Source organism: Ixodes scapularis, unplaced genomic scaffold, assembly GCF_016920785.2.
Source record: "Ixodes scapularis isolate PalLabHiFi unplaced genomic scaffold, ASM1692078v2 PGA_scaffold8__174_contigs__length_109621045, whole genome shotgun sequence".
NCBI lineage: Eukaryota > Metazoa > Arthropoda > Arachnida > Ixodida > Ixodidae > Ixodes > Ixodes scapularis.
The window spans coordinates 79,575,320-79,718,624 of NW_024609883.1; the positions used below are offsets into that span (position 1 = coordinate 79,575,320).

General features: G+C 46.2%; 6 protein-coding genes across 6 annotated transcripts; 3 read left to right on the top strand and 3 right to left on the bottom strand.

Moving 5' to 3' along the window:
• Window positions 1-1,311: 1,311 nt before the first annotated feature.
• On the bottom strand, window positions 1,312-18,973 carry LOC115312041 (neuronal acetylcholine receptor subunit beta-2). Its single transcript, XM_029970933.2, has 6 exons — window positions 18,895-18,973; window positions 16,347-16,498; window positions 11,142-11,186; window positions 8,762-9,059; window positions 2,886-3,215; window positions 1,312-1,634 (listed from the first exon to the last, which is right to left on the bottom strand). The coding sequence occupies exons 1-6, from the start codon at window positions 18,971-18,973 to the stop codon at window positions 1,312-1,314; spliced, it is 1,227 nt and encodes a 408-aa protein (XP_029826793.2).
• Window positions 18,974-20,774: 1,801 nt separating this feature from the next.
• LOC115312040 (neuronal acetylcholine receptor subunit beta-2) lies at window positions 20,775-31,043 on the bottom strand. The gene is made up of 6 exons (XM_029970932.3): window positions 30,813-31,043; window positions 28,407-28,558; window positions 26,863-26,907; window positions 24,273-24,570; window positions 23,202-23,531; window positions 20,775-22,025 (listed from the first exon to the last, which is right to left on the bottom strand). The coding sequence occupies exons 1-6, from the start codon at window positions 30,889-30,891 to the stop codon at window positions 21,703-21,705; spliced, it is 1,227 nt and encodes a 408-aa protein (XP_029826792.2). The 5' UTR covers window positions 30,892-31,043; the 3' UTR covers window positions 20,775-21,702.
• A 15,357-nt stretch (window positions 31,044-46,400) lies between these two features.
• Window positions 46,401-55,968, top strand: LOC115312042 (neuronal acetylcholine receptor subunit alpha-9). The gene is made up of 6 exons (XM_029970934.2): window positions 46,401-46,464; window positions 47,701-47,846; window positions 47,932-47,976; window positions 52,809-52,918; window positions 53,260-53,768; window positions 55,574-55,968. The coding sequence occupies exons 1-6, from the start codon at window positions 46,401-46,403 to the stop codon at window positions 55,894-55,896; spliced, it is 1,197 nt and encodes a 398-aa protein (XP_029826794.2). The 3' UTR covers window positions 55,897-55,968.
• Window positions 55,969-57,646: 1,678 nt separating this feature from the next.
• On the top strand, window positions 57,647-78,799 carry LOC115314132 (acetylcholine receptor subunit beta-type unc-29). The gene is made up of 6 exons (XM_029973197.2): window positions 57,647-57,710; window positions 63,043-63,200; window positions 63,276-63,320; window positions 67,292-67,401; window positions 70,790-71,298; window positions 78,480-78,799. The coding sequence occupies exons 1-6, from the start codon at window positions 57,647-57,649 to the stop codon at window positions 78,797-78,799; spliced, it is 1,206 nt and encodes a 401-aa protein (XP_029829057.2).
• Window positions 78,800-80,889: 2,090 nt separating this feature from the next.
• On the top strand, window positions 80,890-93,898 carry LOC8038910 (acetylcholine receptor subunit beta-type unc-29). The gene is made up of 6 exons (XM_029973167.4): window positions 80,890-80,971; window positions 82,892-83,049; window positions 83,129-83,173; window positions 86,414-86,523; window positions 90,819-91,327; window positions 93,549-93,898. Exons 1-6 carry the CDS (start codon window positions 80,908-80,910, stop codon window positions 93,869-93,871), a joined length of 1,209 nt encoding a protein of 402 aa, XP_029829027.2. The 5' UTR covers window positions 80,890-80,907; the 3' UTR covers window positions 93,872-93,898.
• A 1,709-nt stretch (window positions 93,899-95,607) lies between these two features.
• On the bottom strand, window positions 95,608-110,780 carry LOC8025986 (neuronal acetylcholine receptor subunit non-alpha-3). The gene is made up of 7 exons (XM_040208751.3): window positions 110,649-110,780; window positions 108,341-108,385; window positions 107,257-107,366; window positions 104,224-104,320; window positions 102,670-102,827; window positions 99,374-99,633; window positions 95,608-96,287 (listed from the first exon to the last, which is right to left on the bottom strand). Exons 1-7 carry the CDS (start codon window positions 110,712-110,714, stop codon window positions 95,953-95,955), a joined length of 1,071 nt encoding a protein of 356 aa, XP_040064685.2. The 5' UTR covers window positions 110,715-110,780; the 3' UTR covers window positions 95,608-95,952.
• Window positions 110,781-143,305: the final 32,525 nt, after the last annotated feature.

The following is a 143,305-nucleotide window of genomic DNA, read 5'->3' on the forward strand; positions in this document are numbered from 1 at the left end:
TGATTTTTGCGTGGGTCTTTTAGTTTTTTGTTATTCTGATTTGAAAATAAAGCGTGGGGTTACAAAATTATTATTTTTGTTACACATCTTGTATATAAAACAATAAACGTAACAGAGCGTGTTTTAGGGTTGAAAAAAAAAAAAACACCAGAAAACGGAAAGTCTCCTTTGAAAATGACTAAGCACAGGAATACCACCAGTGTTAAAGCTCAATACGCCAGATTTCCTGGGAGGATTTTTAATTCTATTTTGAAATAAACAAAATATGCACGCCAGAGAAGGCATTTGAAACTTCTTGAAGAACTTCAGATAAAAAGAAACTGGCAATTTACCAAACTGGGAATAGAAGACGTCATTCTGTCAGAAAAGCGTATTCTAAGCCACAACAAAGCTGGCGCGCGAGCTGTTGGACGCTCACTACACAATATATTTACAATTATTTTTAATTACGAATTTTCACAGTATTAACAATAGCTATAGAAATGACTGGCTCAAAATTTATTTCTCACTGAAACCATGGCTTTGATGAGCTGAAGCACCTCGTTCATTCACACGACCCTCGCAATTTTATGATCGCGTTGACGTCAGAACGCTCATCAGAAAGTAACTCTGCTCATGGTTACGACCGCCACAAATAGTGATTTCACTAGGTCTAAAAAGTCTAAAAGAAGGAGGCTATGAGTTTATCTTCTAGGAGAGCACATACACAGCCAATGGCGGTAAACAATAGATACACTCCATCGAATAATAAAGTTCAAGCTAAAATTAATAAAAAAAAAAACCTAATAGATTTGCGGACCGACCATAAGAATGACAAGTCCCTTGCTCATTGCCACTGCCCGCATAACATTGTTAAGACTAATCTTATTCTGATCTTCACGATCCGCGGAGACCCTTCTAGGGCTCACTGCGTGGTTGGCTTTCTCCGTGTTATTCGCGAGAATCAATTCCCGTAAATGTGTATCTAGAGCGCATACCTCTCACGAACATCCAGCACAACAATCCCGAGGTGGCGAGAGTTGCATGAATGAACGCAGCAGTGAAGTAGCGGTCACACTGCTGATACATCATACAACAGTTTTCAGACACTGTCTAGGACATGTTTCCTTCTTGTATGACGACCCTGCCACGTTAAACATACAAAAGCTGTCTGCAGACATGCTCAGAGCATACACATGTATGATGCAAGCATCCTTCGAACATGCGTGAGGCGTATCCTTCGATGTCTCTGTCATCATGTTTGTAGAGAACATCTTGCCTTTTGTATGATCTGTGATCGGTGCGACTGCGGCTCGAAAGAATCTTTTAGGTCTACGCATGGTACGCCAGGAGGAACAAGGCGTAGAACAGGAACACCAGGCGGTCAATGCCCTGGGCGACCAGAAACCATTCCTGCTTGGTGATGATGTCCTGCTTGTCCAAGGGCGAGTTGGCGTCGGTGAGTTGCTCGTGGTCCACAGGCCTAGGGGCGGGCAGGGGGCAGAGGAACAGTACGCGACCCACGACACCGGACAGAACGTTGACCAGGAACCCCGGTGGCCTGAAGACCATGGGAGTCCTGACCATGTTGAGCACCAGGACGGCTATCAGCACGGCCACGGCGATGGCGATGCACGTCGACCCCATGAACTGGACTGGAAATGGTAACCAGAGGTCTCAGTTTGCGAAGAAGGCTTTTCAGATGTTTTGAGCTTCTGCGCAAACGCGATCGTGTGCAAGAGGTCTAGGCAAGAACAACAAAAAAAAGAAAAAAAGCGACCTTCAGCTATTCCTGGCACATTTTTGCCGCTTGGCTAATCTATAAGGGATAGTTCATTATAGTCGGTTACAAGTCAAGAAGGTAGGAGAAGCTCCTCCCGCAAGCGTGATACGCCCGTTTCAAATCCCTCGGCAGACGAAAGAAGAGTTCACTGGAAACGCTCCTTGTTCCGCTTCAATGGATTCCAACTTGTCTCCAATCCCACTTTTTAAGAAAGCGACCTTGGTATTCGTCGGAGGGGAACCGAGCCCCTGAAAGCAGCCTTTGTATCCATAAGAGGGGGAACCTAATCCCCGAAAGTAGTATTTGTTTCCATCGGAGGGGGAAAACTCTAATCTCTCTCTCGTGGCTTCCACAATGCTAAGTCAAAGTCGAAAGATAAAGCAAATATGCACAGGAAGGCAAGACCCTCCTCGCGCGTTGGCCGCGATATCACGGAAGCGATGGGACGCTATTGGATGCGGAGGTGGCGGAGGGATATATGATTCCCTTTGAGGGGCATTTGCCGCTACCTTCTTTACCTGTAACTTACTATAGAAGTGTGCAAATTCTGATTTGCAGCGAAAAGCGCAGCGTCATTCTTAGTTTCAACGCTGAAAAAAAAAAGCCGGTAAGTCGTGGATTTTGCTGGCACTGCGAATGCTAAAAAGCACGCAGTTTTCAGTTTTATTCGAGTCAAATCGCTATTCTTCGCACACTCCTGCAGTTTATACCTCTATGTTAAATGCTTTACCCAGACAGTAACGCAGGAAACGAGTATTCGGTGCTGTTGTAACTTCTGTGAACTTAAGAAGAAAACGCGCGTAAACTATCCTTCAATTATACATATAAATTCGTAACTTTGCAATGGAATTCACCGCTTCACCTTATGGCACAATCGCCACAAGTAGAACCAACAATGAACACACTTCACGGGCAAGTCAGGTGTATATAGCAATCACCCTTTCCCGGGTGTAGACAATACCAACTGGCGACGAAACGACACGTTGGCGAACAAGTGGTATGTACTAAATATTATCTGAGTTGCCGAATAGCTGCTTTGGTTAAACCACAAAACAACATCGTCTCCTAAATTCACCCAGCGAAACAAGACAACTATACCAATATCACGATGGACAACTCTCACCGATCTTGGGAACGTGCAGCGACCTAAACAGATCCCTTCTGAGATTGATCATGACCAGGAGAATGCTGACGATTCCCGTACAGCCCAGCGTGATCTTCTTGCCCGAGTTGGGGGGCAGCCAGAAGATGAAGAGGGTCAGGATAGAAATGGCCACGCAGGGAAGCATCACGGTGTAGTGGTAGTTGGACGACCGGCGCTTGAGGAACATAGTGAACCTCAGCACGGGGTCTGCTCCTTGCTCGGGATGCTGAAACTCCGTGACGTCCAAGGACTCGAAGTAGCCGTCCCAGTTCGGATGAGTTTCGTCGAACGTCTTTTTGGCAAGTTTACCTGAGGGGCAAAATAGAGTCGACCTTTTTACTTCTAGGTGTTATATAGACATTTCCAGCGCTTACCACCCAGGCGAAAAATACCGAGTCACTGGGCCGTGGATGCATGCGCGGCGTCTCATATTTAGTGAATAGAGCTATAGCGAACGCTCAGAACGCCTTCGTCCCCCCTTGGCGGCAAAGATGGCAGCGCCCAGAAAGCGATGATCGGAAAGATCTAAGGAACCCTCCACGGGCTTTCCTTGCTAGTGTTGGCCCGATTGCAAGACGTCACGACACGAGACACCACGTCATGGCGTCACGTGTCGTGACGTTACTGTTACGTTCACAGAGGGGAGCCAACATCGTACAACGGACAGTTAAATATATAATAGCTGAAGTAAAGGTAAACAACGCTCAAAGGAAACGAATAAGCTCAACGTGACGACGCCATTGTTCCGTTCTTTTAGTAAACGTACCAGACAACGATTTTGTGTCTACTGTTTCTGGTTTCGCGGTCCGCTGATTTGCTAGCTGCGCTTTAAAGCGCAAAACACATGTACGACGAAACCGTCCGATCCGACGTCCGATCAGGCAATACGACGGTCGGAGGCGAGGGTTTTCAACGCTCTCCGGTGCTACGAAAACCCTCGCCCCTGAAGGTCATTCCGGCAGTCCGCACGTCGGATCGGACGGTTTCGTCGTACGTGTGTTTCGCGCTTAACTTCAGTGTGGCTATGCACCTCCACGATGCGGTCGTTAAGTTCTATTACGGGAGAAAATTCTTCGAGTTTTTCAGAGGGTATGAGACATTCTGTGGCATCCTTAAAGTACTTAATCTCAGCCCTTTAACCTCTCGGTGGTATTGTTGAGTTGTCAGCCTGCTGTTGTTCCCTTCAGGTCATTCTCAAGGCGATCAAAAAGAGAGTTACCTGCGCGCTCAATGCAGTTCTCAGCGGTATGCCGAGTCGACTTACATATAAAACATCGATCACCCATTGAGAAAGGATACAATAGTGCCGCCAAAGTTTGAATTTTCCGTGCTTTCTCGCTGTCTTCATTTTTCTTGTGACCGTTTCATTTTCCTAACGTGCATCACAATTAGAGCCTTGCGTGGAAAACAGTTTGATCATCCGCACCCGATCCGCACACGAACTCCCATCCGCAATGGTCTTAAAAAATTGTTTTCGCATCCGAGCCGCAACCACAAAGTTCGGAACCGCCTCCCACCCTAATCCGCGCATTCATTTTACATAAAAAACATGAAATCATGAAAAAAAGGAGCAACTGTAAGCTGTCTTCTTAACTTGTACAGCGAACTCTTTGTGCAAGAAGACGGTGAAAGTAATATTATCGTATTATGTCTTATCGTATTCATAAAATAAGCGATCATCCTTCTAGAGACGCTTCGCATCGGTCGAAAGAGGATCGCAGTTGTGAGATCGTCTCGGGAGTCCGTGACACTAACACAGCCCAGGAGATGCGCTAAAAAAAAGGAAATGTTAATATTTATTTTCCTTTTTGCTTTGTAAAATTAATTTCAAGCAGACACCCATTTTTTGAACATGAAAATTAACAAATGACAGATTAATAAAATTGTGTAATTTTTTTAGGCCAAATAGTAAAAAAGTGAGAGAGGAAAGGCGCTCACTCCCCGCAGCAAAGTGCTCGTGTGTAAGGTGCGAGTACACCACTAGGAAAATATAAGAATATTCAATAATGGCAGCATCTCCTATCGGTTCCAGTTTAAATCACGAACCGCCAACTGCATGCTCGAAACCATATACTTAAAAACAAACTCACTGCCAACTGTCGAGAACAAACTCACACACACGCAACGTTTGACTTGTCGAGGTTTCTATTAGAAGAAACAGAATTTCGTCGACATGGGCGGATTAAGATTGGTTCGCTTGTCTCTCATTAATACCCGCTAATAAGAAGTCTCTCTCAGTTGATGCACTTGGTTCTGGACTGCAAACTGCGCTATAGTGCGGAAACTCGTGCTGGAGCAAGTTCCACCACTCCAAAGGATCGAATTCAGTCTCCTCGATCTATTTGAAGCTTGAACACTAAGAGGCCACTTGCAGGCTTCTTCTACTTCTTTGTGGCTTGTACGTTTTGGTTTTTTTTGTTTTTTTGCCCAATAAGCGTTTTTTGCTCTTTCCTTGCCAAACATGAACACGCTTTTCTGGGAAAACTTCATTCTTTACTTTTTCTATGGACAGAATTTTTGGGGAGATAGAACGTTCAAATGCGATCTTCGGTGAGAATTGAATTTTTCTTGACGTAAAGAACAATTTTCTCATCGATTGGCACCTTTTATTAAAGGAAGTAGTTTGCTCCCGTAATATATTTGATAATGTACTTCGTATATTCTGATACAAGTTAAAAACGACAGGACGTAGCCCCTCCCACAAAACTTTATCACCACTTCTAGGACTATACCTCCCCAAAACAAACTTGCTCGAGCGAAATTTTATGAGCACGCTTACAGTTATTGCCTCGAGTCATAATATTCCGATTTAAGATATAGTCGGTAATAAACTCAAACATCATGGACCTGCCCAAGCCCAAGCTCCGAGTGTACCGTCGTAGTCTCCTCGTCGTTGTTCTCCTCTTCCAACTCTCCACCACCTAGCGCCGTTCACGTGCGGCTACCACCCTGTCCACTGACACCCGCAGTTCCTCTGTTACAACTGTCACAGTAAGTGCTTCAGTTAAAGCATTGTCTTGCATTTAGAAGACGAAACGTTAGAAAGAAGGGGCTGTCACGCCTGCACTCTCGGCTATCGCGGTAGAGCACCATACGTGGGAGCTGCCATCTTTGAAAAACTTCGTTATGACGTCACGAAAAACACGCTCTCGCAATGGCTCGCGTGGTGACACCAGTTCCTTTGAGCGGCACTTTCCGCTGTATTTCTTAAGTTGTATCAGATTATAGTATCCCTCACTTATTCACTGTACACTGTGCGGTCGCACACGCTTATGGGTCACCTCGGCAAAAATGTAGATCTGAACTAGTGGATATCCGCATCCGATCCGCATCCGTAGCCCCTGGCCTTCGTATCCGATCCGTAGTTCGCCTAATCTGATTCATTTTTAACCTCATCGGCCAGTTTATTGAGGATATCCGCAGATGATCCACGGCTAATCCGCGAATATGCAGGGCTCTAATCACAATCTGTATCCAGAGCTTGAAAAGCGGCGAGGTTCTCTCGACTTACTACTGCAAGTCTGAAAAAATGAACATGCCTGCAAAACGAATCTGACTTCCTTTTTTGTGGAGAGGTTCTTTCTTGATCGGAAAGCGATTGACTTCTCTACCAAAGTTGCGATAGCAAGAAATAAAAGAATCTCTTGTGGGCATCTGAGACCTTTTTTTTTTTTTTTGCACTTGAATTTTTTTTAGTAGGTTGAGTTCTGCACACCACAAAAATCATGATACCACGCCTACTATGGAAGATGGGAAGAGTGGTACAAGTGTTCCCTGGACGTGACGGCAATGTAAGCTCCTGCAAGTTAAGGCTTCCTGGAGCAAACGTTGTCAAGAGACCAATTCAACTTTTATATAACTTTTAGAAATGACGCAATGAAATTGCACCGTCATTTAAGGGGGCAGTGTGTTAAAGCCAAAAGCTGCAAGCAATATTACAAAGCACCCATATCGTGTTAAAAGAAAATTGTAGTGCATGAAGACTAGCGCACCGAGCTAGGACTGGCTTCCCGAATCAGCAGAGCCCAGCGATCGCCAATATGAACGACAACCCCACTGGTGCTACACAAAGAATTCGAGTAAGACCACCAACAGAATAGCAACCTGTCTATCAAGACTAGCGCACTGAGGTAGGACTTGCTTCCCGAATCAGCAGAGCCCAGTGATCGCCAGTATGAACGACAGCCCCACTTGCGACAACGAGAATTCAAGTGAGATCACCAAAGCTCGAGCTGATGAAGTTTAATGGCTCCGTCAGCCAGTGGCAAGAATTCTGGGAGCAGTTCAACCAAGTTGTACACCACAACAACGAACTAACAGAGGTTGACAAGTTCAACTATCCGAAAACTACAGTGACTGGAGATGCTGCAGCAGTAATTGCCAGACTTCCGTCGGCCTCACGATGCTACGAAGACGCAGTCAGATTGTTGAAGAGTCGCTTCGGAAACCAAAACCTGCTGGTACAGATCCATCTAAAAAGACTGATCGACGTCAAGCCGTTGCGTTCTGTATTATACCTTTGTGGTCTTCGTTGTCTTTACGACACGGTGATCTCGAACACCTGAGCGTCTGAGAACAGAATGATTAAAGAAGGGGACCTCGTGCTCTTGCCCGAAATCATGATACGATATCAACTATGGAAGATGGGAACAGTGGTGCAAATGTTTCCAGGACGTGACGACAATGTAAGATACTGCAAGTTAAAGCTTCCTGGAGGAAACTTCGTCAAGGGACCCAATTCAACTTCTCTACCAATTGGAAATGACGTAATGAAGTGACACCGTTATTTAAAGGGGTAGTGTGTTAAAACAAACAAAAATGCAAGAAGGACAGTATTACCAAGCAGACGTATAGTGTTAGAAGAAAAGAAAGTGTGCACGCCTATATCAACGAGAAAAGAAAGGAAAAAGGAAAAAATGGTCGTCTGGAACATGCACAAAAGGACGGAACGATGGCGCCGTCACCTTGAGAGCTTATTTGCTTCTGTTAAGTGTTATTTACCTTTACCTTAGCTATTAAATATTTAACTATTTGTTGTACGATGTCGGCTCTCCTCTTGCTCCTGTTGGCCATGGACGACACAGTGATCTCAAAACATCAGAGGTCTGAAAACGTTGGGAAGACAGCAGAAAACCTTCAGTTCCATGTTGTTTCCCATCGTTCAACGTACTCTCCCAAATGACCCACTCCTAGACTTCAACAGAAGGTTACTGATGGAGCAGCCGAAGGACAGGATAATTCCACGAAATACCCCAACTGGGACGACAACGCAACCAAGAAAGTCTTCGCATCCCAGCGATCAAAAAAGAAAGCAGGACAAGGTGTTTCCGGCTCTCCAGACTCGACGTAGACGCGAGTCAAGGGCACAGTGGTCAAGGGTCAAGTTTTCAAGACGGCTTCGATTTCAGTTGGCGTCGTTGTGATTTCTTCAGCATTGAGTCGGCTGGATCCTTAGGTCGTTTTCAATGCTTGTTTTGTCGAACCAACTAATCTTTCGTAAAAGTTATAGTATCATGTGCTTTCCTGGTATTCCGAGACGGCATGATGTCACATGACGTCATGCCACTTTGAAGTGACGCCATTGTGTCAGGCAACATTACAGTGTCACGTGACCCACTTGCATAAATTCCCCGCAGAAAATTGCGACATTCCGTCAGCTTCTACGTCGCTAAGATTTTCCCTCTGTCCCGCAGCAATGCCTACAAGGTTGCAATTAAAATGCTTTCGAGTATCGGCCACAATCTGCGACGCGATACCGACAATATTTTTTTACCCGCGTTTTTAGAACAGTTGTGAAACAAATGAAAAACACACTTTCTAAAACAAAAATAGAAGCAGTCAACGGCGGGGCTTACCGATGAGCTTGATCCTGTAGCCATGCGACCAGGACGACACGTTCAGGGCGCAGCGGTGCTCGTCGAAGGGGAAGTCCCTGAGCTCCATGGTGCAGCGGAGCGCGAAGGTAACAATGGGGCACCAGACCACGTTGCCATGATAGTCCGCCTTGATGGACGAGAACATGCGCACCCCGTACACGCTGAAGCTCTCGTGCACCGACAGCGTGGGCGTCCAGACGTCGCTGTCGCCGAAGGTCACCTCCTTCATGCCGTCGTAGTCGGACGGGGTCCAGGAGAGGCCCTCGTCGATCCAGTGCTGTGCCATAGGTTTGCGTTAGGTTAGGTTAGGTTAGGGGAACTCCGGCGCAGTGCTCCTCACTGCCGCCAGAGTTCCCCAGAGGTCCCCTATTTGAGTGTGTGAGTTATTAAATTTTTTTAAGAGAAAACAACTAACAGGCAAAGTATTAGAGTATCATCACAAGCATTTCGGCAGCCTTGATAGAAAATTCAATGTCCCAGTTGATACACTTAGTCCCAGATATTCCAGAATTCTCGGGATTTGTTTCGGTGACTACGCGCGGAACATAGACTAGGTCTAATAACTGTCCCCATATGTGTTCTCGCTGTTTTGAAATTTTCCTTCTAGATAATTCCAAAACAGTTGATGCCGCCTTACCACCTTCGCGAAGCATTTGCGAGTCCGAAGTACGGCATAAAGGCGAGTACCCACGTATAAAAGATTAATACTATGTGTGTCGAACAGTATTGCCCGTTCAGAACGCAACATGATGAGCCTAACGCGAATAAAAGGTTCGTGTCTTCAACTCGCAAACTCAAGAAACGATGAACCGCCTCGCTTTTAGGACAAGTCAGTCAGAGCGTATAACAGGCGCCTCCCAGGATTCCCCGCGCCGCCCAGTGCCATTTGAGTAAAACCAGTATGGCATGCCCAATGCAACGAAAATTGTTTAGAATCTCCTCGGTGAAAATGAGAAATTTCATCGAACAAGGACTTAGGCTGTAGATTGCTTTTCTCCCTCGTTAATCTGACCGGATGGATAGCATTTTTGGCATCCATAAGGTAACCCTAAACAAATATGTACTTTGACACCAACGTTACTAGAAAACTCAGTTGAGATACTCACCCATGAAACTCCAACCGCTCACGTCCTCCGAGATCGACTTAGGTTCAAAAGTAGTGCTAGGTGCGTCGATGCACGACGAGGCACGTGCAACGTGCAGCCCTTGGGAAGATCATGGCGGCACAGAGCAGCACTCAGCTAGATTTAAGACGCCATGAATTTTTCAGAAGTGGCGCGCGGCACCTGGTTCGAGCATTTGTACAACAATGAATGGCGCCACTTTTCCCAGGATAGAGGGACTTTAACCTAGGTACAATTACAGCGCCGCCCTTTAGTGGCGAGTCAAAACATTAACATGAATGATTGGGGTTGTGTGGATATTTAGACAGCGTGTAGTTGGTCAGCCATTTCAAAGTTGCGACGAGTCGCTCGCTATATATGAGAAATTTAGCCAGAGCATTACAACCGCTAGACTGGGGTCTTTAACGTGCACCACAAAGTAGTTGTACACGACCGCACGTCGATACGATGCTCATCCAGATAGAAGCGGGCAGCGGTGGGGATTAAACACAGGATCCCATGGGTTTTGCAGTGCGAGCTCTCGCTCCACGTGCTTCGAGCTGTTGTGCGCTAGCAGAACCAGCCACCGATCCCCCCCTCAAAACATGAAAGTTGCTTTCGTTGCTTTATAACGCTACTGTAAGATGGTACTGCAAGATGGCGCCACCGGGCTCTTGCGGGAATCGAGTGGCCCGATGTGTACTGCCTTTGTTTATTTATTGAATAAATAAAGTTACCGGAGTGGCCGTTGCTGGAAAAATGGCGGTGTTGGGATCGCGTTTAGTTCGGTTCTCGAGTATGAATTGGAGCCACTTTTTTAAAGCAGGCTCCTATGGCAGTTTCCCAACTGGGTTGTTCTAGTAACGTTGCCTGACACCAATATGAACGAAAAAACGCACGACTCCTTTGGCATGGCCACATAGTCGTCTCAGCTACACCGCAAGTGAATAGATGTATTCCCGAACTCGAGGCGCCTGATGGCGGCGTAATGCCACGTTGTGCAATGTGGTAATCAGTGGGCAGCAAAATCCATACGCGCTTGGCTCCTGGCCCACAGGTTCCCAGAATGCAACGCGCGCGGTGTACATACTTCAGGAAGTAGTCTAATGTTTGACGCTTTCGTATTCTCTATCCTACACTCCTCTCACATGGGCCGTGCTCCCACCGCGTATTCTAATACTATGACAAGTACAAATCTTAATTTTCGTTTTGTTCCGCCTCATTTTGTAAACAAGAGTAATAGATGTGAAACTCACCATGCAGACGAAGGCTGAGATGGATACGAAGCTCCAGGATGGTTCCTGGAACGCAGTCGCAATCAAAATCATGACATACGTCTTATTTGCATCCGACTATTTGTGTGAAAAACGTGCACCGGGTCTGACATTGGTATGCACACCATGATACATTGCATAATAAATACTGAAGTGCCAAGAACAAGGACAAATAATAAAACGTAGACAGGACAAACGCTAAACTCAAAACTGACGTTTAATAAAATGATTGTGAAAGAGAAAAAATATGTTAAGGCAATTTTAAGTTCCAAAGTAATGACAGAAATGTAGAATTATATAAAGAGAATATTATTGTGGTTAATTCTACACTTATAACATTGCCTCGAAATTTAAAATGCCCCTAACAACTATCTTTCACAACCATTTCATTAAATGGCGGTTATGAGTTTAGAGCTTGACCTGTCTACGTCTTTTATTTTTTCTTGTCCTTGGCGCTTCAGATTTATTATGTATAACCCACTCGCCCAACAGATCATTTTGATACATTGCTCCGACGAAGCGCACGTTTTGAACATTAGACGGTGCTTGCTGCATATTGCACGAGGGGAGTCATTTGTGGTGGTTGGTCGATGGGCCGTTCTCGCCGCCCTCTGCATAGTGCCGTCCTCGCAACAAAACAAAATGGCATCGCGTCACCATGTTGTGCACAACCAGAAGATAGCAAACCGGCTACGTGACCCTCGTGTTAGCGAAATCCGAAAACGAAGGGAGCAACATTGGGCAGAGAGCCAAGGGCGAAAAAAAGATGGAGGCATGCAAGTGTGCGTTCGCCGCACGTGTAACTTTAAATTTTATTTTCGTGTATTAAAGTCTTTCATTTTCCTAAAAGTTTGTTTAGTTGGAGGAAAGCCAACACTAGTGATGTGGTATTAGTTTTGTTTGTTTGTTTATTGTTGCCGCTAGCTTAGGAGGGCCAATACAGGGTGGCGTTTTAGCACTCAATACGGTGGAAAACAAAATATACTGTAAGGTCCAGGAGACTCCTGCGTGATGCTGTTCATACACCATGCAAAAGGCATGGTGGGCTCGCTGCAGGCACGATGACATAACTGCCTGCGAACTCGCCTCAAGCGTCTTCGAAGCATGCTTCAGACCTACGCATGCTTCGACCACGTCTGCAGACCGTTTCGATATGACCAACGTGGTAGGACCGTCATACAAGGAAGAAACAAGTTTCATACGGTAGAACGGAACTAGTAGGGAGTTTTAGGGAACCCTTCTTGCACATCTAATAGATGGACCCTCCGGTACGAACTGCGCATATACGAGACTTCTCCGGTGGCGCATGCGCAGTTCGTACCCGGTTCCCTAAACGGTTCCCTAAAACTCCCTAGTGTCTGGAGTCCGTCTTTTGTATGGTGCAATATTTAGCGGTCTTACAGCGGCTTAAGGGTTTGCACGCTTGTTCCTTCCCGTCCCCCGTTAGAGGATGCCGAGTCAGCGTAGCAATTTTTGTAGGGCAAAAAGCGAACAAACTCTGACTGCTATTTTTTTATCTGTGCCGAAAGGGCGAATTCGGTACATTTTCTCGATTTTGGGGTTACGACTGCTTTTAGTGAAAGGAGTGTTTCTGAAATACGAGGTGCCTTTTTTTGCGATGCCTCATGTAGTTTTGTAAATATGCTATCGCAAATGTTAGGTTTCGGGGGTCCGCGGCGAAACCGAAACTACCAGCTCGAGCATGACGGTACCTTTTGCGATCAGCTGCGTGGCCATCATGTGGCGGGAAGTTGGTACCGCGTTACAGCGAAACGTGCGACTGGCCTAGCTGCAATAGCAGTTCCGATTAGCCAGGATAAGATGCTACGGCTGCTTCACTTGTTTGCATCGTAGATATCGAACATCCGTAGCAAATATTAATACACATTCATAAACTTTCCTGCCAAAAATCGAGCCGTTTATTATGAACGCAGGCTCAGAACGAGCCCCCACTTATCTTCTGAGAACTACAATATTGGTAGCGCGCAATGGACGTTGCAGAAGCGTTGCGAAAGCTAATGGTGAGCTCGCGCGCTGAGCAGGAACGTACCAAACTATGGACTCCAGTTAATGACACCTTCGGCAGCACAACGCGCTTGAGCGAGCGGTCAATAATCTGTGTGCGCGATCTGTGAGAAGCACTTACAAACTACAGCAGTTAAAAGAAAACATAAGAAGCAGAAATCGTCCGCTGAGACGGCTGAAAACGCAGCAGAAAAACACGGCGAAAGAAGTGGCAGTACTAATAATAGCCCGATCTCATCAGTCAGCTTGACTACGCCACCGGTGCCGCAATGCATCGATGGAACTTTAGTCTTTCTGCTCGCGCAACAACCTTGCTCAATCTCTGCGCCTGCGGAGCACGATACGGCACGAGCCCTCGCATGCACGGCCGCCTGCCTCCGTGAACGAAAGTTATGGCGGCGTCACGCATGCGCCGAACGCTTAGTGATATCGGTCGTTAACATGTTTGAGTACGAAGATGATATCGGGGCACAATGTTATTCGACAAACAGCGAGCCCGCCGAATGCCGCCGAGAAGCTGGTGCTTGGTAGCGCTTTTAATACCGGTTTTCGAGTAAATCGCGGTTCTCCTAATACTTTGACGCGGCGGTCGTATTTAGTCTTTGTAAATAGATATTAGGCGTTTATTTTACTTCAACCTTTGACCGGAGTTATTCTTTAAGGGCGGTTTGCGAAACTTCGTGTTATTGAGGCGCGAGATCCAATAATAAAGCGTCTCACAAAATCAGACACTTATGGGATGGCCCTGGAACTCTCTAGCTTGCTGCCCGAATGATAAGATAGTCCCCCATATGAGACAAGCACAGCGTCGCTATACTCCACCGTAGCCGACTATCCGATTGGGTCAATGAAGTGGCGTCAAAAGCGCTTCATCACGTTGCTCATTGCCTTTGTTCGTTTTGCTACCACCGGTCAAACCAACCACACGCAGTGAATGCTGCCGTTGATCACGCTTCCTGTTGTGCGTGATCGGTCTAGCCGAGGACAGCAAACCCGGACTTCGTCAAAGAGTAAAGGCTCGTTCACACACTTATAACCGAGTAATACCGAGAGAAACAAGCACGCCTCCTGCGCAGAGCTGGCAGTAATGTAATTACTGTAATGAAATTACAGCAATTTAATTACTTGTTCCAGTAATTAGTAATGTAATTCATTACTTTTTGTAGCAGGTAATTTAGTAACGTAATGAATTACTCCAGCGACGGGAATTGTTATTAAATTACCTAATTACTTTTTCGCACCAGGCATATTTTTGTGTCCACAATACACAAGAGCGCTTTTCTTTTTATTTTACTTTTTCTTTTTCCTCTACACCTTTCCAAAAAACGCTCTTCGGCCGCCGCTATGTTGCTGATGCTAATGCGGCTGGTGCGACTCTCGCGCCCGCTATCAGCTAGACATTTTCTGCCACTCTCTTGAACTATGAAAACCCGCTCAGCGCGATTCTCTACCTATGTTTTGCGGTTTTGCATTCGACGTTTTCTGGCCCCTCTTGAAAGTTTCCGCTTACTTTTTCGGATGCCTGATGCGTACCCTCTCTGTGTTACCTTCCACTGCGAAAAATAGGGCTGGTAAGTGCCTGCCATTCGAGCTTTTCTGCTTGACATTCTCGGGAAACGAAGGAGGGGAAGTAGGTCGAACTAAGGCCCCTGGTGGAACGGCCTCGACGCGATTTTGCGAACAATGACAATTGTTCTCCCCCACCCAGAGATAATCCGCGTAGGGTCCTCAGTCATCTCCAAAAATAGTTGTCCGGGTTGGGGTGGGAAACGGATCAGTCGCGTGCGTTCCTCTGTCCATCGGTAAACATGCAACAGAGAGTTCTAGCTGTGTGCCATGAACTGTGTAAATAATGGAAATAAAGTTATCTGTAAAAGGAAGTTATCCGTATAATTGTAAACGTCTGTCATTTTTTATCACGTCTTCAGCCCCGCATTCGGCGCACATGTTGTCAAATGGCCTGGTGTTTGAGCCTGGCTCGCCGCTGCATATGCCGCATGCCGCCACAAAGGCCCCCCCCTCTAGTGCCCTGGCTTTCGATATGTGAAGTCAGGAGACGAACTTCTGAAATTGAAGTTGTTCAGAATATAAAGCGCCAAAAAGCGACAGGACAAAGAGGAGAGTAAACAGGAAGAGACGCACTCGCAACTAAAATTTATTTATGACAAAAACACATAATATATAGGCCGTTAAAAGCGCCTATTCGTCACATCAATCGATATGACCCCTTGATAAAATCAAACTCTTTCCCTTAGAGGGCAAGGGAAGGTTCACTGACGCATATTCGTCTCCCTTCGCCCTAATCTCAAACGCCTCGTGCACTTCTTGGCATATTTTATCTTCATATTTCGCCAGAACCATCACATCATGTAGAACTGGTGAGCACGGGCAGTAAACAAAGTATACAAAAGTAATGAGAAAGTAATGTCATTACTTTTTAAAGTAATTTGTAATGGTAATTAATTACTTTCTGGCTGTGGTAATTTGTAATGTAATTTAATTACATTTCAGCAATTTTCAGCAAAGTAATTAGTAATGTAATTTAATTACAAAATATGAGTAGTTTGGCCAGCTCTGCTCCTGCGACGTCTCAGGACTGGATGCGATGTTGCGGAGCTGATCCGAAGACGTCGTAAGAGCTAGGCTCAAAAACTGGTCTTGACTCTTTCGGTCATACTCGGTTGCAAGTGTGTGAACGGGCCTTAATACTTGGAGAGTTCGTCCCACCTTAGAAGGTACCTGTTCGACCCGAGAGGTTTTCACTTAATACAAAGTAAGGAAATAGTGCGTCTACTATTCCCGAAAAGCGGTTGGGAGAGCCGATTGCTGAAACCTGTGGAAGCGGCTGCTTGATGAGTGAATGTGGTCAGCCCTGAAAAATGCTGTCTCTGTTCTGGCGCTGAGCGTGACGTTCCACATGCTGAATGTCACAGCGAAGCCAGTTTTTGTTAAATATATGCATATTTACTGCCTTGTCGTTCACTGAGACTCCCTCCGTGGATTGAAGAGATTGCAGTGATTGGCTCTCTCAAGCGGTTTGCAAGAAAGTTGACACACTGCATATCTTTTTTTTATAGTATACTCATAACAATTTTCCACAACATGAGTGGGTGACCGCATCTAAAGGAACGTAGGACAACACCACTTGGGCTGGACACTTACCATGTATCTCAGCTGTTTCGCGTAGATTGTGAAGTTGACGATCGTGTCCGAGGAGTGACTGTTGAGTGGCTGGTAGTTCTTGTCATACTTTTCGGAATCCGTCAAGTTCTGGCGGAGTTTTTTTAGCGTCGGCCAATCGGTGTCAGCTCCACCTGAACAAATGACGTCGTACTCAATGGTGTCAAGATGGCCCCGGCACGCTGACACAAGAGCCGCATATCGAGAGAGTTTGGTGAAGGGGTAGAAGCTGCCGCCAGCGCCGCATATTCCCACCGCGATAAACTTGCGAAGTATGAATGAGCTAGGATCACCTTGAAGGATTCGCGTCGCGTGCCGCAGGTATCTTTTTTGTTTTCTGGATGAAGATGAAAGCACACGGATGTACAACTTAAGATGTTGATGGAAAAGGGGAGTTTCAAGGTGCTTAGCGCGTTTACTGAGTCAGGAAAGGGTGGCATTGGCGACAAAAATTTCCTGAAACATGAGGCGAAGCTGCGAATGCGGGTTGCGCGTTCGAGGTTTGGGTCAAAACTCCCACGGAGCCGAATTGACCGCTTTTAGCCTCAACTACGTCGTGTCCTCCGAAGCGGTGCCACGAGTGCAATCAAAAGAAAGATTAAGTGCGTTCGGAATGTCGCCGTGACGACAACGTCACATGTGTTGCCCTTTCAGTTACAAAGAGTAGCGAATTCGAACTCTAGCGTGCTGATATGAAATACCTGAACCCATCCTTACCTAGAGATCTTGATTGGTCTGTTCCCATGACCTGACGTCATGGGAACAGACCAATCCACTCAGTTTTCCCGCCAAATTAAGCGAAACAACTGACGTCACGTGATGCATACTCCAATGCGATTTCCCCGCTAAATTAGTCGGGAAAATGGAGTCACGTTACCTTTACACCTTGGGGAAATGAACGGGTCGTTACCTACTGGTCGCCAAATTTTCCCTGCTAAATTTAGCGGGAAAATTTACGTCGTGTGAACTAGGCATCAGTTCAGCTTCCCAGCTAAATTTGGCGGGCGAAACGACATCACATGACCTGACGCCACGTGACAGATAGAACCATGCAGTTTCCCGCTAAATTTGCCAGAAAAATATGCGTGACGTGACACACCAATTCCCTTAACGAATTTCCTATAATACATTTCATGGATTTTAAAACTTTGAATGTGAAGGTCGCGGTGAGTTTTAATTATCGCGATTATCTCGCTTATCGCCAGCCTCTGTCATTGGTTTCCAGCGTTTTTTTTCGTTCAGCAAGCCACCCTAAAGCGATCTTCTAAAACAGTGTGCAGACGACAAACGGGCTTGTATACGACATAAAAAGTGCACTGTATCCGATTTTGCTTAATTTTTAAATATTTTACTACCTCCGGTCTAAGCTAAAAAAAAAAATAGACATCAATTTTTTTTTTTTTTTTTTTGCAAATTTACGTTTGCGTGTTAAATTTCAGATATGTACGTTTGGAATTAGAATTTCGCAAAGCGTGCCAAATGCGTTGGTCCTTACTGCCGCACCCTGTACATACATTCACTGACAGTTTAAGAGACGCAGGGTGTATCGAGCCCCGTGCATCTCATCATCAGTCCGGAGCCAATGAAATTACGGCGTTAGCCGATAAGAATGCCAAGGTGACAATTACAAAGCGAGAAACGTGATTAACATGATAGGCCACGCCCTACGTTCCTTGAGCTGTCGGCGACTACAGTTCGGCCTGTCATGCTTCGCTGGTATTAAATGCAGACGTATTATCGGAAACAAAATGAAAGGGAACAACAGTACGTCTTTCTTCTTCACACGGTTTCGCGGCTCCCACAACCTTCGTGAAACCTCAACCTGTCAAACAGTATATATTTGGGATCTGAATGTTTTGTTCTAGACCTCGTCGGGGCCATACCTTGTTCCAAAAATTGTAAGCACCCCCCCCCGCCCCCCCCCCCCCCAAAAAAAAAAAAATCGAGGATTATTTTTTATATATATAAATATACGAGCCAGACAATCTGTCTCGCAATACCATCTCATTGCGTTTACTTTAAACTCAGAAACGCAAAACCGTAAAACGGACATCTTAAAACGTTACAGGCCCCTAATTCTAAAAAAAGAAAAAAAACTGAGTTTATTTTTGTGCACAACACTGAGACAGTCAATCGCGGCAAAGAACAGAAGGACAGCAGAAAAATGATGAAGCTCAGAATACGATTACACCTAAAAATGGCGATGTACACAGAGACAATTTAGAAGCTTAGTGACTCTGCGCACATCGCATTTTCTGGTCCAATCGCATTCTGAGCTTAGCAATTCACTAAGATGCTTCTGCTGTTCACCGTGATTGACATCGCCCGTGTTCTGCAGGAAAGTGAGCTCGCAGGCCTAGTTCAAAGCGTACTCGGACACCTTCAGCATTACGCGTCCCACCACTACGGTGGTGGGGCATTGCAGCGACGATAGGGCGAGGCTGCCATTTCTTTTTGTTTTTCTACCTTATTCAGCGACACAGAAAAAACACCAGTATGATATATGGCCACCGACTGACTACCAACGTACCGGCAGGAGTGATGGTGATGGCTGTCAAGGCAACCAGGGTCCCTCCGAGGATGAAGATGGCGTGGCGAAGCCCGGCCATGGTTGAGTCTCGAAATGGCATCGACTGCGCGGAGGCTACCCTCAACGCGTTTTGCGAGTCACTCCCCTTCGCTCCTTCGTGGTCAGGTGGGACTCTTCCGCACCGCCATCTTTGTTTTCCACGCGCGCCTGGTACAGGCCGAAACCGAAACCGAATAAAGACAGCCAGCTTCTGCGAAGCGAGGATACCGTTTCATGACGTCATCCGAATTCAAGAGTGAACGGTAAAGAGAAAAGAGGGGGCGACTAGTCGCCATACTCCTATTCACCCCAAGAACCGCATGTAGAAAAGGTCCGACTCCTCGCTGAGCATACCTAATTTACTGCTTTATGTGGTGAATTAAAATATATGTAGCTGCATCTTTGATTAGCTTTACGTTATTTTACCGAGACGTACACGTCTCTAATGCCCAAAAGCTTCACTATTATAAATATAAGAGAAAACGTTACAATCGCTATATTTGCACTACTTTCACACATAATAACTAAACATATGCGAGGGGCGTCTCTAGATAAAACATTAAGTAAAAATGTTCCTGCAAATTTAGCGAACATTGTCATCCGTGCAAAAGCGACGACGTTTCCGTCTCTGCTGATCCGAGACTGCCGCCGGTAGAGCACACGAGTGGCAGACGCGTGCGTCTTGACGCCGCCATCTGCTAACGTCGTGCCCGTAGCGAGATGCTGCAAGACGCGCTGTCGACGAGGTTGACAGAAGGCTTGGCGCGCTGACTGGATCCCATAGTGAAGGCGTTTTGGAGGGAAAGGCGCAAGCCTTGTCTTCTACGTGTGATTCGGTAAGCAAGTCGTCTGCTTCTTGCGTAGGAGTTGCGGTGACGTCAGAACGATGCTGAGCTCTGATTGGCTTTGATTGAAAGGATAGTGGGTAGACCTTTATGATAGATGCCTTGAGGTCTACCCACTGTATTTCTTTAGATCAGCCAATAAGAGCTCGGCGTTCTGACATCAGCGACCCTTGTGCAAGAAGCAGACGAAATATCGCTTCGCATTGCTTGAACACAGCATTAGACACTGCTAGACTAGTAAATCAAGCGATACGTCAACATATATATTTCTTTATTTAAACGTCCCCGTTTCTTTTTTTTAGTTTAACTTTTTATTTTTATTGGCAGCTCTGAAAACGGGGACGACAGAGTTTTAGGAACCACCATGGGGCCATCGCGCCAACCTTTTTAAAGCGACACTTTGCTAAAAATAGTATGAGTATTGACAAAAAAAATGGCAACCATTGGTGCGAACGGGTCGCCTCCTAGCGATGTAGATTACATGTAATGCGATGCTCCCCCCCTCGTGTTTCCCACTTAAGGCAGGGGTTCGAAATAGATCGAACCGACTCTGAGACGTAACCCGATCCGAATGAACGTCTTGCGACATACACGCCACACACCTTCTCGAAAAGTCGATGTCGCCAACGCGCATATTATTGGCGGAACGATGGTTACGGCAATAAGGCTACGCCCGTCCGCCGTCTTGGTTTTTATTGTCTTTCAAGCGGGACTAACGGAATGCGGTAAGTCGGGGTCATTATTTGGTGTAACTCTTTGCCTTATGCACGTCATGGGTTGGATGACAGAATAACTTATATTATGAATGCAGTAGATGCTTCGCCCCCGGCGCGAGCTTTCTTCCTTTCATAATACCTCGTCCCACCAGCGCCGGCAAAAAGATGTCTTTTAACTTTAAATTCAAGAAGATTACCATTTTTTTAGAAGTTTTGTTTTTGAAAACAATAGGCGCAACAGCACCTTCCAGAATCACATTGAAGCAAATGAACAACAACAATAAGAAAACCGAAAGTTTCGTTTTTTTTCTTCTTTTGTAAATTACACATTACAAAACACCAGCAGTGTTAAAGCTCTAGTTGCCAGGTTTCATGAGTGTTGTTTTTATTATGTTGAAAAGAGACAAAGAATGAATGCCTGGAATGACATTTGAGGGTTCATATTGCAAAACCTACGATAAAAGAAACTCGTAAACTAGTTAATACGGAACAACAAAAGTATAGCGAGTTACCCGACGCTCACCACACAATAACTTCACAAACATAAATGTATTTTTCTTTTAAATTACGGTTTGACACAGTACTAACAATAGCTATAGAAATGACCAACTCAAAATTTAGCTGTCACATATAAAACACGACTTCCATGAGCTAGCTTCCTTAACCTGAGGCACCTCGTTCATTCACTCAACTCTCGCAACCTCGTTATCTCAGTGACTGTCATAACGTTCATCAGAAAGTAAAGGCCGTTAACACATTTGCGTTTGAGTGTGCTAGAGCGTATTGCATTCCCTTGCTGCCACTTACGACGAGACTACACGCTGGCGCCATCTATGGGATGTGAAAAACTGAATCTGCGTCTATATTTTAAACTTTTTTACAGGTAATGGTTTTTCTCCGTGAGCTCGAAGTAATTTTAACAATGCTATAGGCTTTGTTTTTCAGACCTAACGCGTAGAGTTGCGTAGTTTATCTCTACGCAGTTCCAGGACGGCCCACAGATGGCGCCAGTTTTGTAGTGTATTCTCTTTTCGTAACCGGTCGAAACGCAAAACACTTCATCAAACTCAAACGCAAACGCGTTTCCGCCAGGAGTCGTGACGTCAGTCAACCCCGTCTACTCTCACGAACATCCACTCACGAAAATTCCGAGGTGGCGAGTGTTGCATAAACATACGCAGCTTCAAAGATTCTTTTTTTTTTTTCGTCTAGGCATGGTACGCCAGGAGGAACAAAGCGTAGAACAGGAACACCAGACGATCGAGGCCCTGGGCAACCAGAAACCATTCCTGCTTGGTGATGATGTCCTGCTTGTCCAAGGGCGAGTTGGCGTCGGTGAGCTGCTCGTGGTCTACAGGCCTTGGGGCGGGCAAGGGGCAAAGGAACAGTACACGTCCAACGACACCAGACAGAATGTTGACCAGGAACTCTGGTGGCCTAAAGACCATGGGACTTCTGACCATGTTGAGCACCAGGACGGCTATGAGCGTGGCTACGGCAATGGTGATGCACGTCGATCCCAGGAACTGAACTGGAAAGTGTAACCAGAAGTGTCAGTTCACGAAGGAGAAATTTAGTTATTTTAATTTTTTTAGAATAAAAAAAACAGTACATGCACGAGAAGAGCCCAGTAAATGTTTCGCCTCGAAAGCGATTTTTTTATAACACTTTGCAGCACATGCAGTTAAAGCCCCGTGAAAGGCTGTGAGCGCGTACTAGAGGCGAAGTTTCTGCTGAGTTCTGAAATTGTCACCGACCGTAGACAACGACGGCAACAAAAAAAGACTACATTTGGCTATTCGTGGTACGTTTCTGCCACCCCGATAATCCATAAAGGGTAGTTCACACAGCTACGTTAAACGCATCACCGTGACTGCGACGCGGAAGAGTAGTAGTCGATGCTGTTGCAACTGCTATTAGCCTAAGAAGGGAACGTCCTGTGAACTGGCCTGTAATCATAATATAGATTGATGGTTTGCGACATGGTTCACTGCTTAACCGAGTCACAGAAGTGAAACCATGACGGTAGGAAGCATCTGAAAGCGACGTGACGCCACCAGATGTGGAGCCGGGGTGCACTTCCGGTTTGGAGAGACATGCCCCCAACGATGACACAAAACGAACAAAACCAAGAGACGCTATGCGGAGCGTAAGTTCGTCTGCTTCTTTCACGGGGTTTCCGATGATGTCAAAACGCCGAGCTATTATTAAATGATTGAAAAAATAGTGGGTAGACCTCAAGGCATCGAGCATTGAGGTCTACCCACTATCCTCTCAGTCAAAACCAATCAGAGCTCGGCGTCGTTCAGACGTCACCGCAACCCCTGCGCAGGAAGCAGACGACTTGCTCTCCGGATTGAACGGAAAGGACACCCTTGGGCACCTTTGGGGGAGCTCTACTGACCGCAACCTATACTTTCGCCTTCATTTGGGATTTTTTCGTTTGGCAGGTTTGAGCCCTTATGTCGCCTCCTCTTCCTACCTCCAAGGACAAATACCCCTCTCAAGACAAGTCAAGTGTACATTGACAGCAACTTTTCTTGAACGTGGGCCACAAAACGACATCTTGGCCAACAAGTGGTCGCACTATACTCAAGACTTCATGAATCACCGGTAAACTTCTTTCACTAAACCAGGGCGCAGCGTGGTCTCATAGCTCGTCCAGCGGAAAGCGCCCACTTCCAAGATCAAAATGGCCTTCACTTACCGATCTTGGGAACGTGCAGCGAGTCGCTCAGATCACTTCTGAGATTGATCATGACGAGGAGAATGCTGACGATTCCCGTACAACCCAGCGTGATCTTCTTGCCCGAGTTGGGGGGCAGCCAGAAGACGAAGAGGGTCAGGATGGACACGGCCACGCAGGGAAGCACCACGGTGTAGTGGTAGTTGGACGACTGGCGCTTGAGGAACATGGTGAACCTCAGCACGGGATCTGGGCCCTGCTCGGGATGCTGGAACTCCGTAACGTCCATGGATTCAAAGTAGCCGTCCCAGTCGGGGTGGGTCTCGTCGAATGTCTTCTTGGCCAGTTTACCTCAGAGAGAGAAAAAAAGAAAAGTCGGCCTCTTCACTTTTTGCTGGATACTGCGGTCTTCACGCATTGTCGAGGGTTAAACGTGCACAATTGCACAAACTACAGATATGTCTATGATGTCTATGATTCTACAACGTCGAATTTCATCGTACCAGACTGAGCCGAATTTATAGAGTCACTGATAGATGAAGAAACGAATGGCGTGGCAAGTCCTGAACATCTTATCATCGCCCTGGATTTAATGAGATAGCGGCATTAGCGGAACGGCGAATAACAAATCGCGAAGCAAAACGCGAGTACATTAGGAGCTACGCCCCGCGTTTTTTATACTGTCAGTGACTGTAGCATTTCAGTGCGCTTTTACGTAATGGTGAAACATTATAGTTAAACCCTCTTCACGCGTCAACTGTATTATTTTTTAACAGATTGCGGTAGCAGTTGGAAACCGCACTTCCAAAGCCACAGTCGCTCCGCTCGTACGTACATCATGCAAAGTACACGCGTGTACTCTGCATGATGTACGTGTGTACTTTGCAAGCATCTTCAAAGTATATCCGCTTCATACATGTATGTATGCTTCGAACATGTCTAGATAATCTTTTGCATGACCAATGTGGCAGGAGCGCCACATTAGTCATTGAAGGAAGAAACAGGCCGCAGACAGTGTCTTCAGTCTGTCTTTGGTGTGATGCGTTGAGTGAGCGCGGCTTTAAGAAATGAAGTAGCAATGGCGGAGCTTACCGATGAGCTTGATCCTGTATCCATGCGACCAGGAGGACACGTTCATGACGCAGCGGTGCTCGTCGAATGGGAAGTCCCTGAGCTCCATGGTGCAGCGGAGCCCGAAGGTGACCACGGGGCACCAGACCACGTTGCCGTGGTAGTCCGCCTTGATGGACGAGAACATGCGCACCCCGTACACGCTGTAGCTCTCGTGCACTGACAGTGTGGGCGTCCAGACGTCGCTGTCGCCGAAGGTCACCTCCTTCATGCCGTCGTAGTCGGAGGGGGTCCAGGAGAGGCCCTCGTCGATCCAGTGCTGTGCCATAGGTTTGCGTTAGGGCCTCGAATACATGCTTCACAGATACATCAGTGGTGGCGCAGGCGAGCTGGTGTAAATTTACCATCCTCTGAAACCCGCTGAGACTGGGTGGAGCACGAAAATAATCTGAAGTAGAAGAGAAAGAAACATGGTGGCAGAAGGCAACAAACTAAACCATTTCCTTGAACTTCCTGAGACTGCCTTCTGTCATTCTGCCCCTATCTCTTCAACTTTGGACACTTCTTGCACTCCACCCAGTCTCCGTCGGGTGGTTTAAAAAAACGGCAAAGGCCACAGTTCCATCGAGGTCTCCTATTCAAGTGTGCTAAGTTTCTAGAATCTTTTTTCTTAAAGAAAAGATAAAAAAACGGCAGGTTTTAGGCCTTAAGCCGTTACCAGGCCTTCGTTTGTTATGCTGAAAAAAAAGTTCTTATAGTCGTAAATACGAGGGGGGACCTTGAGGTAAGCGGAATGAATTTCTGGAGAGCAGGGCGTTCGTAGTACCAGCTTCCGCCGAAAGCAGCGCTTAGCGGCACCCCTTCCCGCCCCTCTCGAGTCAGTCTACTAACCGGCGTGGTCTGCTAAAGTTCTAGCGGCATGTTGTGATTTTTTTCCAAAAGCGCTTTAAGATCATTCCTCGTTTTTTTGCAATGTCTGATTTGAAGAACCTTCAACATTCCCAAAACGATTTCCTATCAAGACTTTTTTTTTCACACAGGCGAGCAGAAAATAGTCACACGGGGCGAGGTCCGGTAAGTAAAGGGGTATATACACGATGTCATGCCACTTTGGTTAAACATTGTTGCACAGACAGGGCAGTGTGTGCTGGGACATTGTCGTAATGCAACTACCACTCCCCCCTTTCCCTTAAATCGGGGCGTTACCGCCTCACTGAAGTGCGCAAGCGTCGCGAAGTTCCTAAGTAAAACACCTGATTAATAGTTTGACCAGGAGGAACAAACTCAGAGCAAACCATGCCCGAATTTTTAGATGTTTTCATCAGTTGTAAGGTCGCCGATCAATATTTCACCGGCCATGAAGCGAGAAAAGCACACGTATACCTGCGATTTCTTAATAGCATATTCTTTATAAGCTGTCTGAAGCATTGCAAGAGTTTCCTCCGCAGGTTCCCTAAAGGAAAAAAGAGAAGATTAATGATTTTGAAGACTTTAGGGGGGAATTACAACATGCCGCTATTCGCCTCGAGATTTGATCGACATGGCTCAAGTGGTGGAAAGTAGAACTACGCTTTGTTTTACACTTACTTGGAGCAAAACGAATACGCCAATGTCTCTTATGGCTTCGGCCATGGGAGGCGTCAATGCAGCGCTCGCGCACTAGAATCAACTGCTGAGAGCTCGTGCTCTGTGCCGTTAGTGTGGATGGTTTGTATGCAACCGCATTGTTGACGGATGGAATTACCACGTGCCTCATAGAGAACCATGGATAAACAAAAGCACGCTTCCCCTACTTTCAATCTGGGTCTCGAGGCCAATAACTTCAGCAGACGACGCCTGTCGGCAAACTAACTCGGAGGAGGTGTCGCTAAGCGCTACTAACTGCGGATGCCGGTACTATAGGAACGCCCAGCTCTCCTGAAATTCTGAAACTTACTGTGGATTTTTAGAGTCTCTTGAAATAAATACATGATTATGATGTCTAGATTTGTTTTAAATATAATTCGTGACTGCCATATGAAGCCGATTTTATTCCAATTGTGTGATAAAACATGTTAAAAATCTATATTTTTTAAACAAACCTTTGTATTGTACTCTAAAGTTAAATCCAAAATTAAAAAAAAAAAAAACATATTCATGCCTTAATACCATAAAAAAACTCTGAGATTCTTTTTTTTTTTTTTTTTTTTAATATCAACCTCTTCATGACCACGGGACTTTGTCCGAAGTCGCTCACCGAAACTATATTTGAAACTGCATCACGATGTTCATTCTGGTCTAGGCTTTTCATGCGTTTAAAATAAATAAGGACACATATATGTTCATGTTTCCGTTTTTCTTTATTTACTGATAACTTAATTTAACTTGAATATGTCATTGAAGTGCATGCAATGCTTAGGGCGGCTATGTCTCCCAAGAATTTCCGCGATCTAGTTCATTACCTTCATAGTAAAGCAGTCATGAAATATTTTCACTAGCCAGAATTTTATATGCGATAGCATTTAGAATTTTGTGTTCTGCTCTGTGCTTTCACCGAGGGTTATAAATGCTATGATAAGTGCAATTTGTTTTTGCTCCTTTCATCTTGTGAACCTCTAGGATGTAGACTCACCATGCATACAAATGCGGAAACGGACATGTAGTTCCACGTGGGTTCCTGAAACGCAATAACGATCGAAATCAGTGCTTACATCTTATTTTCGACCAGTAAAATATGGGCACAGCGTGCACACATTCTGACATTGATCTGCTGAGTATGATGCATGGCAGCAGCGTATAGGGTACGTTTGAATCATCAGGGCGTACTTTCTGCATATTGCCGCAGGCATGAACGAGAAGGAACGCTTCTCCGTACTTCTAGAATATTCGTGCTTGCTCTTACCACGAGTTTAGCAGATAAGGAGGCCAGAATGACCTTGCCGAGTCAGTCTCGCCCTAGCTCACTCCCGAACGTTCCAGGTAGAATATTTGAGGCAGTGCCGACTCAGTCTCCCAACGACAAGAAACACTCACTCTCGCAGTCTCGCTCTAGCCAGCTGTTCCGCCGACGCGGCGACATTCGCTGTTGCCGTTTCGAAAGTTCATTCTTCTTTTGGGTTTCTGGCCCAAGTTCGCCGATTAAACCTTAATTCTTAGTTCTACGCTTGTAGAGCATTTCCCATCCTCTATTGCGGAGCCATTTATAGAAGTTGGTCGATGGGCTCATTTCGTGACCCACTGTAGTGAGCTGTTTTCACAAAAAAAAAATGGCGTCACACCACCATGTTGTGTATAACCAGAAGATGGCAAACCGGTGACGCGTCCCTACTAACATGCATCTAAGCCTTCCTGTACCATTGACTTCAAAAGACTCCTACATTCTCCTCGAAGACGTGAATTCTCTTTGGACTCGACAAACAGTGCAAGACACAACACCCGGGTACATTATAAAGATCTGCCTGCTTGTTCCCTTATGTCATCCGCCTTGACAGAAATCAGCATCACTGTAGCAATTCTTTTGCCAGGCAAAAGCGAGCAAACTCTAATTGTTCATATAAGCTTTCATTTGTTTACATTTGTGTTTAAAGAGAGTTTGGTGATTTTCGGTAGCACTGACCCGCAAGAGTGAGCAATGAAGAGTTTCCAGATCGGACGTTTGCGGTAGACTTTTGAAGCTTCCAGATTGGTGTCCGAATGTGGTGTACCGCACAAAACAAGCTCGGCGTCGGTACTTCATGAGGCTGTCCAACTTTAGATGGTGTTCTATCTGAGAGGTTTGGTGCGTCTACTATTCCCACAAAACACTTGGAGAGCCAATCGCTGAAATCTAAAGCCAGACGAATGACAAATCTGAAAATATGTTCAGACCTAAATATACACTCGGCATTCTGACAGTGAGCACGACGTTCCACATGCTGAGTGTCACAGCGCAGCTTGTTCTTTTCTTCTTCTTTTTGTTAGATCTAAACATATTTCCAGCCTTGTAATTCGTTGAGGCTCCCATCGTGGGTTGAAGAGAGTGAAGCGAACTGCTCTCCAAAGTGCTTTGCAGGAAAGTAGACACACCTCATATCTTTTTTTACAGCATAATCATAACAAATTTCGGCGGCATGAGTCGGTGACTACAACGCATCTAAAGGAACGTATAAGGCAACACCACTTGGGTTAAAAACTTACCATGTACCTCAGCTGTTTCGCGTAGATTGTGAAGTTGACGATCGTGTCCGAGGAGTGACTGTTGAGTGGTTGGTAGTTCTTGTCATACTTGGCCGAGTCCGTCAAGTTCTGGCGAAGCTTTTTTAGCATCGGCCAATCGGTGTCAGCTCCATCTGAACAACGACGTGATACGATTCGTACTCAACGATGCCAAGATGGCCCGGCAGGCTGGCAGTCAGTTAGCGAAACATCACTCTAAAAAAAGCCCGTAAGCCTGCTCACCCGCACAACACTCGGAGAGCCAATCACCTCAGCTTACGGAGGCAGCTCAGCGAGTGACGATGCCGAAACATATGTTTAGACCAAAAAACGCAGTCTGAGTTGTGACATTAAGCAATGCAAGCGTGACGTTTTGCATTGCTTAATGTCACAACTCAGATTGCGTTTTTTGGTCTAAACATATGTTTCGGCATCGTCACTCGCTGAGCTGCCTCCGTAAGCTGAGGTGATTGGCTCTCCGAGTGTTGTGCGTGAAAGTTGACGCACAGACTTTTTTTAGAGTGATTACACCCTTTTCAATAGTATGTGCCATCTAGGAGCTATAGTAAGTTACAGGTTAAGAAGGTAGCGGCAAATGCCCCTCAAAGGGAATCATATATCCCTCCGCCCCCTCCGCATCCAATAGCGTCCCCTCGTTTCCGTGACGTCGCGGCCAACGCGCGAGGAGGGTCATGCCTCTCTGTGCATATTTGCTTTATCTTTCGACTTTGACTTATACCCCATTCACACGATCATAAAGGTACCTTAAGCTAAGGGACCTTTATTCTCCGCTGCGAATCAATTCACGACCCTCCGCGCGTGCCGTTTGCTCGGGACCTAAGAGCGCGGGCTGATTCGCCGATTGCAAAGGGACTTATGGTAAAGATACCTTTATGCTGGCCGTGTGAATGGGGTATTATATAATTGTGGAAGCCACGAGAGGGAGATCAGAGCTTTCCCCCTTTGATGGAAACAAATACGACTTTAGGAGGTTAGGTTCCTTCTCCGATAGATACAAAGGCCACTTTCAGGATCTCGCTTTCCTCTCGGATGAAAACAAAGGTCGCTTTCTTAAAAAGTGGGGGTCGAAGACAAGTTGGCACCACTCTGTGGCCATTATCTATCCATTGAAGCGGAAGGAGCGTTTCCAGTGAACTTTTCTTTCGACTGCGGAGGGATTTGAAAGGGGCGCATCACGCTTGTGGGCGGAGCTTCTCCTACCTTCTTGACTTGTAACCGACTATAGTACTCCAGTTACCCGAGTTCATAATTGTTTTATTACGTATATTGAACATGTATTAGATACGAGCGTCACGTCAGCGGTTGGCGAGGATCGGACCCAATCACACGCTTTGGTTCATTAATATAATGAAGCGTGGATTATCAGTGCTCTTATACTTGCCCTGCAGTCATATATGACGTGGTCAAAGACATTGTGGACGAGTTTTGAAGATTTTGCGGTAAGCAGCCGTAACAGACAACGAACCAAAATGAGTACAGCTATAATTGGTCGGCTACCTTTTTGGAGGGTCGCAAGACTCTCCAAAAATGCCCGTACGTTCACTTTCCCGGAGTCTTATCGAAGAGCCAATCACTGTGATCTTCCGAATGAGGTCGGAAAATGACAAGGACAAAAAAAAAAATACAGTTACGAGGAAATATTTAAAAGTCTGTGATGTGACACTGAGGATCACGTGGTCACGTAAGAAGACATGGCGCCCAGTGTCAGGCTTCAGACTTTAAATTCTAGGTCTAAACCCTTTTAAGGCTTCGTCCTTCGCTTACCTCTTCCTCCCTCTGTTGTACGACTGGTCTCCACACGGTGCTAAGTGGGAAAGTAAACACGTGTGATTTTTTTTAGAGCGTGTGTTTAGGGGTGATTGTTTCAATTCTCAGCCATCAGACATATTCATGATTGCTGCTGTTATAGTCGTCGAAATCTTAAGAAATGCTGGGGGTTGCGAGCCCCGTGAATCATAGCTCCACAATCAGTGTGTTTGAGGCAGTAGCCAATAAGGAAGCTGAAAAACGAATCACAAAGCAAGAAGTGTAAACATAATCCACGGCCTGCATTTGTTAAGTTCTTAGTTACTGTGGTTTTGTCAGCCCTTCTTGGCTGATATTAAGTGCAGATGTACCCCATTAGAGCACAAGTCGGACAATCGTCCTGGGGAAACCGTCTCAATGCGTTTAAGCTCAGAAACGCAAAGAAACGTACGGATATCTTGAGACTTTACGTGAATCATCACTACCCATCCGAGTGAAACAGTGCACATCGGTATACATTCCTTCTTGACAGGTGCTGAGATGCTGCCATTTTTGTATAGGTTTTTTCAATGACGCAGAAAAACATAAGTATGAAAATACACTTATCGACGACCAACGTACCGGCACGTGTGATGGTGATGGCGGTCAACGCAGCCAGAGTCCCACCGAGGATGAAGACGGCGTGGCGAAGCCCGGCCATGGTTGCGCCTCGAAATAGCGTCGACGGCGCAGAGGCTAACCTCAACGCGTTTGGCGAGTCACTCCCCTTCGCTTTTCCGTGGTCATGTGGGATTCTGCTGCACCGCCATCTTTCTTTTCTGTGTGTGCCTGGCACAGGCCGACACCGAAACCGAAAGCAAAAAACAAAAAACAAAAAAAAAGTATAAAGGCTACATTTGTGACACCAATATGCCGTTTCATGACGTCACCCGCATTCGCGAATGAAAAAAAGGAAGAAAGAGAAGGGGGCGGCAAGGTCACTAGAGTCCCTGACTGCTCAAGAAACGCAGGGTATCGCCTACTGTGTTCCCGCTTCTTGCCTTGTGATTGGTTCATCGGCATCCTTATCGGCTAATACTGCCATTTCATTGGCTGCGGAGCAGTGATGAGATGCACAAAAAAAGCTTGCCATGCCTTAAATTTTCTTTTTGTGACTATAGAGTGAATACCGTAGATATAGAGTTATAGTGTTTTAATTTAGACGAAAATAAACTGAAGCCCATTTATAGTTCCTTCTCACATTTGTATACTAGGTTCCCGTAGCAAGTTCATTGATTCAATGGGGAAAAATACCATTACGATATTAACGCTACTTTCACAGGTTATATCTAAAAGTGTGCTGAAGGAAGTCTCTTGAGAGAAAATCTAATAATAAAAATACTTCAAATTTTATTGCCAATGGTACAAAAAAACGCCCAAGAGTTTTGCTTATCGAAAACGGTAAGCCGCAGTCAGACTGCTCCTGCACCATACAGAAGATATCTGGTTCACTCAAGGCATGATGACAAAATTATGTGCGGTTCTGCCTCAAGCATTTTCGAAGCATGTTTGCACCACATATGTGTAAGCTTCGAGTATGCTGCGGGCAGGTTTTTGTATGACCAACGTCACAGAACCACCATAATACTACAAGGAAGGCAGTTCGCTTCAGACAATGTCTACAGGCCATCTTTTGTATGGTGTATTTGCGGTGTGGCTGCCGTTCAAAAGACTCGCGGAAATTATTTTTAAGGCGCTCAGACAGAAGACCTCTATACATAATCGGCAAGTCATCTCGATCCGGACCCTGCGCGTACCTCGCAGCATGCGTTGGTTTGCCAATTTCATACAAGGGGCTTCGGTCTAAAGAACTCAGAAGACCCGTGAATCGGGTTATTAAACAGGGACGGTGCAATGCCACCTCTGTTCTTGTACGCATAAACACAGTACGCACAATAAAAAAAAATACAGGTGGGTGGATTGATGGATAGATGTATGATGATGGCTGTACCCTTTATAAGGGGCGGTAGCTTGCGCCACGTAGCCTCGAAACCAAAAGTATTATTTCTCCCCTCGCCCATCTAAGACAAATTGCCTTCCCTCTGTATTTACTTTCCCTCTGCATTACCACAAAAGTAGCAGCGTTGCCGACTACTGGAACCGCGATGATTGTAATGAGTGACGTGCACCTCTGAATGCATGACCTGCACGTGACGTCGTGGCATCTTGCACTTGACGACACGACATCTTGCTGATGGTCTTACCCAATGATTCTTGGCGAGCGAAACAAATTCGCTGGTGCGAGTTGTTTACGCTACAGAAGGTACGCGCTCGGCAGCAATGGCACCATAATCGCCACTGCTGTGACGTCAGTGAAAACCATGTATACTAAAGTGGCAGTTTCTCAGACATACGAGCTAACTAAGCACAAGCTCTATTCATGCTAAAGTCACTGTGGGCAAAAATGACCGGGCCTTAATGAAGTTATTTTTTTTCTCTCTCTCGGCAACAAGTCATCGCGGTGTTCTGACTTCACGTAAGTGTTCATTTCATATACTGTGACATGTAACATTTTTATTACCACCACCCTTTTATTATAACCGTGATGCTGTTTGAAATGTTGCCATTAAATAATTTCTCACAAGGTAACTAAAAACATGTTACCGAATAACTCGCTGGGAAAATTAAACGTTTTTTTTTTTTTTTTTTGTGTGTGTGAGAACAGCAATACTGGATAAGCGCGCGAGTCTTTCCAAGCTCCTCTATTCTATAAATAACGCATCAACAGATCGGATGCTGCTTTGCAAGAAGATCGCATTCACTGACGTGAGCGGGACGCCTCCCAGCGGTGTGGATTGCATCGAGCGCGACGCCCCCTCGAGATGTGGGTTGAGAGTAAAGCGAATCGAACCGAGACGTAACCCGATCCGAATGTACGTCTTGCGGTACACGCACACCCCCTTCGAAGGGCCGATGTCACGGACGCGGGGATCACTGGTGGAACGATGGTTACTGCAATAAAGTTACGCCCGTCCGCCATCTTGGCTCTCGTTGTCTTTCCAATGGGACTAGCGGAATGCGGTAAGTTGGGTTTTTATTAATCGATGTTACTCATCATCCCGTCTTTCGTGGGCTAGATAACCTGATTGATTTCGTACCGCATTTTTATAATCTGAGGACCATGTTAAAAAGATAATATTTTACGCAAAGCAGACTATTTTTTTTTTTTCTGGATCGACAAGATCCAGGAAGAAAATTAGTGATGGATTTTGTAAATGACTAAGTATATGTTAATGACAATTTTTGAATGATACAAACTTTCTTATAAAAAAATGCCGGCATTTTTCAAGCTGTGGGAATTTTTTGACGCGATGATTAGGCACAGGTTTTAACTAAGCGTCAGATGCGAACATATGCTCAGGGTGCGGCCTATAATCCGAAAAATGCGGCAATATCCTCTTCTGACTTTTTTTTTTATTCTTGACATCTGTCATCATTTCAGTCACGTGGAATGACAGAATGTCGTCGTCAGGTTGTTATTAGTTTCACCCTAATCTTGGGGTAGCTGTTGTTTCATTTGTCTTCGGTGACGCTCTTTGACTGACACATCGTGCCGAGTCTTTCTGTCAATCCTCACAGCGGTCCCAAGAAAAACACTCAGTCGAAAAGCGTGTCACGCAATATCAATCCTGATTCCATAGTTAGCTTCCTTTAAAAATTCTCAGAAAATTAAAGAATTTATTCGAAGTTCATTTAACTGTGAGTTTTATACTAATTATATAAAAATAAATAATAAGAGTACGTTCATTAAATATCACAGAAATACATCAACCTTGGAGCTTTATGTCCACTTCGATTTTCCCTCTTGCAAGAAACTTAGAAAAAGAACTTCCAATTTCAGTTTTTTTTTTAAGGCTCGGGAATGATAGCTAGGATTTCAGCTATCAAAATAACTGTCACTTGCAATTTAAAAAAAAAAAAAAAAAAAAAAAAACTTAGTGCCTTATAGTGCACGATGGATTCTTTTAAATATTTGTTTTCCGCGTACTGCCCGTGAGTGCAACTTGCTCCCTGAACTACTTGTATTTTCAAGTGCAACCAGATTTTATTTCAGAATTTGTTAACATAGAACGCGTACTTTGATACAATTTGATAATTTATTTTTCTCCTCTCCTTAAATGACGAGTACTTTGTAACTGTTTTTTTAACAACGGGCCAAGACGTGTTGTTGTGTCCACGCCCTTTTGCGTGCCGATAATCATGTTAAGGGCACGTATTATGATGGTAACGCGCAGCCGTATATTAATTATGATTATATATTTACGCATTTTTATAGTGTCACCTCATACTGTAGTACCTTGGCTACCCTTCAAGGGCCGGCAGTGTCCTAGTTGATTAATAGTTGATAATTAATCACTTTGTTCAATATATATTTTACGAGGACGATTTTCGTTTTTCTACATAGTCATTTTAAGAATAACAAAGAGAAAATCACCATAACGTCATTTGTCGATGTTGAAATCGTTCTTCAGGGCTCTTATCGGGTAATTTTGCCATATGATAACATCATGCTGCAATGTGACGCTTGGCCATTAAGAACTTTTCTTGTTCGTAATATTTTCAAGCTAAAGCAAAAAAAAAAAAGAAACACGTAAGTGTTGTGCAATGCGAAGTAGAGTTGTCTAACCAATAGACGTCAAATGAAATATGGACAAAGCTCGCTTTGTTTTCTATATCTGTGTAAATTTTCTACGCTCTGCTCCCCGCCGTTGCAGACGAATTGGCGAAAGAGAAGTTTGTATCGAACGAGCAGCAATTGAGAAGGAAGCTATTGGACCCCCTCACGTATGACGTCAACAGGCGTCCGACCAATCAATCATCGCTTCCGACTCCTGTCAATGTGTTCACTGGGTTCGCCAAATATATTGTAAGTACGCCTCATTCATCTGTTTCCTGCTCCGTTTGAAACGTAACCCTAGTTGCTCTTTACAACACCCGCAGGTTCTGGAGAGTGATTCGTTCACAGTCGACACTCACTTGTGTATGGTGAGTTCACTCTACCTTCACTGGCGCCTCCGAGTTTTATGTTTTGTTATTATCTAAATACGGGGCGAGGCCGTCAGGACCAGCAATTCGAATTCTAATCGTACAGTACATACCTGAAACTCGGCATGCGAACGTCGTTTCGCAAAAATCTTTTTGTGTATTTTTTTTAGAGCTCAACTTAGAGGTGGTGAAATATTTAAAAAAAAATAGAGAAAAAATGGCGCCCGTTCTTTTTTTAATGTCCTATACCGAATTTTCGTTGTCAGCGCACCGGGTTTGCTAGCTTGCGCCCAGGCGGCCATCGTTTTTATATTTCGTTAACATTATTTTACTTGTCGCGATTGCCCTGCTCTTCACCAGCCTCAGTGCATTCTCAGCGTTTTTGCGTTCAGCAAGCCACCCGAGAGCGAGCTCACAATCCCGTGAGCAGACGACAAACAAACTGGCATAGGACATAGAAAATACGCAGTCACTGTTTTTGCGTCTTATTATTTTTTTTAAATATTTCATCATCTCTAACTTGAGCCCTAAAAATAATTAGGTATAAGACTTCTTGCGAAACCAGATTGGCTTGCCTAATTTTAGGTATGCATACATTTGGAATTCCAATTTTTCGAGGCGTGCCAAATGTGCCGGCTTTTACGCGTCCTCCCCTTGTATAATAAATTTTCAAGGCACCGAAAGTCTTGGAGATTGCCGTGCATCTTATTATCGCTCCGAACTGAATGAGGTTGGGGCAATCCCGGCCATGTTTTTTAAGACTGGTTCACATACTTGAGACTGCTTACGACCCAGTGCTTTAAAACTCCTTGTGACCTCTTCTGACGAGAAAACACACTGGCGCCATCTGTCGGGTAGCCGTGGAACACCTGAGATTTGCGTGTAATCCCTACTCATTTGCGCATTATTTTTTCATTGCCTTAAAAAAATTTACTGTGTAATAAACAATTTTTCGGCATAGATGGTACGTACATTGACTCAAGAAAATACTGCAAACCTTTCGCTCTAGTGGAATGAAATTCCAGGGGTATTTCATAGATGGCGCCAACCTGCCCGTTTGTTCTAGGGGAAGCTCTTTGGGAAGCTCTAGGGGAAGCTCTTTGTTGTTTGAGGCCAGGACAGGAGTATTGCGGACTAAGACGTACCGGGTTAAGTACCAGGAGATGGACACTTTATGTAGTGTGTGTGGGGAGCAGGAAGAAACGGCTGAACACTTAATACTTTTCTGTAAAGGGCTTCACCCAACAGTTAACAGTGACCGGGCGGATTTAATCAAAGCATTGGGTTTTAAAGACAGTGAAGGAAAAATAGACTTTACACGGGTAGAAATAACCAAGCGGAGGTTATCAGACTGGTGGCTAAAATCGAGGCAGGGGTGAGATTTAATCTTGGAATTCAAAACATATAATTAGATTTATAATGTTGGCTAGGTGGCGCAAGCCACCGCCCGATTCACAGGGTTTAGCCAGATCCATCCATCCATCCATCCGTTGTCCCTCGTCATCAGAGGTCATAAAAACTCGGTCGTAAGCAAACGCAAGTGCCTGGACCAGACTTTAAGTTGTCACGGACTATATCGGATGACGGTTGAATCTTGTTAACGAAACCGGTCGAAAGATGAAGTTAGTTTTGGACATGCATGCATCGATAGGGGCCTGTGAAATGTCTGATGGCGAACACGATAGCAAAGAATTACGCCCTTGATAATACTTGGCAGAACTGGAAGGACCCCTTGCTCGTATGGAATGCGGACGAGTACGGAGGCCTTGAAGGTATCAATCTCCGCCCCGGTGAAGCCTGGTTTCCCAACATCAGAGCTATCAACACGTAAGAGTTTTCTTGGCATTCGAGAATCCCCGAGCAGTTAAAAGATAAAAAAAAGGTGTTGGTATTGTAAGGAAATAATAAATACCAACTTAACCCATGCTACAAAATTGAGGAGCTCAGAGGTGCTATATGGTTGTCCACTCGCTTCGATGATTATTCACAAATACGGCACGGTGCCACCTCAGCGCTATTATTCAGCGCTGGGAATAGCGCTGGTCTTGCTGATGCAGCGCTGGCTTTGCGCTGTACAAGTGAATCAGCGCTGATACAGCTCTGCATCTGTGCTTTACAAATTACGTTCCAGTCAGTGGTGCATCAGCGCTGTTCATGCTGTAGGTTTTGCACTATACTCTATGTGTGAACCGGCCATAATAGAAAAAAAATGCCGAGAAAACAATTTTTACTGCCCCTCCAGCCAAAACTCAGTATTAAGCAGGATTATGTTTTCCTGGGAAACATAATTGCGACCCTGAACTAATGCTTGGGAAAAAGTAGCCAGCGGTTTCCAGTGCAAAGAGGTACATGCAGTTCCGAGACAAATCTCGCAAACGCAGCCACAGACACCGACCTCAAGTTCGAGCGTCCGTGTGTTTTGCTGAGCATTGCGGTAACACTTGTGTCTAAGTTGTCCTTTCTGTCCAGCAATCGTTGCTGACTGGCAGCTGATCGCACTGCTCCTAGAGGGAGCGAGCCGCCACTCTTGGGCTACAGAACCCTTGCCCTTGGTCTACAGAACTTATTAAAAAAAAACACTGCTCAGTGTATTTGAAATTAACCATACTGCCACGACAAGGCGTGGAAAACAGCAAAGAACGGGTCCATGAACAGGCCTTAAGATATTTCCGCAGAACGCTTAAGAAAGTGTTTAAATGGAAATAACAAAGGAAATAAATAGACGAGCCTTAAGAAACCTAGAATATAAACGTTGCATTTTTTTTTTCAAGAAACATACATTTTTTTCGCTTTATCTGAACACCAGGAAGCCAGCGTCAGTGATGTTGAAGCTCTAGACTGTCGCAAGGTATTACGACCATGGAGCCAACCAGCCCGCACAACAAACTCGGAAATTTTAACTTGCTTAACTTCTACTGGTTAAAAGAGATTCGTGGGTGTTGTATTGACGCTAATTCATGCATAATAAATAACTACTTCACTAGCAAACTTTCAACTCGACAGCGTTGAACTATAGTGTCCCCAAATTTCCGGACAGACCAGTCTCTCACTATATGTGACCCCTACATCCGGGGCAGCTGAACTGAAAAATATGTGACATAAAGATGGCAACCTTTCAGGTCACGGTGTCCAGTTGTTTATAAAACAAAATCCCAATTTCTTAAATTTTAGAGTGTTTTTCAAAAAGCAAAATCACCTAATAATTTCTGATAAAAAATGTTCGAAAGATAATGAACATTATATCGGCAAACTTCCACTTTGTAGCTAGGCCTAAATCATGCTAAAACGTGTTTCTGCAGGGTGCCATTGATGCAATACTATTTTACAGCCGAGTATTCTTCTTCCAGTGTGACTTGTTATAGGTTGCTTATGATAAAGATTTTGGTAGATTCAAATAGCATACCTCAGCCGCTAAGTTTCTACAAAATAATTACCACTTCTCATGTCTAATTGTTGGGCGGAACTTTCAGGGTGTTAAATGACCACTTGTCGATGCCCACGACAGCCTACCTAGACCACAACGGTGAGGTCTGGTACTGCCCACCGTCCAAGATCAAGGTTGCCTGCGGAATGGACGTCAGACGATTTCCCTTCGATGCACACATCTGCAAAATCCGACTGTCTTCCGAAGATGACCAGGTCAAGCTTTCCGGAAGACCTCTTCACCCCAGTGCTTTGCCCTTGTCCCGCAATGCCAGCTCAGTGTGGAGTCTGAAGTCCATAACCTTCTCCGACAGCCAGGTCCTCAACATGGCGTGTCTGGACATTGCCTTTGAGGTGGAGAGGCGCTCCCATCACTACCTTTACGACGTTACGCTACCTTGGGCTTCGTCCTTTGTCTTGACGCTTGTGGTCTTCTGGATGCCTGCTGATTCAGACCGCAGGCTGACCCTGGTCGGCCTTAATCTGGTCTTCATCACGCAGATTATGTGGAGGGTGACATCGTTGTTTGGTACCTCAATCACATCACCTAGAATTGGTGAGTATTTCTCTTACTTGTTTTATGCACAACTAGCCTAGGAATGAAAGCAAAAACAAAAGGAGATAAACGCCGTTACCCCTAATTGTTTACGATTTATGCAAACTATACGAGGGCCGCCAAGGATAGCAGCAAGCTGCATCATATACCATGGTGCCTGGAACACGACTCCGACCGCTGTGTTTACCGGGTCATCAAATGTGGTCCCTCGATTTTCACCCGATGTGACGTCAAAGAAGTGTCATGCTGTCGCTAGCCGCGATCCTGGCGGTGTCACTGTAGCGGTGGGAAATGTGGCAGACGCCTGTTCTGCCGGCAGGTCGCTCTTCAGCTTGACAGTTCACGGAAGCTACCCGAGGTATAGGCAGGAGTTGAGACGCAGCCAACGACTGACACACTCGCGTTATCTTGTGCTTTTTTCTCCACAACTTCTATGCCCAACCGTCGAGATCGCGACATCGGACAGCATGATACTCTGGCTTTTGTTTCGTCATTTGTGTTCGGGAACACTTTAAATGCACGGGCTGAGTAGGACGCTAAACGCACCAGTCAAAGACGCGTTCCAGTCACCACATACGGTCCCGCCGTTATCATCGTGCGCAGGGTCTACGCTTGTTCGCCGTTGAATTTGCATCAGCCTAGAGTTATCACCGAGCTCAATTGTTACTATACCTTCTCCTCGCTGCAGTCATCTACCTGGGAAATGCGATACTCATTGAAGCAATAGTTGCGGTCTCAACCGTCGTCATCTTCAACATGGCTACCGCTCCAGTGCCTGCCAGAATACCGGACGCGGTAGTCCGATTTCTGTCCGGTCCTATTGGACCCCTTCTGTGTCTCCGCCACTACTCGGAACTGGGTGAGGTTGAACCAACCGGAGTGGAATCCATTGCAGACGAGAAAAACCGAGAGAAGAATGCAAAGGACTGGCTTCTACTCGTTGAAGCGCTGAACAGGGCGCTGTTTCTCGTTTTCCTGGTGAGTTCTCTAGCTATAATTCCATTTTGAACGCTGCAACGTTCAAAATGGAATTGGCAGACGAAAAGCTAGCTGTCTGTGTCTCTACTCACTCTTCGAACGCCTTAGAACGCCGGCGTCCGGCGTTCGGTGGTATCTTTTGAAGAGTGAGTAGAGAGAGACAAAGCTTTGCGTCCACTATCATTCCATCAAGAGCTCGGTGTTCTGAGGTCTCCGCGCGCATTCACATCCTCCTCTCCCCCGTTTTATACACGTATTGCTTTTTTCCAACCAAGCGATAGTTTCGCGATTCTGGGGGTCACTTGGGTAGGGTATCAATGAAATACACTGAAGTAGCGAGAAGTGCAGTGGTTTCTTTTTGCTTCATCTACATCCTAAGAAATAGCTCGCCCTGTACAACCCAGACATCCTGGGTTCAATACCAACCCCTGCCCGTTTCCATCTGGATGAGCATCGTATTGGCGTGCGGTCGTGTACGTTAATGACCCCAGTCTAGTTGTATAGACCCCACAATGGCAATATCGTAATTTCTTTTCACATCTATAGATGTTTCTCGATTCCGTCATTGTCGGTCAATATGCTCTTTTTCTTGGCGGTGACTTTAATCTAGACATGTTATGTCCCTCAGGTGCGCAGAGCTAATTTTCAACTACACTTGTAGTTGAAAGTTAGTGGTTGTGTGAATGTTATTGCCTCACCAACTCGCATAACAAGCTCCTCATCTTTACTGATCGATTTGTTCATTACTAACACTGATACATGTAACACGTCTGGCGGAATTATCAACGCACAGCTAAGTGAACACTTGCCACTGAACATGTTAACAATCCACGCCCACACCGAACAAGGAAAATAAAACTGAAGATCTACCAACGTTCCAAAATGTAAACCCAACCACCCTCAAAAAATTTAGGTCCTTAGTATATACCACAGGCGATGAAATTTATAACAGGGGTAATCCAGACGACGCATACAATACCTTGTAAAGAAAATTTACATGTATATACAATAAAGCATTTAAATACCAGCCAGTTCGACTAAAAAGTTCGCGACAAAAACCTTGGAAAACCACAGAATGCTTAAAAGTTATAAAAAAAAACAGGTTGTACGGAAAGGTTTTAAAGACTAGAAACCCTGATGATTTATACTGTTTTAAAGCCTATAGAAATCGGCTCACAAAGCTTCTGAGGAAGTTGAAGACAACCATATATCTCCTGTGCTTATGTCCACGCCTGACAAGACATGGAAAACAATTGATAAATTATTGAACCGGTCAGCACAATTAAACAATGTCACCAAGATAAAGGTCGGAGAATCAACCTTACCAGAAAAGGCCCTAGCTGATTCATTTAACAATTATTTTGTACACCTAGTACAGGGCAGACAAAGCAGCGATGTACCAAGTTATTTGGGTCTGGGAACACCGAATGAGAACAGAGCTTTCCTCGCCCCCACTGATGAAAATTAGGTTCATCATATGTTTAACACAATTAAGAATAGAAAATGTACGGATCGTGACAACATTCAAATCATTCCTGTTAAATATGTACAAGACATACTAACAGCCCTAATTATCCATATTTTCAACATTTTTCATCCGGAACCTTTCCTAAAAAATGCAAATTGCGAAAGTTATAGTTATTTTTAAAGGTGGAGACATAAACGATCATTGAAACTACGGACCGATTTCTATTCTTCCTGTGTTTTTGAAGTGTCTTGAGAAAATTATTCATTGCCGTATGACTTCCTTTTGTGACTGTTTCTTGCTAAAAACCTCATCACAATATGGTTTCCGAAAGAGTAAATCAACTAAACCTGCGCTACTAAATCAAAAAGAATTCATTTTGAAATTATTTGAGCGAAAACTTTTAACTCTTGGTGTCCTTTGTTCATTTCTCTAAAGCATTTGATCACATAAATCGTACCACTTTAATTAATAAACTTCAGTTTTATGGATTTCGTAGGCTAACCCCAAACCTGTTAACGTTATACTTAGAGTTTCGTAAACAATCTGCTTTTATAAACAACTATTCTTCAGACTTTCAAGAATAAAAACAGGTGTCCCGTAAGCCAACAATATCGACCCACTTGCAGAGACCACTAACAACACATTGGAATATTTACATAAATGGAGCGAAGCCAACTCTCTACAAATTAATACATCTACAACAAAAGCGAATATTTTTAAGCCACACAATAAATTTGTAAATATTGACTTGCACCTTAAACTTGGCCCCTCTAGCATTGAAGTTGTTCCAAATGTAAAAACCTTAAGTGTAATGTTTAATGAAAACATGTTATGGGCTACCCACATTCAAATTGTAATAAAACAATTTCAAGTGTATTTGGCATTCTCAGCCAGTTCCGTTCTAGTTTACCAGTCAAAATTAAGTGTCTCATTTGCAAACCTTTATTCATGTCACATTTGAATTATTGTCACTTCATCTGGGACTTATCAACTACAACTAACTTGGACAAGTTAACAATCCTCGAAATAAAGGAAATCCGAGCTATAATGAATGTACCACAATCAACCCACACGAGACCGTTGCTTAAATCATTAAGCGTCCTATCCCTAAACAAATTCTATGAGTACACCTTACTTATTCAGTATATAGCAAGCATTAAACAAAAGACGCGTGACATTAGTAACATATCAACATTAAGAAGAAATATTAGACCTTATAACGTACGTCACGAGGAAGTATGGAGAATTCCATTCAGTCGAACCACCTATGGAACTAAAATGTTAAAACATCGTCTTACTTTTTTACTAAACCAGTTAATTGACAATAACGTTATGATTGAAATTGATGTTTCTGTGAATATTTACGTCATACAATTGTATTTTAGAATTTAAAGTGTACATTTTTGTTGCCATTGTAATCTATAGCTCAATTTGAATCGTGCATTTCACTTATTGCTAGAGTGATTATTTTTTTGTTAAGTATTTCTCTTTCTTTTTTTTTTTGCTTGCCGTCTGCTAAAAAAAAGAAGGCGTGAACCTCGTCAAGCCGGCATATGTCGGCTTTTTTTTTATGCCTCCAGTGCCTGTATTATTGTACAGAAGCAAATAAACAATTGATTGATTGATTGATGGGTTCATTGGGTGATTGATTGATTGATTGATTGAAAAGCCGTCGCAAGGCGTGTGAAAAAGCTTTTAGTCACTAGCCAGGTTGGCGTTTGTAAAGGTTCTGCCTGTTGACCTGACTTTCCCTGCGAGTCTTGAGGATGTAATCTTTCGGAGCAGGGGAGTGTCAAGGGAGGCCCTCCAGTCTCCAGTTGCACCCATCCACAATGTATAGAAGTCAAGACTCAGGACAGTATCTACGCGACTGTGTCTTTCGGCGTTTCTAAAATTCGCGAAAGTGTTACCTGAGCGCCGCAAACTCCGGACGCTTCTACATACAACCCCAGGGAACTGCTATAGTAGCTCTGGATACCGGACGCCTCTGCATCCGACTTTTCTTTCGCAATACGCCCTAAAAGGCGTCTTTTCGGCTGTCTTTGTATTCAGTAGGAAAGTGAAATAACAGACCTATACTGAACACAATCACGGTAAACATAGAAAATCCCAGCAAGTGATGAACCTCAAAATACACATTTTGTTTTCATGCGAAAGCAGTAACTATTTCATGGAGCGGAGCCGGTGGCGTCTGTAACCACGAAAAAACGCGAAAGAACTGTGCATTTACCCATTGGCTGAGCAAAATGGCTTTCAGATAGCCATTGGCGGCCGCTTCACGAGAGCGCGCGCTCGGCCGCCGCTGTCGTGTCAGGCGTTGTCTGAGCGGGGTGGGGGGCTGCGGCCGCTTCTGCTCCTTTCGGTGCCGAGAAACATGGTGGCGCCTGAGGCATCTATAAGGTGGTTCAGGTCACCAGGCTCGATCTAAAATGGACCGTAAAAATCGACGCCTGCACAAAGCCATCTAAACTTTTCGTCAAAGGTGTAATTCACAGGTCGTTTTTTTCTTGTAAAATTATAAAGCGAAGCTCTCTTTTTGTAAAAAAATAAGGGCAAGAAACTTGCCAGGGTCTACGGCGGGCATCAACGCAGACGACAGGGGTCCAGTAGCGGGGTGTGTTTGGCGTTAGTATTGATAGGTGGCGCTACCTCCTTATCGTGACGGCTCGCGACCACCGTGGTTTATTAAAATGAATATAATCCTTCTGAAATGTACCTTCGGTTAAAAAAATAAATGCGAACAATAAAAGCAAAGCTTAAAGTAAAAAAGCGCGTCTGCATAACGGCGGCGCTTTTGCTGACAACGGATTTCGTCTGCGTGTCGTCTGCTATCTTTCGCTGGACGGCTGCACCTTCGGACGCTGCTTCCGGCGCCATCTATCAATACGAACGCCAAACACACCCTGGTACTGGACTTGGTCGTCTGGGTTGCCGTTCGCCGTAGACCCTGGCAAGTTTCTTGGCCCTATATTTTACAGTAAGAGAAGTACGCTTTGTAATTTTACAAGAAAAAACCGACCTGTGAAATACACCTTTGACGAAAAGATTAGATGGCTACGAGCAGGCGTCGATTTTTACGGTCCATTTTAGATCGAGCCTGGTGACTATTACCACCCTATATATCGTCGGCGGCCGCAACCTCGGCAGTAGCGAAATGTGGGCGTCCACGCCAGAACACCGCAGACGGGAGAGGAAGAACGACATTCATGCTTTCGCATTCGCTACTCATAAGAAGTGCTTAGCTATCCTCGGAGTTTTCTTAGGGAGGGGAGGGGGCGGGGGGGTTAGGGAGTCTTATTGTATACCAAGCTTCGCCATTCGCTGAGACCCTTTTGTTGGTCACTGTGATTGTATCTCTGTGTGCTCTGTAGGAAAGTGAATTCACAAACGTTTTCTGGGTGCTCGCTTCACCACTGCGCGCGCAACAAGCTCTTCCGAGGTAAATACATATATTCAGCGCATGTTTTACACGTTATTCGGTTCTAATCATAATTGCGTGATCATGGCCCACTCATATATACGACATTCCTGTTTCTTCTCGTGCAAAAGTGATTGAAAATATGGCAGAGTTACGTCACGTGTGGATGCCCCCCGTCAAGTAAAGAGGACGAATGGATAGTCACACGGAGGACCGCAAATCTGCCGTAAAAAGGTATTGACTTAGTTATACCTCTATATTTCCAAACCTTGGCGCAACAATTACCCATATAGAGTGTAGTAGTGGGATAGTTCACTCAGAAGACAGCCAGTTAGAAAAAGAAACGATAAATTACTGGTGATCTCTTCCTTATGAGGAGCGCAAGTTCGTCTGCTTCTTTTGCAGGGGGTTGTTGTGACGTCAGAGAGACGCCGAGCTCTGATTGGCTCTGATTGGAAGGATAGTGCATAGACCTCAAGGAAGCTTGCTTTGACGTCTGCCCACTACGCTTTAATTGGAGCCAATCTTTAGACGGCAGTCTGACGTCACCGAAACCCCCTCCAAAAGAAGCAGACGAACTTGCGTTCCGCATACTAGCGCGGGAGGCCTCTGAAGAGAAATGAATTAATTCGTGTTTATTTCACGACATGTAAAACATATTGGACAAGCTACTCCAAAACCGGTACAGAAATTTTGGGTTAAGTATACAGTCTTACAAGATGAAAGATATGTTAATTCATGTAAAACAAAGATGACAGTTAGTCCAAGAGAAAACATGACAAATAAACAAAACAGCAAGCCTAATATGGAAGGCATGACGATATTATAAAATAGTTTGAGCATAATGGAGAACGTTCTCGGCATACTAAATAAGACATACACTCTCAATTATGCACGACCAAATTACCAAGCACTAAACGCTTCAAGGGCGCTCTACATTTAGCGGCAGTGTTCTCCGAAAGGAATTTCTCTAGACACATGGTACAAGGGCTTGAACTGCGTATAGGGAGTATTACTGGCGGCCATATTCGTGTGCGCTGCTGTTGAGCGACTACTGACGGCGAGCTTCCGCAGTCCTTTTGGAGCGTGCATTTAGCACCATCAAGGTCGTTCTGAGCATGCGCTCTAAACAGCACCCACAAATATGGCGTCCAGTGAATACTCTCTATACGCCCACTAAAGAGACCGTTCCGAGCGTAATTCGATACATTGAAACCCAACACCGACTCCTTGAGCTCCGCCCCCTCAGCTTTCGGGAGTTGTATAGCGCACGCGCTTCCGCTTCGCGTTGTGGCGCCGAGCCACGCGAAGCGGCCCCCGCGGAGATACCTCAGCCCCCATATGGGGGTCCGCTGGATCACCCTCTTCGCCCTGATTGGATGGCGACATGGACTCGTTACATGCGGTGGGTCACATTGCTTTCAACCGTCTCTTTCGCTTAAAGTCCCAGTCACACTGTTCATATACATCGTATCTACAAAGGACAAGGAGTTTCTCTGCAGAAATGATGACAGGTTGCTTCATATCTCATGTATGCTTTGAGCATATCTGTAGACAGTTTTTGTACTACCAGTCTGTCAAAAAGGACTGTCGAAAACACGCATCAGACCGTGTCTGCAGACTCTCTTTTGTATGATGTTTAAGGAGCGCGACCGCGGCTTTAGAGAGCGCATTAAAATGTAATTTTACGTATCAGATATCCCATATCTCGACGTCGGCGCAAGGCGGCGCTAGGTGGCGGAAGCTACCGCCCTTTACAAAGGGTATAGCCATTAACATTCATCCATCCATTCAACATCTGAACCAGTGAAGTTATAAGTTTTGAAACAATAAAAAAAAAAAAAAAAGAAGTTTGTATTCTTTCCGAAGGTTCCCAGGAGTAAAACGCCGTTTCGTCATGAAGCACCCAGTGGTTTTTAAAGAGTTTGAGAAACGGGCGCAAACGTGTCGGATAAAAAGGCGCGATTTTTACTGCATGAGTTGCATCGTCTGCGTCACTGTTCTCGCCAAATAAGCGCGGCATCGATTTTGAGTGCTGCGGAGCTGACGGTGAATATTTTATCATGTAATCTTCCCAGACCTCATTTTCGAGTTATAGATTCACAGTGTTGGAAACTATTATAACGGCCTGCCGACGCCTGTGATGGGTGCGAAGCAGCTGACTTTGTCTCGCGATAGCGTGCTTGCAGGCACTAGGGGGCCACCAGTAGCCCGAGGTGTTTGCCTGTTCTAAATCTATTCCAAGTATTTTCGGTTGAATCGCGGCAGCGTTCTGTGTAAAGACCCGACAATAGACGTAGCGTCCTCGTTAAGCCTTATGGAGCTCAATTCGCTCGAGATGTCGACAAGATGCAGACGAGGGAGAAACTCTGCTGCCCTGCTTTCAGGCACGAAAGTTTCATCTTCTCTGAAGAAACATCGGTTAGAAGATCGTTAATTCCTTTATGGGGGGAATATATAGACTATAAGATTCATGTCACAGCGTCCGCGCAAGTTGCTATGGAAACTTTAGCCCGGAAGAAATGCAATCGCATTTAAAAATTATTTTGTGGTTCCTCATATTTTACGTGACGTACAGAATCTAAGTGAAACGCGCTGACTGTCTTATCTCTTTACGCGATTTTTCTTTGTGCTTTTACAGACGAAGAATACGTGTCTCACAGCCAGCTCTTACGGGCCAAGCTCTTCGATCCGTCGAAGTACGACGTGCACCGGCGCCCCACCAAGGACAGTTCGAGCGCTACCGAAGTGTCTCTACATTTCTATGGGGAAGAGGTCGCGTACATGGTAGGTATACTTCACCCTCACGTGCATACGCAATACGTCGCTAACCCTTACCAGTCATTGCGCATGAACGTTGATGACCACGCAGAATCTCCAAGATGACTGGCTCGCCCTCGCCATGGTCACGTGCAAAGTAAGTATAGAGCTCGTTTCGCAATTTCACGCTGTACAATCACTAAAAAAAGTATTAAGTTCATTTTTTTACGTAAAACGCAAAAAATACAACAAAAGAAACGAACAATTACGCCGAACAATAAAAAGCATGCTAGCGATTGATGAAGCTCAGCATACGACCAGACAAAGTTGAAAAGAAACAGCAGCAGCTGGATATGCACATTAGGCATGGACATTGAGCATGGCGTTTCACTTGCTCAACGTCCCATGCCCAATGCCCAACGCGTGACGAGTCCCGCGCATCTTCTGATATCGCTCCAGGGCCAATGATATTTTTGAATGGGGCACTAGGAGCAGCACGTGAAAAATGCAATCTACTGAGGGAGCTAAAAAAAAAGAGTATGCCCAGTGTGCCACTGTGCATGCTGTTATATTTTTTTTCAAGCATGATGTTTTATTAAGCGTAGCGCCACAACGCATAACGTTATTTATTTATTTTTTCGGGGGAGGAAGGGAGGGGGGGGGGGGATTAAACATATCAGCCTCGCGTTATTCGCCGAGCGATCCTCCGTAGACTGCAGCGATTGGCTTTCCCAACTGCTTTGTGGGAGGGCAGACGCTTCAGATGTCGAAAACTAATATCAATTTTACCATATGCTCTCAATTTCCTTGCTACTTTGGTCTTTTCTTTCTTGTTGTTGTTGTTACTGCATTGTTTTGTAGATTCGTGACTCACATTATCGAAGCCGTTCACTGCAACACTCTCGGGTCACGTATAGGCGTGTTACTCCGCAGTGCCTTCCTGTATACGGAGACTACGCGATGTGTAATATATTATGGATACGGAGTCCTCCACCCGACAACCTGGTCCAGCTGACAAGTTCCTCCGCAGATACATTGGGTCTTACCGCCTCATCGATCAAACATCCCCCGTTTCCTATAACTCTCCGCTCCCACAGCGTGTCTTCCTCGATATAGATTTTTTACTATGGGACCGTTCTTCGGCTGGGCCAGGGAGCGCGCTGGAGCGATAGCAGTGGCGCCGCGCCGTGGCGCGAATTCGCCCAAATTAGCCGTTCGCTCGTCCTATCGCGCTGCCAGTTGCAATGGCGAGCACCGCGTTGAGGTTTTCTGTCTGCTGAAAAACTGATAATCTTTTAGGGGGCAAACCTCCGCAAAGAAAGGTTCCCTGTGTGTCAGATCCCTGGGGTGGAGGAAATAATCCAGGCGTAAGAACATTTTTTCGACTGCGATGTCTTCTCGCAAGTGCAAGACAGCGTCGACTGTAACATCCATTTCAAGATAAATGCTGTTTTTGTTTATGGTTTCGCTCGCTGTTCAAAGTTAGAGCTATCCGGACTAAGACAGACTAAGATGAGGATACAATATTGTTTAAATTTTCTTTTCGCGCACAGCTGGGCTGTCGCATACACTCCTTGAACTCAGGTCAGTGCTCTTAGAAACTCGGAGTTATCGGCTGCTGCATGGAAGCATGCCAGGCCTGTCCTAATTCATCCAAATGAAGTTAATGACGAGGCATGCACAGCCTGATCGCAGCACTTGCTCAAGTTCTAATAAGAAACCGAAACGGAACGTCAATAACGCCATCGCTAATCTGTTTCCAGGTATTTTAAATAAACCAAACAAAAAAAAAAAGAGAAATTTTTAATATACGCTTTGACACCTTGCTGTGTATGTGCTCATCTGCCGCTGCCACCAAAGTGGTAGAATCGCAATTCATGTACGTGCGTCAGTAACCCACTTATAATTTTATTACTGAAGAGAGTGATCTCCAATCAATTTGCATTGGCGTCGTAAAGCGTCGCCTTTTTTTTTAACTAATTTTTATGTGACCGCATAATGATAAGTTTGAACACTGTTGCGGTTCAGCATGCACAGCCTGATCGCAGCACTTGCTCAAGTTCTAATAAGAAACCGAAACGGAACGTCAATAACGCCATCGCTAATCTGTTTCCAGGTATTTTAAATAAACCAAACAAAAAAAAAAGAGAAATTTTTAATATACGCTTTGACACCTTGCTGTGTATGTGCTCATCTGCCGCTGCCACCAAAGTGGTAGAATCGCAATTCATGTACGTGCGTCAGTAACCCACTTATAATTTTATTACTGAAGAGAGTGATCTCCAATCAATTTGCATTGGCGTCGTAAAGCGTCGCCTTTTTTTTTAACTAATTTTTATGTGACCGCATAATGATAAGTTTGAACACTGTTGCGGTTGACTACTAATAAGATTTTTTGCGTCACTATTTGTTTTGTTTGCTGTTTAGGTACAATTATACATCGTCTCATCTTAGCATGGACTATTGTTAGCCGTGCATGCTGAAAGCGCGAGTTAGTTGCTTTAGATAAAGCCTTGGCGGCTGCGCGAGCGCTCGTGCAGCTAAAGCTCCAGTTAAGGCAGTCAAGGCTACCTGCTCGCGCCTACACAGCCCTCGTAGTTAATAATAATAAATTTTATTTCCATCGATTGTGATGGTGGGACCCGTGGAAAAAAGCTGCGAGATGCAGCTTGACTGGTCCTCGGGTCCCTACAATGGTCAGCAGCAACGGATCGGAAATAAAACTGAGAAGAAAAAAAAATATAATAAAAAAAAAAATACACACAAAAGCTAACAATTTAAAGATACATAACTACGCACTTGCCTGTTTTTTTTAAGCAAATAGACAAACATAAAAAGCAACTATTAAAATTTACAAAACTATACTATACTAGTCCGTGCTAAGGTGAGACGTAGTATAAATTTGATACATCTTGAGTCTCTGTGCCAGCAAAAAATAGTCAATATTACTTCACTCTTTCTGCAATAAAAGTTAATTTAATTTTAAATTTCAGCCCTCATTATTTAGTGTTTGACCTTTGTGACGTCCCTTGTCCTCGTGCTGCTTTCAATTTATACATCTAACATTGACAACACACTCTATTGGTTGACCGAGGAATGTCCTAGGCTCTAATGTTTTAGTGTTCCTTGGAAAGTAATTATGTCTGTTGTAGGTTATTTTAATAATAAATAAAAAAAATCTAGAGTACAGCCGTCAGTGTAAATCTTTTTTCAACTATGCGCTCAAGTCAGTGCGCATTACCGGCTACGATTATCGGCCTCATTTTTCCCAGTGTCTTTCGCTGCTTACACGCCTCTTCTTGCAAGCATCGTGGAACGAAATTGATAGAAATTACATAGAGCTCAGGCGGGCTGGGGTGCATATCAACAATTTGGATGAATTGCCTGAGATGGGGCGAAAAAACTAAAAATACTAACCGTGGTAGAGAGATATTTTTTTCTGTCTCTTCCACGGTTGATGTTTCTAGTTTTCTCGACCCTGTCTCCAGTAATTCATCAAAATGGAAAATTGGTATAAGTAAGCAAATAAGCTGGGTTCTCAAATTTAAAGTTGTTTAAAAATAGTAACTGCATAATCGGGTTTATATTGTCAACAGCCATTCGGAACCATCGTAGCTATTACATAAGGAACGTCTAACATTGCCAACACGCTCCAATTGGTCGACCCAGCAATGTTCTAGTGTCTAATATCGAGTTCCTTGGAAAGTAATTATACATGTTGTGGGCTAACTATATATTTTTAATAATATATATAAGAAACTAGGATACAGCCGTAAATATTTTTTTTTTCGATTATGCGTTCAAGTCAGTACGCAATAGGGGCTACGATTATCTGCCTAATTTTTTCTCAAGTCTTTTGTCGCTTACTCGCTTTCTCTTGTTTATATCGGGGAACAAAATCGGCGGGTAAGCAAAGTGAGCTTGGTTGGTTGTTTAAAAAAAATAGTAACTGCATATTCGAGGTTACTTTGTCGACATCCATGAGAAACCATTATGGCTATTACATTAGAAACTTAACGTTAGCGTCAGATGGCTGGCCCACACGAGCTCAGTCCGCCCTCAAAGTGACGGCTCCCCCAAGCAACGCAAAACACTCGCATACTCTCGTGTGTGCACTCGTGGAAATGTAATCTCCGAAAAGTCCCTATTGACGTGAGAAGTAAGCGTAGCTGCATTGTTGAATCATGCGACAAGATAGAGGAACATTAATTAAACCTGTCCTCCGCACAGCTGGCGATTCATGCTTCTGGCGATCTTGTATCACCTCCCAGGAACCAAATAAGACTTTTCGGGAAACAGATACCCTTCTGTTCAATACGATGCTGTGGCATTTGAGTACCTTTTGCATTCGGTACATTACTTTACGAAGCGCGAGGCCAGCACGACAGACGCACCCTGCCTCTCGCGTCGTCTGCTCCTCGTACTGCTAACAAGTATGGGCGCACCTCGCCAGGGGGAGCTGTGGCGCTGCGTATGCGCGGCAAAACTTCAGCCGCACAGCCCCATGGTGCTTGCTCATTTGATCGTTTTGTTGGCTTATTGGCTTATAATCGAACCCGTCCATACTCTGTTCCATCTTACAACGAGCCGGTGATGGCGCAACAAGCCAGCGGGTCGTAGAGATGCCGTCGAATCTAGCGCGGTGAATGTGTCACGTCACTGCGTGTGCCGTGCATTGCTGCGCAATTCCCGAAGGTCACGTGGCACACAGACACACGTCATCGGGTTGGCTCCGACGGCTTGTGGCACCCGCTGCGTTCCGTCGCAAGCTAAAACTGAATCGAGACCAACATGCGTCGCTTACAATCAAATCCGCGTTTCCACCACCCGTGCTACGGAACCACGATTTCCATCGGGCGAAGTTTCTGCTCACGCGCCGGGCCGACAGCAGCGCCACCGTAGCGACATGACGTGAGAGGACTGAGTTGGTATCGAGAGTACATACTGGTAAGCGTGATACTCATAAGACCCTGCTTTTACCCGCTGCAGAAATGGTACGACCGCACTCTCCGGTGGAATCGGGGCGACTACGGAGGACTCCAGAGCATCGATGTCTTCCTGAGCGAGATCTGGAATCCGGATATTCAAATCGTCAACACGTACGTTCGAGATGAGCAGCACAAACAGAAAATAAATTATAGAGAAATAAAAAAGAAGTATAATATGCCCTGTTGAAGGTTGTTGAGCAATGGTTGTTGAGTTGTTATTATAGTAATTGACAGCTTAAGAAATGCAGAACGTCACTAATAGTGTTCATGCTTCATACCTTGTGATTCGTCCTCTGGCGTTCTCATCAGATAATGGCCGAAGCTCATTGACTGCGGAGTGATAAGATGGCACGAGACGCTCTGCGTTTACCCGGTGACTGTAGTGCCATACTACTAATTAGGACACGTGCCAAGAGCCACCATGAAGCATCGTCCTTTTTATTGTTTTTCAGAAGCCCCGATGATTACACACCGCAGACGATCATGGCTTCCCTGTACCACGACGGAGAGTTGTGGTTCTGTCAGACGGCCACGGTCAAGGTACCCTGTCCGATGGACCTCACGGACTATCCGTTCGACAGCCAGGTCTGCAGGATACGCTTTGCGTTGCTAGCTTACGAGGACGATGAGGTCAGGCTGGGTGGCGAGGGGACCTTAAACCCCAGCGTGACCAACCAGAGTTCAGAGTGGCAAGTCACCTTCCTGGACACGTCCCACGGAACGCTCCTCAACAAGACGACCCTGGACATGGCCATAGGGATGAAGAGACGTTGCACTCATCATCGTTACACAGCCACGCTGCCGTGGGTCGCGTCGGTCATCATGATGCTTCTGGGTTTCTGGATGCCCACCAACTCAAGCCGCAGGCTGACTTTGGCGTGCATCAACCTGCTGCTTATCATGCTGATGCTCCAGCGGATCACAGTGCTACTGAAGACGTCTTCGGCAGTTCCTAAGATAGGTGGGTTTCTCTTCCTGAGCAATAATGACCTTCATGCCTTTGTCTAAAAAAATTTCAGAGAAAGAGAAAGAAAGAAATGTGGTGGAGGTAGCTTTAATGCGTGAATCTCGAGTTCTATTGTATACGTCTGCATACCTCTCAAAAGACGTCGGTACACGGTTACATTCCTAGACTGGTACCCCGACACAAAATTCGGTGCCTGCTATGTAGTAGTCACTTGTCAAAATAATTTAACACGTTGCTCCCAGGCTACTCAGTACCAGGTCCTGTTTATTATTCGACAATAACGACCCGAAATTTCGAGGGTCCGAAACGCACATCGCGGAGTCATTCAGGAATCTGGCTCACAGCACGCGCTCAACAGCACCAAACTCAGCAATGGTGGCCAGTGAATAACATTTCCACTCCCGAAAAATCCGGAGCGACTACCGCAAAACATTTGTACTACGTGATTGTGAGTTCGTGTGAAGCGCTGCCGCCAACTATTGGCTGTTGCGCAGTTCAAACTTGTGTCGTTTGCAGACGGACGACGTAACTGACACTATAGCGTCCTCTTTTTCTTACCTCTTTCAGGCACGTTCATCCTTTGAACACGCTCATGCTTTGAAATGTTGATTCATCAAATGCACCGCCTAGGGTCACCTCTGCAATAAATCGTAGCGCGATACGTTAAGACACCCATTTATGCAGCCTCTTCAAAGGGCAAACGTGCCATCGGGTTCGCACTGCTAAGTTGCCGTTGCCTAAGGAACGGAACACCGCAGTGACTCTATAGAAACAACGGCGTGTACTCGTATAAATGCTCTTCCCTATTTGCTGTGTTGTCCACAACAAAGATGCCGCTACTGCGCTTGTGCGCCGCTAGCCTTAGCTGTAGAGATCCAGATCTAGTATATCCGGTTGTGCAAAGCGTTGCAAGACGGCGCAAATGATGCGCGAAAACTCCCTACAGTCACTGAGAGGATGAGAACCGCAGGAAGGTCTTTCAGTTGTCCAGCCTCCCGCGCGAGCTTTCTGCCTTCGATAACACCTCGGCGTCTCGTAAGCCTCGAGTTCGCACACGCAGCCAAAGCACGGTGGAAGGCAAGGAGCGCGTGCTGAAGGCCATTCGAGAACAACGCCCAACCGTCCTCATCCCCTCGGTGACCATAGTAATAGATGCCCTTTTCTTCATGGTCGTAGTGTGACGCTAATAGGGACTTTTAGCAAACCTTTACCGTGTTCCGCGTACCGCACTAACGGAGCCTTCGAAGCATGCTTTTAAGCGCGCGCCCGGGTGATACCGTGTCCGCGAGCGCGCGCTTAAAAGCATGCTTCGGAGGCTCCTCCGGTGGCGCGGTGTACGCGGAACACTATAACGGTTTGCTAAAAGTTCCCCATACCGCATTCACATACGTAGCTCATACATCATACAGAAAACGATCTACCAACACTAGAGAGTTTTAGGGAACGGTTTTTGCACATCCGATACGGTATTCAATGGGCCCTCCGGGACGAACTGCGCATGCGCTACAGCAGAAGACTCGCGCATGCGCAGTTCGTACCGGAGGGCCAATCGCATCGTATCGGATGTGCAAAAACGGTTCCCTAAAACTGTCTACTGTCTGAGGCGTGTTTTTTTCTTGCGTGACGGTCGGCGTAAGATTGGTCATGCAAAAAACTGTCTGCAAAAAGGTAAACATACTTCGAATAAGCCTGAGGCGTGTCCACAGACAATTTAGTCATCGTGTCTGCAATGAAATGCTCATACATATTACTTTTGTATGATGTACGAGCTGCATAACGCTCGCTTTGTTCGGTTGCAGCCTTGTTTCTCGGGAACGCGATGGTGATACAAGTCGTAGCGGCGGTCGTGGCGGTTCTGGTGCTCAACATGGATTCCTCCACGATGCCGATCAAGGTGCCCGAACCCGTGGTCCGGCTCCTGACCGGTACGGCCGGGAGGTTTCTTTGCTTGGCTCAGGAAGGCGTCAGGGCGGACCAGCGTCTGGAGGATTCCGAAAACCCCTTTCCCGCAAGAAAGAACGACCTGGAGAGGAAGTGCGACTGGCTGCTCGTGGCTCAAGCCTTGGACAGACTGTTCTTTGTGCTGTTCGGCATTGTGACTCTCTGCGTCATGCCGTGGTGAATATGTGGCATTAGTACAAAATAAACTTTGTGCTCTTTGGCATTAGTACATAATGAACGAGAAACACGTGTTCGCGATGGCGTAATTTTACTGGAAGCCACAGTTTGCGCTGAATTCTGATTCCGCCGAACCTTTCCTAATAATCTATTTAAAATATGCGGCTATACAGCTTCATCATTTTCCTTTTCAATCAAGCCCTGGTTTTGCGAGTAAGTTCAATATATTACAGACTGGTGGTACGCAACAAACAAGTACAGAGATACGCGGTAGACGAGTGCTGAACTTCAACTAAACGTTTATCGAAACCAAGTACAAAGAAAATAACAGTCACGCCGTAGTCACGTCAACACGTACCTCAAAAAAGCCAGCTCTTTTATTTTTTTTTTTTTTGTAAATAAACCGAAGATTGCTTTACGCATTTACCCACCCCCTCTTTTCTTGTCTTGTACGCTTCCAAACGTTCTCTGGCAGTCTTCTTACCTCACCCCCTTCCCCCCAAACCAAAAAAAAAGAAAGAAAGTCATGATGTCATATTTTGATGACAGCTTCATGTGCACGCTGCTAAGGAATATGGCCCCCTGATGTTGACCGGAGCGACAATGCATGCTAACGGGCTCAGTCATTTGAACGTCGACCGGTTTGGAAAATGTGTACAATAGTCGGCGACGGGTTAAGAGATCAAAGAAAGCTCCTCCCCCTGTTTCCACTTTAGCAGAGCGAACGCTGGAGAGGAGGTCGCCTCCTTTGCAACATTCGCTCCGCTCAAGTGGAAAGAGGTGGGAGGAGCTTTTCCTGATCTCTTAATTTGTCACCGACTATAGAGTATATTAAATTAGATTTAAGTTAGATTTAATCGAGCTTACTTTTACCCAACGAGCGATACGACTAGGTGATGTTCAATCTACAGTCAGCGACAACTTTAGAAATATAGAGTTCTTGGTTAATGCTTGACCAAAGGACAAGCACGAAGCGCTTCAATGGCACTCCAAATCAAGATAACGTTGTCAAAACTATTATCGCTTGTGCGAGTGAGACGCCAGACTATGTAACGTGCTCTTGAAGCAGACCGGCGCTACAGCACTGTGGGAACTGTGCTAGCCTTGACAACGCAATACAAGATATGGACGTTTTGCAGCAGCGCCGCCGTAAGCGACCCTCTATTTTTGTTTTCTCTTACTAAGTTTACTTTACTTCATCGTGACTACAGCAGGACAGGCTATCGCCATTTTAGATTCAACTGTGTCCCTCTCCCTAGCATTGGCATTCGTGTAAGCGCGTCAACGACCGCTTCACTGGCTCGGCACCTGGGCAAGACAAGAGAAGGTTAGCAATGGCGGCTGTTATCTGGCGCATCCGTAAAGCGTCTGTACTTGACGCCAATTGCAGACCTTTCCACAAAAGTGCTCCTGACCGGTTCTATCTTCAGTGTTGGTGCGTATGGCGCGTGATTTGCTCGCTTTCCTAAGCGACGAACATACGAGTGCTGGGCTGGGGAAATCGTACATTAGGTTGAGTACTAAATATTGTAACTGCGTAAATCGACACTGGCACATCTGCGTACGCCCCCAAAGAGAGAGAGTTGAAAGCGTAATTCGACACACGGAAACCGACACGGATTCTCGGTATGGCTCGCTCGCCCCCCCCCCCCCCCCCCCCCCCCCCTTTCCTGAGCTCTGGAAGTCGTCTAGCATGCGCCGCGTTTGTTGCGCTGAACTAATATACACAAAGCTGCAAGGGACACCCCAGCCCCATGGCGGTCCGGTGGATCACCGTCCTTGCCCTGATTGGATGGCGACATGGACTCGTTACATGCGGTGGGTTTGTTTACTGCCTCTTTCACTTAAGCCAGATACAGCATACAAAGACTGTCCGCAGACATGTTCAAACATGTTTCGAACATGATTGAGGCGTACCCGGAGATAATTCTGTCATTATGTCAGCAGCAAGCGCCGTGTCTTTTCTATGATGTATGAGCAGTGTTGCTGGAAACTCTTCATACCGCACAGTAAATAAAAAGAAAATGCTGGACGCATTAGATAACCAGTAAAGAATAGCGAGAGCAACGAATAACACCTGGAGGCTTAATTTTCATTCACGTTTCTTATTTCAAATAATGTTTTGCGGTCTAATGGCTCGTTCAAGATAGCCGCCGTGGGACCGGAGCCTTAAAGGGACAGTACAACGATGGTTGCACTTTCAGTGAGCACCTCTTAGAATGTCCGATATAAAATGAACACCTGCCACAGTCGCCGCCAACAGCTTAAGGAACCCAGGGCGTTGCTTATTAAGTTCATACTTCTTGCTTTCGGATTCGAGCTTGGGACTTCTTCTTGACTGACGCGGCAACCTGATTAGTTGCGGGGCGAAAATAAGATACTCGGCAATCGCCACACCATGTGTTTCCTATGCGGAGCGCAAGCCCACTACCCACTATCCTTTCAGTGAAAGCCAATCAGAAGTCGGCGTCGTTCTGACGTAACCGCAACCCCTGGCAACGTTATTAGATGAGCTCAGTTACGGAACTGCCCATAGACGCTGCTTGGACAAGTAATACCCCCCCCCCCCCCCCCACCCCCTCTGCACCCACGGCTCGCCTCCTGCCGTTTGACGCAGCGGACGGCTGCTATGGTAACTGCAGTGGATTCTTTGGAATAAGCATGTTTCGAAACACAGCGTCTAGATGGCGTTTCACCGCGTACTCTGTGAAACACAGTTTTGAAATGGAAATGTAGATGGCGCTTCAAACGACGGGAGACAGATTGAAGTGAGTGAGCGGGGGTACCTCCCTCCGCGGCAGTTCAACTACTGAGATAACCTTGTAATGTTGACCCCTGCACGAGAAGCAGACGACTTGATCTCCGAATAGGATACCGGTGATTTTAACCCTGGAAAGGCCAAATTTCTTACAATAAAAAAAAGAAATGATTTTAGTGGTTGGGTTTTGCTTTCAAATAATATAATATAAAGAAAGGGTCAATGAACAAGTTTTTCTGTTAATTATTTAGCAGGAGCACGTATAGTGCTTGCAAGCTGTTCAGGTTTAGATGCATCACAGCAAAGTACTGAAGACGATAATTTATCACTTTCCTTCCATTCGGTTTCCTTTTGGTGCGTCCGCTTCCGCGACGTTTTAGCGGCTTCAGATTTCGAACCGGAGGTACTTAGCAGAGCTCCTCTTTCGATTGATTAACTCTAATCCTCCGAATTTAATTCCCGAAAGCGTTGCCCTAGTGATAAATCATTTTTGTATGGGAAATTTCTCGGTCCAATAAACGTATATGATCAAATAAGATCATATAAGAGCCATTCAGGAATATATAAGAACTTATAAAAACTGATGTTTCTTATAACTTCTTCCAGTATACCCTTGTATGGTTCTTATATGTTTTTATATTATATTATTTGATCATATGCGTTCATTGCATCAATATAATTTCTCATGCAGATAAGACTTTTCACTAGGTTGGAATTCTGAATCGGAAGAGAGACAATGGGCGCGTTAAGTTAACGAGCCCGAGCGCGCTCCAGCGGTCAGAGCTAAACTAAACGACATTAGCGGAGGGTTAGCGGGGAAGGAAACGCGGTCTACTAAAACTCCCTATTAAGGCCCGTTCACACTCTTGCGACTGCTTGCGACCTCTTAAACCTGGGTTTCTTAAAACTTCTTAAACCAGTAGGGAGGCTCAAGTTAGAGCACTATATAGCTCCTACGGAGCAGAGTAGCGCAATCCTTTGAACCCCGTGTTTTGCCGACAACATGGCCGACAGAGCGGCTCGGCGCGAGTCACGTGGTACTCAGGGTTCCAGGAGGCGGCCCGCCCTATGGGAGAATACATGGAGGTCGACACAACACGGCTGATTAAAAAATTAACGGCGAGTTCACACTTTTCAAAACTAGTCTGTCGTGAAGTTAGTAAAGCACTAAACACTTTATCAAAGTTTTAACAATATCGGATGCGTGTGCAAATTTTGAGAAGGCAATTTCCAAGGCAATGGCGTTTGAAGCAGACGATTTTTGCTCGCAGCGGAGATGGGCTTTTCGGGTTGGCCGGAGCGGGTCACGTGAATGGTGTGACGTCGCCGTGTCGTCTGCTGTATGATGCCGCTCAGGCAATTTTTTAAAAAAAGTCAGGTCCTTGCGGGGCACAAAACTTAGCGCAAATTATTCTAAAGTGTTCCATTATTATGTCAAAAATGATTGCGATTCCGTACATTCCCACAATACTGGAGAAACAACGATTTTCTCACGTTCTCTATGCATTTCTGACCGCAGTTGGAACCTCCGGGCGTTCGCCGCTAGTCGCCGAGAGGCGGCGTTCTAGATTGCGCTACTCTGTTCCGAAGGAGCTATATAGACGCTTTACACTCGCGCCAGATTGAGCCGCCATAGCCGCCCTTCTCTTGTCTTACCGAGATGCCGAGCCACTGAAGCGGGCGTTGACGGGTCTTCACAAGGGCCTATGCTGGACACAAGAACACAGTAGCATCTAAAATGGCAATAACCTGTCCGGCTGTGGTAATGATGAAGTGAAGCGAACGGAATAAGAGGGAACAAAAACTGAAGGTCAGTTATGGCGGCGCCCATGCACAGCTGCTGTAAAGCGTCTATAGTGCTCTAGCTCAAGTGAGGGTGGGTGCAACTGCTAGATCAGCGATCACGGGACATGGACGCCATTTAATTGCTAAATTTTGCTGGGAGTCTATGGGGCAAAAGGTCGTTTTCTTTCCTAACTCGGGTCATAAAAGCCCATTAAGGTGCTTGAATAATTTACACAAGGTATAAATGATTACTTTTCCATAGCCACCAGTTTTGTTGCGATAGGTTAAGTATTTTTTTAACGCGAAAAATGGTAAATTCCGCCATCTTGGACGTTGCTGCTTGTCTGGCAACTTTGCTTTCTCCGCTCGACGTTTGCAATTCTCGGAGTGAGAAGGAAGCGAGAGAGGCTGCGCCAAGGCGCTCGTTGCTTGCAATGGGAGGCGAGAGAAGGAAAGGCGCATGGAGCAACAGAGTTGCAACAGAGCGGGCGCCTGCTTTCGTGCAGGCAACACTGGCGCATATCCTTTCTCGAATCCTCTCCCTCAGGCGCCGCCATTAAATTGCAAACGCTCTCCAGGTTTTGAGTTGCGCCCACCCTCACTACAGCCTCCCTATAAACCAGATAACACACTGGCGCCATCTATTGGGAAGCAGTGTAAACTCGGCGGTCCGGCATATGTTTTTTTTTATTTCTCGCGCAATATCCTTTCTTTTTTGGCTCGAAAAACTTTTTTCAATGTTATAAACGAGCCTTTCTATGGGTGTTACGCACATTTGACCTCGGAAATCCCGCAAAACCTTCGCTTTTGTGAAATGCAGTTCTAGGGTCACCGTATAGATGGCGCCACAATGTCAGTGTGTCCCCTCATTCTAGAAACATTTAAGAAGTTGTAAGAGATCTCGTCTCTCTCAGTCGTACTCGGTCGCAAGAGTGTGAACGGGCCTTTATTGTCTCACTTCCGGCGCACGGGTGGCGGAACGCGCTCCGCCAGCTCCGTCGTCGGAGATGGTGCGCGAGAGCTCGAACAGGTCGGTTTCCGGTAAGATGATGGCGTTTCCGCTCTCGCGGCCAGTCTCGCGGTGGTCTCACGCGCTTCGCGTTCTATTCTCGCGCCTGCTTAGATACATGGATACTTCGACGGCGATCACTCGGCAGCTCGTGCGGTCGCTCGTCAGCGTGGGAAATAAAAAAGAATAAAAAAAATGCTGGTGTAGACAGTTATGCATACATCCTTCGAATGCTTGTTGAAGTTCTTCGTGTGCCTTACCACAATTTCAGGATCAGTCAAGCCGATGAATTCGGCCATTCAGCCGTTATGCTTTGAGACTTTCGAGAATTCAGAAGGCGTGAGGCGTACCTCTAATGAACCTTTTCCAGGAAGCGTTCTGCGCAGGCGCAGGCGACCGATGCCAAGCGGCGGAAGTCCGCACAATAAATCGAGGAAATTCGGAGAAAGGCTGTGGATCAGCGAGTAAAACACGTAATTGCAGCATATATAATTGTGTTACACAAAAAAAAGAAAGTCGACGGAAAGAAAAATACGGCGTTTTAATTTGGTGGATGCCATGGATACCCCTCTTTAAAATCGCGTTGGGCACGCGCCGCAGCTCAGAGAGCGAAGAAACTGGTAGCGTAGCTCCCATTATCAATCGGTAGCGGAGGCAGGTCACGTCCTCGATTTTTAAATCGTGTACCCACCACCTGGGTGCCATCGGTATGTGAAAAAGGTCCATTGTTGCACACACAGCGTGCAGCACAAATGCAAGCTCTTGCTGCTGCCGCCGTCTCCGCGCACAAGTTCATCGAAGTCGTCGTCAAATAAACACAATTTCTGACGTGACGGGAGCCCCGTTTAAGCGCGCGCCGGAAAGCCGGAACACTGAAAAAACATAAAAATAGGCGTCAAATGGCGCCTCGGAACGAAAAAGAAAGTGCGGTCATTAGGCTACGTTAATTCCGAACCCGCGTGCTCGAGCGCAGATGTACGGAGTTTGGCGCTCGCTAACTGAACGCGCCCAATGCTCCCAAGCAACCGGTAGGCGAGTTTAAAGCCCCTCTATCCTGGGAGAAGTGGCGTCATTCATTGTTGTGGAAATGCTCCAGACACGTGTCGCGAGCCACTTCTGGGAAGATCATGGCGTCTCATATCTAGCTCAGTGCTGCGCTGTGCCGCCATGATCTTCCCAAGGGCTGCACGTTGCACGTGACTCGTGCATCGACGCACATTGCGCTACTTTTAAAACATGAAGGGGCTTTAAGCGAGGTGAGCATCACGTGCGCGGAGTGTCTAATTTGAAAACTAAAAATAACCCAGCAATGCGAAAAAACGTGCGAATATAAAGTTTATAGTTCGCTAAAGACTTCACATATATCAACACCTCTCGTAATGCGAGCAGTTTCCCGTTTATGTGAGCATTTTCAGATGTGTAATCACAGCCGTACATGTGCAGCGACGACCCCTAAATGGTTAAACAATATCTGTCAAAATAGAAAAAAAAATCATGGTTTCTTTTTATATCGTTTATGAAAAAAAGAAGAAAAAAACTAAGTTATGCGCTCACCGTTTTACTTTCTTTTAAACCCATTTTCTTTGTTGTTTTTGCAGACGAAACGCCCTACGAGGAATACGAGTCTCACCTGCAGCTCTTACGGGCCAAGCTCTTCGATCCGTCGAAGTACGACGTCAACCGGCGCCCCACCAATGACAGTTCGAGAGCTACCAAGGTCACTGTAAAATTATTTGGGGGACACATCACGTACATGGTGGGTACATCACCCCTACGCGATTAACGTCATTCACCCCAAGCACTCACTCTACAAACGCTGGTGTACACGCAGAACCTCGAAGATGAATGGTTCACCCTCGCCATGGTCCCGTGCATCGTAAGTCTGGCGTCTTCTTATTTCCAGTAATGAGAGTAGAAGTCTACATACTCAAGACGTCATAGTGAGTTTTTGTGGCCAGTCGTAGAGGGCCGACTACAGTGCACTTTTGGTCGCTCGCACCTCCAATTAACGCCGTAAGTGTGACTGACATCACTGCTTCACACAGACCCCCGCTAAGAGCGCTGCTGCAAACGAATACATGGGATTAGACTTAGCTCCTAAAGGAGAGTAGAAAACATTCTGCCACGCAGTCTGGAATGAAGTCATCCGCGTTCTCATTATTACAGCAAATAAGTAGAGGAACGTCGCGCTCCATTTGCAATTCTAAGAAACACAGGGCGGAGGAATGCCCTTCGACCATACAATTAAGCAAAAACAAGACGATTCTATACTTCGTTTCAGCTTCGGTCCAGACGCAGCCGATGCTACAAGCGCGAGCATGTGGCCCAGAACAGTGCTTGCACTGCACGAGCGCGCGTGCTTGGCAGGGATGCTGAAAGCCCGGAGCTCGCGCTTGTAGCTTTGGCTGCGTCTGGACCGAAGCTGAAACGAAGTATACAAAAACAACACAAAATGGCAGGTGCTTCGTTGCATTTTCTTAAATCACATGCCCAAGAACTGTAGAAGGAGGATCACGTCTAAATATTTCATGGCTGGCACGCTTCACGGTGTGCGACCCCACCTTCAAGAGCTCCGAGCAAAAACGCGCAGTCGAGGCGACTCCAGTTCAACTAAAAGCGACGGCCAATGCCCGCAGCAACAAGATCGCACTGCTGCAAACAGCCGAAGCGTTGATTTCTGGAAGTCAAAGCAAGATGATGTCTCGAGTGCTCTTTGATAGTGGTAGTCGGAGATCCTTCATGAATCATAACGGAAGACTTATCAAGAAGACCTGGTTGCAAGATAGTGGGTAACGAATGCCCGACAGTGGGATACTTCGGTGGCCACAGCCACAAGAAGAGCTTTCGGAAGGTCCTCATACTCTAAAAAGCAAGCATGATGGATGGACGTACGTACAACATCAAAGCTCTGGAAACAGGCATTATTGGCGATCAGCAATTTCTCCATCCGAATGAAGGGGTTATGAAAGAGCCACGTCGATTGGAACATACAAGTGCAGTCGACGGAAATTCCGACACGATAAACATTCTCAACGGAGCCGAGTAATATTAGGATTTTGTCACTACTCAAGTGACAAAACTCACCGACAATCTCAAGGCCATCAGGCGACGTTATGATGAATGGTACACTGTCCCATGACAATAAGTACTACAGGGGTGAAGTGTTCACAAAGAGCGGTCCTCCAAATTTCAGCGATAACGAGTGACCCAGAGGTCATCCTATACAAAAATTCTGGGATTTGGAAGCTATCGGTGTCTCAAAAATCCAAAGCCACAATTTAATCGACTCCGCACAAACTGTCTTTGAAGGAAAGGCAAGAAACAACTCCTCCACCTCCAGAAGAACAAGGAAATTGACGAAAAACGACTGTTTCAACTGACGAAAAGACTCGGGCTCAATAAAGAGATTCTGAACTCGTGCGACGCCGCCATAAGAATGTATGACAAAGAATTGATGACGGAAATGGTATAAATTGAAATGAATGACGATAACGTCTACTACATACCGCACCAACCAGTTATCAAGGAAAGTCAAACACCAAGCTGTGCGTAGTCTTCGACGCTTCGTCACACGGATTCCGATCGAAGTCATTGATTGCGAATCTGGAAAAAGGGAGCCTAACCTCAAGGCCGATCTTGTAGATCTACTACTAAACTTAAGGAGACATAAAACTGCGCTCACTGCAGATATCAAGAAGGCGTTCCTTCAAATTTCTGTCAACCCGAAAGACAGGAATGCCTTATGATTCCTGTGGCTCGAGAGCGCACCAATGGTCGATCGTCCTGACCGGAAGATCCAAACCTGGAGAATGACCAGAGTTCCGTTTGGCACGACGTCAAGTCTCTTTCTTTTTGTAGCGATAGTACAACATCATCTGAAACGCATGATCTCACAATACCCTGAAACTGCTCAGGAACTGCTGAAATCGATCTACTTTGATGACATACTGAAGGGCGCTGAGAACGAAGAACAAGCTCTTCGGATGTATTCCAAAGCCAATGACATCTTCAGCATTGCTTCCATGAAGCTGCACAAATGGTCGTCCAACTCTGCAGAAGTCTTGGAGAAGTTAAACAAGAGCGAGACCCAACAAGTAACACTCGGTGAACTACCAGGCGTCTTTAAAATACTTGGACTCACGCGGAACCTTACTTTGAACATACTGTCATTTACACCAAACAGCGTCACTATCTTCTCTCAGCAACGAATGGACACAAAGCGGGCCGTATTGCAGACAACAGCAAGGATGTACGACCCTCTCGGAATGCTGGCTGCATTCACTATACAAGCAAAACTCTGCTTGTAACGACTCTGGTGCATGAACAAACAAGTTGAAAATCAAATGACCTCCTTAAAGATTAAATGGAAGTTCATCCTCGAACGAGCTCCATGGTGGGGAGGATTTTATGAACGTCTCATTCGCTCAGTCAAGCTCTCGCTAAAAAACAAAAAGCCCGTGGGTGCAGGAGCCTGAAGGCGAACAAACTCTACACTGTATTGACAAAAGTAGGAGTGGTTGTAAATTCGCAACCTCTTAATTACGTTTACAACGATGTCGGTAAAACAGAGGCATTGTCACCAGGCAGGGGTGCTATGTTGCGCTTTTTGCACTCCCAGGAGACTTGGAAGAGGGAAGTGACGTCAACGACACAGCAAATGCAGATTGGATGTTGATAGAAGAAAACGAAATCAACACCCAATCTGCGTTTGCTGTGTCGTAGACGTCACTTCCCTCTCCCTAGTCTCCTGGGAGTGCAAAAAGCGCAGCATAGCCCCCCTGGTTTCTTACGGGCAAGAGGTCGACCTCTCTCCCGACACCTCATGTTACAGAGTTTCTCCATGCTTCTGCAGACCCCCTTCGCCGGTTGTGGAAACATCGTGAAGAGGTTTTCGGACAATTTTGGATGAGGTGGTCAAAACAATACTTAATGGAATTAAGAAGTATATGTACACAATGGTCGACCACTCTAAAACCTCACAACATAAAAGTTGGAGATTTCATCTTCCTCAAAGACAGCCGGCGTCTTAAACAACGGTGAAGAGGTTTTCTGCGGTAGAGATGGGGAAATACGCCCCGGCACAATCAGGTTTGCCAGCGGAATAAGTTAAAAAGCCCATTCAACTGTTTTTTTTTTAAGTTTTTACTACTCAGGTGTAAGATGAAAGATCATTTGGAGGGCAGTGTGTAGAAACCTCAGAAACAAAGAAGGAAGAAGAAAAGAGCGAGATGATTTAGCGCGAGAAGGACCAACGACAAGAGGGACCGAGCAGCCAGCGTCATCCGGTTTATCTGCCTCCCGTGGATCATCAATTGTCTGTAAATAGTGTATATAAATGCATAGCTGACTTAAACTTCAACGACGACCGGACCTTCTTTCAGTGAAGTTGCAACCCTTTACCGCTCATTCATACTGGAAGCGGATCCGCGTTCGCAAAGCGGTTGCCAACGCGGTTGTATAAAGATCCAGTGCAATTGCACGAGCACTCGATGTCATTAAGTGCGCGTGCAATTGTACTGGATCTTTATACAACCGCGTTCGCAACCGCTTTGCAAACGCGGATCCGCTTCCAGTTTGAATGAGCGGTTACCGCTCATTCACACTGGAAGCGGATCCGCGTTCGCAAGGCGGTTGTGAACGCGGTTGTATAAAGATCTAGTACAATTGCACGCGCACTCGATGACATTAAGTGCGCGTGCAATTGTACTGGATCTTTATACAACCGCGTTCGCAACGGCTTTGCGAACGCGGATCCGCTTCCAGTGTGAATGAGCGGTTAGAGTGCGTACTGATAAGCTTCATGCTTAAAAAAAAAGAAAAAAACATACCTACTTTTACGCTTTACAGAACTGGTACGACCCCGCTCTTGTGTGGGATCCGGACGACTACGGAGGGCTCAAGAACATCAATGTTTCCCCGAGCAAGATCTGGTATCCGGATATAGAAATTGTCAACACGTAAGTTCAAGTTAAGTGGCACAAACTAAACTTCGTAAGCAAAACAGAAAAAAAAATAAAAAGTTCGTGAGTTTTACATTTTTTAGCAAACCGCACAGCACACGAAAATTACAGATTTTTTTTTTATTTACGTTATTTTTTCTTATTCTTTACCTTAATTTCAAATATGGTGTTTAAAAACTAAACTGAAAGTTGGATGGTTCTATGTCTACTACTTGCGAGTGACGCATGGTCTTGAGGTTAAGGTAATAATCCAACAAATTAAAATAAATTTAAAAAAAGCTTGGACGCACAATTGGACGCCACCCGTCCCAATAAAAGCAACCTGAATGAATCTCTAAAACTGACAAACGCAAAACTGCGGTCACACTGCTCAGACATCATTCAAAAGACAGCTTGCAGACACTGGCTGGGGCGTGTTGTTTCCTAGTATGACGGACATGTTACCCTTGGTCACACAAAAACCGTCAGCAAACATGTTTGAAGCGCGCATATGCGTAAAGCAGTCGTTTTTCGATCATGCTTCGGACGTGTCCGCCGATTCTTCTGTCATGTCTGCAACGAACGCGGTGTCTTTCGTACGATGTACGAGCAAACCATCGGAGAGAGCGTCGGCAAGTGAGTCGCGCTCCGTCGCTGACACTTTCTCCCGTGACCTTCTGGTCTCATCGCAACTGGGCAAACGACGAATACTTCGGTTCCAACATGCCAACCAGTGCTGTCAAAGCAAAGCCATGGACGGGATAGAGAGAGAGAGAGAGAAAGGAAAGCCGATTTGTGTGCGGAATTTGAGTGACGGGCTAATCTTCTAGTGGAAGAAAAACAACGACTGGGTCACGCAAAAGATGGTCCGGGTAAGAGGGAGAGCTCCACTTTCTCCCTTTCTCCACCCTTGTACCTTTGGTAAAGACTGTCACGTGTTTCGCTTCCGTCACTCTGATTGGCTTGAAGGGGCCGTAGCGTTCGCTCTTTGCAGCGTTGCGGAGAAAGCAAAGTATAGTTCGTGATAAACATTACGGTAATAATACTGTCTACGTTTCGGATAAAGGCTCAAATTAAATGACAGAGACACGCGTAGGTGCCAAAAGGAGCTCAGGATAATGAGCAAACAATGACGAGTCTGTTTCACCTTATTGAGACAAGAATACAAAACTGACATAAGCTAAAAGCAGTCTTTTCGGTTGCACTAACGCTTGCTCAAAGGTGTGCAATCGCTATCCAGTACAAGACTCATTAACTTAAAAAAACAAATGTAAAAGAAATACAATGTGATTTCAAGGGCTAATTACATTTATGAATGGAATGCTGAGAGTTTAATCGCATGATTGCGCCAAGAGACTAACAGCACAATGAAAAGTTGTTTATGTGATGATAATTATTAATCCATTTACGAATGCGCCACACAGGTGTTGATCATTTATCCCTTTATGACGTGCAAAAACATTTCGTGCGTACGCAGAGTTCTTTTTTTTTCTGTCTATACACGTTTTTATTTTGCTTTTCTAAATCATCCAACTGATCACGGCGCACCAACATCAAACCTTACCCGTTTCCAGTTACGGTTACTACAAAGCACAAGCATCGATATGGTTCGAAACTTATACGACTACATTAACACTGTGCGCGGGTTCGCTCGTATTAAGGCACAACGAAATCTGGTTATGAATACGCTAATCATCATAATAATAATTTATTTATTCTGTGCCCATAAACAACCAGTATATGTCTGTATTGTGGCACAATAAAAATTAATTCATATATAAAACATGCTTGAATATAAGTGACGAATATAACAGAGACACGTACTGAACTTACATGCGACAAGAACTGAAAACGCGCCACTAAAGATTTAAAAAAAAAAAAAAATCATGTCGTGCAGCCTCCTTCCGAAATTCACAGAGTTGTCGAACATGTCTATATGCCCATGACTAAAGCTATTCACAGATGTCTGCATTCTTGTTATGGCTCATGCCATGCATTGATTGTGAGGCTAAAAAGTAAGGTTTAAATTCACAGTGCACTGAAGTTGAGAGTTTAAGTCGCTGTGAAATCTTTTGTGCAAAAATAACATATCGCGATACAGCCTTCTGGCGAATAAACCCTGCAGACCGAATTTAGCAAGAAGTGGCTCATGACAATAGAAAGTCGTTCGACCTACGATGTCTGTCATAAACTGTATACGGACAAGGCGCCGCTGAACATATTAAATTTTCGCTGCATCGCTTGCACTAAGTGAATTCCACACAATAAAGCCAGAGTCTAGTCTTGATATGATAAAAAAAGCAAAATAAAGAAAGTAAGCAAGCATGACTCGTCAAATTTATAGTTCAACGATTCATCATTCCTAGCATTCAAACTGCAGAACAAGCATATAAGCGACATGACAACTAAAAGAAAGGAGAACTATCAAAGCACATTCCGTCAAAGTCAAAGCACTACACATTGACACTCGTGCAATGCATCAGGATAATATGAATAAGGCACAATATCTCGTTTTTTACTGAAAAAAAAAGACCTTCGTTTTATCAGGATTAATAACAAAGAAATTGTCCAAGTAGAAGGTTAGAATACGCGAGGCATCGCTTTGTAACAGTTTGCAATCATCAATCGAGCTGATACTCTTAAAAAGTTTGATATCATCAACGAATGAGAGCACCCTTGAATTGACGGCACAAGTGGCTATATCAAATAAAAAAACAAAACAGTAGTGATCCCACATTAGAGCTTTGAGGTACCCCAGACAACAGACAAAAATTATTAGATAAGGAATTTATAATACGCACGATACAGCGACGATCGGTCAAGTAGCTTCCAAACCTCCTCAAGAGAATAGGGTAAATACCCGATTCGTGACAACTTAAACAATAGCAAGGTCTGATTCAACTTATCGAATACTTTCGAAAGGTCAAAATAAATAGCATCGACTTGACCATAAATTAATGACCGCAAAAGTGGACGCTGCTGAAATATGACCGTTCATGTGTCACGTGTAAATGGAGATAATGACCTTGTCCCACTGCGCAGAAAAACAAGTAACACTGCTCTCCGACTTAACAAGAGCAACTTTGGTGATACGAGTACTCTTCAGCATGCCATTGCCATAATACTAATTAAACTATAGGAAACCAAATCGTCTCTTTGTTTCCAATCACACGTCATTAAGCAGGGATCTTTGACGGTATTCAATAACTTTAAACTAGGGGTGTGCGAATACTTCTAATCGAAAGACGTTTAGGTTTAGTACTGTAGAGAAGAGCAGGTATGGCTTGGCCTTCTCTTCTACTATGAAGCTGCGAATAACGCAGCGCTATTCGATTGAAACCACTATTCATATACACGCACACCTTGGGCAGGGTACCAACTCCCATCATGTTTTACTTTTTTTTAGAAGATCCGATGATTACGCGTCGGAGCCGATCATGGTCTACTTGCACCACGACGGAGACGTGTGGTGCTGCCCGCCAGCCACGGTCAGGATACCCTGTTCGATGGATCTCACGAACTATCCGTTTGATAGCCAGGTTTGCCGCATGCGCTTTGCTTTGTTAACTTACGGGGACGAAGAGGTCAGGCTGGGCGGTGAGAGTATCATGAGCCTCAGCGTGACCAACCAAAGTTCGGAGTGGCAAATCAGCTTCCTGGACACGTCCCAAGGGAGGCTGCTCAACAACACGAGCCTGGACATAGCCATAGGAATGAGGAGGCGTGGCAGTCATCATCGCTACACTGCAACCCTGCCCTGGATCGCGTCGGTCATCATGATGCTTCTGGGTTTCTGGATGCCTGCCAACTCTAGCCGCAGGCTGACTTTGGCGTGCATCAACCTGCTGCTTGTCATGCTGATGCTCCAGCGGATCACGGCGCTGCTGAAGACGTCCTCAGCAGTTCCTAAGCTAGGTGGGTTTTTGGTCCTAAGCAATGGTGTCATTCATGTCTTTGTCTAAATTTTTAAAAAGAGAAAGTGAGAAAGAAAGAGAGAAAGAGAGAGAGGTGAGGGTACCTATAATGTGTGAATCTTGAGTTCTATTGTATACATCTATCAGTGTGAAATGTCAGGTTTCAAGAGACGTCGGTTAACAGTTAGGTACTTACATTCCTAGACGGGCACCCCGACGCAACACCCAGAGCCTGCTATGTGGTACTCGTCAAATAGTTGAACACGTTCCTTTCACGCTTCGTATCATCAGCTCCTGGTTATTATTTGACACTAAGAAGACAAAATTCCTAGGATGTGAAACGCACATTGCGGAGCCGTTCAGGAATCTGGCTCTCAGCACGCGCTCAGCAGCACCATGCTCAGCAATGGCGGCAAGTGAATAACATCTACACTACAAAAAAAATTCGGAGCGTCTACTTTTCCGCGGAGCACTTATGAATGTGATTTCGAACTTCTCGTGAACCGCGATTGCCAAGTGTCGGCTGTTGCACAGATCAGGCGCGTGCCGTTTGAAGACGGGCGCCGTAGTATAAGAAACTAGCGTCCCTTTTTCTTAACTTTTATTTAAGTATGTTCATGCTTTGAAATGTTGATTCGTCAAATTCACCGCCTAGGGTCACCTCTGTAGTAAATTGTAGCGCGATACCTTAAGGAACCGATTTATGAAGTCCCTTCAAAAGCCCAACAGGCCATCGGGTCCTCGTTGCCAAGTTGTCGTTCCCTTTGGAACGGAACACCGCAGTGACCCCTAAAAATATCAGAGAGTTTTCGTATCACTGCTCACCCCTCCCTACTGCGCTGTCCACTACGAAGACGCGGCTACTGCGCATGCGCGCCGCTAGACTTGTTCGTAGAGATCCGTATCTCGTAGCCGCTTGAGGAGAGCTTGACGAGACGGCGCAAATGATGCGCGAAAACTCCCTACAGTCACCGATAGGGCGAAAACGGCAGGAAGGTCTTTCAATTGTCCAGCCTCCCGCGCAAGCTTTCTGCTCTCGATAACACTTCTGCGTGTCGTGTGCCTCGAGCGTGCACGCGCAGCCAAAGCAGGGCGAAAGGCAAGGAGCGCGTGCTGGTGGCAGGGCATCCGAGAGAGAGGCCCCGCCGTTTTGCGTGCTGTCATTGACCGTAGTAATGAATGTCGTCGTCTTCGTGGCACTAAGTGAAAATCAAAGTGAAGTCGACACTGCGAACAATTACTGTGCTTTCCTAACAAGTGGCGGTACACATAGTAATGCTATCTCGACTCCGGGATATCTCCCAGAGTCGAGCTGTCGAGCCATACCTGCTGCAACAAACGAAAGTCTAAATTTGCTCTTCACTATTGATGAGCTAAATGCCGCAATTCAAGATACAACTAATTCAGCACCAGGTAGAGATGGCATTACGTATAACGCCGTAAAACACCTATCCCAACATTCAAAACTCAGACTTCTTGAACACTACAACAATTCCTGGATCAAAGGAGCCTTACCACAAGAGTGGAAAATTGCAAAGATTGTGCCGATTTTGAAGCCTGGTAAGCCGCCCACTTGTCTCGAATCTTTCCGGTCAATTGCACTCTTGAGTTGTATAGGAAAGCTAATGGAAAAAATGGTACTCGGTAGAATTTCATGGTTTTTAGAACAAAACAAATGTTTTTCACAGCAAACGAATGGCTTCCGCCGCGGACGGTCATCCACAGACTGCATTATTGATCTTACAACGAGTGTCGAAGAAGGCAGAGCCAAAGGTCACACAACCACTGCATTGTTTTTAGATATAACAGCAGCATTCGATTCTGTTCAGCATGAGGCAATATTAATGGCTCTCGCAGATCTAGGACTTGGAGGACGCATTTATAAATGGATATACGATTATCTCAAGTGCAGAAAAATTTACATTGATACTTCAGAAGGAAATTCCAACTATTTTGATATTGTCAAAGGAGTACCTCAGGGTGCAATACTAAGTCCAACTCTATTCAATATCACACTGATAGCATTAAAAAAGCATCTTCCCCGAGGAGTTAGTATTAGCATCTACGCAGATGACATCTGCGTATGGTCTACTTTCCGCTCAAGGCTAACTGTAAAGCTGCGGCTGCAAAAGACTCTCTATATATTGGCAAGTTTTCTAGGTTCCAAAGGCCTCCAGATCTCTCCCAAGAAAACAGTTGCCATGGCATTTACGAAGAAATCTATGGAAAAGTATCCGATCCTTTTAGGCGGACATACAGTTCCTTACGTCGCAGTACATAAATTTTTAGGGATCAACATTGATCGAAATCTCTCATGGACGAAAGAAGTTAATTCTCTAAAAAAGCGAATCACGGCAGCAACCAATGTACTACGCTGCCTCGCAGGAACAGCTTGGGGATGTAACTGCAGATCAATGATTCTACTGTATAAATCTCTGGTTGAAGGTCTAATAAGACACTCTATTCCACACCTAACAAATATTAGCCTGACGAGTAAACGACAGCTTCAAGGGACGCTTAACAAATGCATTCGAATCTGCCTTGGTCTACCAAGAGGTTCATCTGGACCTGGCGCGGTAGCAGAAGCCAGATGCCTTCCTCTGGAAGTGTTACAGAAACAAGAAATAGTACGAATTCATTTACGCCATAAAATTCAGCATAAGAATCACTATCTTTCTAAAATACACATAAAACGTCCAAACTCCAGCTACGGGGATGCTTTAGGCCAAAATATTGACAATATTCCAAAGCAGGCAACTTTTACCGAATACTCCAAAATACCTCCATGGACGCTTCGAAAACTGGATATTAATCTAAACATCCCCGGAATCATTGCAAAACACCAACAGAGTAGCTTAGTTATCCTACAACTTGTAATGAGTTACATATATGAAACTTACACTAGAACAACGCACATATATACCGATGGCTCAACAACGGCGACAACTTCATCGTCAGCATTCTTCGTTCCATCGAGATTTCTTGCAAGATCTTGTCGTCTAAACCATCATACATCATCAACAGCCGCTGAGCTTCACGGAATTAGGGAAGCAATCAAGTATATATGTAAACAACCACCACAACAATGGACCTTATTTACAGATTCAAAATGCGCTTTACAGTCGCTCAGTCCTATTGGAAAGAAATCCATGTATTCGATTTCTTCCCTAGAAATAGCTGAGTACCACCACCTGGCATTCGAATACGGTCACCAAATTACATTTCAATGGATACCAGGACATTCCGGTATACGAGGTAACGAATGCGCTGACAAATCAGCCAAGAGAGCCCACCAGCACGTCTCAACACGAATGGTTCCTTACACGAAAGGCGACTGTACATCTCTGACAAGGCAAATTGCAAAAAGTGCACGTGAGATGCTTTGGTCCTCACCGGATTCTAACTACAAATTTCTCTATGACATAGACCCTTTATTAACAACACGACTACCAAGCGACCTACCACGAAAATTAGAAGCTCTTGTCCATAGACTTCGCCTCAACTGTGCCTACACGAAGAACTATCGCTTTAAAATAAAACAACACGCGACTCCGGACTGTGAGAAATGCGGTGCGCCGGAAACCATCAGACACATTCTACTCACATGTCAAGCATATGAAAATGAACGCAAAGTTTACAAAAATTCTACGAATGCTCTGGACTGCAGACCTTTTGATCTGCCAAAGCTCCTCGGACCTTGGCCTGCTAAGAAACATCGAACAGCCTTAAAGGCCCTCTTTAAATTCCTCGAAGACATTGACTTACTGACAGTGCTATAATTATTTTTATCATCTTTCTCTCATTTCCCATCCTGAAACTAGACACTATAGCGTGTATATATTTTAACATTTCATCTCATCATCATTGACCCTTTGTCGATCGTCTTTCTGTCCCCCCTCCCCTTCCCCACCACAGAGAAGCCTGTTAGAGTGCAAAGCTCAGACTAAACTCTCTGTTTCAATAAAGATATTCTCTCTCTCTCTCGTCTTCGTGGTCGGAATGTGATGATAAAGCCGTGGTAACACTGCTAGTCCCTCAGACAAGAATAAACAAACTGCAGGCACTGTATGAGGCCTGTTTCTTCTGTTACATTAGTCATGCAAAAACTGTCGGCAGACGTGCTTGAAGCATACATATGTACCAAGCATAGATGCTCGGTACATATGCTTGGCAAGCACCGTGTCTTTCGAATAACGCACATGAGCAATCTAATAAGGGTTTCTTGAGGTACCTCAGCTAACTATAATTTCTGACTCCCCGGCCTTTACCCTTTCGGGTATGCTACTTAGTATCGCGAAATTCATATCAGTTATAGTAAAATCGGCGAAGGAAAATGTTGCAAAAACCAACCTCCAAATATACCCGCACTTTCCAGTGCCTTGACATCAGTGGCAGGCGGGCTTGCCAGTCGAGCAAGCAGTCCAAACAAAATAGAATATGCCAATCATTTGTTCCGTGCTGGAGCGCGGGTACTGGAGCGAGCTTCCAAAGCATTCATTCGACACCATGGAACTGCGTCGAATCAGTTCGGCACAAATTCTACAGTCCAAAGAGTGAACCCCTGCTTTCCACTGACGTCACTTTTCCGTTGTTGCCAGTAGAGACTTTCAGTTTGAAAAAAACACGGTGAGGACCAAAACTGTAAATTCAATACCTTCGCGAAAAAATAATCTTTTCATTTCATTTCATTTCATTTATTTACTCTCAAGGCCGAAGCATTACAGAGAGGAGTAGTGAAGCAAAAAGAAAAAAATACAACATGAACATAAACACAGCAGGGGGATTACAAAAAATGGTTGCAAACGGCACTTTTGAAACGTTCGGTGTCAGTGATTGAAGCGATGCTTCCAGTCTGTGCGGGTTTTGGGAATAAATGAGTGGAAGTGCAAATTGGTGCGGCTGCTTGGGACGCCAACCTTGAACTGATGGTCGCTGCGGGAAGAAATGTACGATGGTGGCAGAAAGAGAGAGTCACTGAGTAAGAGAATTGAAATGATAAACCTTATGAAAGAGACAAAGACGAGATAGTTTACGACGCAATGAAAGATCGGGTAAGTTAAGATTAGATTTCATAGAAGTGACACTGGCAGTTCGAAAGTAATTTGAGAAGATGAAACGCGCGGAACGGTTTTGAATGGCTCCTATTTGAAGAATAATGGAGTTATTATGAAAGTCCCAGATTGATGATGCATATTCAAGCTTTGACCTCACTAAAGTATTATAAAGTATGAGTTTCAAGTTAGTTAGGGCTAAACAAAAATTACGCCGTAGATAACCGAGTGCGCGATTAGCATTACTAGTGATGTAGTCGACGTGATGTTGCCATGAAAGGTTAGCAGAAATGATAATGCCAAGATATTTGTAGGACGAAACTTGCGTTAGGCGAACACCGTTAAGTAAGTAGTCACACGGTAGGATGTGATTTAAATGACGTGCAATTCTCATTGATTTACATTTGGCAGGGTTAAGTTTCATTAGCCAGGCGTCACACCAAAATGAAATGTTATCGAGGTCAGACTGAAGAGCATGATGATCAGCAGGTTCTAGAATTTTGCGATAAACAACACAATAGTCAGCAAAAAGTTTCATAGATGAAGAAATGCAGCTAGGTAAGTCGTTAATATAAATAAGAGAAAGTAAGGGCCCTAGCACTGACCCCTGCGGGACACCGGACGTTATAGGGCAGTGAGGGGAGTTATGGTCATTGGCGGTTACATATTGCGTGCGATTAGACAAGAAGCATTCTATCCATTTAAAAAATATTAGGGTCTATGTTAAGTTTACTTAATTTATAGAGGAGCAGACTATGACAGACACTATCGAATGCTTTCGAAAAGTCGATGACAATGCAGTCAACAGTGATTAAGTGATCTGCAGCAGAGAATAAGTCGTTAGTAAAGGCGAGTAGTTGAGTTTCACATGAGTAATTTTTTCTGAAGCCGTGTTGATGCATACTAAAAAAAGAATTAGTTTCGAGGAAGGATACCATATGACAGTATATGACATGTTCCATGAGTTTGCACGGTAGACTGGTTAATGAATTGGATCTATAATTATTGAGACAATGAGTGTTACCTGATTTGTGCAGAGGAACCACCTTTCCCGCCTTCCGGTCGTTCGGGAGCGTACAGGATTCTAATGATTGTGCAAAAATCTTCGACAATATTATAGATGAATACACTTCGGTGTTCTTCAAAAATTTGGGGTTAATGCCATCGTCACCTGGAGAAGAAGAAAGCTTCATATTTTGAATTAAATTCATTACGCCTGCCCAGTCAATAACTATTGGATCCATCGGAATAAAATCATAAACTGGAACATCGGGAAACATACATGGCGTGCTGTTAACAAACGACGATGAGAAGGCAGAGATCAAAAGAACGCAGCAGTTTTCCCTAGGAACGACTGATTCGCTATCCGTAGCGAGTTCAATTGGTTTCCTTTCACTTCCGCTCACAACGTACCGAAACTTACGGAGATTAGTTTCCAGTAGCGATGGAAGGGTTTGATTATACCTAATATTTGAGATACTATTTTAGCGATGTTTGTTGGTGAGTTTAGCAAATTTTCAAGCAAATCGGACACGATAAAGAAATCTGTGGAGTACCTTTTTAAAAGGACACTGACGGGGGTATTTATGCTCTCCAAGGTTTATGTATACATGACATATGTGAGCCCAACTACCCAGAACACAATTTGCGGATTGAAATTTGTTTTCGTTTCGCCCGAAAACCTCCGATCGAGAATTGGCCGGTCTGAGTCGCGTTCACTCTCTTCTCCGTGGTCACGTGCAGTTTTCTATGGTTTAGACACAGCCACTAACGACAATCAAAGTCGTGGGTCTTCGAAGGCACGTACTCAATACAAAAAATAAACAAAAATATACCCATTTTTTGTGACTTCTTAAAAGCTGCAAATACGTCGACTGGAATAAAATAGTTGTACAGCCACGTGACTTCCGGTAGCTTTCTCTTCCTCTATATTTCTTCTTCCTCCCCAGACCAGTTTCGGTTGCGGTTTCGAGCAGTTTCCTTTTTTTTTACTTTATTAAAAATATACGCGACACTGTAGCAAAATATTGGTTGAGTGGTCTTGTAACACCATATTTAATCACCTTACAAAAATTAAAAAAAAAATTGGGGGTGTTCGTGTCTCTAGACCGCTTGCTTTGTTCGGTTGCAGCTTTCTTCCTGGGCAACGCGATGGTGATCCAAGTACTTGCGGCAATCACGGCGGTTCTGGTACTCAACATGGAGACCTCCACGATTTCGAGCAAGGTGCCTGAATCAGTGGTCCGGTTCCTCACCAGTTCGGCGGGGAAGTTCCTCTGCCTTACGCAAGAAGGCGCCAGGGCGGACCAGATTCTGAAAGGCTCCGAAAACCCCTTTCCCGCCAAAAGGAACGACATAGAGAAGTGCGACTGGCTGCTCGTGGCTCAAGCCTTGGACAAACTGTTCTTTGTGCTGTTCGGCATTGTGACACTCTGCGTCATGCCGTGGTGAATCTACGTGTGGTATTAGTACCAAATAAACGAAAAACACTTGTTTATAATGACGTTTTTTTTGTTTTTTTTTTTTGTAGCTTGAGCTACACTGGCCGAGGTTGAGCAGTTTCACGTGGCTCCCAAAGAGCCATGCTGCGCAAGCGCGAGGAGCAGTGACGTTACACGGCGCACAGCTAGCGCGCCGAAGCCGCCGCCGCCGCGCGCGCCTGGCCGGTCTGCGCATTCCAGAGGAGTGACGTCATAGACGCGGCAGACGCACTGGCGCCGCCGTGTGCCCAGCTGTGCGCCTCCGTTGCGCAGTAGCCAAGTCTGACGCTGCACCGGAGCCGCTTGATAGCGCCTCTCATTTTTGTGCGCATAAGCTCACGCTACGTATATCCTGGCATAGCCGAGATAAGCCACTGCAATTTTTCGTTTAATTTTTCTTAAAATTCATTGTTTGCGCTGAATCTGGATTGCTCCAAACCTTTCCGAATTCCCTCGTATAACATGGCTTTCAACAAAGCGCTGGTTTTGCGAATGAGTTAGATCTAATCGTGAATACCTGATCAACACCATCCATCAAGCGATATGCGACTCGGCGATCTTCAAACTATAATCATTGATAATTTAAGAAACGCATTGTGCAGAAACCAAATTCGGGAGGAGCGAAGCGCCTGCGCATGCGCAGTGCCGACAGCAGCGCCACCACACTGTGGTGACGTCAGTGAGTTGAGTTGGTCTATAAAGGAGAGTGATGAGAAAGGGGCAGCCTCGCAAGCTAGCCCAACGCGGTACACTTTCCCCCATTTCCGTGCGCTCGTGCGACAGTCACTGGATCTAGGAAAGAAGCGCCATTGCCTTCGCACCTGCTAGCCGGACACAAACAACTACAAACCTACAGACGACAAAATCTCTCAAGGCGATTGGCTCATCGCTGTCGGTTGCAATAGTGATCGCCATTTTGGACCCTTTCGAAGCTTCGAAAGGGTCCTTAAAACCAGTCGCACCAAGATCGCTAAGGAGTATCATCGTACTGAAATCGTTTCTCGGCCAATGTGAGCGTCTTTGGCGCTGTGCATGCAATACACTTATCACTCATTTTTATTGATTATTTTTCAATGCCTCCCAAGCACCGACGCCACGTGTGATGACGCGTACATCTTCGCACCGCCATCACACGCAACGTCAGTTTTTGTAGGCATTGAAAAATAATTTTACTGTCTTCAAACACGCAAGAAGAGCAACATATTTGTAAGAGATCTGGGGAAATAAGCATGAGTGATAAGTTTATTGTGTGGTGTAGATCGCTATAGCGATCTACACCACACGTTTCACGCGAGCCGCTTCGGACCCAACACTACCCTGTATTCTCGCACAGTGTGATAGCATTGCTGAGGCGTACCCACGATTTCCAGACTTGCGTCCGAATAAAGCGCTTGCCATCCACGGTTACCAGACTAGCTCTCGAAGAGCGGCTGCTTGAAAAGATCTATAGAGTGTATTAGTAAGATAGTTAATCCAAAGGACACCTTAAAAAACGAAAACGACAAAAACAATTAATGGCAATTTTTTTCATTTTTTTTTATTCGCGGGAGTTTACTGAAGAGAAATGAATTCATAGGTGTTTATTTCATAAGAAGTAAAACGCTTTACCGGCTACTCCAAAACAAGTGTTGGTTTCGTAAAGTATGATACTTCCAAGGAAATATATACAAGAATGTTTACAGTGCAGTCAAACTAAAAAGATAACCGAACTTGCGAAGGCTAACAAGGAAGACATAGCGATATCATAAAGTCATCTGAGAGTAACGGCGAATATTCTCGGCATAATAAATATAATATAACAGTTCTTAATTTTGCACGACCAAGAAAGAAGCGGGGAGCGTTTCAAAAGCGCTCTAAATTTAGCGTCGGAGTTCTCCGAAAGAACTTTCTAGACGCTGGTACGAGGTTGCAACCGCGTACGCCCCCAAAGAGACAGTTGGAAGCGTCATTCGATACATTCCAACCAACACCGACTCCTGATGGTAGAGCTCCGCCCCCTCAGCTCTCCAAGTGATCGCGCATGCGTCTCGGGCTGCTGCGCTGAGCCAGGCAAAGCTGCTCGGCAATATCCACAGCCCCATGAGGGTCCGGTGGATCACCCTCCTCGCCCTGATCGGATGGCAGCGTGGACTCGCAACATGCGGTGGGTGGCAAATTTACATTGGACTGTCTCTTTTTAAGCCACAGACCCGTCACATTGGTATAAAGATTAACAATAATAACAAAAATATATTTTGGCATCGCTTCTTTTTATGTGAGCACCAAAAAGAATGCCGATATACTGAGCCGATTCACTTGCGTGGAAAGTTCAAATATAACACTGTCAAAGCTATATACTGGCGCGAGTACGTGGCTTCATCTATGGATTCGTATGTTCGAGAATGCGTATACAAATGATCAACGAGATCTGGGCCCATGCTCGGGCCAGCAGCTTTGATAGCGTCTTATATTAAGTACGAAACGGAGTATATATAGTGCGGCTAAAGTGCAGTGTAGCTACACGTCTCACCTCAAGATGCCCCGAGGCAAAAACTAGAGGCGTTCGTTCATAACTTGGCCAGCGCTCCAGCAGCGCGAGAGCTCGTTGAACCGAGTCAAGTGCTCAGGTAAAAAGATCTAGAACTTTGTTGCTCGTCATTTGTTCGTGGCGTTGTGAAGTCCCAGGTGGAAACGCGTATCTATCTTTATCTAGGAGGGCGCAAGCTTTACAAGTAGGACGCGGTAACGCTGTTGCTACGCCATACAAAAGACTGTTTGCAGACGCTGTCTGTGGCCTGTTTCTTCCTATGGTTTCTTTCTTGTAAGGTCCTGTCACGCTAGTTGTACAGAAACTGTCTACATACATGTTCGAAGCACACACTTCAACGAAGCACAGATGCCTCGCACATGTTTGAGGCGGGTCCACGGACAATTCTGACATCATACCTGCAGCGAACTCCGCATTTTTTGTACGATGTAGAAGTAATGTGACTACAGCTTAAACGAGTTGTACAACCATTTTTTTTTTTTTGCAATTTCAATAACTACCACTTAGACTGCGTAATATATGTTATGAACACCAGTCACTCCATCTAAGCAGTTACTGGCGGAATCTACAGGAAACGATTATACAAACGATCATGCTGATCGACAAAGACTGGTAATCACGAAATCTGTGATAGGCTTCCCACGTAAGAAAAGAAGGGCGTCTGAACGGCACCGCTTACCAAAGATTCGCTGTCATTTCTTACACACGACGTGAAATGGCGCAGTATAACAGGAAAGGCCGCGAAGCGCGCGACCGCGCCTTGGCGCGCCGTGCAAATGAGTTCGCTAATGGGTTATTATTTCCGTGACTGACAGAGGCCAACACAGCAATAAACAAATAAAGTGCGTGGAAAAACAAAACAGCTGGAGTTTGGGGTTTATCACCTTTGGCACCAGCTTCTGCCTGACGGGCACGGAGGGTGTGATTGGAGCCGAGTCCTCGTCGAATGCTGACGTCATCTTCGTGCCTAATATATGCTCATAGTGCGTGCCCAAACACTGGGGGATTCAGATAACTGGCGCTGAAGCTACCAGATGGCGCGCACGTTTGAAAAGGGTCTCGCGAATCGCAACGAAATGGCGAGTTGAGCTAGTTGCTTCATAACGTATACTAAAAGCTACAAAAGACAGACACAAAGTAAAGATTGACGATAGAGGCAAAGTAAATATTGACGAATCCCCTTGTGTTGTATTTAGTGAAATTTACTCTGTCCCTGCTATTTGACGCTCTTAGTACTGGATAGACGTTTCCTGTCTCCTGTCGTTCTCAATCACGTGGGTTCCGTATCCGGTATGCTGGACGAAAAAATAATAAAACATTCCAACCTGGAATGTGCGAGAAAATATAGGTGAGGCCAAACAAGAATGTGTGGCCATCACGCTTTTTTTTTTTTTTTTTTTTTTTGTAAACGTTTTCCAGCGGCTTGGAGAGATCAAAACGATTTTTCACCGCATACCAGAAGTGACGACATTCAAGATGGCAGAGCCCTCTCAACGTCTTATCTCTTTCTTTAGGATTTATTCTTTGCTTTCGCAGACGAGACGCCTTACGAGGAATACGTGTCTCACCGCCAGCTCTTACGGGCCAAGCTCTTCGATCCGTCAAAGTACGACGTAAATCGGCGTCCAGACAACGGCACTTCGAGCGCTACCAACGTGTCTCTACATCTCTTTTGGGAGTACACCACGTTCATGGTAGGTATACTTCACCCTCACGCGCACATGCGTGACGTCTTAATCGCCAACGAGTCATTGTATGAACATTACCACGCAGAATCTCGAAGATGGTTGGCTCTCGCTCTCCATGGTCACGTGCAACGTAAGTAAACGCTAATTTCGTTGTTTTTTTACGCTATACACTAAAAACACTATTTGCAAACAAGCGTGGAATGGCCCACACCAGGTGTAGGCAGTGCGCATGCGCAATGCGGAGCGGAAGTTCGTCTGCTTCTTGCACAGGGGGTGGCGATGATGTCACAAATCCGAGCTCGTGTTGCCTAATGGAAAACTAAAAAAAAAAACAAATAGTGGGTTGAATTGAAGGCCTCCAGCATTGAGGTCTACCCACAATCCTTTCAAAACCAATCAGGGGCCACTGAGGCAGCACCACCTCAGTGGCGTGACTTCAGAGACTTGAGTTGGTGGATAGTCACATACAGCTTAAGAAACAAAGGGCGTCTCTAGTATCCAAGCACTTGCGACGTGGATGTCCACTTCCCGCGCCTCGCATCAGGGTTGTTGCAGTGGGGGGCTCATGAAAATTTTAGAGGTTTTCGGACCCTCCAAACCAGTCTCCCTCCCCCTTCCCCATGCCTACGCCTCATGCTTGCCCCTCTTTGCAAATATCACCTGATATTTCAACCTCTTATCTCCTTTGCGGCAGAAATGTTGGTTGATAAGCAAACCTACCACTAAAATTCGAAAGTAATTTGTAATTTCAGTAGAAGTTACTCAAAAAAGGTAATTAAAGTAAGCTGTTAATTAACGAAATAAAAATGTAATTGAAAGTAACAAAACGACTAAAAAAATGTAGTTAAACTACCGTAACTTGAGTAGATTAGTTGAACTACGTACAAGTCTGCCTCCCAGGGGCTCTCTGGCCTCGTCCGTGTTGTCCGTTACATGGCTTGCATATGACGTCATCCAGAGAGCGCTCCAATTGCCAACAGAGAAGACAAAAAGAAGGAGCTCCCCTCTTACCAGGACCTTCTTTTGTGTCTCCCAGATTTGCCCCAGACCCCATCGCTATTCTCCTCCCGAAGATTAGCCCGTCACTCAAAATTCCTACAAAAGCAGCGTCCCTCTCCTTCTCTTTCATAGTGGTTAAAAGTACGCGATGTGACCGCATTGCAAGCCATGCACATATTAAACTATGGAGCCAGAATGGCGGGACCCCGGAGAACGTTACCGTTAACGTCACTCCTTTTCCTCGGATTTCTCCGGGAGACGTTTTGCGGGTGTCTCGTTCTTTAAAAAAAGAAAAAAAAAAAAAAAAAAGGACATAGTGTTTTTCGCTTCCCCCAAACAAAAACAAATGAAAAACCCTGCCTCGAGGGCAGTATTGTCAGTGATGTTCCCAGTGAAAAGACAATATCATTGTGAATAAAAATTTCCTCCCGTGTTCCTTCCTTTTTTTATTCACACAACCCCAAATAGCGGGTCTTCGGATTTTCCACGACACAGAGAAAACGGCCTGGAACTAATTATCAGGGTTTATTGCACGTTACTCAAATAAAGTGACTAAATTAGAGCTCTGCGCGGGCCTACATTTTGAGGCCCATCCCCGTTGACTCCCATCCTTAACCGACCCGAGCCCGGCTCGGTGGGTTGCCTATACCTCATCCCGTACACCATGGAGGCTTCTATGGAGGCCGTTCACAGGCCTCGATTATTCTAGATGGCGTGGGCTGCAGCAGCACCACCTGGAAGACACGGTTTGGACGCGCATGACGTCATCTGTAGTGTATCACCGACCGCTCCCACAAGCGGAAAATACGCTGAAGCTCGACGGGAGCCACCGCAAAGCGGGAGACGGGTTTGTCTTGACGTCACCGCGTTGTAGCATTTCGCCTGTTGTGAGACATTGCAAGACTCGCCGGCAGCTGCGTTGACGCGAGTAGGTGGCGCTGCGCGCATACTGCTAACGTTTAAAGGGGCCCTGCAACGACTTTTAGAGCGCAGCTCTTAGGTGCCGGCTTGAGCGGCGTCGGCGTCGGCGTAACCGCGAGGTAACGTGACACCCCTAAGGCCATCTGACCCCCTGAGGTCACGTGATCACCCTGAGGTCACGTGACTCCCCTGAGGCCACGTGACCACCCGAGGTCGCGTGACCCCCCTGAAGTCACGTGACCCCCCTGATGTCACGTGACCTCAAGGAGTCACCCATCCCTCAATACGCTTCCATCCTCCTCCTCAAGAGCTGCGCTCTAACCGGCGTTACAGGGAATTGTATACGGCTCTCATTTTTTTACTGGGTTTTAATTTGCACCGTACCTGAGCGCACTGAGCGTAGTAACTTAATTAAACTTTTCTTTCCTCGAATTTCGCTTTCTTTGAAAAGTTATAGGCAAATTAATATTACAAAAACAAGCAAAAAATACCCTCCTTCATGACGTCTTTGGTTGCTTGAGTGGCCGTGAACTGGAGGAGGGATAGTGAGCTCAGCGAGCGCTCAAGGCTGCCGCACTCCGTGTCGACGGCTCGAGAGGTCGCCACTAAAGCATGTGCTGGATAGGCTGCATGAAGCGAGCGGCCAGGGCGGCTCGCATTGCATTTGCTGCGCGATTAAACACTAATTCGGCATGACACTTCATTGGCCACAAACGACGGCAAACAAGGGGTAAAAATCAGTTCAGAACGGGAGCCACTTCGCGCTGTCATAACGCCAAACGGCTAAGCCGCAAGCCAAACATGCTCGCCGAAGGCCTTCGGAACGCTCGGAACCGGTTGGATCCTCGAACCCGTATTCGACCGCAGCGCTGCCGGGTACATCCGGGACCTTTCTATGCTCGCCGCTCGTCGGTGCCTGATCCCACTATCCCTTTCTAGTATGCGCCGCCTCTTCCACCGCTTGGTGGGTATGTCGACGGGTCCTTTCTTGTTTTCGTACTTTATAAACTGCATTTGTTTCTTTTTGGATCTAATTTACTGAACAAAAACTACTTTCATAAATGACTGAAACGGTTCGCGCCTCTTACATTTTGTATTTCGACAAAAAAGAAGATTTTAGCGGCTCTGACCAGTACTAAGTCCAGGACCTAAGACGTCACACATCGCGCGCTTTCAGCACCGCGGGTCGCCCCTGTGTGTAGAGGAGGTTTCCGCGCCGTCCGGTTAAAATATGACGCACTGATATTTAGTTACTCTCTCCGTGCCCACTGGGTTGCCCGAACACCAAGGGATGTGGAAACCGCAAAAAAGGTAGACGCTTGATTGCAGGACCCTTTAAGAGGAGGGGAGAGAGGCCTTGTCTTTTAGGTGGTATTGGCTGGAGTCGCACCCGTTCAGAATGCAGGTTGATAAGCTTCATGTTCAGAAATGCTATTTTTATGCGTTACAGAACTGGTACGACACAGCTCTCGAATGGGATCCGGACGACTACGGTGGTCTCGAGAGCATTTCCACATTTCCGAGCGAGATCTGGTATCCGGATATTGAAATCGTGAACACGTAAGTTCAAGATGAGCTGTACGAAATAAATTTTGTTATATGAAAAAGAGAGAGAGAGAGATTTTGTAAAAACCTTAATGTTCGCGAGCCCTTAATTTTCGCGAATTTCGCGAATTGAAAAAATCGCGAAATTTAAGGGCACGCAAAAATTTCTATTCTTGAGGATAGAAATTTCGTGAAATTTAGTGGCCGCGATTATGTCCTCTGTGACCAATTCGCAAAAAAATAAAGGCCGCGAAGAAAAAAAATAAGGTTTTACAGTATAGTTCAGTTGGCAGGCACGCGCTCACATTATTTCTATCGGGTCTCTGTATTTCCGAACGAAATTTATGCGGCCATGCAAGTTTGTGTGCTCTTTCCGCACCTCGTACGTTTGTTTACGCGCCAGATGCACCCACGTGTTTTTTGTTTCTCTTCGACTTCGACTAACAACGACGCGCGTTTGGCTGCCATTGTCATCGCGCGTTCCCTGCGGGGTTCTCTCTGTTGCCCCTCGATTGGTGGTGCCCTCCTTGCGTTCAGATGCGCCAACGACACGTTTTCGAACACTTGTTCGCAGCATACACCCCATGTAAACTAACGCTTCTAAGGCGCTTTGGAAGGCCCGCGAAAATCAACTTCTCAACGTATCGCGCTACAATATGCTGCAGATGTGCAAGCAGGTGGCGGAAGTTTACAGTGACAAAATCGAGGTTTGAACTTACCTCGTTCAAAAGAAAGAAAACAAAACCCTGTTCTGGGCAATCTACGCCGCCACTTTGCAGTTGACGCACGCGTAGGGAGAATTAAGTGCTGCCGACAGATGCCGTACGCCGCGTCGAGGGAGCGCCGGCCGGCCGATTTGCGTTGTGATAGCAGACGATCTCGCAAAAAAAGCCGAATCGGCCAGCGTTCCCTCGACGCGGCACGCGCCATCTGTCAGCAACACTTCTTTCTACGTGTGCATCGTCTGCGAAGTGGCAGCTTAGATTGCCCAGAATAGAGTTTTCTTTTCTTCCTTTTCTTAATGAGCTCACTGAGCCTTTAATGAAAATAAATTCGATAAAAGTACTAAAAAAAGAAATCAAAAACTGGTGCCTCTCATTACCTCCATAAACACTGCTTTACTCCCATCACTGTATACTTGCCTCTTGATGATTTCGATAGTTGTGTTCATTTTGTTTTGTGCCGAATTGCGGCTTTGTTTTGTATTAATGTTGGTATCAATGGCCACATTGCACTCGTTCGATTTTTTTTTTTTTTATCATGATGTATTAATATGTATTTCGCTGGATTGTCTGGTCCTACGCACAAGCAGAATACTGCTTTTGTAGGCCAGCATTATTTGTATGTATTTGTAAAGGGAATAAAACACATTATTATTATTATATTATTATCCTTTTGAACGGGGTAAGTTCATCCCTTAACTCCTTTTTAATGTAAAATTCCACCACCTGCTCCCTGCTCTGTAGTAATCTGCAGCTAGATATGTTCAGAAGCCGATTTTTTCGGGCCGTCTAATGTGCCTTAGAAGCGTAGTTCATATGCTGTAGAAGCCGACAGCGTAAGAAATAACGGGCGTGGCTTAATATATTCACGCATCTTCGTGATTCGTTCTTCAGTTTTCTCGTTGGCTAATTCCCGCAGCCTGATTGGCTGCGGGACGGTAATGATATGTTCGGGACTCACTACACCCTTCGTTTCTTAAAAGCTGTTAGTAAATATACGGAGCGCAAATTAGTCTGCTTCTTGCGCAAGGGTTGCCGTGACATCATTTAGGCAGAGCTCTGATTGACTCTGATTAAAAGGATAGTGAGCAGACCTCAATGTTAGCTACTTGAGGTCTACCCACTATCCTTCCAATCAGAGCCAATCAGAGGTCGGCGTTTTGACGTCACCACAGCTCTCCGAGCAAGAAGCAGACGAACTTCCGCCCCGCATAGGAAGGTGTACCCTCAAGCTTTTTTTTCACCAAAGATGAGCACTTGGCTAAGCGGAGTTCTTTCTTGTCGCTGTCCAGTTACCGTGAAGAGATACATCAATGTCAGACAGAACGCGCCAGATTCGTAGCTATAGCACTAAGGACGCTCGCTAACATCCTAAAAGCTATACTTCGTTTCAGCTTCGGTCAGAGCGCGGCCGATGTTATGAGCCGAAGGGCCAATCAAAGAGCGAAAGAGGCACAACGTCATAGCGTACTCTATGCAGTTGATAGGACAAGTCGGTATTCGCCGTCTCTCTGTGGGTGCTCCTGCGTCGGCTAGTCCTATGAAGCGCAGAGAGCACACCATGACGTTGAGTTTTTTGCGCTGTTTGATTGGCCCTTCGGCTCATAACATCGGCCGCGCTCGGGCGTAAGGTGAAATGAAGTATAGCATGCAAGCACGAAGACCGCTGTCACACACTGCTCGTACATTATATAAAAGACAAGCTGTTCGCTAGAGGCACGATGACAGAATTACACGCGAACACGCCTCACGTATGCGTTCGAGGCATGCTTGCTTCATATACATTTGAACATGTCTGCAAACTGTCTGTTGCATGATGTTCGGGGACATCCATTTGGCTTTAACTTGTCAATTGTTTTTAATGTCATTGGGATGACCGTACGTTGTCATTATCAGATATGACAATTGTCTGGGGGCAGGGATCAAAAAAAAAGGGGGGGGGGGGGTTCTGCACTTCTGTAGAGTCGATCATCACCCTTTCTTACGTTAATATTTTATTAGGTATATATAGTTATATGTATAAAACATTCTTGCCTGCCAGTTTTGTTTTAATGCAGATTCACACCTTAAGTGTAGGCAGCCAATTCCAAGACTATCTGACTACACTTCAGAAGCTCGAGGTAAGGAGATCAAAGAAATCGGCTTCGCATCAGCTCGGAATCCCACTACAGCCTAGGCCGAAAACACTTTCTTTAAGTGCACTAACGCTCGCGTAATGTTGTATAATTGCTTTCCAGTGCAAAACTCGGAAACGACGAAACGACGAATAAATTGATTAAGTTTATGAAATAAAATACAGAAAGTGGTTTCGTAAACTCGTCACAAGAAAGTACTCTGTGCTTCGGTTAAGGGAGACAAAAGACCTATATCGATGAAATAAAAATAATAAAGTGCGATTAAGATTCTGATGATAACGATGATGGAAGGTACAAAGGCCCAAAAGTAAAAAAAAAAAATACTATTAATTTTTAACTCGGTGGTATATTGCGTTTTGATTCTGCTCGTCTTTACTTTAGAAATAAACACGGAACGCCATTACAAGTTCCAATTTACTGCTGCTAGAAGTCGAAATCGTCTATGTGGTGCGAACCTACACTGCTTAACTCTCTGGAATCATTATTAACTGAATACCGGTTTGTTCGTGCAAGGACACGTGCCCAAAACAACAAGTTGAAACACAGCAGTTAAATAAACTGGAAAAGTGTTCGCAGCTCAAATACGGGCGTTCACGAGGCACCCACACAAAAAAAAAAAAAAAAAAAAAAAAAAACTGCACCGACCTTGTTTCAGTGCACACACAAAACACGAACACTGCTCACAGGCATAACAAAAGCTACTTTGGTGGTACGAGTAATCTTCAGCTGACGATTGCCATAATGCTAACCAAAGCAGTGATAACAGTGCTAATACATCGTTCAAAAGACAGTGTGCAGGCATGTTCGAAGCACACATAAGTGTGAAACAGCCGTTCATTCAGCATGATTGAGACGCGACCGCACATGATTCATGTCGTCATATCCGCAGCGAACGCGCCGTGTTTTTTGTGTGAAGTGTGAGCAGTGCGACTTAAAGAACAACTAAAAAAACAATTTTCTTTTTCTTAACAGTCTAGTTGGGACACGCGTGTCAAAAAATAAATTTTACGTGTAAAAAAAAAATTGGAGCAATATTGACGGCGCTAGACGCGATTTAGTGGTGAGTCACCTCCTTTCTATTTATTTCTTCTCTCGGCATTCCGGGCGCGTGGACGAGAGAAGCTGTGAGAAGCGGAGACCATTATGTTGAGGTGGAGAGAGTGAATGACCATCTCGCTGTGGTGGAAAGAGTGTATGACCCTTCAGTGACGTCATGAACTTGGCGCGCATAATTCAGACACAACTAAAATAAATCTCGCGCCGTCAATATTGTTCTAAACAAAATTGCGGAAAATTCGTTTTTTGACACGCGTGTCCCAACCAGACTGCTTTAATAAAAATATTTGTTTTAAGTGGCCCTTTAAGCCATAAGCAACCTACACATCTCTTTGTTTCTTATCACACGCCATAAAGCAAAAATGCACAATTTTTTTTTTTGTTTTTTGTTTTCTAGAAGCTTCGACGACTACACAACGGAGACGATCACGGTCTACTTGCATCACGACGGAGAAATCTGGTTCTGTCAGCCGGTTACGGCCAAGATACCCTGTTCGATGGACCTCACGGACTACCCGTTCGACAGCCAGGTCTGCAGGATACGCTTTGCGTTGTTAGCTTATGGGGACGAAGAGGTCAGGCTGGGTGGCGAGGGGACCATGAGCCACAGCGTGACAAACCAGAGTTCAGAGTGGCAGGTCACCTTCCTGGACACGTCTCACGGGACGCTCCTCAACAAGACGACCCTGGACATGGCCATAGGGATGAAGAGACGTGGCACTCATCATCGTTACACAGCGACGCTGCCGTGGGTCGCGTCGGTCATCATGATGCTACTGGGTTTCTGGATGCCCGCCAACTCAAGCCGCAGGCTGACTTTGGCGTGCATCAACCTGCTGCTTATCATGCTGATGCTCCAGCGGATCACAGTGCTACTGAAGACGTCTTCGGCAGTTCCTAAGTTAGGTGGGTTTTTTTGCTTCTGACAAATAGTGTCATGCGTTTCTCTCTCTTTTTTTTTTTACAGCATCAATTAGTATTAGGTTTGTCGTACATGGAGAGCATCGTGTTGCCGAAAAGGAACGGAGCTTGCGCAGGCACGCAAGCGCTCATCGTGGTTGGCCCCCTGCCCCATTTTGAGGCAGGGGGCCAGCAAAACGTAACTTGGCCGTCACAAGTTAAAATTCTAGTTTTTTTTATCTTCCTCCTTAGCACTTTCTTGAGTTAGGCAGTTCCCGGTGATGCCGCAGCACTGTGTACATCGCGGCTCCGCCTTGATCCGCTTTCGGTACTGCCGGTACTCCGAAGCACAATGCTCCGAAGAACCCGAGTGATTCTGGTTTGGATGGACTGTTTGTTGGGGCAGCTGAGGGCTCATGGCTGGGAGTACCAGGTCCACCGAGTTCAGTCCTGCTTACACAAGAACGCCAAATCACCTCTCACCTACTGGCCACGTGGGAGTTCGCTTTAGCGCCGGGAGAGGGCGCCACCTTCTATTTTTCGACTTCGGTCGCCCGTTCGCTCTCCGCTCGGTCGCTCGGTCTTCCCCTGGCTGTTGGGATGGATCGCATGGCTGTTGCGTTTGTGACCGATTGTGGTTTGCGCGGGAGCTGGTGTCTGCCGGCGGCTTGCCACGATGTTCTTCAGTCGTCGTACCTGGAAAGTGAGATGTCTGCCTTCAAGGTGTGGGCTACGTGCCTACACAGTCTTCCTGCTGGCAAGATCCCGAATCTTACCACGTGCTAAGAGTGCGCCTACCCACCCATGCTGGAGGTTATGCCTCAATTGAATCTCGTGAGCGAGCGTTTAATATCTGCTTGGCGCACCAAGCCTTTCGCGTAAGGATGGCGCAGCCGAAGTCTACGCCGGAGCAAGCGGAAGCTGCTCTACGGCGCAAACGCTCCCGTCAGGGAGAACTTCGTCGATGTGTGAGCGTGACGCTGTCCATTCGCACCACGTCACGTGATCGTCCCCGCAATTTTCGAGAGGTAGTACTTATAAGGCTCATTCACACTGCCCCATTTTCTTCCGTTAAGTTACGTTAGGTATAAGTCACCGAAACATTCGTGTCTCGAATGTCGGGTGTCATGCTTTCTCCTTGAACTGGTAGCCTCGCTTAATATGAAGCACAGAGGTCCCGGTGACTTCAACGTAATATCTCGTAACGTAACTTAACGTACGAAAATGGGGCAATGTGAATGGGCCTATACTCTGTGTAAATCAAGTATTGTAAAAAACGTCAGTGTGAAATGTCAAGTTTCAACAGATATCGGTTAAGTTACGTCCTTCGATAGGGTTCCCTGACACAAAACCCTGCGTATGCCGAGTGGTATTCACTTGTCCAAATAGTTTAACGCACTGTTCCCAGGCTATTTACTAACAGCTCCCGCTTACCGTCGGAAAATAACAACACAAACTTCTGATGACCTGATATGCATATTGCAGAATCGTTCTAGAATTAAGCTTGGCAGACGCTCAGCATGCTCCGAACTCATTAATGGCAGCCAGTTATTTCCATCTACATTTCAAGAAAACTGGAGCGTCTACTTTTTCGTAAAGCACTTGCGAGTGTAATGGTGAACTTCTAGTGGAATCAGACGTCGTTAGCAGATGCACGCTGTACGCAAGAAAAGAGCGTTTTTATTTTCTTACATTTTATTCAGGCACGTTCATTCTTTGCAATTTTGAAACACCCAATGTACCACCTAGGGGCACCTCTGCACTAAGTTTTAAAAGTCAAGAAACCGATTTATGCAGTTCCTTCAAAGGGCCAACGCACCATCGGGTCCACACAGTGAAGTTTTCCTTGCCTATGGAACGGAACATCGTAATGCCCCTAAAGATAGCCAGTCAGTTTTCCACAAACTGCTCTCCCCTCTCTGCTGCGATGTCCACGACAAAGACGCGGCTACTGCGCACGCGCGCCGATAGCCTTGCCTGCTGAGATACAGATCTATAGTAGCCGGTTCCGGAGAGCGTTTCGTGACGGCACAAATGATACGCAAATGATGTACTAAACCGCGGTCACACTACTAAGACATCACACAAAATACAGCATGCAGACAATGAATGCAGATACTTCTGTCCTCCTGTTTGCAGCGAGCATGCATGCATCTTTTGCATGATGTAATGAGCAGAGTAACTGCGGCTTAACAGCAGAAACACTTGTTGTTTTGCTCGGTTGCAGCCTTCTTCCTCGGCAACGTGATGATGGTTCAAGTCGTTGCGGCGGTTGTGGCGGTTCTGGTACTCAACATGGAGTCCTCCACGATGCCGAGCGAGGTGCCCGAACCGGTGGTCCGGTTCCTCACCGGTTCGGCGGGGAGGTTCCTCTGCCTGGCTCAGGAAGGCTCCGGGGCGGACCAGAGTCCGGAGGATTCCGAAAACCCCTTTCCCGCCAAAAGGAACGACCTGGAGAAGAAGTGCGACTGGATGCTCGTGGCTCAAGCCTTGGACAGACTGTTCTTCGCGCTGTTCAGCATTGTGACACTCTGCGTCATGCCGTGGTGAATGTACGGCATCGGTGCAAAATAAACGAGAAACACCAGTTCAGAATTTTGTAATTTCACTAGAAACCACTGTTCGCGCCGAATTTAGATTCCACCAATTTTTTTTTAAATGATCTATGGTCACTGAAAGGTTAAAAAACGCAGGGCGCGGCAAGGGTCATGTCGAGACCGGTTATAACGAAGTCGGTTATAATAAAATAGCGGCTACAGCGGAGTGATTACGATTTCCCATTGCCTTTTGCGCTTCGTTATAACCGAAGTCGGTTATAGCGTAATAGCGGATATAGCGAAGTGATTTCCGATTCCCATTGACTTCGTTATAACTGTTCTCGACAGTAATTGTCACTTTTTAGCCAATGATTTTGCGGCATTTGACGATAAGAACGCCGTGCAAGGAATCGCGAAGCTATAGGAGCATAATCGTTTTATGCCACGCCTTACATGTCTCCAGCTCTCAGTGATAATACAGTTATAATGCGCGTCTACATTTTCCCTAAAATGCTGCTTTGATTAAAGCGCTGGTTTTGGGAATAAGCTTAATTTAATTTTAAAAACCCCAACTCTATCCGCCCGGCAATACGACTCAGTGATCTTCCAGCTGGGTGTATATGGGGTTGTCCTAAGCGTATCTCCCGCCATAAAACGAGCTGAAAAAATCGGCGCCTGAACATAAAAGGTTCACATTTTCTTTTAATGTGCACTGAGCAGGTCAGTTTTACTCAATGAAACATGAAGGTGCAGTTCTCTTCCTCCAAAAAAATGAGGGCAAAAAACTTACCAAGGTCAGTGTTGGGCGCGTTCGCAGACGATCGAGTTAGAGATGCGATTTACTTGCGGCGCCATCTCCCGATAGGCGCAGTGAGCAGACGACGCACTCTGTTGTCGGCTCGCAGCGTCTATCAGGATATAACGCCGCGGAAATGACGTCGCTTAGCGTCGCTACCTAGGTCATCTGCGAACGCGCCGAACCTTGACTTCGACAAGTTTTTTGCTCTCATTTTTTACAGGAAGAGAACTGCGCCTTGAAATATCAAACAGTAAAACTGACCTGCTGTACATTTAAGGGATATGGATTTTACCCTTCGACATCTCAAGGCGTTGCTCCTCAGGTGTGAAAAATAAGAGCAAGACTTACCATAATCAACGACGGACGTGTCCTCAGACGACCAAATTAGCGATGGTCGTAACTTGTGTCGCCATCTCCCGATGTGCGCAGTCCTTAGTGAGAACGTCGAAGTAGATAATTTCTCAACTATGATCTTTTTTTATTTCGCAAAATACTTTGGTATTTGCAATTCTAGGCGCGAACGCATAGTCTCTGCCTGTGATTCTAGGCCATTTTTTTTAGAATGTTTATTTTTATATCTATGGTGCGCAAGCTGAGTGCATTCAGTTTTCCAAGAATTAAAATCACACTATTGAAGGCAAACTGTCAAAATTATACTCCATCTCGCAAGTTGTGCTCAGTGCTATCCTAATGAGCGAGCAGATATGTATGGCACATTTATTCAGAATGTAAGAGCACTTGCGTGAGAAAAGCAACGCTCACCCGTCGATGTCTTATGAAATGCTGCGCGCGACTGTTAGATGGAGACATGGTTGCCAGAGTAAACCGCCATCAGTGCTGCGGTGAACCCCGGTCTGGTGCACAACAAAAGCCACGGCACAAAGTCGAAGTTGGTAAACGTATATCGTGCTGCGGTCTTCTGAAGACAAGGTCTCGAGCTCTTGGCCATATTGGTAATGTTTAATGTTTCTTTAATAACAAAAATCCTATGAGAAATTGTCATGCTTCCAACAGAAAGTGAGGCACAAGCAGAACACCTGTTCATAATCTTGACTGTGGCATAGGGTGCCAACAAAGGTTTCTATTCAAGAGACAAAATGACCCATTACGGTTCTTGTAGTCAAACTCAATGGTCCTTGCAATTAAGGCGAACATTCCCGAGTCTCGCAGAAATCTTTGCGAACACGACCTCTGCGCAAAGCTCTCACTGCGTTTTCACTTTCGATTTTGAAAACCTTCGATGGTAGCGTTCATTCTAAAGTTCACGGTGTCCGTACCTCCTGGCGTATCAGTCATCAGACGCATACCAGGACGTAGGTGGTTGCAAAGACAAGGAAGAGTACACGGTCTAGAGCTTGCGCCGCGATGTACCATTCCCGAAGTGCCGCGTCGTCATACGTTGTCTCCTCCTGGTCTTCATCGCTGTCTTTTCGTCGTCCAGAAAGTCCCGGTGTCCCTGCTTGTCCCGGAACCGGACAAAGAAAAGGCACCCCAGTTGCCACTACTCGAGACACCTTGGCAAGGATGGCGGGAAGCCTTCTTCTTTGGACGGACTTGATCATGTGCATACTGACCACGGTGCAAACGGCGATGAATGCGTTTGACAGGACCATAGTTCCCAGTACAATCACTGTGAAAAGAAAAAAAAAAAGCGCAGAAGGTCACCTTATGTAGTCACATTTGGGGTTCATACGCAGGATTAAGCCGCGGTCATACGGCTAATAAATCATACAAAAGACATGCCGCAGACAGTGTCGGAGGCTTGTTTCTTCCTTGCATGACGGTTCAGTCACGTTGGTCACACTAACACTGTCCGCAGACATTGTCGAAGCAAACATGCCTATGAAGCGAACATGGTCCCACAATACTTGGGGCCCGTCAGCAGATAATTATGACATCATGTCTGCAACGAACACTGCTTTTGAATGATGTACAAGCAGTGTAACTAGAGCTTTGCGATATCGGGCTAAGGAGGGTCAGTCTCCTAACTTTGTAACCTCGTGAAATACCAAAAGCGCCTCGTGATCGCCCATCAAAACTTCTAATTTCGGTGTAAATAATTCCTCACAAGAGCGATCCTAGCGTAAGGTGACTAAGAGCACAATTTGTGCTTGGCCCACAAGCAAACAAGCTATGTATACGATGAATGTCTAGACTGCGAGAGGTCGGCCTGCTGTTGACGTATGCCGAGAGTGGTTCCCGCCCTAGATGTGCAAGAACCGATGTCGACTAATAAGGGAGTTTTCGTAGACCGCGTGTCCCCCTCCGCTAAGCCCTACGCAACGAAGAAGCCGCTACTGCGCCTGCACTCCAATGGCCTTGGCTGCAGAGTTGCGGGTATCGTAGCGGGTTGCGCAGAGCGTTGCGGGACGGAGCAAACGATCTTCAAAAACTCCCTAATAGGTAGTTTTCGTAAACCGCTTTTCTTCTTCCGCTAAGCTATCCGCAAAGAAAAGACCGCTACTGCGCTTGCGTCCCGCTAGCCTTGACCGAAGAAACCCTGATCTCGTATCAAGTTGTGGAGAGCTTTGCGGGATGGCGGAAACGATCTACGAAAACTCCCTAATACCTGTATATTAACCTCGCGATCGGATCCACCGGAAAGATTGTCACAGGCATTCATGAAAGGGGCCGTTTTATTTTTTGTGGCGTGGAGGTTAGTGAAATAGATGCAAGAGCGTAGATGAATTTGTGACAGTAAATTATGATTCCGTGTGTTTAAATAGAAAAAGAAATCACGGTAAAAATTTTGTAAATTAGGATAACGAAGAACATGAGAAAATCCACTCCGTTGTCCTTCGTCCCGTTCCTAACCACATACTGTTAACAAACCGGTACGGGGAAAGGCTTATTCTCATGGCCCATTCAGCACGACTGGTCAATATTGGTTCGATAAACGTTGAATCTTCGAAATAGTCTACCCCTGAAATTGAGACCATGTTTCATTCGTGTCCTTGATGTTGGTGATCTGTTCTTCAAAGTTATTTTCGTGAATTTCTACAACACCAAAGATAATCTTTAAATAATAAAAGATGTCAGCTTCGGGACAGAGGATAGGGAGGGTATAAGTTCTGGAATAAATACTATGGTAGGTAACAGGTTAGAAGTTAAGTGGAAGCTCCTTCACCTCTTTCCACTTTAGCGAACACTGGAAAAGAGGCCGTTTCCTCTCCAGTATTCGCTCTGCTAAAGTGGAAGTGGGAGGAGCTTCCATTTTACTTTCAATCTGTCATCGACTATAGGGAAGGTATCAGCTTCACCACCGAAACAAAGACTAGGAAAGGTTCTCACTTTTGAGATAAAAGCTAGAACAGGTATCAGCTTCAGTACAAAGACTATACATGGTTCTTACGTGACGTCACTTCCTCTACTCCCGCCCGCCGACCGCCATTGCCAGGAACTGAGAAGCAGACGCGGACGCTGCCGCCGCCGCATGTGCGCCACTCGATTGCGACTTCGCTACGGAATTTGCATCGCCCGTACAGCGAGATGGCGAAAGCCACTCGCCATGAGTTCTGCCCTTCCTCTTTCGAAGAGCTTGTTGGCCCCACACGGGCCCGGCATGGGTCTAAAGATGTGCGACGGCGACGATCCGTACAGGATACGCGCCGGCGCGGACACTACACCCGAAGCGGACGTGCTGCCAGCCACGACGCACGTGTACATAATTAACTATCTGCTTTTCTCGACGAACTACATGTCACTGCAACGGATGAAGGCCTTCAAGGCCCTACATGCCAATAGCTATTGCACGAGTGGATGGGCGAAGAGCCTGACAGCGATGCGTCTCCCATCAAAGCGTATCGTCGTGCTGAGCGAGGTAGGTTGACAGGCAATAAAACAAGCATCTTTATGAGCCGAAGAGCCAAAGGTTTGCCTGCTAACGAAGAGATCTGCCCGTACTTGCTGCATTAGAATTCGCAGCATCTTAGCTCGGTAAACTCGGCGCCACCATCGCAACACCATCGACACAAGTGTGCTACAAACACTACACAATTACAGAAACGCTTCGAGAAAGGTAAAAGCAAGTGATCTGGTGCAAAGCAAAGCAAAGCACCAGATCACTGCCTCAGCCGCTATGGCAATGTGCACAGGGTGCGAACAGAAACATTTAGGAATTTGCGCACAGTTGAGCAACGTATTTCTTATCTGTAATGAAGTGACGACAGCAGACAAGGACGTTGTCCAGGTTCTTAAGATTCTTACGATGTATGCTTCCAAGCCAGAAGCTTCGGCGTTTCTTGGAAAGCGGCTGTACGCTCACACTGCCGCGTTATCACTTTTGGCAAACGGTTCAGCCCTACATTTGGCTCCCTGTTACTCTGCTGTGCAGAGGACATGCTTCTGCTTTGGCAGCCGAACATGGTGCACATCGGCATGACTGCACCACTGCGACCGTGACCGTACATTAGAAGAAAGAAACGTGCACTGTGTGCGCCGCAAAAGCCGCGACGCAGCCAACACAGGAGCGGCCAACGTTGCCGGCGCCAATCCCGAAACCAAAACTATGTCAGCACCTGGTAAATGGCGTTGACATATCCCATAAGCCCCGGCTGTGACGTTCGTGAGAACTATGTATAGAGGAAGTAGCAACTTCGGGACAAAGAGTAGAGAAAGTATCAGCTTCGGAACAAAGACTATGGAAGTTATCAGCTTTGGCATAAAGTCTAGAGAACATATCAGGTTTGAGGCAAAGACCTTCCACCGTGCACACACCTATTTTGGGGGCTTTGAAGGACCCCTCGGCCACATCCGCAACCCTGTACAGCAGTAGAAGGGACACCAAGATGGACGCTCCAATGAGGGTGAACTTCCGGTCAGAGGCCGGCGGAAGCCAGAAGACCAACAGCGACACCAGGCCCGCCCCGGCCGTGGGCAGAACCACCGTGTACAAGTGGAGGCTACTCGACCTCTCCAGCAGGAAGTTATACACGATGAAAGGGTACGTGAAGTCTCCTCCGTAGTTCTGAACGCGCCTAAAAAAAGAAAGGTAGAGGTGGGACATAAGACGCGAGCTTCCTGCCACTGGTCTACTCAATGCGAGAAATTATTAAATACGCTTTAAGGTTCCAGAAATCGAAATCTTGACTTCAATCAACGCGCTTCAAAGTCATAGAGTCTCAGTGGCATCAAAAGAAGAAAAAAGGGGGGAACGGTTGGTCAACAATTTTTTTAAGATTAAAATATCGCACTCAGACTTGCATGCATGGGTTGTAAAGTATAACTACAGTACAATCAACTGCAAATCGGTAAGTAGGTGCGTTTGTTGTACCGAAGGTACGAACCTATGTACTTTTACTTTTTTCGTATTTGTATACCTGTGTCTTGGGTACAGTTTCCAGTAACTTGTGACTTAGTGAATTTACTGATTGCAGATACGTTTTGATCGCTTTAGCCAAGCTACAGACACGGTAAGAACTGGAAAGTATTGATGCGCTAATGTGGAGCCGAAGGGCACATTCAGTCAGAGACAAGAAACATCGAGATAAATCCAGACGGTGTCATTTGGTTGCCATTGTCCCCAGAATGAGCACATTAATGTTGACAGCATGAGACGGCATGTGATCGTCGACTCCGCACTGCGTTATGGACGCTACAGAAACGAAGTAACGAAACACGTTCCTCGTACCTTGCAGATACAAGTGATATGCTACCGCCTCTACGTAACCCCAAACAGAAAGAAACACGCTAAGATTACAATAAAAAGTCACGCACGCATGCTTTGGCATTCCTTTTTTTTTTTTTGTATGATAATGTATTATCCCTTTAAAAAAAAGTGTTCACGACTTTTTTTTTTTTTTTTTGTCTCTTTGGAGGCACGTTTTCTTCTCCTATTGGAGGCAGGCTTTGAATGTCATAAAGGTATTGTTCACTCTTAGGAAGGGTAAGTCGAGGTGTTACAATAAGCTTGATAATGCGAATGCTTGGGCTAGTAGGTAATTCATACTTGGATGGAGAGAGAGAGAGTCATTTTATTAAAATAATAATAAAATTTGGAAAGGGCTAGTCTAGCCGATAAAGGCTCCGGTAGTGCGGTACGCGGAACACCGTAGCGGTTTGCTCAAAGTCCCTAGTACATTTTAAGCAGCCGTATCAGTACTTAGGTGCATTCTTCAGTGAGTACCTAGATACGTACCTCAGTACGTAAGGGCCTAAGTGAGCTGGTGTACACTGAACATTTTGAAGCAACGCGAGAGTCGAGACTGAGTCACACGAAAGTTGACACCAAGAGGAGACAAGGAGAACGTCTCAGAAAGAGAAGCTTCTCTTCTCTTGGTGTCAACTTTCATATCCTCCAGTCTCGGGTCGCTTCAAAGTGTTCAGTATACGCACACCTCAGGTACTTTTTGCACGAGTCACTGTAACTATATCTTAGGTACAATTCTGAAGTACCTTTACAACCCTGCTTCTACGTAACGCGTTACTTGTACCTAAGTTACCTTTATGGGTGTAGCGAAGTAATTACCTAGTTACTTTGCAAGACAAGGAACGAGCACCATATATTTTCGTTACTTTTTGATGACGTAACGACCAGTGGTATTTGGTTATTTCTGGAAGCGCCCCGTGTTCAACACAGGTACCCAGTCTAGTTCCCCTCCCCCCCCCCCCCCCCCCCCCCCCCCCAGCTCGCACATGCAATTTGCACAACGAAAACTCTAGATACCCCCCCAGCATTATGGTATATGTCAATATAGCCACGGTAGTTCCCGAGTTTACGCGTTAAAAAAAGCGAGGAATCACTAAACGCAACAAATATAGGAAGCGACTACGCCTTCGTGAAAACGACACATTCAGAGTAACACGAATGTAATGCGTTGCGTTCGAGCCGAGGTAGGGCGTTCCCTTTAAATCGCAGTGACAAATAACGTATTTAGTTCCTCCTTTGAGCTAGTCACGGGTAACGGTAATTAGTTACTTTATTTTAGTCGAGTGTACGTGTCTGATCCAAGTCCTTCACTCAGTCTCACTTTGTGTCCGACCGTAGCTGATGCCACATTCCGACAGATCCAATCAAACAGTGCCAAGAAAGTGCACTCTCCCTGCGCTCGTTGTCTTTCTTGGTATGCTATATGATCGGCTCGACCGATCATGCACCAAAAAAAAAAAAATGGAGAACGCTTAAGCTTCGCCTTTAAAGAGTGGAACGCGATAGCGAAACATATAAACATACATATTCCCCGTTCGTTCCAGAGCCGTGCAAGCGAGCCTCGCGTGGCAAAAAAAATCTGTTACCTCAAACCTCATTTGCTGACCTTTGTTGTATCATCCTACGGCAGTGAGTCATTAAGACTGTGTATGGTTTTCACAAAAAGGTTGTCGACGCATTCCACTTTTTGTCTTTCCGCTTTTGTTTGGAGTACCTGTACGTGGAAAGCAAGAAGACGCTGAAACGTGACTTGGTGTTAAGTTTGTTTTTTGCCCCGCTGTACAAAAGTGTCATTTGCAGCGATGGTTGCGATGTACTTAAACGTGTTAAGCGCATGTGTGTTCCACACGCTGTCAAAAATTTCTTTTTCACATTGCATAGCAACACGCTCCCAGTTGAAGCTTGGCCTAGAGAAAAGGGAGTGTGTGTGCCGGTGGCCGGTGGAGTGCATGTTGCCTAAACAACCCGAGACCGTTGAGCACGTTTTTATTTTTTGTTGGGACGCAGTTCTTTTTTATGTTTTTCAGCGTACGTTAAAGAAAGAGTTGTGCTTTAGCCCGTCGGGCATACGTTTCTTGAGCGTAAGCGGCAACGATTGTGTACCATTTGATATGTTCTTTCTTTTAAGACTGTGCGAAATTCCCACTCGAGGTCACGTGGCTGTGACATCATGACCCTATCGACCAATCCTAGATTTTAGCGCACGCCGGCTTTTCTGCGACGCGAGTTCCTCGTCGCCGTCGCTTTAAGAAAGCGCAGAACAGAGTGCACAAAGGCGACGAGCGACCTTTGCAGCCGCTCGACTGGTCGGACTGAACGTGGAACGGAACATGGTAGTAACCGGTGGCCGTATAACGTTCCTCACCTGGTGGTGGTAATAGTAACGACGTTGAACTCGGACCTTCCCTCGGGAGCCGCCGGTTCGTTTCCGACGGTCAGGTTCACGTTGGACTCGGTGTCGATGAAATTGGTGAACTCGACGATGCACTCGTGCCGATCAAACGGAAAGTGCGTCATGTCCGTCTGCGGTGGGTGGGGTTGTGATAGATGGATCTCGGTTACGTGAAAGAGTACCGTAACGCACAGACATAGCTCTCGATTTGAAGTCGATTTCTACATACAATTTTTTTTTAAATTAATTATACCTTTTTGCAACGAAATTGGCATTGTCTGTGCCATGACGACCACTGCTAATACGTCGTACAAAAGACAGTTTGCAGACAGTGCTAGAGGAGTGCTTTTTGATGTCAGATTGGCTATCCAAGAACGGTCTTCAGACATGTGGTAAGCATGCATACGTATGAAGCAAGCATGTTTCGAATATGCTTGACATGAGTTTGCAGATAATTTGTTTGCTTGGCACGCCCTGCCTTTTTTAAACAGTCAAGGACCATAAAAGAAATTATGCGAGTTTACGCTGGCCAATCATGGCGTACAATAGAAGGATCTCAGCGAACGACAAACTGCGGAAATGTGCACATAAAGTGAACTGCACACAAACTATGAAGGCTCTTTCCGGCAGGATTTGTGTACCACCACGCGACTGGTCACAAAGCTTCGGTTCGGGGGGGGGGGGGGGGGGGGGGGGGCGCCCATTACACAATGCTGTTTGAGGGGGAGGCGGGAGAGGAGGGTCCCAGTAAAATGGAAGATTTCGGGGGGGGGGGGGGGGGCCGGGCCCCATGCCCCCCCCCCCCCCCCCCTTTCTGGCTACGTGCCTGATACAAACTGGTGTTTATGTAGCGTGTTCACTCACGTAAAGGGGCAAAAACTGACGCTAGGAGCGCTGCTGTTCGGGAGGGATGCGTTTTCATTTGGCGACCCCTCTCTCACTGACCCTAAATTTGCAATTTGTTGCGCCTTTAATTAATGAGTGTACGCAAGCACCAGTAATTATTTTCTTAACATTGAAATAAAAAAAGAAAACATATCGTTTTTGTTTTTTTTTTAAACATAACGGAGCTTTTGTCAGCGAAAAAGAGCCAAGCACTTGATCGTATCGGTTCGCAGTGTCTCTATTTGACGGTGCTACTCGCGGCGCTGAACTTTGCCGGCGATAGCTGTGTTAAGACTTCATTTTGAGACAAGAAGAGGAATGATAAATGATATTGTTTTAGGGGTATGCTGCACAAAAAGGAAGTTTGATCAGTTAAGTTGACTGAGTGTACAGAGCCGAAGACGCTTACAATAACGAGAAATGCTGCCAATGCGATGATGCGCGCGTCACCGCGATGTGCAGCAAAGGATGTCTCACATTGTTTAATAAACGCCTACCTCTCTCTCACCCCGAGACAGACAGCCACGTAATAAGCACCCTAACTCGGTCATAAGCAGCGGCAAGTGTGTGAGCCAGAGAACGATTCCATCCGCTTAGCTGGACGGAATCGTGTCCCGTGTGTGAACGATCTTCGATGCGTACCTTGCATGCGGCGTGGATGGGATGCACAGGACAGTAGGACACGCCTCCACCAGGAGTAGCGAGAGCCACGGAGTCCGAGCGTGAACTCAGATCGACGCTGCATGAAGGGCAGAAAGGGGGGAGGGGGTGCAGAGAGTAGGGATCGTTGCGAGTTCTCCACCATCTTGTTTCTCATAATCCATCACTCTAAAAGCCGCAGCATTCGCCTTGCTATAACACACCATGCAAAAAGACAGTCTGACACACTGTCTGAGACGTTTTCTTTTCTGTACCACGCTCCTGCCAGGTTGGGCATACAAAAGCTGTCTGCTTAAAACTGTAATGCAAACAGTAAGTCTGTATAATGCAAAAGCTGTCATCGTGCCTGCAGCGGACATAGCGTTTTTATCATGGTGTATATGAGCAATAACAAAATCTGCTCCGTCCTTTTTTTTTTTTTTTTTTTGCAAAACGCTCGGGAGAATTGATCGCGGCGATGGCAGAAGCTCGGCGAATGATGAGGCGGAAAATATGATTAGGGGTCCTATAAGAAGATATAATCTGCGCTGCGACGAATGGTAAAACGTCGTGCTCAGTGTCATAGCGCAAACTGTTTTTAATTTTTTTCCCCTCAAGATAAAAGAAGTTTTGCGCATTGTTCATACGTCGCGCGAAATAGTTCCTATACAAGATTTTGTTGTTGGAGGAAGAAGCGATGTTTTTGGCGTTTGAAACAGTACGTCTTGATAAGACAAGATATATCTTAATCTAACACGCCACCTATATACATAATATCTCAATTCTTCGCATAAAGGGGGAAATTAGTAATGCAACGCAAAGGAGCCGGTCTTTTTTTCTTTTTTTTTCTACGGTTTTTGAGGTGAAAATGAGTGTACCAGCCAACGAGACTGCGGAAGTAGTTGACACCAACGCCGAATAACAAATGAGAAAGAGATTAAGTATAGCGAACTATACTCGCACGCCATTCCACTGACCAAGAAGCGTGCTTGTTCCGGAGTAATTTAAAGAATAAAAGCGAGCTTTTTCTTTCGATATCTCCGTCATAAAACTCGACGACTTCGTTCGGAGGTCCCTGTGCATAGAGTTATTATAATGTGCGCTATAGGTCACACCGGCGCTTGTGTTCTCTTCAAATGGAAGCAGACAGCAAACAGTCGGAAATTGATTTCCGGTAATGCATTTCTATGAGAAATGAGTGCATTTTCTCCATGTGCTTCATTATAAGAGCAAATACCACGAATGAATCGTATACGTGTTAGGTAGCCCGGAATATTTCTCAGTCACGCAGACGAAAATGTTGGTCAGTTGCGGTGCTTTCTTTCGAGATCATGGCATTAAAAACGGTGCTAGAATGGCTTCATACATGTACTTATGTGCACTGTACGACACTGTTAGCGCGAACACGGCATCGGTGATTTTCTGCAGGTGGGATTACGTGCCAAGGCAATGAAAATCATCTCGAAAATCTAAAGAGACGTCAAGAACTACGCACTAACACTGATTCAGTGCCTACCTGCGCATGTAGACGATCAAAATAAAATAGAGCCGAGGAATCAGTGAGATTTGAACAAAATAATATTCGCTTTATTAACTTTGCCGCTCATGTATGGGTGCAAAGGTAAGTTTGTTCTAGCGTTCAAAACTCATACCTGCATACTTGAAAACTTTTAAAATGAGGAAGAGAGAGAAAACTGACCGATAAATTCAGCACAATATTAAAAGGTAACACAACTGTTATAGTGCGCGTAGTTTTACTATTTACGGGTTTTAACAGCTCTTAAATGGGGGCCCCATTTTTTGGTCGAATTTAAATCTCGAAAATAATCAATTTTATCGTCCCGGGATGTTGGTGCTCCTTGAACAAGTCCTACGTTCTGTTCGATTTCTATTTTTGCTTACATTCGCCGCTTGTCTTTACAAGCTTACTGTGAAACAAAGGACCAATGGCGCATTTTCACTTGCAGATTCGCGGGCGCGAATCCTTAAGTGGTAAAAGCAAGCCCGCAATACTGGAAAGTAGTTAAACATCGCTCACTGATCGGGAAAATACTGTACCTAGAACAATTTTACTTTTATAATGTAATAAAGTTACCTACTATTCGCTACGACCCAAGTAACAAAGGTAACTACTGTTATCCTCCGGCGAAGAGACAAAATGCACGCGCGTTTCCCCATATAGGAATGCACAGGAACACCGTAAAAGTGGACTTCTTGCTGTCTGCTTCAATTCGTAACCGGGTGTCCCAAAGACACGAGCGCCATTTGAACCTCCAGCGTGCACTGTGTACACTCGCGGAATGCCGGAGTCCGGCGTTTCGAATGCGTTCGACGAGTGCACCCGAATGCGTTCGACGAGGGCAGTGGAGACAAAGGCAGCAATAGCTTTACGCCTACCCCCTAATCCTTCCAATCAGAGCTCGGCGTTGAGACGTCACTCTCGTCTCCTCCTCTCCCTCAGTTTCTCGGTGCATAGATTGAACCCGAGCATTGCGTGGACACTCGATTCGGGCTCGTGAGCTCGACAAGCATTCGGGTATAGTGGCTTGTGTCCAATCGCGGCAATGAGGACAATGTCCCGAATCTATATCGATGTCTGGAACTCGACATGTGTCCTCAGGTTTGCCAACCTTAGGGCGTGGCTATGATGCACATTGACGGAACATAATCGGTTCCAGATCACGTGGCCGCTTGACCTGGTTGCGAGTTAAGGAGGTGAACGCTGCTCGTTTTTATTAGTTTTAATCCGCGATTACTGTTGCGCGAAAACAACCCAAGAAACTAATGTGTGTTTTTTAAATTGTAAATAGGTTTTTTTTTCTTTTTTCTTTTTAGAGTTCATGTTTCTTTAAATTTGAAGTGCCCCCCCTCCCCCCCCCCCCTTTTCCCGAATTCGGGGGGTGGGGGTTTTAGTCAGTGTTTTTTGGTGTTTATTTTCAGTGCCAGGCGAGAAATCGGGATTAATCGGGGACTAATGTTACAAAAACAACTGCGTATCTATAAATGCGTGACACCATTTGACGAAGAGTGACTTACAACGACATTACGACCACTTTGGGAACCCAGATTTCGCTGGCCCTCAGGCGGACCATGTTCAGACCGCCGAACTTCTCTGCGTCCCACTTGAGCCGAGGATCCGTCCACGTCTGACCCGAGAACGAAGACCAGTTGAACACGTGTAAGCAAAACAAACTCGCTCAATAAAATGCACAGCCCTTGGCAAAAAGAAAGGCAGTAAACTATATACACCCTTTTCCAAAGTGCACGCCACCTAGTAGCTGCTGCGCCAGTTATCCGAGTCCACCACTCTTTAGGCACGTACACTGATCAGGGATTGGACACGACAGCTACGTCAGCGCCCGGTTCGACTCGGCTCAAACTCAGCTCGAACTCGGCTCGAACTCGGCTCGAACTCGGCTCAAACTCGGCTCGAACTCAGCTCGAACTCGGCTCAAACTGGGCTCAAACTCGGCTCGAACTCGGCTCGAACTCGGCTCGAACTCGGCCCGGGTTAGACTCAGATCTAGTCACACGCTTATAGCCCAACAAGTGGCGACCGCCAATGTTGCTTGACACTCTTTTAAAAAGGAAATTATTTTGCCTTTTTATAAAACAAAAATATGTATATTTTGAGTTTACAAATGGCATATTCAGTGAATCAGTGAAAGCCCACGAAAACAAAATCACTCTAAAAATATATTAAAGTTGTTGTTGTCGTGGTTGCTGTTGTTGTTTTAATGGGACTAGCCAATTTAAAAAAAAAGCGGAACTTGCGTAGGCTTGTTTTTTTTTAGTCTAAGTTTGGGGCCCCATGGGGGCCACTTGAAAAGCGGCCGGATTGGTTAATTAGTCAGCTAATTAATTTGATGCTTCTTATTAACTTTTTAGCTAATTTAGTAAACTTTTCAGTTTTGGGGGCACAGTGTAGTTCGAAATTGATGCCAGACTTCATTACAGTCTTGGCATGACGCAAAATTTTCGATTAGAAAGTTAGTACTTAGTCAGCGATAGACACTTAAATAATACTACAGGAGTAATATGAAGGACGGTTTATCATGCCTAATTTTGCTAGAAAGACGAAGGGCAAAAAAGGCATCAAATTACTGAAGTATGAACGTACCATGCAGGTGTAGGCGTCCGCGTAGAAAAGGTGCCTTTTGGGATTCTGGAAAAAAAGATCAAGGCAATGTGTACATTTCACTTCTCTGATTTTTATTTTAGTGGTAATTTAATTTCAGTATAGTGTTTGTGCAAAGAATCTAGCAGCGCAGTTCTATTTCAATGTTTGTTGTTTAAGACGGAGGAAATGAAAAACATGTGTGCGTGACGCTTATTTACGTGTCTGCTCCTCGTGGGCGCAGACATATTGGTGCTTAGAAGCTAGAAACAGACTTGCCCTCGTTACTTGAAAAATGTAATGGATTACATTTACAAATTACCGAGCCTCAAATGCAACGGATTACCGTTACAAATACTTGCGCTGAAAAGTAACGGATTACTTTACTCCTTACATAACATACTACCTTCATGTTACTTTTTCCGTACACTTATCCAGAAAACAAAAAGAAACAATTTTTATATTTTTCAAAAATCTTCTGCAACACTACTTTTTATTTCTCGTACCCTGTATTCTGGTACTCCTTGTAAAAATAAAATATTGTTTACATTACTCGAAGACGATGCTCTTAGCCTCGCGCCGGGCACTTTCCAGCCGTGCCTCAAAAGCGTGCTAGAATAAAGTAGCGCACAACAAAGACAAAAAGAATTCGACCCCCTCGCGCGAGGCTACATCGTCTGTTATGCGAGTTGTGAACCCGAGAATCTAGGGGGCACGGACCCGCGTTTGATGTCTGCGCAGGTGGCGGGAGACGTCGAAGAAGTTGGAAAGGGTGAAACGGTGTAAAAGACAGGAATAAATAAACACGAAGAGCTTTCTCCTACCCGGGAGAAAAAGAAAAAGACGATGGAAGGCGACGGACAGTCTACTCGTCCTTGTCTTACATGATCTTTGTCTTCCGTATATTTGTACAAGCCTGACCCTTTTTTTTAGTGGTTCTAGTGACCGGTCATACAAAAAATCGTGTTTTCTTTTCAGCTATTCTCCCCTTCCTGATGATTTCTATTTAGTTAAACTTGCTCTCTTTATGCTGCAGAATGCTCTGCTCGTATTCTCCAGTTACTGTATTATGGTCATATTTTTAAAATGAACGAGCAATTAAAGTTATCCGTTACCAATATTTTGAAACGAAATTACATTACAAATTACTTCCGAAAAACGTAACGTGGAAATTACAAAATTACTTGAAAAAGTAACGGATCACAAGTAATCCTTTACTTGTAACGGATTACTTCTCAAGTATGGCTAGAACCACATATCGACACCGTTTGCGAACGTTACCATTCTAAAATTCAATTTTTTGAGCGGTGTTATTTGCATCCCTTGCGAACTGTTTCAGCAAGCAGGACGACGGAAACCATTCCTTGCTTCCTCCTTTAGACACGTCGGCAGAAGCAGCTCTCAATGGCACCGTTGATTCCACGCACTGGTCCTCGAGGTCCTCGAGGGCACAAAACGCCGGATCGAGGAATGGTGGAGGAAAAATAGAGAAACCAAAGGAGTGAAATATGGCTATAGAGCGCAGCTCCGACTCTGCTCACCCGATATAAAGGAAAGAGCCAACTTAATCCAATCCAATCCAATGTCACCGATATGGCTGAAGTGTCAATTCAAATGTGGCCGTTTTACGTGCCAAAGCAACGAAAGTCATCTCCTGGCACGCTCCAGCGGAGGATTAGCTGAGGATTCATTTCGATCACCCGAGGAACCTTTCGACGTGCAGCCTAAATCTCGGCTACATGGCGTCCTTTTCCGCGATAAGCCTCCATCAGAATACGGGCATACCTCGATCGGGATTCGAACCCGCCATTTGGGTGATCCGTGTGGTCCGGCCCCTTGCCTCGGAGTCCCCAAGGCGGTCGCTCATACATCATAAGACACGGCTTTCGGTGCGGACATGATGACATAAGTGTCTGCGGACATAGCTCAAACATGTCCGAAGCAAGTTGCTTCATACACATGTATGCTTTCAACATGTGTGCAGAGAATGTTTGTACAATCAATGTGACCTTTGTATGCGAGGAAGAAACACGCCTCAAAGAGTGCCTGCACACTGTCTTTTGCGTGACGTATAATCATGTCTTAAAGCGTGCGTTTTTTTTTTTTTTTTTTTTAATATATACTTGCCGACAATTTATGAAATGCAGGACGTGACACGTCGAAAGGTTCTTGTTATGGCTTCGCAGCCAACGAGTGTGCTTTGTGAGCCGATAAAACCGGCGAAGAGCGAATCACGAACCAAGAAGTAGACCGAGTCCCGCGTTGCTTAAGGTGTCGGCGACTGTATCTAGTGAGTCTACAGCTCACGTACCAGGACGGGGACGTCAAGTAGACCCAGGGAGAAGCGGACCTGCGTCGTCTCGTTGGGTCCGGACATGGGCCGAACCCCGGTGTCGTACTTCTTCTCGAGCAGCAGGAAGGACCGAAGGCGTCGGTCATTCTCGGCCTTCGACTCGTCGGTCGCTTTGTCAAAAAAAAAAGCAAAAAAAAAAAAAAAAACAATTACCATACATAGCGATAAAAAAATATTTACCAACATTAAAAAAATTATAGCTCTTTAAAAAAATTAATTTAGTAAGAGAAAGTATGGAGGCAAGTTGGTTAGGGAACATCATGCTCTAAACTTCGAGGTTTTGTGTCGTCTTGTCTGCTATTTTATTCCTTTTCTTTTTTTTTCTTTTTTTTTTTTTTGTTTAGGGGTTTTAAGATATAAAATTAAATTTGTTTCTCATCGAATAATAATCTAGAGTTTCAGTTTCTACTTCTCTTACAATTTTCTGTTTCATCTGCACTCTTAGTCAAGAGGCAATGTGTGCGTGTACGTACGCGAGTGCGTGTGCGCGTTTGCATTTTGAACACAGAACTGCGAGTTCGCACGGAGTTGGCGTTAGGTCAAATAACGTCTGCTCGTTCAACTACAAAGTGCTATTCATTGCGTGAAACATTGCCAGCTCATGCTATGTACACAGCGCGGCACTGTTTGCGCGAACAAGCGATCGCCAGTTTTTACTGTGTTTTTGTTTTCTTTCGAAGTTGAACAACGACCGTAAAAACAAGGCTGAAAGTCATCTTTCAAGGAAGTCACTTGAGTGGCAACCACCAGTACTTCGTTTGAATAAAATACCGAAAAGTGCCGACGGCATGTTCGCGCTAACAGTGTTGCGGAGTGTACCTTCGATCAACCTAAAAACAACAACTGTTTCAGTTTAAAAACCGGCTGCCCAAGCATGCTTGAGAAGAGTGTTGGTCAATTTATTTACATAACACTAAAACGAACAAAAAAGCATTGTAAAGAAAAACCGCTACACGGCCTTTGAGTTTTTAAATTTACTTCAGTAAACTAAAGTTGAGGGAATGACATCACTTATAAATTATTTGTCTTTTTTTCTAAAACACAGTTTGATTAAGTAACCTCGCGTTGTTTAATAAAATTCCGTTGAAGGCGACGAGCGACCAGTCTCCTTCATGGTGCCGACAGAGAAGAGTGCGCAGAGTTTTTCGCACTCCAAAAATCTATACGTACTACGCATTGCTGAAAACGGGGAATCTGCAGTCCGAATGTATTGGCAAAGCCTCGGAACATCACGTTTCCAAATTTAAAGGCAAATGGCGATATATTTTTATTATTTTCATTAAGATGTGGAAGCAGTTTTCGGTCAGCAGATGCTTTGTATCTCCATGCGTTCACAGTCTCTGCTGGACGCCATTTTCTCATGGCGACTTGAATCTTCCTAAGAGTTAATTGCTAAGTATAAACAGCTACAGTATCTCTTGAGTGCAAATTGTGCCTAGAGTATGTGACTGCCATATCTTCTGACATATGAAAAGAGCAGTGTCACATGTAGACTATATGAAGTTTGTATACACTGTAATATACATCGGCTGTTTTAAAGATATTCCGAATTCGTTAACGTATGAGTCGAACATGCCTTTAAATTCTACACTCACATCTGTGTCAACTCAAGGAGAAATCGGCACTGCAGAGCCAGAATTCGACGTTTTCTTTCATATATTTTTTTTTATTTAATAATAAAGAACAGATACTTTAGCCGGTGAGCGCCAGCATTTAGTAAACGTTCATCTGCCAGTGGTACAGCCAGCGGCAATACAAGCCGACCCAAGTTAGTGCTAACCGAAAGGGTTTAAGTGTCGCACGGGGTGCCTCCGGCATACTGCCACCAACTGCCGCATTAAGACAATAAGAAATGTAACTATCCGACAGCGAATGTTTTTTTGCACGGCATTGGGGAGTTTTTGTAGACCGCGTTTCTGCCTCCGCTAAGCCCTTCGCAATGAAGAAGCCGCTACTGCGCCTGTGCGCCGATGGCCTTCACTGTAGAGTTACGGGTTTCGTAGCGGGTCGCGGAGAGCGTCGCGGGACGGCGAAAACCACCTACGAAAACTCCCTGTTGTGAGGCCCCGGCCTGAACGTCCAAATGCCTTGCGCCTGACGTCACGCCGCGATGCCCCGCCCCCCATCGCCATTGCTCCGTACCACCGGAGGACCGGAGAACCTACAACGCGTAGTGGACGGCGTGTTTCGGCCGACCGTAACGTGTTTACGCAGTTTGAGAGCGTGACGTTTTTTTTTGTGTGTGTGTGTTTGTTGTTCTTCGCACAATTTGTAAACAAATCGTTTCAGTCTATTTTTACCAGCGCCTACGGGCTAAATATGCCGTCGCCGGAGGAGCGGACGTTGCCGCTCTGCGGAGATTATTTCGACGAGCTCGTTGGACCTACGAGAGCGAGATACGCGAAGAAGGTGGAACTTTGCGACGGCGAGGATCCCTACAAACTTCGCGTCGGCGTGGACACGACATTCGACGCCTCCTTTTTCCCTAACGCAACTCGCTCAGCCTCCAGCGCTGCGACTCGAGGCTGAGCGATCTCCTTCGTCCGTGTAACCGAGCTTCAAACTCGGCGCCCAGTCAGGGTTCCTGTCATCGAACAACTTAGAAGGAGCTCCTGTAAAACAAAGAAAAAACGCCAATCGCTGACGCGCTCACGTTCGCGAAACTCGGCGCAGCAGACAATGCTGCGCCAAGTTTTACATTCAATTTTCCGACAGCAACCAGGTGAACGCGTCCCGAAAACGGAGAACGACAAGAAGCATTTCTTACCTGTGACAAAGTGCTCACTGCACACCTGTGTGTTCAAGTTCGCGACCAGGTCGGCCCTGTTAATCTTCGCAAACCACATGCTCCTTCGCTTCAGTTCGTGTGTCCGCCGACACTGAGCGGAGATCACCTTCGGTATAGTTTGAAAAATCTCGCATCACTGACGGTGTTACGATCACGACGCTTGTTGCTCTTAGTCCTGTTTGCACAATTAATAACCGCACATGCAACCATTATAGCGAAACCTTCGCTCAGCGAGGCAAACTCACGGCGACTCCAGGGAACTTCCTATGTGGCGATGACGATTTGGTACGGCGTCATGGCGACGGCCCTCTCAGCATGCAATTTTAATGACGTATGTGCAAGGCATGTATAGTCTAGCTCATGCTGCAGCATCCTGTATATCGTCCCGGTTCGTCCGAAATGGTTAGCTTGAGTGTCAGCATACACCACTCTAGAAACGCTCTTCTGGCAGGCGCCATTTTCTGTGGTTATCCGCGTGCCTTGTTCGATTTCCGGAGCGAGGCATGTGCGCACGCTTGGATGTGGTTACCGCACGCTATAGGCTGTGAATGCGTAAACGTTAGAGGGGCGAGTGTTTGAAAGTACCGTTTTGCGAAGAGGCGACCCAGACGACGTATCCCAGGATCGTGGCCAGGCGAAGGAAACGGTGCTTGGCCGTCATTTTCAACGAGCGTCCCCGACCGAAAGGAGTGTTTTTCTTCTTCGGGAGAAGGTCTCGCCTTTCTCAGGAGGCGTGTTCTAACCAGAGATCGTCTCGATGACGCCCCCGAGCTCACGAAACAGAACCCGTCCTCCGGTTGCGAAAGCGGTGACGTGGGACCGCAGCGAAAGCTTGCAATCGTTACGGTGAAGCGTTTAGAAATGAGGGACCGCAAAATATAACGAGGTATACATCTATAAACATCGGCGATAATGTGTCTTGATAAGTCCAATCACCCTGTATCTTGCTATTCTATGGGAGTTTTGACTTCAGTAAACATTGTTACAATTCCATCATGCATTAATTTGCGTGGGCTCGTGGAACAGTCTTCTATATGGCAGAATTATCCTCTCATAACTTACGATATAAAGTATAATGAAATGCTTTCAAAGTCGGTTGTATAAGAAAGCTTCTCAAGATGCCATCGAACAGGCAAAGGTAAAACCAGCTGGCAAGTTTCCCTCAGGTGCATTGCTGCAGGTATAAGTCAGACGCAGATTGCTCGCAGTAATGACAGCGTACACATACAAGCAACACTGGTACCAAGTAGAACGTCCGTTACTCACCAAAGTACTCCATTATCCCCCTAGGGCGTGCTGCAGGCTGTGCATTTGTGAAGAGTGTAATCTGCAGTGCTGAAGACAAAACGACAGCGAGCACGTGGCTTTGCAAGAACCCTCGATTGGTGAGTTCTAGTACAAAATAAAACATCTTCACATGCTAAGCTCGTGCGATTGTGTCTTTGTCTTAGAGCCAAAATGATACGTTCTTTTAGACCCTTTCTGTATAGTTGTATGTTCATGTTTTTACTTGCATTTTTAACATAATTTATCACCTCTTCTATAGCTTTCAGTTGAGCCGTAGTATACCTAATATAAATAAATACCAGAGTCAAGTGATGTTTGCCAGCTTTCTTTCTATTTATTTACAACCTCCTTTTGCATATTCAGTCCAATCTATCTTACGTAACGACAGTAATTTAGTTTTCCCCTCACGTCTTAGTTAAACATTGTAAATCTCAAGGACTGTCTTTAACAAACAAAACAGATTTTTCTGAACTGAAACTTTTCTTAACGGGTTTTATTTTTCCTATTTTCAAAAGTGCGGTTTTTCAGTGAATCTTATTTTTTTAGCATACACGCTTTTGTTTACAAATTAATTCGCATTTTTACATCGCACAAGTTTTCTGCAATACCTCCCCGCACAAATAAAAGCTTGTAAAGGATTCTTGTAAAGCTTGCGCAGATGCAACCGCGCGTTCCATACTTTTTGGTGTTTTTGTCAGCGTTCCAAGACAATGAAAGTCGCAAGGCCGACGACCAGACCCGAGATTCTGCAAGGCAGACGATCCTCGTCGCCATAGGGGAGGAGGAAACAGGCAACGGTTGAATGGGTGGAAGGGGGGCAAGGAGGAAGAGGGGGAAAAGTGGAAAGCGCGAACTGGTCGTCGGCATTTACGACATAAGACGTATCTTTGACGGATGTTATTATTACGCCAAATGGCAAACAGACTCCTGCATTATTATAAAATATATCCCTAGGGAGTCCGTGACGTCATCACAATCGTGAAAAGGAGGTGGGGAATGGGGAGAGAGAAAGGGAGGAAAACTAGAAAGAAGCCAAATGAGCTGATCGTGATATGCGTTTTTTTGTGCGTAAGAACGGTTTAATTTTTAGGAGAAATGAATTGGGACTTCCACAAATTTAAAGCGCGATAAAATATTAACATGTGAGAACACCCGTCAGATCTGTGAGACAGAACATAGCAACAAGTAATGATGTGCATCTTTTCAGACTGGGCGGCCGCTGGATGCTAATATATACCACGTGGGCCTAAGTGATCTAATTCTCGTCACGCTAGACACCGCAATAAACCGTGAACATTCGATTCGTGTCCTGCAAATATCAAGAGACAAGCTTGGCCCAATCAGAAGTGATAAATAAAAAAAACAAAATTTTTGAATGACTCAGTAGAAAATTAGGTCTTTTTGTTAAATACAAAGGAAACGAAACAGCGCTCTCGTGGTCCACTAGAACAAATTATTTGACGAAAACAAAAAAAATAAGAAAAAATAGTCGTGACGTTGCTCTCAGCTGATCATTTAGATGTATAAACAACTCACATCACGTGAATTAAAAGAAAAAAACTTAATTATCGACCGAGCCGTTGGAACGTCTTTGATTTTATATTTGTAACTTCGGATTGAGTGAAGCGTTTCCTATGACATTTTCACAAAACAAATCCAAAGACTCACTTTCAATGTAAATTCAAGTGCCATAGTGTGCCAGGACGATTTGTATTATTTATGTAAATTGGGTCGGGTTCCTTTGGCCCGCACCGTACGTACAGAGTCACCACCTTGCGTGTCCTTCACTGTTTGTGATGGTCCACTTCACTTCCATTCGCTTAAACGATTCATAACCTTCTCGCGTGCGGTGTCACTCCGACGAGGACTGAGGCAAAACCTCACACGAATAACGCTAATGTCATCGATACTGTGACAACCAGGAGAAGCGCTCGGTCCAAGGCACGAGCCACGATGTAGCCGTCCGTAAAGCCGATTTCACCGCTGGACTGTTCCTGCATGCTAGGAGCTGCTCGGAAGGCCAGTGTAGTGCTTCTCAACGGGCTGGACCCGCAGCTAGAAAATCCCATGGCTATGAGTCTGGACGTCTTCACCAGGAAACTTGGGAGGGGTAGTCCCTGGGGACGCCTGGACAGATTCGTGCTGGCCGCTGCGCACACAATGGCGGCTACGTTCGCCTGGACCGTTACACCGAGAAAAGCGACTGCGAAAACAAATAAATACACAAATCGAATTAAAAAACAGCGTAATGACGATCACTAATGCAAACTTATATAAAGATTTTTTTTTTTTTTTTTATTTGGAGTGCTCGCACCGTTGGTGAGTTGCAGATGGGAGCGCCTGCTTTCACGCCTAAGAGGATATCGACGAAGAAGCGCTCTAAAACCGCTCGAAATCCATCCTACAAATGATAGACCTCTTTAAGAATTAGATGCACCCCTTGAAGAGCTGAAAACGCTGCAACATGCATCGGGATAGCCTCAAATTCGCCCACAGCAAATTTGAGGCCATTTCCTTCAACGCTTACAAAAAAACCTATACCGCGAAACGAGCATTTCTACTTTAACATAGAGCGGCTTAGAAGTTTTACTCTACCGGGTGCTTGAGCAAAGACTTTAACAAATCGCTAAAAGTAGGGTGGTTGAAAAGAAGAAAAATAGACACTTTTCGTGATTGAAAAAAAAAAATCATTAGTTAAGTAGTTAACTATACTGGTATTCACATTAAGAAACACAATGAAACAAGCCCAGCTCCTCGGGGAGAATTACTAATTTACCCCTTTATAATGTGAATTAAGATATTTTTATGTGCATTTGAGATTAGCTCCTACCATAACGTACACGTTTGAAACACCAAAGCCATTGTCTCTTCCCCTGACAACCACTTCGCGAGGTGTATGAACAATGCGCAAAACATTTTTTTTTTCTCTAGATCTGGCAACGAGTATGAGGTGTACTAATTTTCACCGATTTTGGGAGTACGATCGGAGCCGGTGACTGCGTCGGTCGCCCTGTGCAACACCAGCTGCGAGACCAAGAGAGCGATACCGCTGAGGACCAACTTCCGTTCCGAGGCCGGGGGAAGCCAAAAGACCGCAAGCGTGAGCAGTGCTGCCAGGATGGCGGGAACGAGCACCGCGTAATGGTAAAGGCGGTTACGCCTCTCCAGCGTGAACCGGTACAATATGAAGGTGTAGCGGTCGTCTCCTCCGTAGTCCTCTATCCATCTGCACACAAAAGACAAAAAAAAAAAAAAAACACTCAAAATAATTACTGAAGCTCCTACCAAACTACACTCTAAGAAAAAAAAGGGAGCGTGACTTGCTCCCTTAAGGGAGCAAATGCGCTGACACAACCATTGGTCCCCTTGGGGAGCAACGGTGACGGGAGCAACCCTTGCTCCCCTACCGTTAGTCCCTCAAAGTTAAACCCTCCGGAATAACTTTTGCACCCCTGCATTTAGGTCACTGGGACCAAATGTTGCGCCCTTACCTTATTTTAGTACCAAATTGCGAACTTACACACCGAGGTGGCGCTTGGTCTCGTAACCGCATGACGTGACCTGGTAACGTGACCTACGGACGTTACATCCTTTTCTTAGAATCATCTTTTGATGCAGTAAACGAATTCGTCATTAAAACGAATAAAGGCTACAGACCGAGACGAGCGAATTGCTAAATGATGCGAAGGACAATCGGCCTAATTATAACTTTTAATATTAGTTACAACGTTAAACTTTTTTTTTTCAGTAATCCCTTTATCTACCCTAAAGCCCGTTATTGTGTTTGTGCATCTTATACAAGTACCGACAAATGCTCAATTTCACGAGGCGCATGCCACGTGCGGATCTTGAAAGCAAACGGCGGCGCACCACTAGCTCGTGGAACACACTACTATACTCGTGGACAACTTTCTACGCTGAAAGGTACGGGGGCGCGTGCATGGACGCCGATTAAAAGTGCCGTCCCGCTCTAATTAACCGGAACTCTTCGGGCACTCCCATTATTTATTTTAGTTATTAGTCTTTATTTATTATTTATTCATACTGCTAGCCCTTTGGGGATGTTACAGGAGTGTAAAGGTATGCATAAAAACATAAAAAGACTTCCTAACGCACCGCATGATAATAAAAAAAGACAAACTCCAGTGATAGCGCACGTGTTTAAAACGAAACAAGTGCAGTAAATACATATAAAAACGTATATATAAGGATGACATACCACACTTGGACAGCAAGTGTGAAATCTCCTCTACAAAACAGTTGCTAACACACAAAAAAAGTCATGATGACAGGGATAGTTAACTTTAAATGTACAGTTGGCTCAAGTACTTTTCAAACACGTTTATATTGACAATGCTTACTATTTCTTGAGGCAGAGGGTTCAAATCTAATATTGTTCTTGGGAAAAATGGGTACTCAAAAGTACCGTTGCTTGCTTTTTCTGATACCATTTGGCTTGAATGGTTGCTTTTAGAGGCCTAGATAACCGAGGGGGGGAGGGGGGGGGGGGGGGTCATGTTAATATGTTATTCTTGACCACCAATAGAAATTTTAAACGTGCTATTTCTAGGCCTTGAGAAAGAACTACAAGTTTCAGCTGTGTAAGCATATCCTGGAGAAAGAAGAAGACGCCGTTCTGAAAGGACGTTGTTTTCAGCTCGCTCCGAAATTCGAAATCGGTTATGGTCGATAACGCTGCAGCCACGTTTGCTGCAGCTTTACGCTAAACTTGGTCCCAACCTTCGGCTCAACCAAGTTCCGCAACGCCTGCCACCACCATGCAGTCCACCAAGGTTCCAGCTGGACCCAGCCGCGATGGTCACTGCCACGCCAACACCCACAAGCCGGCCAACTCTCGGCCTGCCACAGGGTATGTTGAACTCGTGGAAGACTGTGGTAGGCCGCTACCTTGATCAAACATCCGATGCAGACATGCATGCCTGCCTTCAAAGCGCTATTTCGGGACTCCGTTCTAAACGGGCTTCGAAGGGCATCACGTTAAGGTCACAGCGAAGCAACGCTACGCTGAATCATCGGCCTCAATGCAAGCAGGGAAATATCCTGAAGGGAACTCCACCAACAGGAGGAAAACCTCAAAGCGCAGGTGCGGCGAAAAGTCTTAGAGCACCTGAAACCGTAAACATACAAACGACGGAGCAACCGACGACTACCACGCAGACCTCTATCGGTGTCCCTTCATCGGAAGATGCAACGGCGGGTTCATCGTTGCATGCATTCTCAACTGATGTTGAGAAAACAGTAGCAAATCAAGACGCTGGTGGTCTATGGACGACAGTACTTTCCAGAAAGGCGAGCAAGAGAGCTTGCCTGAGTGCACATCCAGTCCCAAAGACCGGATCAGAACTCTCCAGCCCCTAAAGCTCGTGAGCGCTACGTGCACTCTTTGTCCGCGCAGAAAAATCGACGTCATAGCCCTTCCCAAGAGAGAACTAATGGAAGCCATCCCGTACCTTCTCGGTCTCAAGCCAGAGATGGTCTCCATCAAGACCACCAAGGAAACCAACACCATCACAGTCCTGACGGAGTCCGAGGCCACAAAACGGGCACTACTGGCCATCAAGGAAATCCAAATCACCGATCAACAACCCCCAGCCGACCAGGCGTATGAAGCCATCGGGGATTGTCAAATTCGCGGGGTCATCTACATGATAGATAAAGGAGAAGACAACGCTTCTCTTTTAGCCGTATTGTAATCCAACGAGCTGGTGGTACTGGCAGCTCGACCAATGAGCAGCGGAAGCAAAATTGTCCTTATCACCATCCAGGGACCTCGTCTCCCTCGAACCGTATGGTCCAGACGAAACGTCCTGGAAGTATATCCATACAGACCACGAGCTGTGACATGCAGCAACTGTCACAAGCAAGACATCTGTCCCGAGCCCCAGGTTTGCTCCACGTGCGGCAAGCCCCACGAAGAGGCCATGGACGGTCAAGGCAAAGTGACCTGCCCTTCTCCCATTCCTTTCTGCCAGATGTGCCGAAAGAATGGGCACATGGCCACGGACAAGTATTGCACAAAGAGAATCGGTATTGTCCGTAGGATCCGGGAGACGGCACGAAAGCAGGCCGCTCCCCTAAAGTCTCCGGGCAGCACTAAACCCACTAAACGGGCATTTCAGGCGAAACGGAAGGGCGGTCGGTGGTCCGCTCCACCCAACCCTTCTGCACCAGCGCCCACCCCTCCCGTACCAACGGCTACGGTCGATCAAGTACTCCCCACCACGCAGGGGCTACTCTAGGTTTTCATGGCCATCGCTGCCCAAATGGGCAATGCGATGCAGAGGAGTCCTAACCCTCAAGCATGGCAGTAACCGTTATTCAATGGAACTGCCGGGGCCAGCGGCTTCGCGCTGCAAAACTTAGCGTCAAACACAGCAATAGACCATACGAACGCCCAGATGCTTAGCTGATAGCTACAAGTCCTACAAAGACCCCTTAATACCTTCCGTGCGGGCGGACTGAATAGGACAAGCCATGATATACCTACACAGAGACTGACAGCAACACCAGGTCAATTTCCAATAGTGGTGCAAAAAACACCAGGAAGTGGTGGCTGTCAGAACCCAACAAAACACTCCTGTCATCCTGGTGTATGTATACTACCGGCCTAAGACTTCCCTCAAGGAACCCAGGGACCATGGATGGATTACACATCTAGATGTTCTTTTCCCGGACAAGCAGAAGATCGTCGGAAGCGACTTCAACCTTCAACACACAGCGTGGGGCTACGCCCGGGACACCTCTGCCGGTCGAGATCTGTTGGATGAAATAGTCCACCACCAATACACCCTCATGAATACCCCAGGAGAAAAGACACGCCTAAGCTGGAGCATAAGGCAAAATGATACCACCCCTGACCTCACCTGGACAAACAACCCGCACACGACGTGCCACACCTGAAAGCCGGAGGCAGACACTCGTGGGAGCGATCACCTACCCGTCAGGATAGGCCTGGCACTCACCGGGCTTCGGAACCTAGGAAGCGGCTCGTAAGAGTGGTAAACTGGGACCTCTATCGGAACCGCCTCGTAAACAGCAAGGCACCCACTCTCTGCGACCCCATCAAGGAAGCCATCGCGGCTGCGACCACCAAGAAACAAGTAAAGCTCCTTTACCCCACCCCGGATCCTCATCTGTTGAACCTCTGGGCCCGGCGGCTGAGAGCACTACAACGCTACAGAAGACGCCCGAAAAATGCGAGAGCTCTGAGGGAGGTCGCAAGTACGCGCAGCAGCTCGAGATGGGGGTGGCTGGACTTTAGTGCCTTGCTCTCGGAAAAGACATCAACCCGCAAGCTATTGGCCGTCAGTAGAGCTGTGCTGGGCCGGAAGAGGGGATCGCGCGGCGACACTAACGCTCGCGCTCAGAACAAACAAGGCTCAAGGCTGTGGAAAAATTGGCACAAGAGGCTGGAGACACGTTCTTCCCACAACCAATAGCGACCCGCCCCCCCGGACGGCGGAAGACCCATATGAAGGGGTCATCATCAACGAAACAGGCCCCATGAATTTACCTTTCACCAATGGGGAAATAGAGGAAGCACTGCATCGCGGAAAACCTAACAGCGCGCCAGGACCAGACGGAATCACCACCACCATGCTCCGAAACCTTCCCGAAGCCGCAAAGACCACGCTCCTCGAAAACATCAACGAGGTGTGGCACTCCGGCAACATCCCAGATAAATGGAACCACCTTTCCGGTTATCCCGATTTCCAAGCCGGGCAAAGAGCAGAACAACCTAGCTAACTTCCGTCCTATCTCTCTCACCTCATGCGTCTGCAAGCTAGGAGAAAGAATGCTACTTGGCCGCCTTTTCTGGCATTTGGAATAGACAGGAGCTTTTCATCCGGCCCAGACAGGTTTTCGGACAGGTGTGGGGACGCAGGAAAGTCTCCTTTCAGCGAGTCAGTTACTCGAGCTGCCACCAGTCGGCGCGCCCTTCGCGCGCTTTCCGGGCCGCCATAGCCGACCTTCAGTTCCTCGCCGTTGCTCCGCGTTGTGTGCTGCACAGGCCACTACCGGAGCTTCGTTTTCGTGTTCATTTACGTTCCGCGTTGAAATCTTGCACTTTCTTTGGGTCTTTTTGCTATTTAGAACTTTCATTTAATCATTTGATATTTATATTTCGACATAGCTCTTGTATTTTCTTATTTATGGAATGGAATCGGACAGCGAATGGATCGACGATACTTATGAGGCTTCAATGACCATGTAAGTTCATCCCATTCTTACGCTTTTGTCGCTAATAAAGGGCAGTCAACACTATTGCGACATATGTAAATTCCAACTGACGCAGTAAGGCTATCGCAGTCGTGCTTCTCGCTGCATGTGCGCGCTCGTTTCCGTAAAGCCGACCCGCATGTCAGCGATTTAGCGTGCGAAGAGACGAGCGACGGAGATTTTTTTTTTTTTTTACTTACAAATACTGTCGCCTGTTGCATCGCTCGTTTTTTTTTTGGGGGGGGGGGGGGGGGTTTAGAAAACGTCGCTCACCGTCTTGGTCGCTTGCTCCGTCACTTCCATGCGGTTTTCCTCGTCGCGCGACTGACTGAGCGACAGCAAAGCGGGTCGCCATCGCTTATCTGGTCGCTCGCCAAATCGCTTACATGCGGTTTATACTCGATTAATTTCCATGCGCACAGCAACGAACCATTGGCGCCTCGATATTAAGTATAAACCGCGTGCAAGTGATTCGGCGAGCAACGAGACAAGCGACGGTGACCCCCTTCGCTGTCGCCGGGCAGTCGCGCGACGAGGCAAACCGCATGGAATCGACGGGAGCAAGCGACCAAGACGGTGAGCGACGTTTTCTAAAAACCCAAAAAACCGAGCGATGCAAAAGGCGACAGTGAGAAATCTTCGTCGCTGACTCTCGTCATTGTCGCCGTCGCTCGTCTCGTCGCACGCTAAATCGCTTACATGCGGGTCGGCTTTACGGAAACAAGCGCGCACATGCAGCGAGAAGCACGACTGGGTAGCCTTACTGCGTCAGTTGAAATTTGCATATGTCGCAATGGTGTTGACTGCCTTTATTAGCGAGAAAAACGTGAGAATAGGATGAACTTACATGGTCTCTGAAGCCATAATCGTGTATCGTCGATCCGTTCGCTGTCCGATTCCATTTCATAAATAAGGAAATGCAAGAGATATGTTGAAATATAGATATCAAATGATTAAATGAAAGCCCGAAATATTGAAAAGACCTAAAGAAAACACACGATTTCAACGCGGAACGTAAAAGAACGCGAAAACAAAGCTCCGGTAGGGGCCGGAGCAGCACACAACGCGGAGGAATGGCGAGAAACTGAAGGGCGGCTATGGCGGCAGGGTCACGTGACGCCAAGATGGCGGCGCCCATGAAATGTTGCCTGAAAGGGTCTATACTCTCCCGAGATCTGATTCCGAAGCCCATTCCACAAAAATTCAACATCAGAACAGTCGCCGTGATCGACGTGAATAAGGCCTTCGACAGCGTCCCACATTGGGCAGTCATCCAAGAAGCGCAGGCACTCGGCGTACGAGGCCGCGCCCTTAACTTCATCAAGTCATTTCTTCAGACCCGCACCTTTGCGGTCCGGTTTGGCAAACACCTTGGAGCGCCCAAGCCAAACGAAGTAGGAGTCCCACAAGGCTCTGTTCAGTCCCCACTCCTCTTTAATTTGGCAATGGCGCGCCTCCCTATAGTCGACTCCAACAGGTTCCCAATCTCCATTTCACCATACGCAGACGAAATCTCACTCTGGACAGTACGTTGGGACATTCAACAGCAACAACGGACTCTTCAGCTTGGTCTCGACGTCGTGGCAAGTCGCCTTCAAAGCGTAGGTTTAACCGCCTCGCCGGAGCAGACGAGCTACGTCGTCGTAGCCCCAAAAGGGAAAGAGATGCAGACGTCGGCTCTCGTCTTCATTTGACCCTCGACGGCCGCCCGATCAATTCGGCGAATTCGGTACGAATTCTAGGATTTTGTTTCCACGAAGACGGCACCGCCGAGACTTGGCTGACAACGGTCACCCAGCAGTGCCAGGCGGCTTTTAACGTCATAAGAAGGCTTTGTGCGGCACCAGAGGTAATCTTGACGAAGTGGTGGCTCACCGAATGGTGAAAGCCCTCATCGTATCCAGGATCTGCTATGGTGCCCTCCACAACAGTGGAAGAAACTGGAAGTTCTCAGCAACAACGCAGCGCGCGTTAACACCGGCATTCCCGGTTACACCCCACTGGGCATACTCAAGGCACACGCAAGGCTCAACACGGTTCAGAAAACCGCGAAGAGCGCGCCCGTGCTCACCTAGAGAGACTCCAGGACTCAGCCCCCGGACGTCTAATCCTGGAAATGATAGGCTCTGATAACCGAGCCCTTCCCTCACTTCAGGAGATCGATCCTCCCTGGAGTGTCGACACCTGCATCGTGGTGGACGACCGACCGGTACCCAGGGGAGCGGGACCCAGACGTCCTGACAAGCAAGCATGCTGGTGCGTCAACACTGCAAACTCGTCTAAGAGTTGACGGACACCAGTGAAAGACCCGCAGTGTAGACTGACGCCGCCTTCGTCTTCTCCACGACGCCGGCTTGCTCCATCGCGGTCGTAATTCCTCGCCTATAATTTCCTATGGCGGAGATATTGGCCGGTGGCACATCGGTTAAGGGTGGAGAACTTGGAACCATTCAACTTGCGCTACGCGTCATCATAGAGGAGGGGGTTCGACCCAAGCACCTCCACATTTTTACAGACTCTGCGGCAGCACTCACGGAATGCCGCAACCGTCAATCCTCCAAAACAAGAGGGTTAACGCGATCCGGCAGATGGCCTCTCAACTACTTGTTGACGGCACAACCACCAAAATGTCCTGGATACCCGCCCACGCGGACATACAGGGCAATGAACAAGCTCACTCTAAGGCTTGCGCGCAGCTAGATATTGCCACGCGCGTGGGCGAGCAAACGCGCACGTGTGGCCCAGTGGTTACCGCGCTTGACTCTCACGTGGAAGGTATAGGTTCGATTCCAGTCAGGCGGACTGTCCTTTTATTTATTCTTTCAACTTGGGCTTCTCGTAAGTTCGAGAACATTCTCGCCTGATCGTGTTCTACGCCGAATAATCCAGAAACCAACGAGGGTACATAAGGGACTCCGCAAGAAGAGCGGAGTCAGTTTTCGCCTCAGCGTTCGATCGTGCTGCTTCGCCGCCTTCGACGCCCGCGACGCTCTGTTATTATCTTTCGTTTTCCTTTTATTTTTCGGGCACAAGTTCGCCCCACTAAACGTTCAGTTTACTCGGTCATTCACCGCCTCGTCACTTGTCATCCGTGACAATATCCCCCGTGAGAGGAGTGTGCAAAGTCACAAGATCACAGGTACTCGCACGCGCCGGAGCTCCGTGAAGATGGCGATGAACCAGACAACGATCCCGAGGAGGCGAAGCAACTAGCCAAACAAACCTCGAGACAGACTCTGAGGGTGGCCTTGACTCCCTGTGTAGATCCGCTCTCGAGTGGGATGGGCAGGGGAAACACGGTGCTGTTCCGGAGGATCATAACGAACACAACATCCACACCGGCGCGCGTGGCACGTTGGTCTACGCGATCCACAGCATCCCATTGCAATTTCTGTAACGACCCCGTCCCTACTGTCGACCAGTCCCACCTCCTTTGGGCTTGACCAGAGGAGGTACTGGTCGCACGTACCACCAGATGTTACCAGCCTAGAGGAATGGGCTCACCCTGAGGGCCCTCCCGAAAAACGTCGAGCTGTCATGACCTCTCTTTTGTATTTTATACACAAGGCGGGGCTGACCACCTATCTATGTATAAGTTCCCAAAACCCCCTTCCCCGGCCTTGATCCAAGCTCGTATAATATAAACCTAACTGACATTCTTTGAACCTCTTTCAAGCTTGTTTAAATTGCTTATTTCGTGACGGTTTTGCTGTTTCCGGTGCGCTTTCTGAGTCACAAGCATGCGCGTTGGAATTAGGACGGTGCGCTCTCGGTCGAGCGGAGAGCATCTGCGCCAGACGGCGAAGAAATGCGGAGCCGGAACTGGAGCCCTCCACCGATTGGCCGGGAAAGGATATGGAAGAGAAGCGCCCTTTTACGTCACAGCGCGTTTTGGTGCTCGTTCAGAAGAGGTTAAAATCATCCAACTTTCTTGTGCGCACCCGGAAGGCGCAAGGAATCAGCGCGACGTCACGAAATACGCAATTTCCGGGAAGTGCATGACCTATGCGCGCACAAAAACGCGTTGGTTTGGATCGCGCTTTAGGTAGGCCACTGCACGAACAGTAACCTTCACGGCATATGTCTTTGCTGTCGCGGCGCGCCAGTTGCTAGCTGTGTCCTGTTTGGAAAATCTTTTGAACAGCCTAAAGAAGGCAGCGGAGCACGGAATCCCACAAAGCCGCCATTTTTATAAATCTCTGATTTGGGAGGCACTGGTCAATAATCACCTGTTGGACGTAATGGAGACGAGCCGAAACTCCGACCCTTGGGTGGGATGAATACGTGCCGGTCTGAAAATGCTCAGATTGAGCTGCTTCTCCACGTCCTTGATGGTCGTGTACTCGACGACGCATTCATGACGATCGAAAGGAAAGTACGTCATGTCCATCTGCCAAAGAGATTTAAAAGTATATCATAACACCATGTTTTTAACTTTTAATTAAAAAAAAAGTGGCAGCCTCAAATATCCCTAACGCTCAAATAACCCAAAGCAGACGTTTGTTTTACATTGTGATAGCTGTTATGTGGGTTGCTTTATCATCGTCAGACCCAGGCGATCGCTAGTTCGGACAGCGTGTGCTCCGCCAGCTTCTTCATCATCGGTTTATGCGGCCGTGTCAGTCGTTGCCGGCTGCGGCTGTCATCCGTCGCCGCGAAATCGACAGTGCCGAAGCATTTCACTATTTTCTCTTCTGTCAGCTGCCCCCCCCCCCCCCCCCCCCCCCCCCTTCTCTCTATCTCTTAAAGGGACACTGACAGGGCATTTATGCTCGCCGAGGTTTTTAGTTCTACGTGACATATGAGAGCTCAACTACCCAGAACAGAATTTGCGGCTCGAAATTCGGTTTCTTTCCGCCCGAAAACCGCCGATCAAGAACTGGCCGGTTCGAGTCTCGCTCACTCTCTTTTCCGCGGTCACGGGCCGTTTTCTAAGGTATCGATGCGACCACCAAATTTAATCAAAGTCGGGGGTCACTGAAGGCACACACTCAATATTAAAAATAGAAAAAAATATGAAACCCATTTTTTGTGGCTTCTAAAAAGCTGCAAATACGTTGATTGAAAAAAAAGTTTCACAAACAACCGGAAGCATTCTGTGCGTGCGTCGTTTCGCGTATCGTGGGACTCGCAGGGACGGCGATGGCTGCGGACGACGGGCGTGGGACCTCTATTTCAGAACTGTCGTTCGCGGTACTGGCGAATTCTGTCTACCTTTAAAAGAGAAATTTGGAACTGATCAAAAGAATTGGTATTCATCCCGTACGACACGCCCGGCCACCAAGCCGATTTGCACGAAGACGTCGCCGAGCCGTCGCTCCCTTCTCGTGGCTGAAGACATCGCTCGCGCAAACGTCAAGCACGACGTGTCTACTTCGAGTTGAATATGCACGCGTACGATTTCTTTACAAGGTGAGAATGTCGCCAATGCGTGGTGCATCCCGACTTCGACCCGGGAGTGCTTTTGCTAGAGCAAAATCGGCAGCAAACTTTCCAACTTACAGTTTATCGGCTGATTATTACTAAGGAAAGAGATCCCTTAGTTTCGATATGCCCCAGTAGCTTAGTGGGAAAGACGTCCGCTTCACACGCCGTAGGACCGGGTTCGATCCCCCGTGAAACTTTTTTTTTTTTTTTCATGTTTTTCGATGTCTAAATTTTTTTCTTTTTTTTACAATTATCACTGAAGAAACAAAAAAAAAAAGAAACAAATGTTGTGGACGACACGTCGCTGAATTAAATGGTATGGGATTTCCTTTTTGACACCTGCGAACTCAATGTAATTACTTTCCACAAAATGCAAGGAGCATATAAATCAGGTAGCGTCCGCTTTCCGAGGTGCCCGTAAATGGTCTACAGGAATTGCAGCCAGCCATTGGTCGCGATCCCGTTGATCTTTCGGAAACTCTGTCGCACAATGCCACTTCTGTTTCGGACGCAGGACATGTGAGCCAGCTCTTCACGCAACATCTTGGGTGTATTCTTTTCGAAGCCGATCAAAATTCACCACGGGCACTCACTACTCATCTCCAACTCCTCAATGTACAATACAACTCATCTTGGAGTACAGAACAACGAGCGGAACATACATAACTGCAAAAGAATCCCACGGCGAACAGTTCCCGTACGCCGCATGTCGTCTGCTACCGGGAAGGAGAAAAAAAACAAACAAAAAAACACACGGTCGGGTGTAGCCACGTGACTTCCGCCACTCGCTTTCTTCTCTCCACTTCTCCGACCTCCGTCGGGTTTCGGTTTCGGTTTCGCGCAGTTGCGTCTTTTGGCTTTATTAAAAAAATACGCTACTCTGTTGCAAAATATTAATTGGGTAGTCCTCCGACACCATAATGAAGCGCCTGGCAAAAAATTTAAAAAAAATTTTGGGGGGTGTCAGTGTCCCTTTAAAGGGGCACTGAAGTCATTTTTTGAACAGGTCGTGTTTGATCTTATATTGTTTAAAATGTGCTAGTTCTCACATTTACCAAGTCCTACATTACAAAACCGCCTATTCATCTCAGTACAAGAGAAAAAGATGTGGACTCTTTTCTATCGGGGACTACACTGTGTGGAAACGAAAGCCCAACAATACGCGCAGATTCCGCATTATTTGATTAAATCTCGTTTCGAAGAGAGTCTGATAGGTACAGATTCGGATAAGACTCCTCTTTTTCACCACAGGCGAAGCGATTGCAACTCGCCGACAAGCGTCCTTTGTCGACCACTTCACTCGGAAGAAAATTCTTCCCAAAAAAGGCATGTCGCGATCGTTGAACATGCTTTTAACGAGGAAATAAGCTACGCACGATTGTAATTTCGCGTTTGTTGGGGTGCTTAAAGCGTCTAGATTGAGCTGTCACCACAAAAAAAACGATCTCAGAACCGACTTCAGTGCCCCTTTAAAGGGACACTGACAGGGTATTTATGCTCGCCGAGGTTTTTAGTTGTACGTGACATATGAGAGCTCAACTACCCAGAACAGAATTTGCGGCTCGAAATTCGGTTTCTTTCCGCCCGAAAACCGCCGATCAAGAACTGGCCGGTTCGAGTCTCGCTCACTCTCTTTTCCGCGGTCACGGGCCGTTTTCTAAGGTATCGATGCGACCACCAAATTTAATCAAAGCCCTGGGTCACTGAAAGCACACACTCGATATTAAAAATAGAAAAAAATATGAAACCCATTTTTTGTGGCTTTAAAAAGCTGCAAATACGTTGATTGAAAAAAAAGTTCCACAGACAACCGGAAGCATTCTGTGCGTGCGTCGTTTCGAGTTTCGTGGGACTCGCAGGGACGGCGATGGCAGCGGACGACGGGCGTGGGACCTCTATTCCAGAACTGTCGTTCGCGGTACCGGCGAATTTTGTCTGCCTTTAAAAGAGAAATTTGGGACTGGTCAAAAGAATTGGTATTCATCCCGTACGACACGCCCGACCACCAAGCCGATTTGCACGAAGACGTCGCCGAGCCGTCGCTCCCTTCTTGTGGCTGAAGACATCGCTCGCGCAAACGTCAAGCGCGACGTGTCTACTTCGAGTGGAATATGCACGCGTACGATTTCTTTACTAGGTGAGAATGTCGCCAATGCGTGGTGCATCCCGACTTCGACCCGGGAGTGCTTTTGCTAGAGGAAAATCGGCAGCAAACTTTCCAACTTACAGTTTATCGGCTGAATTATTACTAAGGGAAGAGATGCCCCAGTTTCGATGAGCCCCAGTAGCTCAGTGGGAAAGACGTCCGCCTCATACGTGGTGGGACCGGGTTCGATCCCCTGAAAAGTTTTTTTTTTTTTTTTTCAAACATTTTTTGATGTTTACATATCTTTTTCTTTTTTTTACAATCATCACTGAAGAAACAAACAAAAAAATAACAAACAAATGTTGTGGACGATACTTCGCTGAATTAAACGGTATGGGATTTCCGTTTTGACACCTGCGAACTCAATGTAATCACTTTCTACAAAATGCAAGGAGCATATAAATCAGGTAGCGTCCACTTTCCGAGGTGCCCGTAAATGTTCTACAGGAATTGCAGCCAGCCATTGGTCCCGATCCCGTTGATCTTTCGGAAACTCTGTCGCACAATGCCACTTTTTTTCGGATGCAGGACATGTGAGCCAGCTCTTCACGCAACATCTTGGGTTTATTCTTTTCGGAGCCGATCGTGGAAATTCACCACGGGCACTCACTACTCATCTCCAACTCCTCAATGTACAAAACAACTCATCTTGGAGTACAGAACAACGAGCGGAACGAACATAACTGCAAAAGAATCACACGGCAAGCAGTTCCCGCACGCCGCATCGCACGCCGCATGTCGTGTCGTCTGCTACCGGAGAGGAGAAAAAAAAAAAAAAAAACGCACGGTCGGGTGTAGCCACGTGACTTCCGCCAGTCACTCTCTCCTCTCCACTTCTCCGACCTCCGTCGGGTTTCGATTTCGGTTTCGAGCAGTTGCGTCTTTTGGCTTTATTAAAGAAATACGCTACTCTGTTGCAAAATATTAATTGGGTAGTCCTCCGACACCATAATGAAGCGCCTGGCAAAAATTAAAAAAAAATTTTTGGGGGGTGTCAGTGTCCCTTTAAGATGACTGTCTGGCCCTTAGCTATGAGTCCCACGTTATCGTAAGCCTTGTTTCTCTTCCTCTCTCTCTCTCTCGCGGCGGCTCGTAGTGATCATGTGATTGATAACATCACCGAGAGTTTTCGCAAGAACGACCATGTAATTTCCATGGAAGGTTCCCACTAGCACCTATCGCTGTAAAGTATGGCGAAAACTTGAGTCGGCTTTCCCGCTCGTCTCACCAGCGCAAGGAGCGTTCACGCGAGTCTGTGACGGCTCGGGCCCGAAAAAGCGCTACGGTGCCCGCTCTTCTGGCTCTCGGCCAGAACAAGCTGTTAAGCTTGCTTGGGAGAAGAGCGTGTTGGTTTGGGTCATGGATGAAGAAAGAATAAAACAATTAAAACAGGGACAACACAACCACATCTTTCATTCAAGCTGTTAAATCCCGCATTACCGGCTACACGGCACGCGAGTGTTCTAAAATGCGGCTTTGGCGCATCGAAACGCACAAAGGGGTATGCCAATCACAACACAGTACAAAAAACGCGCTGCTCGCGTCCCAAGAGACTTGCGGTCTTTGCAAGCCTGTCTAGCCTGCGTATGTCACCAGGGTTAGAAAACATAAATGCTACACGAAAAAAAAAAATTTGCAGATTTAGCGAGGGTCTTTGACTGTACGGTTTAACGTCTGGAGTGAGAAAAAGCGTGTTTACGAAAATATTTTATTTAAAAGAGATCTCGCGTTTCTTGGTTCTTTTGGCATTCACCCGGAGAATTAGTGGTTAACCGTTTCATTGACTAGGTAAGATATAACTATCCATTCGGTACATGTCACATCGTTATGGCACATTTTGGAGGCTATTGCAGCCTCGTCGGCGCGCAGCAACGATAAAGCGCGACCTCCCAAGACCTAGGAATTATGTTCATCTGGAAGCTCCCATATCTTTATTCCAGTTGAACTGCGTCCACAAGCCCGGTGAAGGGGAACACTCTTCACCGGGGTGATAAGCTCTATAGTAAGGTGTGTGTACGTACCTGACAGGATGAGCTTGCGCTCTGTTTCGTGCAGAACATCACCGTTCCGTTGGGAAGCAGAAAGGCGGTCGTTGCCATGGGAGCGGTGGACACCGCGTCAGCCCTGTAACCACACACGCGAGCATCGGTTGAGAAGAAGTCAAGCCTGAAGCCGCGCGGTAGCCACCGCTAATCCATCCGATAGAAGAGATCAGACTGCAGATCTGCTTCTTCCTTGTATAACGCTCATTGGTCATACAAAATAGAAGAAAAAAACCTGTTTGCAGACATCTTCGAAGCACACAAGGAACAACAAACATGCTCTGAAGATGCTTGACGCTTGTCCGCAGATATTTCTCATGATGTCTACAGACCGTATCTTGCGTATGATGTACAAGCAGTGTGACTCAGGCGTCTAACGCTCATTTTCATTGCAATGAATAAAAAAAAAACAGTTGGAAGACGCGCGTCAGTAAGAAACCAAGTTGATTGATTGATCGGAGTTGATGGCGCGAGAGCAACTATAGGCCAAAATGCGGGAAAAGGGTTGAGAAACCATATGGTAGGAGCCCTGCATATCCGCGGATTACCCGTGAATCATCCGCAGATATCCGCAGTAAACTGGCGGATTCGGATAAAGTTGCGGATCGGATACGAATATCCGCGGGTGCGGATTTAGATTTTTTGCCGAATCGGCCGATAAACGTGTGCGACCGCAGAGCGTAGAGTGAATAAGTGAGTGATACTATGAAGAATGTGTCCATTGAATGTTTCGCGGAAACAAATAACTCTCTTAGAAAAAAAAAAAGAGCAGTCTTGTGTTCATTGACAGCATACAGTCACAGCGATAGAGCTGCGACACGTCAAGGCGAAGTCGTTAGGCATCGGTGTCGCATTCGTGAAAAAAGCATTTGGAACAAAATAGACCATCTGACCATTTTGTTCCCAACAATTTCAAGCATTTTTGTTTCTTTTTTTTTTTTTGTTTGTTTGTTTCGAAGCCCGTGAACGCGCGTTTTTCGGCACGAGTTATTGTCACTGACAGTGATACGACGGCATTTTGTTATCGGCTATTTCTTTGTAGATTTTCCAGAGAGCGTCTGCAAAACACATCGGGTGCTACAAATTTCAAACGCCTTTGTTTCTTTTTTTTTTTTTTTTCGGACAGCGTAAAGCGCATTTTCCGGCACGAGTACAACGGCATTTTGTTTTCGGCTATCTTTTGTTTTGTTTTTCCAGAGAGCGCATGCAGTAGGCATGGGCTACTAAAAAAAAAAAAAAAAGTATAGAGCAGGTTAATATATGAACTTTTAGCAATCCGCTACCGTGTTCCCCGTACCGCTCTACCGGATCCTTTGAAGCATGCTTTTAAGTGCGCGCCCGGAGTGATACCATGACCGCAGGGAAGGCTCCGGTATAATGCCGTACGCGGAACACGGTAACAGTTTGCTAAAAATCCTTAATAGGGAGTTTTCGTAGATCGCGTTTCCCCCCTCCCCTAAAGGCCCGTTCACACTCTTGCGACCTCTTAAACCTAGGTTCCTTACAACTTCTTAAACCAGAAAACACACTGGTGCCATCTATTGGGAAGCAGTGTAAACTCGGCGGTCCGGCATATTTTTTTTTTATTTCTCGAGCATTATCCTTTCTTTCTTAGCTCGAAAAACTTTTGTCAATGTTATAAACGAGCCTCTCTATGGGTATTACGCACATTTGACCTCGGAAATCCCGCAAAACCTTCGCTCTTGTGAAATGCAGTTCTAGGGGGGTCACCGCATAGATGGCGCCATAATGCCAGTTTGTTCCCTCATTTTAAAAACATTTAACAAGTTTTAGGAGAACTCGTCTCTCTCAGTCGTACTCGGTCGCACTCGGTCGCAAGAGTGTGAACGGGCCTTAAGCCCTCCGCAACGAAGAAGTCGCTACTGCACCTGCGCGCCCATGGCCTTGGCTGTAGAGTTTCCGGTATCGTAGTGAGTTGCGGAGAGCCGTTGCGGGACGGCGAAAACGATCTACAAAAACTCCCTATTAACGCCGTGGCGACGGACGTCCTACATCCCTCATTACAATGGACGTCATTTCCAGGGGTGTAAAAAGCCCGACCAAAGATCGCTTTAGAGCGTTCTATATCGCCAAAAATGCCGTCCCTAGAAAAACATAGCAAAATATTCAAGGGCATCAGTCGCCCGGGGAAAGCGTATTTTGGTTTGGCAGAGAAAGAGTAGAGAACTTTCTTTAAGCGAAAAAGACCCCCCCCCCCCCCCCCCCCCCCCATCCCTCCCCAAAAAAAAAAAAACCGTATCTCTACGTGGTGAATGACGTTGATAGGGGCGAAGCTCTGGTGGTGCTTGTCTGCGTAGACGCTGAGCCGCAGCATGCCGAGCCTTTCCTTCGTTTTCATCCATGTCACGCTGCGGTCAAATGCTCGAATGCGTATATAGGAAGTATTCACTGGCGGGCCATAGCTGTGTGCACGACTGCTGAGCGCGTGCTGATGGCGAGCTTCCACAGTTCTTTTGTAACGTGCATTTTGCACCGTCAAGGTTGCCGGTCTTAGCAACCTATTAATGTGGGCTTGTTCAGCGCATGCGCTCTAGACATCACACACAAATATGGCGCCCAGTGAATACTCCTTATAACCACGTTCCATACCACACAATCTCTTTCTGACATGGATGAAAACGAACGAAAGGCTCGGCATGCTGCGGCTCGCAGACAAGCACCACCAGAGCTTCGCTTCTATCAACATCATTCACCACGTGGAGATGCGGTTGTTTTTTGTTTTTTTCCCCTACACGAGCACAAGAGCACGTGCTCACGTGCTCGTGAGCACGTGAGTTTACGAACAGGAGCACGTGCACCCGACGGCGGACGGACATACGGACATGGCTAGACCCTAAGCAGCTTCGCCCCTAAAACATACAAGCCACAAGAGTGTAGAAAAAGCCTCCTACCACAAGAGTGAAGTATATACAATTTTCCGGGCCTCTCGTAGCGCAGTTCGGGCATGCTATTTTAGCATCAAGTGCTTCAGCAGAGAGAGAGAGAGAGAGAGAGAGAGCGACTTCCATTGGCCGGCCTCCCAGCTGATTCAAGAAAGGCGAACCAGTCTGAATCCATTCATCGTCAACGATATCTTGTTCCTACGCAGCGGCCTCGACAAGTGAAACGTCCATGTTCCGAAGTGAATGTTTTTTTTTTTGTTTTTTTGTTGTTGTTTTTTCTTCACAAAGGGCAAGTTGCTGCTAAGAACATGGTCCAGAGCACGGAGTTGCGGGTTTGTGTTCAAAACTGAGACCGATAGGTATTGCTATTATTGAATAAGTATTGCGATATTTTCCTCGATAAAATAACTTTCATCGTATTCTAACTCTAAGAGAAGGTATTTGTACGAAAATAAGCAAATTAAGCTACGCGCATATTTTATTGCCGCTCGAAGTTGTGGTGTAAAATGAATGCGCGAATTGGCGGGTCGTATGCAGTTCCGAATTTTGCGGATACGGTTCGGATGCGGATGCAAAGTATGCGGACGCGGATCAGATGCGGGTACAATAATCTAAGAATTTTATAGGGTCACGGCACATCCAAACAACACCAGGAAACATCAAAAGGTCCCCTGGCACATTACCATCATCTATCTATACCTGAAAGGACTAAGCCACCTAGCAAAACTGTGAAAATTAGCGACTATCACCGTAGATGACAACGAAGCTGCCGTCCCCCATCTGGAAATAGTCGCCCCCGAAAGAAAAAACCAAGTAGGTTTTGAAACATCGGGACCACATTTTAAAATTTAATTGTTTTTTTGTTTTTTTCTAAATAATTTGAGAACATTACAGATCCGGTTCGGAAAAGCATACCGAGTCTGCGGATGCGGATCGGATGCGAATGATGAAACTGCCATCCGCGCAGACCTCTACACATCATATATTGTTCCGAAATGTGCATACCGATATTCACGTTGCAGCAATATTGTCACGTGGTTTCCAATGGGCTCCTGATTCGAGCCCCAATCGGCGACTCGTAAAGCGTGGTGTGTGTACACGAAGTGCAGTGGGCACGAAATCGAAACCTCGACGGGGAACAAAACAATTAGCGCCGAGAAACTGAAGGAGAGAGTAGGAGACGAGAGGGAACGTCAGAACGCCGAGCTCTGATTGGAGGAATTAGTGGGTAGACCGAAAGCTAGCAGCCAGTGTCTCCACTGCGCTCCTCGAACACGTTGGAATACGGAACGCGAGCGTGCGGTGTTTCACTCTCAAGAAAAAAGGGTGTAAAAGAGTGTATCGTTACACCCTTTGTCCCATATAATACACCCCCAAACTTCAATTTGACGTACAGCGCCCTACAGTCGAACAGCCGGCCCGAAATTTTACGAGGGGCTTCATAACCGTGTGGTACAACTTATTAAAATAGCTAATGTACGTTTTACCGAACACGAAAAAAATAATCGGGGTTTTCTTGGCTCTACTGTAAAAACACGGCGTTTTCTTTATGTGGTCTTTGATACGTACTTTAGCTATTAAAAATGTTGTACCACACAGCTATCAAGCCCCTCGTAAAATTTGGGGCTGTCTGTTCGACTATAGGGCGCTGTACGTCGAATTGAAGTCTGGGGGTGTATTATATGGGACAAAGGGTGTAACGATACACCTTTTGACACCCCTTTTTCTTGAGAGTGTTGGCTTTCGCGTTCGAAAGCGTCATATTTTTACTACGTGTTCTATCGTCGCCTGAACCAGACATAAACAGAAATGGCTTATAGGGACTTGCACGTTTGTCGCTGTTTGATTTGTCCCATTACCTGGTAGCGTCGGCTGCTTCTAAACTTTTAAGCTGAAACGGAGTATAGTTATGACGTATAGGCCAACACGCGGGTATGACGCCACGCCGCTGAGGCGGCGCTGCTGTCGGCGTGGCGTATGCGTAGATGTTTCGCCTCATTCGAAGTTGGTCTATAAGCCATCGCGTCGGCCCATAGACCACAACGTACCACGTGTGCATCTCCAGCGGTGGCGTCCAGATGTCGTTGGCTGACACACGGAGAGAACCGAGACCATCGTACTCGTCGACATCCCACGCCAAGCGCGGATCGGTCCAGTCCTGGAACAGAAGTTCGTCTCAACGACTCCCACTGAACGGCGAACCGCGTGATGTGGAAAGATATAATTAAGCCCGGTTCACACACTTGCGTTTCTGTAGGACCGAGTTATCGGCTGTGTTCCAAATCTTACCCAATGCGTCAGAGCGTCGAGCTGCGATTGGACGGATAGTGGATAGACGCCCCACTGTTTTTGTTCCTAACCGCTGTCTCCTTCCAACCAGAGCGAACAAGAGCGTCGTCTGCTCCTCGAGAAGGGACTGACGTTCGAAAACCAGACGCTATATGTTCGGCGGTTGGACTTTGAACGCCCGCGTACTTACAACTTGTAATGTCCGAGTTCCGCTAAAGCGACAAACAGAAACATCCAACGTCGACAAGCTCCGAGCACGTGCAGCATGCGCAGGCTTGCAGCCTCTGGGTGTGCCCGCGAAGTACAGACCCGTTGCTCTGGGGGAGGGGGCGCGAGCGCGTTCGCAAGACGCAATCATGTTATGATGGCTGCACCATCCAGGTGGCTCTGTATCGTTCGGTTTTACTCATGCCACGGTCGAATACAAGCATACGTCAGCATCTCTAGATGCGCGATAACAAAACGCCTAAGAACATTAAAAAATATATATATGCAGTGCGTGGCCGCAGCGTCCCATTAAAAATTCAGTTTTAATATTAATTTTGCTTTCTTTCATGCTTCCGCGAGTACGTACGTTTCACTTTACGTGATAGCGAAGCCGAAGCTACTTGCAGAACCACGTTCCCTCGAACGATGCTCGCACTGCACGAGCGCACGTGTTTAGCAGGAACACTGAAAGCTCGGAACTCACTTTTGTAGCCTCTGCTACGCTGGAACTTGTAATGAAACAGTAAAATGGAAAACTGTAGTGGGGAAGCGCAATGACGCAAACGCGAGCCAAATATTGTATTTTGCTCGCTTGGAGCGCTCCTCGACATTTACGAGCATAGCGTCCCGACTCGTGCAAGCGCGTGCAGTATCTGCGTGAAGATAGCTTTGGCAGGCCTACAATGGCAGGTGCTTGCTCACACCAGAAGGAACACGGCGGCCGTCATATATGCCCTTTTTCAATCGTCTTTACTTCGTCTCTCCCAGACTTGGACGTAATCCGTTACAAGTGCGGCAATTACTTGTAATCTCTTACATTTATCTGTAATTTTGAAAGAAATTTCAATCGCACAAAACGACACACAGGACAAACACGCGCGCTGTGTTTGTCCTTCTGTGTGATTGATATTGCGATATTGATAAAGCGCAGAGAGCACGCCATGACGCTCCGCTTTTTGCGCTGTATGATTGATTGGCCCTTCGGCTCATAACATAGGCCACGCTCGGACCTAAGCTGAAACCAAGTATAGCTAAATCTCCAACTTCACGTTTGGTGCAGCATTTATGCTTTCTAGCACTGGAGTCGTAAGCAAAACTCGACAGGCTTGCAAAGAAGGGACGACCGGGAGTTGCTTGGGACGCAAGCAGCACCATCGCTACAAGCGGGGCGTAAAAAAGGCGTGTAAGGGGTGTAAGGCGTCCCTTTTTCACCCACTAATATTCAGAAATCGTTTAGAAAGGGTGTAAAAAGGGTGTTTTCCCTAACGTACACCCTTCTTACACGATTATGGGTGTTACAATGTTTAGTGTGTGTACTGGATAGTTTACTTTGTCTTCACGATCACCTTGTCCAACGTGAAAGAAACCTAAAGTCGAGGTCACACTGCTTATACATCATACAAGGGACAGTCTGCGTATAAGATTCGAACGCGAGTCACCGCAAGATCTGTGCTTCGACTGCCGCATGGCAATGGGTTCGAGGAGGAAACTTGGCACGCGGCATTCGAACCACGGATATTGCGGTGACTCGTGTTTGCAGACTGTCTTTTGTATGCTTTGTGAGCGGGGTGTGACCCCGGCTTAAATTTTACCTACCATGCACATGGAAGCGTCCACGTGGAAGAGATGCTTGTCGCCGTACTGGACGGATGTGGACGCATATGCCGGGAGAAAGAAAAGGAAAACGTGGATAAAGTGAAACGGCGAGCAAACTTTGCTTTGTTCAACCGAAACCAGATGCACCTAAGATTATACAACTTCACTGCCACCCGAACTCAAGACTGTTAGCTTCATAAAGTCAGACGCAATGAGGTTATGACCTTGCGTGCGAGATCGTGCGGTGGAAGCACCTTCCGCTTCCAGGGTCTCTGTTGGACACTCGCCGTGATTGGCTAGCGCCGTGCTCGATTATGGCGACTAGCTTTCTTGCCAAGTGTTCAACTTACAGCCCCAGGCCAAAAACAAAAAAATTTACTCTTGCAGGTCTGCTTAAGTACATTGTGGATACTCGGGTTCCTCTCCTCACATTCCCTGTGAGCCCGAGAGAATATATAGATGAATCAAAGAATAAAATTATATTACCGAGGATTTTTACTTTTGAATGCAGAAGTTGAGGTTAAACACAGTCTGCAATCTATGGGTTTATTTTCAACTGAATAAGCTATAATTCAGTAGGCCAAAATCGAACTATACTTACAACTATACTTACGGATCAATAAGGTCAATCGAACTCCTCGGAAAGCGCGAGATCACGACATTTTTCGTGTCTTTCTGTATACCGCCAACTGATCCATTCGAGTGCGAACAATGCGTGGCATTGCGATTGTAGACTGTGCGTTTCTGCTTGTGTTGCAACATAGCTTCTAGCCGCGCTCGGACTTATAGACGCTTTCAGCGCGCGCCAAATTCAGCCGCCATAGCCGACCTTCTCTTGTCTTACCGAGATGTCGAGCGACTAAAGCGGGCGTTGACGAGTCTCCACAAGGGCCTATGCTGGGGAGAAGGACACGGTAGAATCTGAAATGGCAATTACCTGTCCTGCTGTGGTAATGATGAAGTGGATCGAACGGAATAAGAGGAAACAAAAACTGAAGGTCGGTTATGGCGGCGCCCATGCACAGCTGCCTGAAAGCGTCTATAATGAAATGGAGTAAGGACTAGGTAGTTCGGTGACATTATTTGAAAAAACAAACAATCCAAAGTAAAAAAAAAAAAAAAAAAAATACTGTGGCAGAAGCAGTGGTCACGAAGAATGTATTAGGGAGTTTTCATAGATAGTTGGCCTAACTATAAAGAAAAACAAAAGTAGATAGTTGGCCGAGTGCGTTAGCACGCCGCAGCTCGGAGCACGTGGAGCGAATGTTCGCGCTGCAGAAACCAAGGCTCCCAGGTTCAAACGCCAGTGCCCATTCCTGTATACGTTTCAATATGGAAGAGCATCGTACCGGCGTGCGGTCATGCATCACTACCGCGTGATGTGCTCGTTAAAGGCTCCAGGCTAGCTGTCGTAGCGTACTTACTGGCCACGTTTCTCATTTGACGAGTGTCGCCATATCTCGAAGGCAGACCGACCTTATACGCTGTCTAAACCAGAGTGTCGAACCGGAACTGAACCGGAAACCGGTGATGACGATGATAGTTTTTTTTTTTTTGGCGCAAGAGGTTTTTCCAAGGGGTTTACAGGTCTAATCTAAAAGAACTGCAAGCTACAGCTGGTGTAAAAGGCCAGTTTTATGGATGAAATTTAAAACTCGATTGAATGGTACCAATAGTTGATCGCCAAGCAGAAAATATGGATGAAAGGGAAGGTGATCTCGAAAATTTTCTGGAAAACCTGATCGCCGCTCTTGGTTCAAAGATTTGCAATGTCACAGGGTGTGCAAAACAGTCATAGCTTTCCCACAGTTGTCGCAAAGTTTAACATCCTCACCACCAAGCACGTGCAAATGAGTCAAACGGGTATGACCACTTCTTAAAGGGACACTGACAGGGTATTTATGCTCGCCGAGGTTTTTAGTTGTACGTGACATATGAGAGCTCAACTACCCAGAACAGAATTTGCGGCTCGAAATTCGGTTTCTTTCCGCCCGAAAACCGCCGATCAAGAACTGGCCGGTTCGAGTCTCGCTCACCCTCTTTTCCGCGGTCACGGGCCGTTTTCTAAGGTATCGATGCGACCACCAAATTTAATCAAAGTCGTGGGTCACTGAAGGCACACACTCAATATTAAAAATAGAAAAAAATATGAAACACATTTTTTGTGGCTTCTAAAAAGCTGCAAATACGTTGATTGAAAAAAAAAAAGGGGTTGCACAGAGAACCGGACGCATTCTGTGCGTTCGTCGTTTGGCGTATCGTGGGACTCGCAGGAACGGCGATGTAAGCGGACGACGGGCGTGGGACCTCTATTTCAGAAATGTCGTTCGCGGTACCGGCGAATTCTGTCTTCCTTCAAAAGAGAAATTTGGGACTGATCAAAAGAATTGGTATTCGTCCCGTACGACACGCCCGACCACCAAGCCGATTTGCACGAAGACGTCGCCGAGCCGTCGCTCCCTTCTCGTGGCTGAAGACATCGCTCGCGCAAACGTCAAGCACGACGTGTCTACTTCGAGTTGAATATGCACGCGTACAATTTCTTTACTATACCTCGTCTCACCTTAGCATGGACTATTGTTAGCCGCGCGTGCTAAAAGCGCGAGTTTGTTCCTTTGGATGAAGCCTCGGCGGCTGGACGAGCGCTCGTGCAGCAAGTGCTGCAGTGAAGGCTAGCCGCTCGCGTTTGCACAGCCTTCGCAGTTACCGCTCATTCACACTGGAAGCGGATCCGCGTTCGCAAAGCGGTTAAAGGTGTATCCACACGACGGACGGGGCCGCGGACCGATTGATCACGTGATGCACGGCCCACGGGCCGTCCGGCTGCAATGAGCATCCACACGGCGGACCAAAAGAGCAGACGACAGAGCGAACGGGCCGGTCTAACCCTCCACCTCACAGCTCCGCCAAACGCATGAAGCGAGCTGCTTTGAGGCTATTTGTAAGGAGCCAAGATGGAGGTCGAACGAAAGAGACGTTTGGCCACAGTGGCCCTGGTGTTGAATATTGAGGACGACTTAAGTGAACCGAAAAAGGCATGGGGACATCTTTAGATGATTATTTGGGTAGTCGTCGCGACTATTGTCCCACGGAGCGGGGAATCGCTCCATGAGCGCGATGAAGTAAAAAGTTGCATCGTCGCACAACAAAAGGTTCCTCTTCTTCGTCTTCCACAGTTGGCGCCAAAAGAAAACGACTTTGGATTTCGATTTCAATCCAAACAACAAAAGTCAGCTTGTTGCCAGACTTAGCACTTCAATTATACTAAAAACGCCGCGGTCCGCCGCCAAGGTCCGGGCGAGAAAAGTGGCTTGGCATTTCTCAAAAGCGCGGGCCGCGGACCACCGGCGGACCTCGAAAACCGGTGACGTAAGATCACGTGATGCGCGGCCCGCGGACCGAAACAGCAATTTGGTCCGTCGTGTGGATACACCTTTACGAACGCGGTTGTATAAAGATCCAGTACAATTGCACGCGCACACGATGGCATCGAGTGCGCGTGCCATTGTACTGAATCTTTATACCACCGCGTTCGCAACCGCTTTGAGAACGCGGATCCGCTTCCAGTGTGAATGAGCGGTTAGTCCATGCTAAGGTGAGACGAAGTATAGATGCGAATGTCGCCAATGCGTGGTGCTTCCAGACTTCGACCCGGGAGTGCTTTTGCTAGAGGAAAATCGGCAGCAAAC

What these genes read in the sequence shown, in the direction of transcription:
- LOC8038910 (XM_029973167.4), top strand. Translation starts at nt 80,908, where the DNA reads ATGAGGGTCCGGTGGATCACCCTCCTCGCCCTGATCGGATGGCAGCGT. An exon ending in GCGTGGACTCGCAACATGCG is followed by an intron (nt 80,972 to 82,891) that starts GTGGGTGGCAAA and finishes TTGCTTTCGCAG; the next exon opens with ACGAGACGCCTTACGAGGAA. An exon ending in GGGAGTACACCACGTTCATG is followed by an intron (nt 83,050 to 83,128) that starts GTAGGTATACTT and finishes ATTACCACGCAG; the next exon opens with AATCTCGAAGATGGTTGGCT.
- LOC115312042 (XM_029970934.2), top strand. Translation starts at nt 46,401, where the DNA reads ATGGGGGTCCGCTGGATCACCCTCTTCGCCCTGATTGGATGGCGACAT. An exon ending in ACATGGACTCGTTACATGCG is followed by an intron (nt 46,465 to 47,700) that starts GTGGGTCACATT and finishes GTGCTTTTACAG; the next exon opens with ACGAAGAATACGTGTCTCAC. An exon ending in TCGCCATGGTCACGTGCAAA is followed by an intron (nt 47,977 to 52,808) that starts GTAAGTATAGAG and finishes TACCCGCTGCAG; the next exon opens with AAATGGTACGACCGCACTCT.
- LOC115312041 (XM_029970933.2), bottom strand. Translation starts at nt 18,973, where the DNA reads ATGGCCGGGCTTCGCCACGCCATCTTCATCCTCGGAGGGACCCTGGTT. An exon ending in TCTCAGCCTTCGTCTGCATG is followed by an intron (nt 9,060 to 11,141) that starts GTGAGTTTCACA and finishes CCTATGGCACAG; the next exon opens with CACTGGATCGACGAGGGCCT. An exon ending in GCTGCACGTTCCCAAGATCG is followed by an intron (nt 1,635 to 2,885) that starts GTGAGAGTTGTC and finishes TACCATTTCCAG; the next exon opens with TCCAGTTCATGGGGTCGACG.
- LOC8025986 (XM_040208751.3), bottom strand. Translation starts at nt 110,714, where the DNA reads ATGTCCGGACCCAACGAGACGACGCAGGTCCGCTTCTCCCTGGGTCTA. An exon ending in AAAGTGGTCGTAATGTCGTT is followed by an intron (nt 104,321 to 107,256) that starts GTAAGTCACTCT and finishes CCCTTCATGCAG; the next exon opens with CGTCGATCTGAGTTCACGCT. An exon ending in GTTACTATTACCACCACCAG is followed by an intron (nt 99,634 to 102,669) that starts GTGAGGAACGTT and finishes TTCTTTTTTTAG; the next exon opens with GCGCGTTCAGAACTACGGAG.
- LOC115312040 (XM_029970932.3), bottom strand. Translation starts at nt 30,891, where the DNA reads ATGGCCGGGCTTCGCCACGCCGTCTTCATCCTCGGTGGGACTCTGGCT. An exon ending in CATCACCATCACACGTGCCG is followed by an intron (nt 28,559 to 30,812) that starts GTACGTTGGTCG and finishes GTCGTTGTTCAG; the next exon opens with ATGGAGCTGACACCGATTGG. An exon ending in ATACAGGATCAAGCTCATCG is followed by an intron (nt 23,532 to 24,272) that starts GTAAGCTCCGCC and finishes TCTCTCTCTGAG; the next exon opens with GTAAACTGGCCAAGAAGACA.
- LOC115314132 (XM_029973197.2), top strand. Translation starts at nt 57,647, where the DNA reads ATGGCGGTCCGGTGGATCACCGTCCTTGCCCTGATTGGATGGCGACAT. An exon ending in ACATGGACTCGTTACATGCG is followed by an intron (nt 57,711 to 63,042) that starts GTGGGTTTGTTT and finishes TTGTTTTTGCAG; the next exon opens with ACGAAACGCCCTACGAGGAA. An exon ending in CTCAGCAGTTCCTAAGCTAG is followed by an intron (nt 71,299 to 78,479) that starts GTGGGTTTTTGG and finishes GTTCGGTTGCAG; the next exon opens with CTTTCTTCCTGGGCAACGCG.